Raw genomic sequence first — 144,179 nt, forward strand, 5'->3', positions numbered from 1 at the left:
CAGCTATGTGAGGCCCGTAATCTGCCTGCACCCTATGTCAAAAAATTAAACACACCAGCAGTGTGAAGAGACCTGAAAGTGGCACATGGCAGCAGAGTGTGGCGATGGAGACAGCAGCAATGGGAGGCCGTACAGGGACCCATGAGAGACTCTGGACTTGGCAGCAGCATGAGGAGGCGGTATATAGGGGCCCATGGCAGATTAGGGGCCTGGCAGCAGCTATGTGAGGCCCGTAATCTGCCATCACCCTATGTCAAAAAATTAAACACACCAGCAGTGTGAAGAGACCTGAAAGTGGCACATGGCAGCAGAGTGTGGCGATGGAGACAGCAGCAATGGGAGGCCGTACAGGGACCCATGAGAGACTCTGGACTTGGCAGCAGCATGAGGAGGCGGTATATAGGGGCCCATGGCAGATTAGGGGCCTGGCAGCAGCTATGTGAGGCCCGTAATCTGCCTGCACCCTATGTCAAAAAATTAAACACACCAGCAGTGTGAAGAGACCTGAAAGTGGCACATGGCAGAGTGTGGCGATGGAGACAGCAGCAATGGGAGGCCGTACAGGGACCCATGACAGACTCTAGACTTGGCAGCAGCATGAGGAGGCGGTATATAGGGGCCCATGGCAGATTAGGGGCCTGGCAGCAGCTATGTGAGGCCCGTAATCTGCCTGCACCCTATGTCAAAAAATTAAACACACCAGCAGTGTGAAGAGACCTGAAAGTGGCACATGGCAGCAGAGTGTGGCGATGGAGACAGCAGCAATGGGAGGCCGTACAGGGACCCATGAGAGACTCTAGACTTGGCAGCAGCATGAGGAGGCGGTATATAGGGGCCCATGGCAGATTAGGGGCCTGGCAGCAGCTATGTGAGGCCCGTAATCTGCCTGCACCCTATGTCAAAAAATTAAACACACCAGCAGTGTGAAGAGACCTGAAAGTGGCACATGGCAGCAGAGTGTGGCGATGGAGACAGCAGCAATGGGAGGCCGTACAGGGACCCATGAGAGACTCTGGACTTGGCAGCAGCATGAGGAGGCGGTATATAGGGGCCCATGGCAGATTAGGGGCCTGGCAGCAGCTATGTGAGGCCCGTAATCTGCCATCACCCTATGTCAAAAAATTAAACACACCAGCAGTGTGAAGAGACCTGAAAGTGGCACATGGCAGCAGAGTGTGGCGATGGAGACAGCAGCAATGGGAGGCCGTACAGGGACCCATGAGAGACTCTAGACTTGGCAGCAGCATGAGGAGGCGGTATATAGGGGCCCATGGCAGATTAGGGGCCTGGCAGCAGCTATGTGAGGCCCGTAATCTGCCTGCACCCTATGTCAAAAAATTAAACACACCAGCAGTGTGAAGAGACCTGAAAGTGGCACATGGCAGCAGAGTGTGGCGATGGAGACAGCAGCAATGGGAGGCCGTACAGGGACCCATGAGAGACTCTGGACTTGGCAGCAGCATGAGGAGGCGGTATATAGGGGCCCATGGCAGATTAGGGGCCTGGCAGCAGCTATGTGAGGCCCGTAATCTGCCTGCACCCTATGTCAAAAAATTAAACACACCAGCAGTGTGAAGAGACCTGAAAGTGGCACATGGCAGAGTGTGGCGATGGAGACAGCAGCAATGGGAGGCCGTACAGGGACCCATGACAGACTCTAGACTTGGCAGCAGCATGAGGAGGCGGTATATAGGGGCCCATGGCAGATTAGGGGCCTGGCAGCAGCTATGTGAGGCCCGTAATCTGCCTGCACCCTATGTCAAAAAATTTAACACACCAGCAGTGTGAAGAGACCTGAAAGTGGCACATGGCAGCAGAGTGTGGCGATGGAGACAGCAGCAATGGGAGGCCGTACAGGAACCCATGAGAGACTCTGGACTTGGCAGCAGCATGAGGAGGCGGTATATAGGGGCCCATGGCAGATTAGGGGCCTGGCAGCAGCTATGTGAGGCCCGTAATCTGCCTGCACCCTATGTCAAAAAATTAAACACACCAGCAGTGTGAAGAGACCTGAAAGTGGCACATGGCAGCAGAGTGTGGCGATGGAGACAGCAGCAATGGGAGGCCGTACAGGGACCCATGAGAGACTCTAGACTTGGCAGCAGCATGAGGAGGCGGTATATAGGGGCCCATGGCAGATTAGGGGCCTGGCAGCAGCTATGTGAGGCCCGTAATCTGCCTGCACCCTATGTCAAAAAATTAAACACACCAGCAGTGTGAAGAGACCTGAAAGTGGCACATGGCAGAGTGTGGCGATGGAGACAGCAGCAATGGGAGGCCGTACAGGGACCCATGACAGACTCTAGACTTGGCAGCAGCATGAGGAGGCGGTATATAGGGGCCCATGGCAGATTAGGGGCCTGGCAGCAGCTATGTGAGGCCCGTAATCTGCCTGCACCCTATGTCAAAAAATTAAACACACCAGCAGTGTGAAGAGACCTGAAAGTGGCACATGGCAGCAGAGTGTGGCGATGGAGACAGCAGCAATGGGAGGCCGTACAGGGACCCATGAGAGACTCTAGACTTGGCAGCAGCATGAGGAGGCGGTATATAGGGGCCCATGGCAGATTAGGGGCCTGGCAGCAGCTATGTGAGGCCCGTAATCTGCCTGCACCCTATGTCAAAAAATTTAACACACCAGCAGTGTGAAGAGACCTGAAAGTGGCACATGGCAGCAGAGTGTGGCGATGGAGACAGCAGCAATGGGAGGCCGTACAGGGACCCATGAGAGACTCTGGACTTGGCAGCAGCATGAGGAGGCGGTATATAGGGGCCCATGGCAGATTAGGGGCCTGGCAGCAGCTATGTGAGGCCCGTAATCTGCCTGCACCCTATGTCAAAAAATTAAACACACCAGCAGTGTGAAGAGACCTGAAAGTGGCACATGGCAGCAGAGTGTGGCGATGGAGACAGCAGCAATGGGAGGCCGTACAGGGACCCATGACAGACTCTAGACTTGGCAGCAGCATGAGGAGGCGGTATATAGGGGCCCATGGCAGATTAGGGGCCTGGCAGCAGCTATGTGAGGCCCGTAATCTGCCTGCACCCTATGTCAAAAAATTAAACACACCAGCAGTGTGAAGAGACCTGAAAGTGGCACATGGCAGAGTGTGGCGATGGAGACAGCAGCAATGGGAGGCCGTACAGGGACCCATGACAGACTCTAGACTTGGCAGCAGCATGAGGAGGCGGTATATAGGGGCCCATGGCAGATTAGGGGCCTGGCAGCAGCTATGTGAGGCCCGTAATCTGCCTGCACCCTATGTCAAAAAATTAAACACACCAGCAGTGTGAAGAGACCTGAAAGTGGCACATGGCAGCAGAGTGTGGCGATGGAGACAGCAGCAATGGGAGGCCGTACAGGGACCCATGAGAGACTCTAGACTTGGCAGCAGCATGAGGAGGCGGTATATAGGGGCCCATGGCAGATTAGGGGCCTGGCAGCAGCTATGTGAGGCCCGTAATCTGCCTGCACCCTATGTCAAAAAATTTAACACACCAGCAGTGTGAAGAGACCTGAAAGTGGCACATGGCAGCAGAGTGTGGCGATGGAGACAGCAGCAATGGGAGGCCGTACAGGGACCCATGAGAGACTCTGGACTTGGCAGCAGCATGAGGAGGCGGTATATAGGGGCCCATGGCAGATTAGGGGCCTGGCAGCAGCTATGTGAGGCCCGTAATCTGCCTGCACCCTATGTCAAAAAATTAAACACACCAGCAGTGTGAAGAGACCTGAAAGTGGCACATGGCAGAGTGTGGCGATGGAGACAGCAGCAGTGGGAGGCCGTACAGGGACCCATGACAGACTCTAGACTTGGCAGCAGCATGAGGAGGCGGTATATAGGGGCCCATGGCAGATTAGGGGCCTGGCAGCAGCTATGTGAGGCCCGTAATCTGCCTGCACCCTATGTCAAAAAATTAATCACACCAGCAGTGTGAAGAGACCTGAAAGTGGCACATGGCAGCAGAGTGTGGCGATGGAGACAGCAGCAATGGGAGGCCGTACAGGGACCCATGAGAGACTCTAGACTTGGCAGCAGCATGAGGAGGCGGTATATAGGGGCCCATGGCAGATTAGGGGCCTGGCAGCAGCTATGTGAGGCCCGTAATCTGCCTGCACCCTATGTCAAAAAATTAAACACACCAGCAGTGTGAAGAGACCTGAAAGTGGCACATGGCAGCAGAGTGTGGCGATGGAGACAGCAGCAATGGGAGGCCGTACAGGGACCCATGAGAGACTCTGGACTTGGCAGCAGCATGAGGAGGCGGTATATAGGGGCCCATGGCAGATTAGGGGCCTGGCAGCAGCTATGTGAGGCCCGTAATCTGCCTGCACCCTATGTCAAAAAATTTAACACACCAGCAGTGTGAAGAGACCTGAAAGTGGCACATGGCAGCAGAGTGTGGCGATGGAGACAGCAGCAATGGGAGGCCGTACAGGGACCCATGAGAGACTCTGGACTTGGCAGCAGCATGAGGAGGCGGTATATAGGGGCCCATGGCAGATTAGGGGCCTGGCAGCAGCTATGTGAGGCCCGTAATCTGCCTGCACCCTATGTCAAAAAATTAAACACACCAGCAGTGTGAAGAGACCTGAAAGTGGCACATGGCAGCAGAGTGTGGCGATGGAGACAGCAGCAATGGGAGGCCGTACAGGGACCCATGAGAGACTCTGGACCTAGCAGCAGCATGAGGAGGCGGTATATAGGGGCCTATGGCAGATTAGGGGCCTGGCAGCAGCTATAGGAGGCCCGTAATCTGCCAGCACCCTATGTCAAAAAATTAAACACACCAGCAGTGTGAGGAGACCTGAAAGTGGCACATGTTTGAGGCATGATTCATGGCGGATTTAGTCAGTTGTGTCAGGAACTGGTGGTTTGAAATCCAGACTAATCCACGCCTGATTCATTTTCACAAACGTGAGTCTCTCCACACTTTGGGTGGACAGTCGTGTCCTCCGCGGAGTTACAATACCTCCTGCCGCACTAAACACGCGCTCCGATGCCACGCTACTGGCCGGGCATGACAGCCTTTCAAGGGCAAATTCAGCTAGTTGGGGCCAAAGGTCAAGTTTCGTTGCCCAGTAGTCAAGGGGATTGTCTACCTCGGTTGGCAGGGTGCTGTCCAAGTAGGCCCAAGCCTGTTGTTTGAGCTCCTGCTCCAGGTCCACCTGATGCTGCTGCTGCTGCTGCGGCTGGTTAGTAGTTTCCTCACTGCGCTGGTGAAGAAAGCTACTCATCATCGACTGCAGACTGAGGCAGCCGCTGCTGGTGGAGCTGCCACTGCTCCTACCACCCCACCCCTCCCCTGCTGCCATGCCAGCGGAACGCGAGCGCACAGGGCCCACAGTGTCTGAGGATGGACGTTGGCGCACAAAGGCAGAGACCAACTGACTACATAGGTGGTTTTTATAGTACGTAATTTTGGCCTCCCTCTCAGCAGGTGTGAAAAAGGCCACCATTTTGGACCGGTAGCGAGGGTCCAACAAGGTGGACAGCCAAAAGTCATCCCTCTGTCTGATGGTTATTATTCGGCTGTCGCTACGCAAGCAACCGAGCATGCTATGGGCCATTTGTGCCAAGGAATGCGAGGGACTCCCTGCCTCCATCTCCACAGCATACTGCCACGGTGCGTCTGGGTCCTCTGTCTCCTCCTCCTCCTCCTCTACCAGATGCTCCTGCTCCTCCACTCCTGTCCGCTGAGTGGAAAAACCACCCATTTCACTCAATAATTCCTGAGCACAAATGTCCTCCTCTACCTCCTCCTCTTCTTCCTGTCCTGCCCCCACAGGGGTCATGTGGCGTTGACATCTGTGCGCCACGTCTACCGCACCCTGACCAGCCATTGTTAACAGCATTTGTTCCAGGACGTGCAACAGAGGAATGACGTCGTTCATCCCATAGTCCTGCCGACTCACGAATAGCGTGGCCTCCTCAAAGGGCCTGAGCAAGCGGCAGGTGTCACGCATGAGCTGCCAATGGCTGACATCTAAGTTACACAGGGGAGTACCTTTATCCGCTTGTAACATCAGGAAATCGGTGATGGCCTTTCGCTGCTCGTAAAGGCGGTCTAACATGTGTAGGGTTGAATTCCACCTTGTTGCAACGTCGCAGATCAGGCGATGCTGTGGAATTCCGTTCTGCCGCTGCAGCTCAATGAGGGTGTTCTTTGCGGTGTAGGAATGGCTGAAATGCATGCACAGTTTACGTGACATTTTAAGGATGTCTTGCAGTGGGATGGTGGATTTTAGGAACCGCTTGACAACCAGATTGAACACGTGAGCCATGCATGGCGCATGGCACAACCTTCCTTGACGCAGAGCAGACACCATGTTCTTTCCGTTGTCAGTCAACATGGTTCCGATTTTTAGTTTGCGCGGAGACAGCCATCTGTCGATTTCTCTGTTCATTACACTCAGCAGTTCCTCCCCTGTGTGACTACGTTCGCCAAGGCATACCAGGTGCAGCACAGCGTGACACCGTTGCGCCCTGCACATGTGATATGCCGGTCGGGTAATGGGACTTGGCACGGGGGTGGCGGCTGAGGACACGGCGGAAAAAGTGGTGGTAGAGGCGGACATGCTTGCTGGACCAAGGACGTGCAAACGTGGAGGCAAAAGCGTCGTGACCTGTCCAAGTTGCTGGTGCGGCTGTGCCGGCACCACGTTCACCCAGTGGGCCGTAAATAACATGTACTGTCCCTGACCGTAGTTACAGCTCCACACGTCGGCGCTGCCGTGCACTTTGGCAGAGACCGACATGCTCAAAGACTGGCCCACCATCTCTTCTACATGTGAATGCAGGGCTGGCACTGCCTTTTGGGCAAAGAAATGACGGCTTGGCACTCTCCACCGCGGCGCGGCACAAGCCATCATTTCTCGGAAAGGTGCTGAGTCCACCAGTTGGAAAGGGAGGGACTGCAGCACCAGCAACTTGGACAGGAGGACGTTCAGCTTTTGCACCGTCGGGTGCGTGCTCGCAAACTGTTGTCTCTTGGATACGGATTCCAAGAAAGACTGTTGACGGAATCCGAGAAGAGGAGTAGCAGGAGAAGGAGCATCTGAACGAGCGGAAGATGCCAACGAGCGACAACTCCCCTCAGCAGAGGTGTTGGAGCCTTGACTGGCTGATAGAGGGCGATTGACGACGTCGGGTGACGGAGCAAGTAACGGAGCGGGTGATGGAGCGGGGGCTGGGGCAGGCAGAACCGCCGTATGTTTATCACGGTTTTCCCAGGCCACCGAATGGTGACGCTGCATATGCTGACGCAACGCTGTAGTCCCAACATGGGCCCCCTGGCCACGCTTGCATTTCTGGCCACATAGTCGACATACGGCTACGTTTACTTCCTCGGGCGGCTTGAGGAAAAATTGCCACACCACCGAGTAGGAAACTTTGCCCCCGCTACTCTTCACTGGCTGACTGCTACTTCCTCCGTGCGCACCGGCACCACTACTGGCCGTGGTGGTAGGCTGCAGTGGAGCTGGTGCTCTACTCCGTGGACGTTTGGCTCCACTGACACTGATGCGACCCTGCTGCTGTCTCCTGGGCAACCCACCGACTGTTTTGCTCGCTGCCAAGCTGCCACCCTCTTCTCCTGATGATGCGGAAGAAATTGCCTGATGACGACGAGGCTGCCAAGTGCGATCAACCTCCTCATCATCAAGTAGGGTCTCCGCCTCACTACTAGCCCCCTCGGCTGCGTCTGGGTCAGGAGACAGACCTGTCTCTAGACCGGCTACCGAGCCACTCTCCTCGCCAGTACTTGTTCGCTTGGCTGCTGAAAAGGCCGATGTCTCCCCCCGTTCCTGACCGCCCTCTGTTAGCTCTTCCTCACTGTACAGTGGGGCTGAGCCCACAGCATGCGATACTTCGCTTGGTGAGGGAACAGCAAAGGACAGGGGCAGGTAGAGGACACGTGATTTCAGTGGGCTTGCTCCCGGGCCATGCCAACTAACGGTTGTGTCTGACGTACCCACCGACCGTTGGCTGTAGGTGTCAGAGGTGACCTGGGAAGAGGAAGACGACCGAGCCAACCAATCAATGACGGCAGGGTTGTCGGTGGAGACACGACCGCTGGATGACACCGGGAGCACTGGCCTCTGGCTGCGAATACTGCTGCCTCGACCCCTTCCTCTGCTGCCACGTCTGCTCGCTCCTAAAACATTGCCTCCTCTGCCACTCCTCTGCATGTTGTCTGACATACTATTTAATTCAACGATTAGGTGTCCCTGAGTAACAATTCTCTGGCACTCAGTAACAATTCTGTCTGTCCCTGAGTATGAATTCTGTGGCCCTGAGTAACAATTCTGTGTCTGTGCGAGTAACAATTCTGTGTCTGTGCGAGTAACAATTCTGTGTCTGTGCAAGTAACAATTTTGTGTCTGTGCGAGTAACAATTCTCTGGCACTCAGTAACAATTCTGTCTGTCCCTGAGTAACAATTCTCTGGCACTCAGTAACAATTCTGTCTGTCCCTGAGTAACAATTCTCTGGCACTCAGTAACAATTCTGTCTGTCCCTGAGTATGAATTCTGTGGCCCTGAGTAACAATTCTGTGTCTGTGCGAGTAACAATTCTGTGTCTGTGCAAGTAACAATTTTGTGTCTGTGCGAGTAACAATTCTCTGGCACTCAGTAACAATTCTGTCTGTCCCTGAGTAACAATTCTCTGGCACTCAGTAACAATTCTGTCTGTCCCTGAGTATGAATTCTGTGGCCCTGAGTAACAATTCTGTGTCTGTGCGAGTAACAATTCTGTGTCTGTGCAAGTAACAATTTTGTGTCTGTGCGAGTAACAATTCTCTGGCACTCAGTAACAATTCTGTCTGTCCCTGAGTAACAATTCTCTGGCACTCAGTAACAATTCTGTCTGTCCCTGAGTAACAATTCTCTGGCACTCAGTAACAATTCTGTCTGTCCCTGAGTAACAATTCTCTGGCACTCAGTAACAATTCTGTGTCTGTGCGAGTAACAATTCTGTGTCTGTGCAAGTAACAATTTTGTGTCTGTGCGAGTAACAATTCTCTGGCACTCAGTAACAATTCTGTCTGTCCCTGAGTAACAATTCTCTGGCACTCAGTAACAATTCTGTCTGTCCCTGAGTAACAATTCTCTGGCACTCAGTAACAATTCTGTCTGTCCCTGAGTATGAATTCTGTGGCCCTGAGTAACAATTCTGTGTCTGTGCGAGTAACAATTCTGTGTCTGTGCAAGTAACAATTTTGTGTCTGTGCGAGTAACAATTCTCTGGCACTCAGTAACAATTCTGTCTGTCCCTGAGTAACAATTCTCTGGCACTCAGTAACAATTCTGTCTGTCCCTGAGTAACAATTCTCTGGCACTCAGTAACAATTCTGTCTGTCCCTGAGTAACAATTCTCTGGCACTCAGTAACAATTCTGTCTGTCCCTGAGTAACAATTCTCTGGCACTCAGTAACAATTCTGTCTGTCCCTGAGTATGAATTCTGTGGCCCTGAGTAACAATTCTGTGTCTGTGCGAGTAACAATTCTGTGTCTGTGCAAGTAACAATTTTGTGTCTGTGCGAGTAACAATTCTCTGGCACTCAGTAACAATTCTGTCTGTCCCTGAGTAACAATTCTCTGGCACTCAGTAACAATTCTGTCTGTCCCTGAGTAACAATTCTCTGGCACTCAGTAACAATTCTGTCTGTCTCTGAGTATGAATTCTGTGGCCCTGAGTAACAATTCTGTGTCTGTGCGAGTAACAATTCTGTGTCTGTGCAAGTAACAATTTTGTGTCTGTGCGAGTAACAATTCTCTGGCACTCAGTAACAATTCTGTCTGTCCCTGAGTAACAATTCTCTGGCACTCAGTAACAATTCTGTCTGTCCCTAAGTAACAATTCTCTGGCACTCAGTAACAATTCTGTCTGTCCCTGAGTATGAATTCTGTGGCCCTGAGTAACAATTCTGTGTCTGTGCGAGTAACAATTCTGTGTCTGTGCAAGTAACAATTTTGTGTCTGTGCGAGTAACAATTCTCTGGCACTCAGTAACAATTCTGTCTGTCCCTGAGTAACAATTCTCTGGCACTCAGTAACAATTCTGTCTGTCCCTGAGTAACAATTCTCTGGCACTCAGTAACAATTCTGTCTGTCCCTGAGTATGAATTCTGTGGCCCTGAGTAACAATTCTGTGTCTGTGCGAGTAACAATTCTGTGTCTGTGCAAGTAACAATTTTGTGTCTGTGCGAGTAACAATTCTCTGGCACTCAGTAACAATTCTGTCTGTCCCTGAGTAACAATTCTCTGGCACTCAGTAACAATTCTGTCTGTCCCTGAGTAACAATTCTCTGGCACTCAGTAACAATTCTGTCTGTCCCTGAGTAACAATTCTCTGGCACTCAGTAACAATTCTGTGTCTGTGCGAGTAACAATTCTGTGTCTGTGCAAGTAACAATTTTGTGTCTGTGCGAGTAACAATTCTCTGGCACTCAGTAACAATTCTGTCTGTCCCTGAGTAACAATTCTCTGGCACTCAGTAACAATTCTGTCTGTCCCTGAGTAACAATTCTCTGGCACTCAGTAACAATTCTGTCTGTCCCTGAGTATGAATTCTGTGGCCCTGAGTAACAATTCTGTGTCTGTGCGAGTAACAATTCTGTGTCTGTGCAAGTAACAATTTTGTGTCTGTGCGAGTAACAATTCTCTGGCACTCAGTAACAATTCTGTCTGTCCCTGAGTAACAATTCTCTGGCACTCAGTAACAATTCTGTCTGTCCCTGAGTAACAATTCTCTGGCACTCAGTAACAATTCTGTCTGTCCCTGAGTAACAATTCTCTGGCACTCAGTAACAATTCTGTCTGTCCCTGAGTAACAATTCTCTGGCACTCAGTAACAATTCTGTCTGTCCCTGAGTATGAATTCTGTGGCCCTGAGTAACAATTCTGTGTCTGTGCGAGTAACAATTCTGTGTCTGTGCAAGTAACAATTTTGTGTCTGTGCGAGTAACAATTCTCTGGCACTCAGTAACAATTCTGTCTGTCCCTGAGTAACAATTCTCTGGCACTCAGTAACAATTCTGTCTGTCCCTGAGTAACAATTCTCTGGCACTCAGTAACAATTCTGTCTGTCCCTGAGTATGAATTCTGTGGCCCTGAGTAACAATTCTGTGTCTGTGCGAGTAACAATTCTGTGTCTGTGCAAGTAACAATTTTGTGTCTGTGCGAGTAACAATTCTCTGGCACTCAGTAACAATTCTGTCTGTCCCTGAGTAACAATTCTCTGGCACTCAGTAACAATTCTGTCTGTCCCTGAGTAACAATTCTCTGGCACTCAGTAACAATTTTGTCTGTCCCTGAGTAACAATTCTCTGGCACTCAGTAACAATTCTGTCTGTCCCTGAGTAACAATTCTGTCTGTCCCTGAGTATGAATTCTGTGGCCCTGAGTAAGAATTCTCTGGCACTCAGTAACAATTCTGTCTGTCCCTGAGTAACAATTCTCTGGCACTCAGTAACAATTCTGTCTGTCCCTGAGTAAAAATTCTGTGGCCCTAATAACATTTCTGTGGCCCTAAGTAACAATTCTCTGGCACTGAGTGAAAATTCTGTCTGTCCCTGAGTATGAATTCTGTGGCCCTAACTAGCGTTTCTTTGTCCCTAAATAACGATTCTGTGGCCCTCATTAACAAGTCTGTGTCCCTGAGTAATGGTTCTCTGTCCCTAAGTAACTTCTCTCTGTCCCCAATTCTCGTTTCTGTGGCCCTAACTCTGTCCCTGTCCCTAGTACAGAGCGGTCTGCCTCTGTTCAATGACTGCAGGCAAATGAAGATTTCCAAAATGGCCGCTATATATACCTCGACCATTACACAGTGCTGGCTGGCTGGCTGCTGATTGGCTGATGCGATCACATGTCGTTGAGGAATGCATTATGGGGCAGCGCGCCTTGTCTGCGCGCCTTCCCCGACATCCCCGCTCCGTCGCCGCACATGTCAGCCGCCATTTTCGGAAAAATTTCGATTCGCGCGTCCGAATTAGGCTGTTTTTCGGATTCGGCACGAATCGAAATTTTTCCGATATTCGACTCGAATTCCACTTCGGATACTTCGATTCGCTCATCTCTAATCGTGACCTTTCCTGATCATGTGACCGCTGTGATGGCAAATCACATGACCCTAAAACCCCGCCCTGCCTCCCAGCTTCTGAAACCCTTATAGGGCCGGGAGGCACCAGTGCCAAGGGGTTAAAGTATATGTAAACTCTCAGCTTGTTGAATGACCCATTCAGTTTAAGGAGCTCAGGGAGGAGAAACAGCAGGATACTAGTCTTCCCCGGTGAATGGCTGTGCATGGGGGAAAGGGTGAGCAGAAGTCTGATCACTGGAGGAGAGTAGGCTGAGTTCCAGCACAGCCACAAAAGCATGCCCAGTGTGGTCAGTTTTAATAGGAAAGCAGAGGAACTGGCAGGAACACCAGGGATTTCACACAAAAAAGCAATACAAGGAGAACAGGATACTTTTTCATACAAGTACATGGTACAGAAGGCACATCTCATGAATATCAAATGTTGGGTTTACATTTTTGTTAAAGGGTAAGGAAACATTCGAAAACTTTTTTTTTAAGGTTTCCCTACCTTTTTACTAGCCCCAACTGGACTGATCTAACCCAACAATCCTTCTTAAAGCACAATATTTACATTGCACTGTTATGTCAAGACACGTCCAGCCCAATGTTATCTTTTTGATGAGTGGTCCTCTTCTTACTGCTGCCCTTCCATGTGCCGTATAACCCAACAGACATCTATAGGGATCTCTCTCATCTTTCAGGAGATGTTCAGGAATCGGAAGGAAGAGGACTGGACAGAGGTAAACATTTCAGCTGGATGGAATACCAGAACTAGGTTTGTGTGTTACTATGGGGGCATGGTGGGTTAGATGAAGTCAGTGGAAAGTGGCAAAATGGTAGGGAAACTTCCATAAAAATGTTTTTGAAATGTTCCTTACCCTCTCTTCCTTACCTTCTCCTTCCATAGACACTCTCACCTTGCACATTACGGGTAAGTGACAATGCCGCATCAATAGACCTCTTCTGAATCCCAAGTATTTACGTTGCTAGCATCTTTTCCCCACTCCTGCCTCTGTCATAAATGGCAAATGCTTGCATTGGATGGTGTCTAATGCTAAAGATGAAATACCCTCAGTCATGTGACAACATGTCTTGAATGGTAACTGTTGCACGTACTAGTGTGCTTATTTCAGTTCTCAGTTGAACTGTCAGGCCATCATAATGGCTGGCATCATAGCTGATCTCGTGCAGTACCAAGGCAACTACGGATTAAACAGAGGCTAAGATGGCAGCTTCCTTGCTTGTAAAACAATTGATGGTTTAGTTCTGCTTTAACCGCTTCCTGACTGCCCCGTAGCAGTCAAGGATGCGCAAAATCAGGTATATATATGGGATTTAGTTTTTCTGGGTAGGGGGCACGCGCACACACCACACACTCCCTCCCTGTGCCACTATTGGCTCTTCAACATGTCAATCACCGGGTCCCAGATGCCGATTTTTGGACGGGACTCGGTGATCGTTGGTGGAGCTGACAGGGGAGAGGTCTGTATGTGTACAACACAGATCTCTCCCATGTCATCACAAACAGGCTGCTTTGTATTGCTCTGCAGAGTCTAAAAAATAAATCTATTAGTGTATAGCCAGCTTTAGATGATGTTTGAGGATCTTGAAAATGAACCACAGTGCAAGTAGTGAGTGAAATCAAGGATGACATGCTTTAAAGTTCTTTTACTGCATGTTAAAATATGTAAATAGTTTACAATTTGTAATCTGGGCACAGGTGCGTTTTAAGCTGTTGCCACCAGTGTAACACATATGTGCGGAAGCAAAAGGGTAGGCTTTAAGGCCCATGCACTGCACATATGTGTCACTGGGTGGTCGATGTTTCTGTGTTGAGGGCGCACTCTCTGTGCACTTTGTGCACAGTCTCCACTAATGATTGGCAGTAGTTTCAAGGCTCCTGTGCTTGTTTCGCTACATTTGGGGACCTTGCTTCGCCATAAAATTGAGAGCAACATACTACTGATAACTTGCTGGTTTAAAGCCCAACTCCAGGCAAATAATAGTATTTTTCCCACGAAGTGGGGTTGTGCCCGCACTGTTAACCTCTCATTTTTTTTTAGGAGAGAAGAGAGCAAAGATATACTTACCTGATTCTCTGATCTTACAAGCTCAAGAGTGGTCCGGCACCCCTGCGTTCCAGCAGACTTGAATAGTAGACTGTTCCTGGCATCATCATGCCCAGAGCAGGCTCCATAGACCAGGAATGGACCACCACTGGACCGTGGTGGAGTGCTGTTTTCTGGAGGGTCAAAGGATCAGGTGAATATAAGCTTTCTCCTCACCCTTGGACAAAATGAGCAGTTGACCTATTTTGTGACACAGCAGAAACATTTTTTTGTCTGGAGATAGGCCTTAATGAAAACCCAACACTTTCCATTCTACAGGTTGAAATCTCAATCTCCTCCAGTAGAAATGTTTTTCTGCATCTTTAAATGCAGGAAAATTTAATAGGGGACAAATTTGGCTGTGCTTTTAATCCATCGTCATTGCTTAGCAACCCCTTGGAGCTGTTCTGGCATACCTCTCCCTCTATATGTAATACTATAAAATATTTTAATTTGAGTCAATTAAATATTCTCAGTAGAAAAGTGATCATAATATATATATATATATATATATATATATATATATATATATGGCAGCACAGTGGCTAAATGGTTAGCACTTCCGCCTGGCAGTACTAGGGTCGTTGGTTCGAATCCCAGAATCCCAGCCACGGCACCACCTGTCTGGAGTTTGCATGTTCTCTCTGTGCCTACGTGGGTTTCCTCCAGGGACTCCAGTTTCCTCCCACACTCCACAGACATGCTGGTAGGTTAATTGGTTCCTGTCTAAATTGGCCCTAATATGTGTATATATGAATGTAAGTTAGGGACCTTAGATTGTACACCCCTTGAGGGTTAGGGACTGATGTGAATGTACAATATATATATGTGTGTAAAGAGCTGAGTAAATTGACGGCGCTATATAAGTACCTGAAATAAGTATATATATATGCGTAAACTTTTTGAAGACCCTTCATACATACACAGTATTTCGTATGTCAGAGTCCCAAAATAAATTGTATTCATTGTCGGATAGAACGTCTTATTTTAACAATTGTTTGTGTTGCCCTAAATACTTTTCATATTTCTGAAGAATAAAAAAAAAATCAAAATACTCATTACATTTTACAATGTTCCTATTTCAGTACTAAAATCAGAATCTCATTTAAAATAATTGATTTAATGTTCAATTTATAAAATATTGGTATATTTATTGATGTATTTTTATAGTTTCAATATCCACTACATTTTATTCTGTTCAACATATCCTAGTCCTAGACAGATGTTTAACATGTACAAGAGATATCTTTTAATGGGAGCTCACTGACTCTAATAGAAACCTTAGGCATTGCTCAGCATGGTCTCTGTACTTAGTATATACTTGTTAGAAAAACAGTGTGTCAAATATCATAGTGGGGTAGCAGTGCAGTAGGTGATGTCCTTCCTGCTGGGTTTCTGATATTCCTGTCCCAGGCCCATGGTGCTGAGCAGTAATAACGTGTTACCTTGCTAGCTCATGGATGTTAAGAAAAAAAAAAAAGGCCACCGTTGACTATTCAAAGCATGCCCGGTTTCGCTGCCAATTTGCTTCAGTAGATAAGAAATACCTGTTTAATATGTGGCCTGTGCACAGATACCATAGCTAAGCTATGACAGGAGAAGAAATTGGATGAGCATCAGCAAGAGCATTCAGTTTGAAGCTGATATTAACACTTTCTTTACAGGGGCAGCATATTTTTACATATGAAAATCTCATTTTACCATATCAGTATAATTATACAAAAGGTTGGCTTAATATGACTGACAATATAAGACATTACTGAGATTAGTTCGGTAATTAGGGCTGTCCCTGTAGTCCATTCTAAATGGCGTTTTTGTTATTACTTCTACATTTATCTCGAGGGATACAGAATGTTTAGCTTATGAAGACATAAGCAGAGAGACAACCTAGGTCTTTGGTGTCTTTATTTACTCATTTGTGCAGTCAGTAGGTTTCTAATAAATGATAATCAGTACTATCACTTGGGGGATCAGATTGACCCGAACAGAAGTTTTAGTAAAAAGAAAATGTTCTTGTTTATGCAAAGTTTGTATATTGTAACTTTTCAATAAAGTACTTAGAGGAACTCTGGTGTTTATGGATTCTGGTCACCTGGAGCATTGGGAGCCACTAGAACATCCTTTTTATAACAGTGTTGTATGTTATGGTCAGGACAGGAAATGTATATATGCCCAAACCTTTTTTGGGGGTATAGAAGGGGGGAAGGTTAGAACCGATGTCAAGCTTTACTAATACCTGTTCTTGCTACAACATTTTAACTGCTTCCCATCCACCCTATAGCAGATATACTGCTACAGGGCGGCACAGGTACGCCATGTGCGGCCCCCGCTGTCAATCACTAGGTCCTGGCCAGCGATTACTCGCCGGCGCTCAGTGATTGTCGAGCATCTCCGATGGGGGGGTTAATAAACAAAACAGTTCTCCTCCCTGTTAGCTCGTGCACACTGCTTTGCATGTTTGTGCACAGCACAGCCATGAAAAGCAGTGTGCTTACAGTGAAGCACTAACAGACAGCCCCTAGTAATACGGCTAATCCTTTCATTCCCCCACATGTTAACCCATTCCTGCTCAGTGCCATTAGTACAGTGTCAGCGCATTTTATTATGACTGATCACTGTATTGGCGGCGATCAGTGGCTTATAGCAGGACTGTGGCGGGCATTCTGACACTGGGGATGTCAGAGACACCAAGTCAGTTGTCCCCAGTGTCAGAATGCCCGCCACAGTCCTGCAGTCCTGCTATAAGTCACTGATCGCCGACATTACTAGTAAAAAAAAAAAATCCCAGTATATATACCACCCAGGGGCAGACTGGCAACTCATGGTGCCCCCAGGCATTAGGGGATCATGGGGCCCCTGTGTCCTTGCCCAAACTCAAAAAAGCCTATGAAAAATGTACCAGGGGCATCTCATGGGGCCCCCTACTGACCCCGGGCTCCTCGGGCAGTGCCCGAGTTTGCAAATGGTCAGACCGCCCCTGATACCACCATTTGTAAACGCTATAACTTTCACGTAAACTAATTAATTTACAGGTATTGGGATTTTTTTTTAGCAAAGACATGTAGAAGAATACATTTTGGCCTGAATTTATGAGGAAATTAGATTTTTAAATTATTTTACTAGACATGTTTAATAGCAAAAAGTCAAAAATATTGGGTTTTTTTTTAATTGTCGGTCTTTTTTTATAGCGCAAAAAAAAAGCACAGGTAATCAAATTCATTTGTGTGCAGTGTTGCATGACTGCGCAATTGTCAGTTAAAGTAAGGCAGAGCCGTAACACAAAAAATGGCTTGGTCAGGAAAGGGGGTAAATTCTCTGGAGGGCAAGTGGTTAAAAGACAGGAAATCTGCACCACTTCCCTACTTAGAGCAGTATTAAACCCAAACACAAAAATCTATAAAATTGCAGCTGACCTGCATGGCAGGACCTGCATAGCACCAGCGATCTGCTGATTGCTAGTACAATGCTTTACAGGCTCCAGAAACAAAAAATAATAATTGCACATTTTTTTACCTGCACAAACATGTTAATTTATTATTTTTGGTTAAAAGGTGAACTTTTCCCTTAAAGAAGTGTTGCTGCAGACAGGAAGTGAAGGAACTGCTCCAACAGTGCCTCTGGCAGCAGAAAAATCTGAAAGCAGTTCTTATCCTTCCCCACTGTATCTAAAACAAAAATGAATGTGGGCATAGATATTATTTAAAGAAGAAATAACTAATGTTTCCATTTTAGTCAGTAAAATATGATGCTGAATAGAAGTTATGCTATGCTGAAAGAAGTCTTGTTAACAAAGCTCTGTAGCTCAAGCTAAAATATTTTCAAACAAGTAAATGAAGGGGAAAAGTAACTCACTCACTCTCTCCCTTACATTTTCTCTTTCTCTGTAGTCTCCATCAGATAATGTACAAACAATCTTGTAAAACTTTACAAGCAGTATTAGCGGTCAAAATAACAGTGAAATATAGATGCTCCTAAACACTTCTAAAAAGCTCCTAACAGCGTTTTTCAAGCTTTTCTTATCCTACATGTACTGTAAAGATGCTAATAAAACACTAATGCTTCTAAGCGCTACAAAAAATTATATTACCAGTGTTTTTTATCCAGTGGTTTTTCCAGCAGTTTTTGAGTTAAAAAAACGCTAGTGTGCATGGAGCCTTAAAACCTCTAGACTTCAAAATATGGGTGTTATATAGCACAATACTCTTCATCAGGTTCCTACAACGGGTTTAACTACTTAACCCCCAGGCCAATTCTGACATATAAAAAATCATAATTTTTTTGATAGAAAAGAACTAGAACCCCCAATCATCATATTTTTTTAAGCAGTGGCTCTACAGAATAAAATGGTGGGTGTTGCAATTTATGTCACAAGGTATTTGCACAGCAGTATTTCAAACACATTTTTTGGGAAAAAATACACTTTAATGAAGTTTAGTGAACACAATCACAATATAATAATCAGATTTCTTGTAAAATATATGAGATGATGTTATGCTGATTAAAAAGATACCAAGCATGTCACCCTTTAAAATTGTGCATGCCTGTGGAATAGCGACAAACTACAGTACATTATATTATCCATAGGTGATACTTTGAAAGACTTTACTGGTTGCCAGTTTAGCGTTACACAGGAGGTCTGTTGTTTGATTTATTGCTCTCACTCTGATGTTCACAGTGATTCGCTTCACAAGCTGGTAATGGCTTGTAAACAAAGAAACCGAAAACTGAAGTAACGAAATCCTCATTGCTTCTGGTTTCTGATGTCACACAGTGGGTAAAATAAGTCAATTCCTCTCACTGTGTCCGGGGAAGCTGATTCCCCCAGGGATAGGGGAGGGGCACCCTAGGATTACTTTTACAATGTAGACAATTATCAGATCTAAAAAAATAATACCAGGATGCAGGATCATAACTGTAGCTGCAGTATAACTGCTTCAATACGGGGCCAAGTATATATATGGTCTGAGCACTGACAGGCTGACCCCCACCCCTTCAACCTCTGCAGCAATGCTGGCAGCACTCATACGTCTATTTCCCAAAGACAACCTCTGGATATGATGCTGAGCATGTGCACTTAACTTCTTTGGTCGACCATGGCGAGGCCAGTTTTGAGTGGAACCTATGCTGTTAAACCACTGTATGGTCTTGGCCACCATGCTGCACCTCAGTTTCAGGGTCTTGGCAGTCTTCTTATAGTTTAGGCCATCTTTATGTAGAGCAACAATTCTTTTTTTCAGATCCTCAAAGAGTTCTTTGCCATGGGGTGCCATGTTGAACTTCCAGTGACCAGTATGAGAGAGTGAGAGCAATAACACCAAATTTAACACACCCACTCCCCATTCACACCTGAGATCTTGTAACACTAATGAGTCACATGACCCCTGGGAGTGAAAATAGCTAATTGGGCCCAATTTGGACATTTCCAATTAGGGGTGTACTCACTTTTGTTGCCAGCGGTTCAGACATTAATGGCTGCGTGTTGAGTTATGTTGAGGGGACAGCAAATCTACACTGTTATACAACCTGTACACTCACTACTTTACATTGTAGCAAAGTGTCATTTTTTCAGTGTTGTCACATGAAAAGATATAATAAAATATTTACAAAAATGTGAGATGAGAGGTGGACTCACTTCCAATACTGTGTATATATATATATATATATATATATATATATATATATATATACTGCATAGTGTATATAAAAATATACACAATATTGCCAAAAGTTCATTGAATTCAGGTGTTCCAATTACCTCCAAGGCCACAGGTGTATAAAATCAAGCACCCAGGCATGCAGACTGATTCTACAAACATTTGTGAAAGAATGGGTCGTTCTCAGGAGCTCAGTGCATTCAAGCGTGGTACCGTGACAGGTTACCACCTGTGCAATCAGTCCATCCATGAAATTTCCTTGCTACAAAATATTCCACGGTCAACTGTTAGTGGTATTATAACATAGTGGAAGCAACTGGGAACAACACCAACTCAGCCACAAAGTGGTAAACTATGTAAAATGACAGAGTGGGGTTAGTGCATGCTGAAGCGCTCAGTGCGCAGAAGTCGCCAATTGTCTGCTGAATCAATAGCTAAGGACCTCCAAACTTCATGTGGCCTTCAGATTAGCACAACAATAGTGCGTAGAGAGCTTCATGGAATGGGTTTCCATGGCCGAGCAGCTGCATCCAAGCCTTACATCACCAAGTGCAATGCAAAGCATCAGATGCAGTGGTATAAAGCACGCCACCACTGGACTCTAGAACAGTGAAGGCATGTTCTCTGAAGTGACAAATCACGCTTCCCTGTCTGGTAATCCAATGGATGTGTCTGAGTTTGGCAGTTGCCAGGAGAACGGTACTTGCTTGACTGCATTATGCCAAGTGTAAAGTTTGGTGGAGGGGGATAATGGTGTGGGGTTGTTTCTCAGGGGTTGGGCTTGGTCCCTTAGTTCCAGTGAAAGGAACTCTTAAGCTGTCTGCATACCAAGACATTTTGGACAATTTCATGCTCCCGACTTTGTGGGAACAGTTTGGGGATGGCCCCTTCTTGTTCTAACATAACTGCGCACCAGTGCACAAAGAAAGGTCTATAAAGACATGGATAAGAGAGTTTGGGTGGAGGCCTACACAGAGTCCTGACCTCAACCCGATAGTACACCTTTGGGATAAATTAGAACGGAGACTGCAAGCCAGACCTTCTCATAGCCACACTCCTAAACCATGTGGACAACTTTCCCAGAAGAGATGAAGCTGTTATAGCTGCAAAGGGTTGGCCAACTCAATATTGAACCCAACGGACTAAGACTGGGATGCCATTAAAGTTCATGTGCGTGTAAAGGCAGGCGCCCCAAAACTATTGGTAACATAGTATATATATATATATATATATATATATATATATATATATATATATACAGTTGCAAGAAAAAGTATGTGAACCCCTTGGGATTACGTGGAGTTTTGCATGAATTGGGCATAAAATGTGCTCTGAACGACATCTGAGTCACAACAATAGAAGAACACAGTCTGCTGAACATAATACTACACAAACATTAGATGTTGCCATGGTTTAATTGCACATAACATGTAAACATTCACAGTGCAGGGAGGAAAAAGTATGTGAACCTTTGGACTTAATAACTGGTTGACCCTCCTTTGGCAGCAATAACTTCAACCAAACGTTTCCTGTAGTTGCAGATCAGACCTGCACAACGATCTGGAGTCATTTTGGACCACTCCTCTTCACAAAACTGTTTCAGTGTAGCAATATTCTTGGGATGTCTGGTGTGAATCGCTCTCTTAAGGTCATGCCACAGCATTTCAATCGGGTTGAGGACAGGACTCTGACTGGGCCACTCCAGAAGGCGTATTCTGTGCTGTTGCAGCCATTGTTTTGTTGAATTACTTGTATGCTTTGGGTCATTGTCCTGTTGCATCACCTATTCTCTGCGGAGCTTCAGTTGGCAGACAGATGGTCGTACGTTTTCCTGCAAAAATGTATTGATAAACTCTGGAATTCATTTTCCCATCAATGACAACAATCCGTCCAGGCCCTGAGGCAGCAAAGCAGCCCCAAACCATGATGCTCCCTCCGCCATGTTTTACAGTGGGGATGAGGTTTTGATGTTGGTGTGCTGTGCCTTTTTTTCTCCACACATAGTGTTGTGTGTTCTTCCCAAACAACTCAATCTTGGTTTCATCTGTCCACAGTATATTTTGCCAGTAGTGATGTGGGACATCCAGGTGCTTTTTTGCAAACTTCAAATATTCTTTTTGGACAGCAATGGCTTCCTCCGTGGTGTCCTCCCATGTACTCCATTCTTGTTTAATGTTTTCCTTATTGTAGATGTGTCAACAAAAATGTTAGCATGTGCCAGAGATTTCTGTAGGTCTTTAGCTGACACTCTGGGATTCTTCTTTACCTCATGCAGCATTCTGCGCTGTGCTCTTGCAGTCATTTTTACAGGACGACCACACCTAGGGAGAGTAGCAACAGTGCTAAACTTTCTCCATTTGTAGACAGTCTGTCTTACCGTGGACACATGAACATCAAGGCTTTTGGAGATACTTTTGTAACCCTTTCCAGCTTCATGCAAGTCAACAATTCTTGATCGTAGGTCTTCTGAGAGCTCTTTTCTGCGAGGCATGGTTCACATCAGACAGTGCTTCTTGAAACCAGTAAACCCAAAACAGGTGTGTGTCTTTTAAGGGCAGGACAGCTGTCAGCAACACATCCAATATCATCACACTGATTGGAGTCAAGGTTGGCTCACTCCTGGCTCCAATTAGCTCTGGGAGAAGTCATTAAGCTAGGGCCTCACATACTTTTTCCTCCCTGCACTGTGAATGTTTACATGTTATGTGCAATTAAACCATGGCAACATCAATGTTTGTGTAGTATTATGTTCAGCAGACTGTGTTCTTCTATTGTTGTGACTTAGATGACGTTCAGAGCACATTTTATGCCCAATTCATACAAAACTCCACGTAATCCCAAGGGGTTCACATACTTTTTCTTGCAACTGTATATATTTATACACACACGTATGGCAATATTTAAACATTTAAATTGCCTTTTAACAGCTTGCTTTGATGTATTGTTAAAGTGGAAGTCCAGCTATCCTAGCTACCCTGTAAAAGGAAGCTGCTTATACTTACCTATACTGAGGTGACTCAGGTTCAGTCCAGGGGCTTCAGGGGCGAGGAGGGCCAGCTAACCACGAATGCCCCATAGTATGGGTGACATCACTGCATAGGCATTCCAGCCATTGTCAGCGATTTATCCTCTGCCCTGAGGTTGGTTCCTGGGGAGATCATGTGACCAGAATAAATATGTATAGACATTTTTCTTTTACAGGACAGTTAGAAAGGGGGTGAGAGTAGTTAGTTAGATAGATCCTGAACTTCCACATTAGGTCTTATAGAGGCTCAGATAACAACAAAATTAATGATGTGGAGGAAGAAGAAATTATCTTTATTAATCACAGGATATAATCTACAGGCATAACTGTCAAAGAGGTGAAGAGTAGTTCAGTTTAGGTCCATTGACCTTATGGGCACGGGAAGAGGCTCCACAATCTGCACAGCCTGTAAGGTTAGCCTAGGCTGGCTATCACTACTAGCCAGAAAAAGTTAGCAAACTGTTAAATTATTAAAATGTAATAGCTGAAATAGTGCTAAAGGGTATTAATCAGAATATTATTTATGTTACGATGAAAAAATAAATCTGTATTATTGAGTTTATGATTTACTTTACTCTTTATCATGAATGATAAATTGTGTGAAGAAACTAACAAATGCCTCAGACGCATTTGCTAACTATAAAGCTTGTACTGTAACTAATTGAAAAGGCACATGGTTATTGTAATTAAACTGTAATTTAGACTGTATAAGGTGAGCAGGGTTTTGATTTAACATTCTGCATACAAACAATATGTGTGTGAATAAGGGGGATCTTCACACCCCCTCTTCCTATCTCCACCCCCCCCCAACCTTATCTAGGTTGTGCACAAAACTATACTCAAGTGCCCAGTGATTCAGTGGGGTTCTATAGGGATCTGTTGCTCAGCCATAGTACACTTTTTTTCACTCCACCATCTCTTTCTGATGTCACCAGAATTGCCACCTGTCTCCTCTGGGTTCTAGCAGACTATGTGATGACACACATGCACCACAGCATATCTGCATGGGACTGGCTACAAAAACAATATAGACTCAGTAGACCCCCCCGATTACATGCAGCGGATCATGCACCATAGAATACCCCACGGCCTCCTGTGGTTTGTGAGGTTGGTATCCCAGGCAGTCTATGGGCAGAGACATAATTCTCACCTAGGCAAGAATTAAGGAAGTGCAGGATGGGAATCCAAGAAAGATATAACCCCCCCCCCCCCAAAAAAAAAAAAAATCAAATTGTGTGAGTGGAGGGGCAGGAGGTGAATGGGAGAAAGTGGATAGGGAGGGCGAAGATCAGTTTTGGCAAATGAATGAAATTTCCATGCCATAGCATAGTATAGGGAAAGTGTGGTAGTATTGTAGAAGCAATATGGTGCAGTATTTAGTATATGGTTGGTGTTGGGATGTGATTTTATTGTAAACTTTATGGTCAGAAATATTGAAGGCACTATGTTTGTAGTAGAATTAATATATGTAACGCCCTCAAGGTTCAGTTAGATAGGCTTTGTTTTTTTTTTAGATAGAGACTGAGTAGCAGAATAGAATGAGTCAGCCTGGGAGTGAGGCAGGAGTTCACCTTAGGACAAGCTGGGGAGGTTCTACAGGTCAGGACTTCTGGAGCCCTTCTACCTTTTGGAAAACTAGAGAACTTTCTGGAACAGGGGTGGATGAAGGGAGGAGGCCTAGATCTACATGTTTGAAGGACCTTGGCCAATCCTCTGGCAGGACACTGGGCATGGTGACCAGGACCACCCTCAAATATAACAGAACCTGGAGAGCAAGTGGGCAGTATCGGGTGGAAGATGGACTGAAATGAAGGATGGAGTGAGGAGCCTGGGAGGGGGGCCCCAGGGAGGGGAGCCTGCCTACAGGCTGGTTGCTGGACAGTTGGATCTCCACTGTACCACCGTGTCTTTGGGAGGACATCCTGAGCAGCAGGGAAAGAGTCATCCCAGCGAAAGGCATGAAGGCAGCCACCATTCCACCAAGCTGACAGAAAAGAACAGTGCGAGTACTCCTACACCCCCTGGGCCAGATAAGGGGAGAGGGCGGTCAGGTGTAATATGCACTAATTCTCATCCAGGACTGCTTAATTGACAGCTCTTGGGTTCCCTTGCCAGGGGATACCCTCAGCTACGTGAAGAGGAGGATTCATCCGAGGTCTGAGGAGGTACATCAAGGGGACACAGTGCTCCTTAAACAGACAGTTGCTGATTTTTTTTGGACCACCTTTTTGTACAAAGTTACTAAGAGGTTGTCCTCAAGTTTACAGTTCCTTGGGCATCCCATATACCTAGACCCCATCCAACTTGTTAACCCCCTAATAAAAACAACTAACTAAAAACCAGCTCAAGGACTGTATTACTGACTCTGAATGTGGAAATGTGGAAAATGCATCTTGCTTGGCCGTGCAGAGCTTAAGAGGACCAAAACAAATCCAGCGTCCCTCAAGAGGGTAGTGCTATATATGGTAAATAATATTTTGTATAGTTCAAGAAAGTAATTATAGGTGAGTGTGATTACAGTATGTATGTGGGCTCTGGTTTACATCTGGTTTTGTTGTGGCTAATGCAGTTTTTGCATTGAAATCCACGTTCACAATTCTATCTGTTCAGATATTTCTGTTTTCTTCTTTGTGACAAATTGATATGCTAGATTTGTCTCAGAGTACCATGACTGATGGCTTTATATAGTGCCTCCATCAGTCTTGGTTCATGTTTGTATTTTGCATCTGTCAGTTCCATGACAAATGAGTTACTAGGATGCAGAAACAGGTCCAGTATAGTTAGGGAACATAACTGAGTATGTTAAACCTAAAAACTTATCATGTGGAAGGCAGAAGTAGTAATTTTAACAATTATTGCATGGCAAACACCCCTATCCTCCGCTATATATGTCAATATTAAAGCTGAACTCCAGACAAGTATAAATCACACATAGTAACATACTGTAGCTCACAATTTGTAGGCAGGTGCAGATTTTCCTCCATCCAGTAGGTGACACTTTGCCATCAAATAGATGGAGTTGAGTCTGTTGGGGGAAATTGTCCCTTTGTGGATGGTGTTGGAGCAAGCATCTGTTTTACTGGATGCTGCATCCTCTAGAGACCTTCAGCCATCCTGAGTTAGAGAACCTTTTAAATAAAGGGCCCAATGTCATTTATGGTGAGCAAATTGTTGGAAAAAGAACCCACTTGTGAAGGACAGTAATTAGTGTAAGGTTCCTGGTGAGAAGGGGTAGCTTAGGGAAGGCTCCTTCTTCACTATACACTCTTTGGTGAGCATTGTAGAGAAGTGGAGGCAGTGCAGACTGCAGGAATGTTCACTGCTTAGAGAAGGGAGACGGAAGCCATCCTCTGGTAACAAATACTGTAAATGCTGAAAATGTGTATATTCCCTGCACTGTTGATATCAGTATTGAAGATCAATTTATGTGTTGATGCAAACCAATTGTGCAAGAGTTATATAAAAGACTTAAGTGGAATACACAAGTATTTCCTCCCAATACAAGGTATCCAACTTAGACCCCGTCTACAAACTGTCCCTGCTTTTATGTGTAGCACCCTCCTAGTAAGGTAGGAGTTTACTGATTATTTTTCCGTTAGAAGGGCTGAGTAGCAGCCTAAGCAATAGTTAGCTGGGTAAAATTTGGGTCAGGGCTGAGAGGCTCTGCAGATCAGTTCCTTGATATCTCCCCCTGCTCTAGAATCTTAGAGAAGATTCTAGAAGCAGTGGGTGGGGGTGAGGAGGTGGCTGGTCTGTATACTCAAGGGACTCTGGCCAATCCCCAGGCATGTATGACTGAACTTGCTCAGCAGCAGGAGAGTTCAGATGCAAAATGTGAGGAAGCTGATATGCAGGAGCCTGTGAGGAGACACAGTGGGAAGGGGCCTATTTTCAGGCAGGGCACTGGAAAGGAGGACTGCTCAGCCTCACTGGCCTCCACAGTGAGGACCACCTGTAGAGCAAGGAAAGGAGCCAGCCCAGAAGAAGGCCTGAAGGCAGCCACCTACCTAAATCTGCTCGCAGGACTGAGACTGAGTGAATTGTCATACACCCCCTGGGCCAGTTAGGGAAAAAAGAGCACTCAGGTGGGAAATCTGATTAGCTCCAGGACTGTTTCATTTAAAGTGGCAGGCACTGGATTCCCTTGCTCTCAAATTCCCTCAGGTAGCTGGATATGAAGAAGATTATCTGGGGTCTGGGGTGGTACACCAGGAGAGGCTGGAAAGCTCTCCAAGAAGCGTTTCTGTAAAGTGTAAAGACTTGTACATAGTTGCTAAGCAGTTTGTCATCTGCTCACAGTTCCATTGGGCATCCCATATACCCCTTATCCCATCCAAGTTTAACACTCCTTAATAAAACATAAAACTAAACTAAAGGACTGTTTACTGACTCTGAATGTAAGTCTGTGGAAAATGCATGTTGCCTGGCTGTGCATAACTATAGAGGGACCCAGATCTCCAGAAACTGCTATGCCTCTTTTTCTTCCTCATCTGTCCTTCTTTTTAGTCTAGAGGTAAAGACCTCATTAAACAATGTATTATTTAAAGTGATTCCAAAGGAAAAAATATATATTAAAAAAAAAAAAAATGTTATAATTATCTGCTCTGTACACTAGTTTAACACAGAGTATCCCTGATCCTCCTCTTTTCTGGTCGCCCGCCAGGGCCTTTGGGTCCTCCCCCCTGCCAAGTGCCCCCATGGCAAGCAGCTTGCTATGGGGGCACTCAAGCAGGCTCACTCCCAAGCCCTGCTCTGTGTGTCTCTCTATCCTCATTGGCTGTGATTGATAGCCAATGAGTAGAGAGAGAGACCCAGGAGAGCTGCTAAACTTGTGCATATCACTGGATAGAGATGGAGCTCAGGTAAGCACTAGGTAGCTTGTGGGGAGAGAAACATGTTGCAGAAGGTTTTTTACCTTAACGCACAGAATGCATTAAATTAAAAAACCTTGAGACTTTAGAACCACTTCAACTACCAGAAATATTACACTATGCTAAACATTTCATCCATGCTCTAAATCATTACATTTGTTGTTTTGACCAGCTGGTATGATGGAGAAGGAATTGTGGGTTTAACAATCATTTTATAATTATTTGTTCTTTATGAGCTGCGTAACTGGTAGCTTGTCAAGTGTGTCCTTTGTCTAGATGCCTTGGAGTAAAGGTGTCCCTCTTTCCCATCTTAGAGAGTTGGGAGGTAAGTATTAATATGTTACTAAACCTACAACAGTAAAATCAGTCTGTATATGCAGTAAAGCATGCTTGTTATACTCACTGTGGAACCTAAGGGGTTAATCCTCTGCATTGTGTAAAGAGGCTGTTTGATCCTGACTTCTCTGATTCTCCCCTTCTTCCAGTGTCTGCCTCTTATCTCCTAATAAAACATATCGGTGTGGGGTCACTCTTCACATGCTCAGTTTGGTGTGTATTGCTAGAGGGTTTTTTTTTTTCTTGAGAGATTACATGTGATCAGTACAGGGCCAATCAGTGCTGTCCAGTCAGAGTTCAGGGGTTTTGCATCCTCCTAGAGCAGAAAGAAAACGCCTACAAGCTTTAACATGTGCTCTGCTTGACACTGATAGAAGTCATAAGACTGCTATATATTGCTGATGAAAAAATGTATTTAGAAGTTTATGTTTTCTAAAATAATTGCATTTCCATGTTCTGTGTGCTGTGGGAGACCATATATAGTGAATGCAGAGTCCTGGGTTTAGTAACACTTTAATGCAGTTTTGTATTCATAAACACACCATTAAATGTATTTTGCTTAAATGCAAGCAGTGTAGGTATCTGAATTTGTCTTTACATGAGCCTCTTACAATTCCCTGTAGTGCAGAGCTAAGACTGGGAGAGGAAAAAGCAACTCAGGCAGCCAATCATATGCTGCATGTGCTAACAAGGACCATGATGATAGGTGGAGAAAGCAAAGTGACAAATTGATGAGGTCAACAATGTACTGCCTTTCCTTTACCGTTCAATCACAGGCTGGGGGCAGAAACAAAACCAGGTGATAGGTAACTGCAATAGAGAAAAATCTGGTCTCCTGCTCTACCAAACAGGGCTTACTGTATGGCAGAGTTGTTTAAATCTCAGCGCTGCATGGACATAAATACTAATACGTTGGTAGGTAAGAGACCAGATATATGTACTTTATCTGCATTTTAAAGCAGAATTAAACTCAGAAAATTAAAGCAAAGCTCCACCCAAAAGGAGAAGTTCCGCTTTAAGCCTTTGCCCCCCCCCGCTTGACAGGTACCCGCTCCCACTTCTGCTGCGATCGCCTAGGCAATTGGAAGCGGAAGTTGTCCCCCCCCTCCCTTTAGTCTTCTGGGACACGTGACAGGTCCCAGAAGACTACGGGGCCGTTCACAAAGTGCAGTGCTTCTCGTGCATGCGCAGTGGGAACCCAACTGTGAAGTCGCAAGCTGTCGCAGCCGGGTGCCCACACTGAAGATGCCGGCACCAGGGAGAGAATACGGCCAGTGAAACCAGCGGTGGTGAGGACTCCGCAGGATCAAGGGACAGGTAAGTGACTGTATTTTAAAAGTCAGCAGCTACAATTTTTGTAGCTGCTGACTTTTATTTCTTTTTTTTAGGTGGAACTCCGCTTTAGAAACTGCAGACGGGTAGGGCTTTTATGACTGAAGAGACCCTATTGGCTTCTCCTGTGTTATATGCTGCCACCTGCCTGTCAGCAGTAATGTGCACTCTGCTGCACATGCCCAGCTCCGTGTACATTTCTGGCACCACTCTATGACAGGATGATGTGACTACCATGTGCATGTGCAGGAATTATGTCATCATGGCCCAGCCATTCAGGTGGCTGAACAAATAGAACTGAGAAAGAAGACTGGGAGAAGGTGAACACACTCGGGACCAGTAGGAGCACTGACAGCACAGCAGTGGAGGGCATCATTTGACAGGTAAGTCTGCCATAATGTGTTAATATGCAGTGCTTACTAGCACATCATGGTATAAAGCTCCTAGGGGCCAAACTAATTAAAAAAAAAAGAAGAGTTTAATTATGCTTTAAGCTGATTGCCTGGAGTAACTTTAAACCTGAACCTCAGACAAATACAGAAAATCAAGTTGTGTATTCAATTAAAAATTACATTTATTTTTGCATAAAACTGCCATAAATATCTGAATTAGCCTTGAAATCAACACTCTGTAAAGCCCTGCACAGCATCTTTCTCACAGGGAATGTGAGAGTCACTCAGTGGAATTCATAAAGAGCGTCTCGCAGTCTAATCTCTTTCACTCTCACATAATACTGAGCTCAGCCGCTGCTACAAGCGAGAGCGAACCATGCATGTCGGGGTAAGGAACAAAGCCAAGTGCTTGTTCAGGAGGTGATGGGTCCATGCATTTTTTGGCAGGACAGAGAGGGGAACCCAATGGAAAAAGACACTTGAAAAATTAGCATTATTTAAAAAAAATAAATGGAGGATTGCATAGTAATGTACTGTCTTGGCTTCAATGCATGTGAATTTTTTTTTTCAAATGCCATTAAAGATGAACTTACCTTTTAGCTGGGGAATCTCCTGACTGGGAATGCTGTAAGTCATTGATTCTATGACACAGCTGCACAGCAATCAGGGGACCCAGTGCTGGAACCTTTCCATTTTAAAGGGGCCATATGGCCAAAAAACTGTTTTAAATTGGAACTAAAGTCTAAAACAACATTCAAAAATGGGGAGCAGGCAGGTTGTTTATTGCAGGAGAGACATGCAATGTCTCTTCTGCAATAAAATAAACCTAACTGCCTACTCAGAGTCTTCTGTAGAATGTACATTGAGCTGTGCAGCTACGTTTACATTCTGGCACCGTTTATATGTGTTAGGATAACTGCACTTCTGTGCAAGTGCCAAAGTGAACTTGTCCTGCACTGGCCAGTCAAGATAGTCAAGGACTGACACCTGGAAGAAGCCAGGGAAAAGATGGCGGCGTTGGTGAGGGACCTCACAGGTGTCAGACTGTAGAAGCAGAGGTAAGTATTTCTACTTTAACTGCTATATTGAATTCCCCCCGAGTTTTTTTACATTGTTTTATACATTTTTTGTTATAAACACAGAATCCTAGTTTTGTTCTTATAAAGATACACAATGTTAAGAACATGTACAGTATATATATATATATATATATATATATATATATATATATATATATAAAATCAGATTTCATCAGATTCACTAACCTTTAAAGAACCAGTATCCAGTGAGTTCATGGCTGCAGGCCGCTGAATATCATTATGACTGGAAAAGTTCAAGAGGAATAGGTGGTCATAGGGATGAGTTGTGCACTACCCAATCCAGCTGTTTTGATCAAAAATTGTGAAAATGTTATGTTTATGGGTCCAAATGGCTGAGAACAGTATGGGAAATAGTAATGGGGCAGGTAACAAACATTGTTTTATCAACACTATTTCCCATTGTATACCCTCTCATCTTTTAAAATGTGTGCTCCTCAGTATTCCAGCGTTTTTAACGTGGGAGGAGGAGCTGTTCTGTGATCGGTGTGCATAGAGACCATCAATATGCAACATGAAATAATAATTCCAGGCAGCAGCATGTTATGTAGCAGTGTTTGCTTCAGTGATTTCTAGCTTTCAGCAGTATTGGCCAAGTGTGTCATATATATGTACAGTACATACCTGGCCGATAATGGATCAATGTAAATATTTTTAACATGACGATGCCTAGAATTATTCTTTAAAGCACTTCTGTCCCAGAAAAGGGGAAACAATGAGGCGTAAGGCCTGGCAAGGACTTTATTTAGTAAATAGAACCCAGCAAACCTTTTTTTATAACTAGTGGGCTTTAGATCTGTTCCAGACTAGATGTGGATGTTTTATGAGCTTTCTTCCGTAGGTTGAAATTGCTCATATCAAGTGTACTGGACTGTATTGCTAACCACATGGAATTATGGAACTGATTTTTGATACTTCGGTAAAGTTTCAAGAAAAGCCATTATAATGCCTCTTTATTGACTAAGCCTATGAGTACAAGAAGTATGCAGTAAAGGAAACCCTGTGAATGCTTTAATGTGCATATGTGAGTAAGTATAAACCTGAATAGCCCCAGAGCTGGTGGTGGTTAGTGGTTAGTGGTCAAACTCCTTGTGGTGTGAGTATAGCTCCCCTTCAGATTGCCTTGCACCAACTGGCCTGGGCCTCAGGTGGTCAATTAAATCATGGAGCCCTAACCTGCAACCACGTTATTATCCAGGGCCTTACACAAAAGTGTGCTCCATGAGCTTAAGGAGTCGTACAGATGTGGAGGTGGAGAGAGATGGTCTAGAGCAGTGATGGCAAACCTATGGCACGTGTGCCAGAGCTGGCTTGCAGAGCCATCTCAGCGGGCACGCCAGGAAGAAGAGGAAGATGAGCGCACACGGACCGGCCATCCAGATCTCGTCCACACTGGACCCCCATCAAACTACATTTCCCAAATGTCTCTGGGGCCAGGGTGGGTGTGAACGAGAGGAAACGGCTCCTATGAGGATCTGGCACCAGGGGTGATGTAGCCGGGGATGGGCGTGGAAGAGAGGAAGAGGCTCCCACACTGCTCCAGGGCCAGGGGCAATGTGTTCAGCGTGGATGGGAATGAGCTGCTGGGTTGGAAGCCACACCGACACTGCCAGAGGTGAGATTAACTGCTTGCAGTGTCATCCATCAGTGCCCAGAGGTGTCACCCATCAGTGTCCAGCAGTGCCACCTGTCAGTGCTGCCCAGCAGTGCCACCTGTCAGTGCCCAGCAGTGTCGCCCATCAGTGCTGCCCATCAGTGCCACCCATCAATGATGCCCAGCAGTGCCCAGCAGTGTCATCCATCAGTGCCCAGCAGTGTCGCTCATCAGTGCCCAGCAGTGTCGCCTGTCAGTGCTGCCTAGCAGTGCCACCTGTCAGTGCTGCCCAGCAGTGCCACCTGTCAGTGCCCAGCAGTGTCGCCCATCAGTGCCACCCATCAATGATGCCCAGCAGTGTCATCCAGTGCCCAGCAGTGTCACCTATCAGTGCCCAGCAGTGCCGCCTGTCAGTGCTGCCCAGCAGTGCCACCTGTCAGTGCTGCCCAGCAGTGCCACCTGTCAGTGCTGCCCAGCAGTGTCGCCCATCAGTGCTGCCCATCAGTGCCACCCATCAATGATGCCCATCAGTGCTGTCTGTCAGTGCCTCCAGTTGGTGCTATCAGTCAGTGCCGCTTATCAGTGCCCATCATTGCTGCATATCAGTGCATCATCAGTGCCTCCTCATCAATGCCCAGCAGTGCCGCCTCATCAGTGCTACCTATCTGTGCCGCCTCATCAGTGCTGCCTATTAGTGCAGCCTCACCAATGCACATCAAAGAAGAAATATTACCTGTTTGCAAAATTTTATAATAGAAGCAAAGAAAACCTTTTATGTTTTTAATTTTTTGCTTTTTTCATTTATAGTGCAAAAAATAAAACACCCAGTGGTGATTAAATACCACCAAAAAAGCTCTATTTGTGTGAAAAAATGAGTGTTGCATGACCGCACAATTGTCATTGTCAAGTGCAACAGCACAGAAAGCAGAAAATTGGTCTGGGCAGGAAGGGGGTAGAAGTGCCCAGTAGGCAAGTGGTTAATTGCAGTGTTGGCACTTTGAAATAAAAAAGTTGGTTTGTGTTGCAGTTTTGGGCACTCGGGCTCAAAAAGGTTCGCCATCACTGGTCTAGAGACTGCAATCATACACAGACAGGGCAGCATTTGTAGGCTGCAGCAAGAATCAGAAAGAATGTCTCAGTTTAGTGTAAGGCCTTGACTGTGTAGCATGTATGACTGGCAACCAAGGGGCATTTACATGCACGCCATCTTGTCTTACCTTCATAGACATTGCCATCCCAAGAATTTTAATAAGTATATAAAATCTATTTCTAGGTACATACTATATACTTCAGCACAGTCATGTAAAGAAAAAATCATTACTCCTATATTACCAAGCATATCATACTCACCTGTTCTATGCAATGGTTTTGCACAGAGCGACCCCAATCCTCCTCCTCCGGGGTCCCCCGCCGGCATTCCAGGCTCATCCTCTTTGCCAAGTACCCTTAAAGCTGCTTCCGAGGGTAACATTCATGCAGGCTCAATCCACAGGCAGCAGACACAGACATCATGGCTCAACTTCTCCCCCCCCCCCCCCGTTACAGGTTTTGATTGCCAGCAGCACTAGCCAAATAATCCTGAAGCTATCAATCTGCCTGTCAAGAGAGCTGCTCCTCTCAGGCACAGCCCTGGATCGAGAACAGGCTCAGGTAAGTATAAGAGGGGAACTGGGGGGATCCTTCAGCAGTCAGCACAGAAATTTTTCTAACCTTGAGCCTTTTGAACCACTTTAAAAATGTCCCTACTAATTGAAAGCATTACATTTTACAAAAAAAATGTTAATTTAGTTAGCATGGATACCTCTACGTAAAATTCTGGGACACAATCTACATTCAATAATAAATATATTCATTGACTTAAACCTAGAACCCACAATTACAGTGAAAAATCAAGTCCCAAAGGAATTTCCCAAAAGATTATGCAAAAATAAAAATAATCTAAAAATATAAATAATCTAAAAAATAAATTCAAAAATAAAATAAAGTCCCAACACACAAAGTGTCCAAATAATGTGTCCAAAATAAGATCAGATCTTGATAGGAAGGCGCTTTCTACTCCACTGAAGAAGATGCAAATCAATCACAGGTGCTCTTCAAATACCTCAAAAAAAAACAACATCTAAACATAGTATATTACCTTTTAAATACCAGAACTAAAGTGCCACACGTGTACCATGCAAAAACAAAAACACTCCAGTGTCACAGCACTCATGTGAAAAGTATATTAATAAATATCACTGCAAACCTTATATCAAGTGCATAATTACCCTAAATCAGAAAATTTCAGCTTGTAATCAACCACATGTGTACAGAGTGTCCTTAGATTGGTATCCTCTTGTTCCTTAGGACCTCACGCAGCAACTAGCAGCCGGTCCACGCTTTCTGGAAGGCTCTGGCACTCCTAAGGTCCTAAGGAACAAGAGGATACCAATCTAAGGACACTCTGTACACATGTGGTTGATTACAAGCTGAAATTTTCTGATTAAGGGTAATTATGCCCTTGATATAAGGTTTGCAGTGATATTTATTAATATACTTTTCACATGAGTGCTGTGACACTGGAGTGGTTTTTTTGCATGGTACACGTGTGGCACTTTAGTTCTGGTATTTAAAAGGTAATATACTATGTTTAGATTTTGTTTTTTTTGAGGTATTTGAAGAGCACCTGTGATTGATTTGCATCTTCTTCAGTGGAGTAGGAAGCGTCTTCCTATCAAGATCTGATCTTATTTTGGACACATTATTTGGACACTTTGTGTGTTGGGACTTTATTTTATTTTTGAATTTATTTTTTTGATTATTTATATTTTTAGATTATTTTTGTTTTTGCATAATCTTTTGGGAAATTCCTTTGGGACTTGATTTTTCACTGTAATTGTGGGTTCTGGGTTTAAGTCAATGAATATATTTATTATTGGTACTTCAGGGGAAGGATATTGATATGACTTTAAGGGATTTTTGAGGATTTTATGTATTTGTGTGTGCTGATTTATACTTATTTTAATCTACATTCAATGGTACAAATTTTACCAGTGAACTAATTTACATTAGCTTAAAAAATTGGATGGGCACCAGTATAATTTTGTTGGAAATGGTAGAAGGCTTAGGTTCACTCTCTCAAGCTGTAAGCCATTTTCTTGAAGTACCTCTGCAAGGATTCACTTCTCTGAACCTATAAGCTTTTCAGTAAAGTAGCCCATTTCTCTGAATCCTCCATCTCTACAGCTTCAGATCATCTACGCTTGCTCTGACACTTCATTTTTCTCTGAAATATGTTTCCTTCCTGTACATTGTTGAATCCCTTAATGCATTTAGAAGCTTATATCATTTTCTCTTTTCCCCTTTCCCTCAGACTGTACATATTGAGAACCTTAAGATTTATAGTTTTTATGATGCAGACAATCCACCTTTGTCACAGACCTTTTCTTACAGTCAAGCTTATTTATGTTCCGTTGAATAACTTATACCCTGCACCTAATATAGCCATGCTTGTCATTTTCTAGAAAATCATACAAGGGATAAAAGTATAGAAAAAAATTTAGGTTCAACAATAAAAACAAATATGTAATCAGATACACATGTCCACGAAAATGAGTTCTAAAGGAGTAATGGCATCGTAGATACTAAAACACCAAGGTTAGTCCACCCAAAGAGGACCCTTCAGTTATACGTGGCCTAAGACACCCATAGGTTTTAATATTCCTTGGGATTCCAGTAAAAAAATCTGCTCACTGTCTCACTATCCCACTCACTTTACTGCATTCTTGTCCTCCTACAACCAGGATGTTCCTGAGCTTCCTATTCAATCTTCAAATATTAAATAGGTTTCAGAGAGTAGGGCCACCTTTTAACTGCCACAGAAGGTGTGTAGGCCTGACAAATAAGTGCAGAGATCTCACTGAGTATTTAGTAAAATAAGAAAGATTATTTAACTCTCTAACAGTTGTCAAAAATGTAGATATCAGTTTTAGGTAGAATGACCTTTTACTATGTCTTAGTAAGTTTTTCTTATGTTAGTGCAGTACTTTTATAATGTTTTCTCTTTTCAAACACTCCTCTATTCCCTGCTAATTTAAACTCCTATTTCCTGTAAATATGCATACTTTAGCCTGAGACTAATATACACAATACTACCATCTCAGAGCCTATGTTTATGTATCTTGCTTACAAAAGGCTTTCACGGCATTCCCCAATGTGTCTCTATGACACATGCATGCCAATTATTGTATTTCTGGTGGCATATGGCATGGATTTTCATGCATATATATTAACAGAAGAATATAGACTATTACTGGCTTTCTGTACCTTAAAAGTCAGGTTAATTTCCAGTGGCTTTGCTTGTTTTGGAGTTCAAAAGCTGGAATTATCAATTTTGCCTCCACATACTGCATAACATCAGTTTGAAGTGGCCCCAACAGCCCCTTTTTACCCAATGAAGCAATTAACATTGTATTACATAAGTAAAACCAAATAAACCATATTCATTCAATAACATGATGAGTACTGCATTCTAAGAGGGGGTTTTGGTGTCCGCTAGCCTAGAGATTTACTATGATCAAACTCTGTTCCTGGCCACACCCCACCAGCTTGAGGACAATTCTAAACTGACAATTTTCTGCCTTCTCAAGGGATGAAGACAATGATACCAAAAGAGGAAGCATCATACCACCAGACAGAATGTATATTTTGAAACCATCCCAATGTTCTAAAAATCTCCAAAGAACCCTAGCTGTAGGTAAGCATAAATGATGCCTCACTCAAGCAAAACCTACCACACCCACAGAGCTGTTTGAAATTCTTCCTGTGGCAACAGAAACCAATCACCAGTGCTTACCTTGCTTAAGGGGACAATATTGTGCCTCCAGAACTTAATAATTTGATCCTCCACCTGTGTGTACCTAGCCAAGACCCTTCCAAACACAGCTGCAAATCTGCCTACCTCCCTATTCACTTTAAACATCAACTTGTTGAGACAATCCACTAAGTGAGCATATTTCCAGACCCTCCTGGTCACTAAAATCAATTTGGCTGAACATAAACCCCGAAACACTCTGATTCTCACCTTCCAATCCTCTTTACCTTAACTCCAGCAATGGATGTGGCCATTGCAACATCCATTGCTGTTCTGAACCTAAACTAATGCATATTAAACTGGCAGTGCGTGAATTACAAAAAAGAGATAGCTCACTGGCCCTGTGCATCACCTTTGGCATCACTTTATTTAAGAAATCCAATACAATTTTCACAAAAGCTTTTAAATAACAGGCAAGTACTCCTCTAGTGAAATACAGTGGATTTGGATTAGCTGACAAGTTTCAAGGGACAAGCACTTTTCCTTAGAATTCTGAAGAAAGTCACTGGTTGTTAATGTGTTAGAGTGCTGGGTCCCTAACAACCTTGAATCCTGATCAGGAAGCTCTCACATTTAGCAGCAGTTTTAAATGTTTTACTTCATACTGCAGCTGGAGGTTCACTTGGCCAGACACCCATTTGTCCAGCCATTTGCACAGGATTCTAAATAGACTGTGAACACAGTACAGAGATCTCACTAATAATAATTCCCCTTCTGGTCAAATGTTCTTACACTATAGTGTTAGCCTATTTATACTGTTGGTTGCATGTTCCTGAACTCTTATGGTTGAATGCTCTTTTGTCTAATTTTCTCATAGGATTGAATGGCAAGGAAAGTTACATTCACCCAGCAAAAGGCAACAAATAGAAACTGATATAACACACCTATTACAAATATTAGGAACATTATTTGTGACTTTAGTGTGAATGATGAGAAATTTGCTTAGTGAATTTTTTATACATATGCACCTAATGTTTTAAAAAAGTGGCACAACTGGAGGGGATCATCTCAACATTCTGTTCACAACTTTCACAACTCCTGCATTGGCCCAGTTAAGGTGGATGTGGCAGTTGATGAATTGCGCACCCCAAATCTGCATTGCAACAACAATGGAAAACATCTCAGGCCCATGTCCTTACTAACTGAACAATGAAGGAATGAAACACCAACGTGCCTTCATTCAGAATCATGATCGGCCAAGGCTCTGGCCCACAGCTGGCTCCTCATGTCACTTCACCAACATTTGACTTGGCCATATTCTTCTCCATGCAGATAATGCTGCACTTAGATGGGGACTTACATCTTGTCACTGGTGCTTGGACCTTGTGTTCTGAAGAAGGTGACCCATGGCACCTTATAGCTTCTTCTTCAGCCCTGGCCATTGACTCCTCCAGCAGAGCCTTCTCAGGTTCTGGAGCCTCCATACAGGTTGTTATTGGGTCCTATCCCCATGTCTTCTTCTCTTCTCAGTTTTCCTGTGGATCAGATGGGACTTTGGAAGCGCCGCAAAGGAATGTCTATCACCTCTACTGCCTTTTTTAGTTCAATTACTGTGTCAAGCCCTCCATCTGACAAGGTGCTCAGTGGAGACAGAGGCCACCATCTTAGCAGCTTTGACTTGAGTAGAAGCAGCTGAGGGAAAGCTCCAATTCTTGATGCATGCAGCAGATCTGTTCCCACGTTTGGCTGTTCCACTGCCAGGCGCCTCAACAGCAGTGTAAAAGAGGCTTTTGGTTGGCTAGAAGTTGGTGCCAAGAGCCCCAGTCCCTGTCCTGTTCCCATCTTTGCAAGAAAATTGACCCTCCTGCCGAATCCTTACCCCATGTTGAGCGCATTCCATGCCATACCTTCATATTCCCAAGGAAGGCATGTCCACACAAGAATAGGGTTGCTGCAGTTAACTAGCAGTACTTGGAAAATGACACAAGACAGTCACATCACCTGGACTTACTATCTGGGGTCACTTGACAGTATATAGTCAATCACATTCTGTGGACAATCCACAGCAATCGAATGTGAAAGCAGCACATACAGTAGATCTTTCCATTAAGCCATCTTCCCTTATTCAGTCTCTCTCTTTGGGAGCACCACAATGTTGGGACCCAACTCCCTGTATCTTACTTCTGCAGTCTCTCTCTTTGGGAGCACCACAAAGTTGGGACCCAACTCTCTGTATCTTACTTCTGCAGCATTCTTCTCTATTTACAAGGTGAAGCATTCTGCTCTGTCAGCCAAGATTAACAGGGCTCCTTCTGTAGTATACAAGTCTCTGTTTCCAAGTCCCACTCCATAGTTCTACCTAGCCTACCCATCTGGGTATGCTCCCTGCAGTTACTCTCCTGATCCTATAGTCAATAGTATTGACTTACTCATTAGGCTTTAGGCATCCAGCTCACAACTTTCCTTCAGTTGTTCCAGAGACAGGATTGCTGCAGCTGCTCTTACTGAACTCTGTACACCTCTCCTGGGACTTCTGCCCTGAGCAGGGCCTTGGTTATGCTGACAACATTTGCATAGGTGTGTGGTACTTGGTGCCCATGCCCCGTCTGCTCTAAGGCTCCATACCACCTGGCTTATATATGGGCCCTGACTCACTGTTATGATCCGCCAGGTGGTGCCTCAGGCTGCCAACTGACAGACCTACCCAGAGCGTGGGGTCTAAGCCTAGGCTGTGCTTTCACCAGGGCCCCTGATGGTGGGGATGGACTTGTAACAGTCCCGGGCCAGGTCACGACCTCTGAGCAGGCCCACCAGTGGCTGAGGAAGCCTCCGGGGACGTATGCAGGTACCGGGAGAGCCAGATGTGAAGAAGATGGCGGCCCCAGCAGGGTGGTAACGGATCGTGGTCCCGTGGGGGTAAGCGGGGTACCGAATCGGCGGGCAAGGAGTAGTCAGGTCACACGCAGGATCAGCAGGGTAACTCAGTCCGTAGAATGGTCCGGCAAGCCGGGGGTCAGAATAGGAGAAGGCAGAGTAGTCAGGGCAATCCGGGTTAATCACAGGAGAAGGCAGCATAGTCAGGGCAATCTGGGTCAATCACAGGAGAAGGCAGCGTAGACAGGGTCAATCAGGGTCACTAGACGGATACAGGAACTCAGGATCACAGATAGACCTTGCGGCAATCTGTGACAGTGCAGGGCATCTTTAAATAGTGCGCCCTGCACTGTCATTGGCCGGCTAGGACGCGCCCCCGGCTGTCATTGGACGCCTGAGGCGCACCCGCGGCTCCTACTGCGCATGCGCGGCGTCCTGTCAGCCGCGGCTCGCCGGGACCTAGTGCCTGTGTCCCGACGTGATCAGCCGCCAGTACGCATGCGCGGGGGGGGATGCCGCGATCCCTGATTCCGGAGCCACGATCCCTGACACTCACCCATGTCATCACTACAGGAAGTACTTCTCCAAAATAAAAGCTAACACTTGCTTGTAACTCTTCCTTTTACCATACTATTATAGGTCAGAGCCACTTAAAGTGTTACTAAACCCACAACAGTAAAATCAGTCTGTATATGCATTAAAGCATGCTTATTATACTCACTGTGGAACATAAGGGGTTAATACTGTGCATTGTGTAAAACACTGTTTGAGCCTGACTTCTCTGATCCTCCCCTTCTTCCAGTGTCCCTGTCAGGGATCTCTCCGATCCCCGCCGCGATGGTCCCGGCGCAGGCGCAGTGCACCGCCCTGTGCAGGGACACGGGCACTAGGTCCGGGCCGGCCGCGGCGTTCGAGTTCGCGCATGCGCAGTAGAAGCCGCGGCCGCCCTCTGGGCGCCAATGGCAGCGCAGGGCGGGATATTTAAATGGCCCTGAGCTGTCATTCAGTGCCTTCTGGTCTTCCCTGCATCCTGTGAACCTGTGAACCTGTGAATTGTAAGTTGTGACCCGGATTGTACCTGACCTTGCTGTTTTCTCCTATCCTGACCCTTGCTTTGCCTGACCTCTCTCTTGAATGCACCTGATTGGATTTCACCTGCTGTTGCTGACCTGGCGTGTGACCCGACCATTCTATGCCCGCTGCCTTGTACCTTGCCGTCCTCTCTGTTACCGACCCGGCCCGTCTGACCTTGCTCATCCATCCATCCCTTGCAGTGGGGTCTTCTGACCTCCTCACATCAGATTCTTCCCCGCGGTAGCCCTTGGCGCATACCACTACCACTGCCGGACGCACCCAGTAGCCACGACCTGGTCTTGGGGGGCTCCAAGTCCATCCCCACCATCAGGGGCCCCGGTGAACAAGCACCCTGGGACTTAGATTCCGTGCGCTGGGGACGCCTATTCAGTGGAGTGCTAGTGGTACCACCAGGCGGTCCCTTACAGTCCCCCTCTTATCTCCTGGTAAGACATATCATGTGGAGTCACTCTGCACATGCTCAGTTTGGTGTGTATTGCTAGAGATGTTTGTTTGTTTCTAGAAAAGGGAATATGAGCAGCACAGTCCCAATCAGCACTGCCCAGACAGAGGTAAGGGGTTCTGCATCCTCCTAAAGCAAAATGAAAACTCCTTCTACAAGCTTTAACCAGTGCTCTGCTGGAAACTGATAGAAGTCACAAGACTTCTCTAACTGCTGATGAGAAAAGGTATTTAGCAGTTTATATTTACTAAAATAATTACACTTCCATGTTCTGTGTCCTGTGAGAGGTTAGATATGCAGGTGAAACTCGAAAAATTAGAATATCGTGCAAAAGTTCATTTATTTCAGTAATGCAACTTAAAAGGTGAAACTAATATATGAGATAGACTCATCACATGCAAAGCAAGATAGTTCAAGCCGTGATTTGTCATAATTGTGATGATTATGGCTTACAGCTCATGAAAACCCCAAATCCACAATCTCAGAAAATTAGAATATTACATGCAATTAATAAAACAAGGATTGTACATAGAACAATATCGGACCTCTGAAAAGTATATGCATGCATATGTACTCAGTACTTGGTTTGGGCCCCTTTTACAGCAATTACTGCCTCAATGCGGCGTGGCATGGAAGCTATCAGCCTGTGGCACTGATGAGGTGTTATGGAAGATCAGGATGCTTCAATAGCGGCTTTCAGCTCTTCTGCATTGTTCGGTCTCATGTCTCTCATCTTTCTCTTGGCAATGCCCCATAGATTCTCTATGGGGTTCAGGTCAGGCGACTTTGCTGGCCAATGAAGCACAGTAATCCCACGGTCATTGAACCAGGTTTTGGTGCTTTTGGCAGTGTGGGAAGGTGCCAAGTCCTGCTGGAAAATGAAGTCATCATCCCCATAAAGCTCGTCTGCGGAAGGAAGCATGAAGTGCTCCAAAATCTCCTGGTAGACGGCTGCTGTTATGATCCGCCAGGTGGTGCCTCAGGCTGCCAACTGACAGACCTACTCAGAGCGTGGGGTCTAAGCCCGGGCTGTGCTTTCACCAGAGCCCCTGATGGTGGGGATGGACTTGAAACAGTCCCGGGCCAGGTCACGACCTCCGAGCAGGCCCGCCAGTGGCTGAGGAGACCCTTGGGGACAGGTACCGGGAGAGCCAGATATGAAGAGGATGGCGGCCCCAGCAGGGTAGTAACGGATCGTGGGCCCGTGAGGGTAAGCAGGGTACAGAATCGGTAGGCGAGAGTAGTCGGGTCACACGCAGGGTCAGCAGGGAAGTCAATCCGTAGAATGGTCAGGGCAATCCGGGTCAAACGCAGGAGCAGGCAGAATAGTCAGGACAATCCGGGTCAAACGCAGGAGCAGGCAGAATAGTCAGGACAATCCGGGTCAAACGCAGGAGCAGGCAGAGTAGTCAGGACAATCCGGGTCAAACGCAGGAGCAGGCAGAATAGTCAGGGTCAATCAGGGTCACAAGATAGGTGCAGGAACTCAGGATCACAGGAAGACCTTGCGGCAATCTGTGACAGTGCAGGGCATCTTTAAATAGTGTGCCCTGCACTGTCATTGGCCGGCTAGGACGCGCCCCCGGCTGTCATTGGACGCCTGAGGCGCGCCCGCGGCTCCTACTGCGCATGCGCGGCGTCCTGTCAGCCGCGGCTCGCCGGGACCTAGTGCCTGTGTCCTGGCGCGATCCACCGCCACTGCGCATGCGCGAGGGACGGAGCCGCGATCGCGGACCATGGAGCCGTGGTCCCTGACAGCTGCGTTGACCCTGGACTTAATGAAGCACAGTGGACCAACACAAGCAGATGACATGGCTCCCCAAATCAACACAGATTGTGGAAACTTCACACAGGACTTCAAACATCTTGCAGTGTGTGCCTCTCCATTTTTCCTCCATACTCTGGATCCTTGGTTTCCAAATGAGATGCAAAAGTTGCTCTCATCAGAAAAGAGGACTTTGGACCACTGAGCAACAGACCAGGTCTGTTTTTCTTTAGCCCAGCTAAGACGCTTCTGACATTGTTTGTTGTTCAGGAGCGGCTTGACAAGAGGAATACGACATTTGAAGCCCATGTCCAGGATCCGTCTGTGTGTGGTGGCTCTTGATGCACTGACTCCAGCCTCAGTCCACTCCTTGTGAAAGTCCCCAACACTTTTGAATGTCCTTTTCCTGACAATCCTCTCCAGGCTGCGGTCATCCCTGCTGCTTGTGCACCTTTTTCTTCCACACTTTTCCCTTCCACATAACTTTCTATTAATGTGCTTTGATAGAGCACTTTGAAAACATCCAACTTCTTTTGCAATTACCTTTTCCCTCCTTATGGAGGGTGTCAATGCTGGTTTTCTGCACAACTGTCAGGTCAGCAGTCTTTCCCATGATTGTGATTTCTACTGAACCAGACTGAGAGACCATTTAAAGGCTCAGGAACCCTTTGCAGGTGTTATGGCTTAATTAGCTGATTAGAGTGGGACACTTTGAGCCGATATTGCTCCTTTCACAATATTCTAATTTTCTGAGATTGTGGATTTGGGGTTTTCATGAACTGTAAGCCATAATCATCACAATTATGACAAATCACGGCCTGAACTATCTTGCTTTGCATGTAATGAGTCTATCTCATATAATAGTTTTACCTTTTAAGTCGCATTACTGAAATAAATGAACTTTTGCACGATATTCTAATTTTTCGAGTTTCACCTGTAGTGAATACAGGGTCCTGGGTTTAGTAAAAATTTAAAGGCAGATATTCAGATGCATGAGAGAGGGAGCACATGGCTAGGGATCTGGTTTCCTGGAGGACCCATCAGCAATGGCACTTCCTCGCAGCCTTTACATCAACATTGGCTAAGGTATGCCGGGATTAAGTCACTGGAAAGTCCCTTGCAGGGCTCCTGATTTGATACTGGGCCCAGAGGGTGTGAGAAATTCTGAGGCGCACAGAAGGCCTGACCCTTCTTGTATGTTTAGAAACAAGGATAATCCAGGGACCTCCTTGCACCACTATATTGCATCTGATACCTGCTCCTGGATCCACTGTGGGTCACTCCTTAGGAGTGGGTCACTCCTTTAATATATATTCATTTATTGATCCATTCACTGTGGGTCACTGGCTTTTGTAGCAGTTCTAACTTGCAATAGGTCACACATAGGTTGATCTCTCCTTTTTCTTGCAGGGTGAAGTTCAGTAAAATTCTGTCCACAACTTCTTCCACATAACCATGCTTCTGGGATGATCTTAACTCTTTCTTAGGGCTATTCCTTCTCCCAGTCATGCAGCACCTCCTTTAATTTTATTTCTCTGGGTCTGTTTTGAGTCTGTTGGTATGCTAAATTTTCCTAGTTTGATTCTTACTGTTATTCTTGCTTCTGTCTGATTTTGCTTCTTCTCTGGCTGTTGCCATCCCTGGCTTCTGCCTCATCATGCCATGCCCAGGCTGTGCTTTGGTGCTTCACTCCAGTTGATTGACTGTCTGATGCCTTTACCCAAAATAAGAACCTTTCTACTACCTACTACTTATAAGTTATCACAGGTAAAACAATCGCACAATGGGGATGTCTGCCACATAATCTCAAACCACGCTTTCATCTTCTCTGGTGAAAACCAGATATCACTGGCGTTACTATACTTGGAAAACATCCAGCTGATGACTTGGAGCGTCCTTCGTATCCTTCTTCCATCTGCACTAATTCCATGTCCAGGTTAGAGATCCTTTATCTGCTGTATTTCTATAAATTAAAGGGACATAGGTTAATTGAAAGATAAAATCACTACAGCTCTAAATTGTGAAGAAGGTACATGAGTATGATTATCTAAATGGATGGTCAGAGTTAAAAATCTTTCAGTTACAGGAACAATGGCTTCTTCGGTCATCGATTCAGACAAAAGAGAGGCATGACTTTTTTCAATGTTCTTAGCTTTCATCCCCAGCATCTGGCTTAGAAAGATCATGTGTATACCAGTCTAGGGACATCTAAACATCTAGGGAAAAATAGGCATCAATTTCTTCTTTCTTTCACTTTTCCTAGAACTTTATTTGTTGTCTGGCAAAGTGTTATCTTCTTCTTATTTTAAAGTGGAACTACACTGCTTCTGAGCACAGCAAAGCAGAAATGCTATTTCATTAATTTTTAATATTCTAGCAAACTCACCCATCTATCTATGTCTCCATTCTTTATTTTGTTGAGAGGTTACATTGAAAAACAATCCCCTAGCATTTCTTGCTGAAGCCATCTTGACTAATCTCAAATTATTTATGTAGCATTTAATTGCTGGCATCCACCTGCCCTTAGCTCAGGCATGAGGCAGGAGAAGGGGTGGACTGACCTTTCGAGATCTCGGGCACTGCCCGAGGGCCCAGGGTCAGTAAGGGGCCCCATGAAATGCCCCTGGTACCTTTTTATAGGCTTTTTTGGGTGTGTTTTGAGTGTGGGCAAGGACACAGCGGCCTCATGATCCCCTATTGCCCGGGGACCCCATGAGTTGTCAGTCAGCCCCTGGGCAGGAGGATGTGTTTAGGTGAGAAAACCCCTCATCTCCTCCTGAAAACTCTTGGGATGTATGACATCATTTGCCTAGCCATGTAAACCTGGAAATAACTGAAGAAATGTAAAAAAAGTTTAAGATTCCATTCACCCTTGTAAGACTCCAAAGTTGCGCGACTTTAGAGTGCAATGTAGGGGCAATTTTGGTGCAACTTTGGATGGGTGCGACTTGGATGTGACTTGCCCCTCTGCAAAGTCAGACCCATTGTTGCATGTAAAACATTCAGGTACGACTTTCTTGCAACTTTTGAGGGTTTACATTAAAATCTATGGCCCTCAATTTGGACCAAAGAAGTACATGAACTACTTTGAAGTCTCTGCAACTTTAATTCACACATGAATGGTTAGCATTGGAAAACATTAGGTATGACTTGTCATGCGACTTTGATGTGAATGGGTTCTAAAACAAGTAAATATGATATACTTTTCTATTTAGTTACTAATGCTAGCAGCATAAGACCCTATTCAAACTTGTGCGACTTGTCATGCAACATACCCCATGTTTTCCAATGATAATCATTCATATATGTGCGACTTAAAGTTGCAGTGACTTCAAGTTGCAACTTGAAGGCCATAGATCTGAATGTTAACCCTCAAACGTTGCATGGAAGTCATAAAAGTCATAACTGTGTAGCACCCTCCTAGGTAGCTAGGGGGAGCTAGAGTCTAATGTTCAGTTAGAAGGGCTGAGTAGCAGCCCAGGTGTAATAATCAGAGAGGTCAAATTTTGGTCAGGAGCTGAGAGGCTCTGCAGATCAAGTCTCTGGGATTTCCCCCGCACTAGAGCTTTGGAGAAAGTTCTAGGAGCAGTGGGATGGAGTGAGGAGTGGCTGGTTTTTACTCTCAAGGGATCCTGCCCAATCCCCAACAGGAGGCTTGGCTTGGGGCCAGGACAGCCCTTAGGAGTGGCTGGGCATGCTCAGCAGCAGGAGAGTTTGGATGGATGATGGAGAAGTGAGGCTGGAGAGCAGCAGCCTGGGAGGGAGCCCAGATGGAGAGGGGCTCACCTACAGGCAGAGGAGCTTGGAAGGAGGAAATTCACTGGCCCCTAGAGAGAGGACCACCTGTGCAGCAGGAAAGGAGCAGCCCAGATAGAAGTCCTGGTAGCAGCCACCAACCCATCCCAGACAGAGGACTGAGTAAGTAAACCTGCACCCCCTGGACCAGTAAGGAGAAGGAGAGCTTCAATATGAAACTGGATTAGCTTACTACCCGTGACTGTCTTACATTTAAAGTGACAGGCCCAGGTATGACCCAGAACAGCTGGATTAGGAGAATCTAGGGTCTGAGGTGGTACTACAGGACATGCTGGCTAGCTCTCCAAGAAGAAGGATTTGTTCTTTTGCTGTAAAGAGACTGGTACATAGTTCCAGGAAGTTGTCCTTAGTTGCTATACCCTTGGAAATCCCATACACCTCTGCTGCATCCAAGTTCTAATTCGCCAAATAAAAACCATAGAACCAAGAACAAGGACTGGTTACTGTCTCCTGGATACAAGTCTGTGTGGAAAATGCATGTTGCCTGGCTGTGCAGGACTATAGGGGGACCCAAAACTTCAGCAGTGCTACACCTGAATGTTTTACATGCAACTTTGGTGCAACAGTGGGTCAGACTGTGCAGAAGTCACAACCAAGTCTCACCCATCCAAAGTTGCATCACAATTGTGCCAACGTTGCATCAAAGTTGCACTCCAAAGTCACGCAACTTTGGAGTCGTAAAAGATTAAAAATAGTCAATGTTGATTGAGAGAGTGAAGTTCTGCTTAAAGCAAAAGATGCCTGAGCCTCTTTAACTGTCACTCAAACCCTAAAAAATATTGAGCATCTTAATCAATGTTAACCCTTTAAATGTTTTGTTTAGGCATTTATGAGGATAACAGGTTCATATATCTGTAATAAATAGATTTAAAAAGTGACAACGCTCTTAAAGGCCCTATTTCCATTTAAAATGCCTATACCAGTGTACGTAAATAGTTGCTAAAAAATCTGTGTATTTGTGGAATAATATTGAGGTGCAATGTGCTCGCTTATGTCTTGTCAATCGTGAAGCAGATACTGGCAGGAAAGAGTTATTGTAAGTATGTGGATCCTCAGTCACCTGAATAAAAACAATATGTTGGGAATTTTATTTTTCCAGGAGAAAATATGTACACCATGACCTAGAATCACTTGTTGCACTTGCAAAAATTGGTAGCATTATCATAATAGGATTTTATATTGACAAACCTTTCTTGCATACTAATTTGAACTGTCAGTCCTATGTACTCCACCGCTAATCTACTGCAACTATTTGTCTCTATGCCTCCAGAGTACTCGAAATTAAGGACTTTATTTTGTGTCTCATATTAATCTCCTTTCCTGTCATGGAGTAGCAAAGTCTTTAGCCTTGTGCCCATCTAAAAAACTGGGCATTCTCATAAATGATGTGCTCTTTATCATATATGCCCATCTTCTAAGACCTTCATACCCTGTGGAAGACAAGCTGTGACTTCCTGTGCCAAGGGGGGTTAATTGGCTTTCAGTCCTGAGATGACATGGGTCAAACGGGCCACGTCTCATCTCTATCGTTTTGCAAAGACCGGCCCTCGGCTGCTTTGCATTCATCGGTGGTCATGTCTTCTTCTCCCGCTGCACACACTGTAACCTTGGAAATGCCATGCCCGCCTATCTCTCCCACACACCAACCTTGTTAATAGGATGAATTATTTAGCTAACCAGAATTATGTGAATGTTAATCGTGTTAAACTTTATTTATAGAGGCGCCTTTCGAGAATTCCTTTCCAGGCTCTTATCAATTAGCATAAATACCAGCGTCAGTATAAACACACACAGCTGTCAGAGTGCAGGCTGACAAACACAGCTTCATCATTGTCTGCTGCATGAAATGCTGGATTTGTCTCTCCGCCCTTCATGGAGCACAGCCGAGAAAATTACATCGGAATCTTCAAACAACAGCGGAAGTTAACATAACAATGCAAATATTATTATTCAGATTACTATTTTAGAAGCAGTGCTACAATGAAAGATGCACACACAGGTCATTTCAAATACAGACTCAGTCAATATATAGAAGAGCAGCCAACTTGACAATTTGCAATGAGCTGTGTTGGATTTTGTTACCATTTATTATTTATTTTGCATTGCCTGTGATAAATTGGTGACTGTGGATGGGAATAATATACTATCAGATATTGGCGGGATGAACTATTGTAGCTATACATAAACAGATGAATTTCAGTGCTGTTGACCTGTCAAGATTGAGGTTAGTGAGCTGCATTACAGCGATTGGATGACAGAAGAATTAAAATCATTATGCATTTTAGGCTAGGAATAATGTATTCGTGCAGCAGCATGGCACTGTAACATTATGAAAAGAGCCCGCAGTGACATTCTTTTACTTTTTTTTATATTTAAATGTACAATGTATTACTTGCTGTTAAAGTAAAATGTAACTGTATCTAAGCACCACAAACTGAAAACACTAGATAATTCATTTTTAATATTCAAAGCAAACTCACCCATCCATCCACGTTGCCATGTTTTATTTTGTTAAGAGAGCACTTTGAAAAACACCCCCCTAGCATTTGTAGGCATATCCGTATTGAGTAAAGGCAGATGATTCATGAAACATTTACTTCCATGAATCCATCTGCCCTTAGCTCAGGCATGCAGGAAGGCGGGTGTGCTTAGCTGAGAAAAAGAATAAAGCAACCAAATGCATGTACTCCTGCGCTGGACAGTGGACTCCACAATGTCAAAATCCCCACATGAGTATGAAAGGAATGCAAGCCTTGCTGCCCTCAACGGACCAGGGAAATCCAAAGAGAACTGTATATAAGAAACAGAGAGAGGGCGTAGGGCCTAGTGCATTACCTTTAAAAATGAGAGTTATCATAAATAGTAAAATACTCACAATGAAATAAAATCAAATGGAAAGCATGTCACAAAGGATGCAGTATGGTCCAATATGGTCTGGTGGGGGACTGTAGATATCTAGGTAGCTGGTGGCTGACACATTTCGAGGTTGTACCTCTTCCTTAGAGCCAGTCATGCTTTGTGACATGCTTTCCATTTGATTTTTTTCTCTTGTGTTGTGAGTATTTTACTATTTATAATAAATCTAATTTTTAAAGTTAATGCTTTAGGCCCGTGCGCCCTCTTTTTGTTTCTTATATACAATTAGCTGAGAAAACCATTTCCCCTACAGAAGACTCCTGGGATCTATGACATCATTCGCCTAGGCCTGGTAACCAGAAAGTAACTGAAGAAATTAAAAAAAAGTATAAAACAAGTAGGTTCCCTGCATCTCTGACCTTTTTTCTGCCTCTTATTACCCACTTGCCCTCCAGAGGTTTTACCCCCCTTCCTGACCAGATACTTTTTTTTTTTCGATACGGCACTGCGTCACTTAGCTGACAATTGCATTGTCATGCAACTCTGTATGTAAATGAAATTTATGTTCTTTTTTCCCACAAATAGAGCTTTCCTTCGGTGGTATTTGATCACCTGTCCGTTTTTTATTTTTTGCACTATAAACAAAAAAAGACTGCCAATTTTGAAAAAAAAATATTTTTGACTTTTTGCTATAAAACATATCCAGTAAAAAAAAGGAAATATTATTATTATAATACAGGATTTATATAGCACCAACAATAGTTTGTGCAGCTGTTTACAATAGTAAGGGAGACAATACATCTTGGGAGCTTACATTCTAATAGGGAGAGTCTGGAGGAACAAAAAGTAATAACTCTGGGGGATGAACTGATGGGAGAAATACACTGCTCAAAAAGAGTATAGCATAAAGTCAATTAAACTCCTGAAATATTGATCTAGTCAGTTAAGTAGCAGAGGGGGTCTTTAATCAGTTTCATCTGCTTTGGGGTTAATGAAATTAACAACAGGTGCACTAGATGGGCAACAATGAGACGACACTCAAAACAGGAATGGTTTTACAGGTGGAGGCCACTGACATTTGTTTCCTACTCATCTTTTCTGACTGTTTTTCACTAGTTTTGCATTTGGCTAGGATCAGTGTCACTACTGGTAGCATGAGGCAATACCTGGACCCTACAGAGGTTGCACAGGCAGTCCAACTCCTCCAGGATGGCACATCAATACATGCCATTGCCAGAAGGTTTGCTGTGTGTCCCAGCACAGTCTCAAGAGCATGGAGGAGATTCCAGGAGACAGGCAGTTACTCTAGGAGAGCTGGACAGGGCCGTAGAAGGTCCTTAGCCCATCAGCAGGACCAGTATCTGGTCCAGATCTGGGAGGAAATATCCCATGACATCATCCATTGTCTCATTAGGAGCATGCCACGACGTTGTCAGACATGCATACAAGGACATGGGGACCATACAAACTACTGAGTATCATTTTGAGTTGTGCAATGAAATTTCACAACTCAGCAGGCTAGCCTGCCGCATACCGTATTTTTCGCCGTATAAGACGCACTTTTTCTTCCCCAAAACTGGGGGGGAAATGTCAGTGCGTCTTATGGAGCGAATATGGAGCGGCCGGTCCGGTATTTCCACCGCGGCCGTGTCAGAATACCGGGCCGGCCGCTCAGCTCTGCAGCGGGACCTTACCTGTTCCTCTATCCAGCGGCGTGCTGTCTTCCCGGCTTCTGTAGTGTGGGCACTGGGCATGACAGCCGGGTGCCAAGTGCGCATGCGCAAGAAGCGGTGCTTTTTGTGAATGGTAAGGCGGTACCTGGGACACATGACAGATCCCAGAAGCCGCCGGACCAATCACAAAGCGCAAGTGCTTCTCGCTCATGCGCACTGGGCACCCGGCTGTCATGCCGAGCGCCGTTACAGAAGCCGGGAAGACAGCGCGGCTGGATCGAGGAACAGGTAAGATCAAACAAACACTGTCAAATTCAGGTACCCGCTCCCCACCTCCCCAAAGGTCAGCAGTCATCTGTACTGTCCGCAGTCTCTGGTCATCCCTGTGCTGTCCGCAGTCTCTGGTCATCCCTATACTGTCCGCACTCTCTGGTCATCCCTGTGCTGTCCGCAGTCTCTGGTCATCTCCTGTACTGTGTCTGCAGTCCATTAGTTCAGAATTTTTTTTTCCTGTTTTCTGCCTCTAAAACCTAGGTGCGTCTTATGGTCAGGTGCGTCTTATACGGCGAAAAATACGGTAATTTTTCTTGCTTTGATTTTCGGGGTGTCATTGAATTTAGTCCTCTGTAGGTTGATAATTTGCATTTCCATCAAACAAGGGGGCATCCTTACATTCCTAACACGTTACCCAGTCCATATCAGTATAGATATCCAGCATGATATTTTTCCCCATTGAGATCTGATGTGTTTTCAAAGTGCCCCTTTAATTTTTTTGAGAAGTGTACACAAATCTGATAGGCAGGATAGGCTTCCCTGAAGAGATGAGTTTTCAGGGATCACCTAAAAGTATTTCATTTGTATTTACTAATGGCAGCAGCATCAGGATTGACAGATAAGTTCACCTTTCATAACATGTTACACCTATATTCAGGGTGTAACATGTTATGATCAGACCGACCCCCACACTCCACTGTTATGATAGCTTCCAGGGGATCTTCTCCTCCCTGCTAGCTGTCAAAATTTGAAAGAAACGGGGCCATGTGGGGCTTCGCCCGCCTGGCCACGTCACTCATTCACAGTATTCTGTGAATGGGAAAACAGCCTCTGAGGCTGTCGGCTTTTAGTTTTCAATGAACTACCATGGTGCTCTACAGCGCCATGGTAGTTCATTGACTCTTCCTGTCAGTAAGTATCTGATTGCTCGTATGGGATGTACGAGCAAGAAGATATACTGACAGGCCAGGGGGAGACCTGCATGGCACCAGCGATCTGCTGATCACTGATGCAATGGTTTAGAAGCTCCAGAAACAAAAAATAATAAATGCATATCTATTTACCTGCAAAAAATGTGCATTTATTATTTTTTGTTAAAAAGTGAACTTATCCTTTAAAAATAGTCCATTTAGATTGCGAGTGAGGTTGCACTTTAACACTAGAACACTATGTGATAGAGTTTTGAGGTTGAGTGGCTTGTGGAAGAGGTAAACTAATTTTTAAGTTTAATACATAAATACGCATTTATTAAGGAATCACTTTGAAAAACTCTCTCCTAAAATTTGTTGTCATGTCCATCTTGAGTAAGGGCAGATGACTCATGTAACATTTACTTTCAGGAATCTATTTGCTGTTGGCTCAGGCATTCATGCAGGATGGTGTGCTTAGCTGAGAAAATCCCTCCTCTTTTCCTCCAGATTATAGAAACAAAATGCCCATCAAGACTCCTGGGATGTATAACATCATTATTATCTGTCTAGACTATAAACCAAGAAGCAACTGAAAAAATGTAAAAAAAAGTTAAAAACAAGTAAATATATTATACTTTCCTATATATTTACTATTGCTAGCTGCATAAGGATTAAAATAATTAATGGTGGTTGAGAGAGTTTAGTTCCACTTTAATTAAAGTATATGTGAACCCTCACCTTGTAAAACAACCCATACAGTTTAAAAAAGAAATAAAAGGCAAAACATTTGTGTATAGATATAAAAAAACATTATAAATACCTTATTTTCCCTTTTTTATAAGTGATCACATACCTTCCATTTTCAGCTGCATAATAGGCTAGGGAAGGAGACACTGCAGAACACTGACTTTCCCAGTGAATGGTTATGCAGGTGAAGGGGGTTGGACATGTTAGCACAAGTCTGATCATTGGATTCTCTCCCAACACAGCCAGAACACTGACCATGCTGTTCTCTCATGCCTAGTGTGGTTAGTGTTTAATAGGAAAGCAGAGGGACTGGCAAGAACACCAAGGATTTCACACAAAGGAAGCAATACAAAGAGAAAATGATACTTTTTCATGGAAGTACATGGTACAGCAGGCACATTTCAGGAATAGAAATGTTGGGTTTATGTATTGAACTGTATTGTTGCTGTATTGCAAAGCAATGAGCAAACTGTTGGCGCTATATAAATCCTGTATAATAATAATAATAATACATATTCTTCAAAGCCTAACTCAAGCCAAAATGTTTTTTTAGTCTTGAATAAAGTGGCACATAGTGAGAACTTCTTTCAGGTTCTTATATCTATCTGTGAATGTAGTGGAGAGATTTTCTGTCACTTCCTATCTCTGTGATGCTCATGCAAGAAAAGCAGAGGGCATAGTCATGTAATAGAAGGGCACAGACAGCAACACAAAATATTTTCAGAAGTTCTAACTCTTCCCCATGCTACTAAAAATGTTTTTGCATTTTTATCTGCATTTGTGTTGGAAAGATTTGCTGTCGCTTTCTGATCTTGAATGTGTATGGAGGAGAACCTGGTACAAAATTTAATCCCACTTTGTGGACTTTTTGAAGCATTTAATTGGGAAGAAAAAAAGTCCTTCCCTTCTTTAGGGCTTGAGCATGTAGTGTTAATAAATTTACAAGAGAATGTACAAAGGAATCTGTGTTAAGGTTTAATGAAGACTAACATCTCCTGATGGCGCTGATGCTCTTAACTATCAAATGCTTCAACAAGTCCTCAATGTGAAATTAACTTTTGTTCCAGGTGCTCCTCTGTACACAATCAAGAACCTACTATCTGGTGAGCACTTCCTTGTGTCGCTATCAGAGAGGTAGCAGCTTAGGACTAGAACAGGGTCAGGGGCGAACTGACAACTCATGGGACCCCCAGGCAATAAGGGATCATGGGGCCCCTGTGTCCTTGCCCAAACTCAAAAAAGCCTATGAAAAAGGTACCAGGGGCATCTCATGGGGCCCCCTACTGACCCCGAGTTTCCAAATGGTCAGTCCGCCCCTGAACAGGGTCCACCCATACAAGACCAGTTTTTACTTCTGTCAGTCCATTGCTATCCCACATATATCAGACAGGAAGTGAGAAGAATTCTTCCCAAAAAAAACTCCTTCCCTGCTCCATTCAAAGCTAAATAAAAAGTTTTAATTGAAGTTGGGCTTTAACTGCCTCCCGCTCACCATATTGGGATGATGGATGGGTTCTCTTGTTCTGGAAGGACGTGATATGATGTCCTCCCACTGTAGCCATGTATACGTGCCCTGGTGGCGCAGTCGGTGGCACGCTGTGTCCCTAGGACACAGCAGATCACTAATCGTGGTAAAGAGCCGATGACATAGGCTCTTTACCATTTGATCAACTGTGTCCAATCACAGCTGTTTACATGTAAACAGGATTATTGTCAGTCCTCTCCTCACGCTAACAGTGTGTGAGAAGAGGAGAGCCTATAAGCGGCAATACTCGAAGTGGACGTCTATATTGATAATCAGGGCACTGATCATCAGTACTGTGATTATCAATGCAGCCCCATCAGTGGTGCCTTTAAGTGCCCATCGGTGATGCCTCTCAGTGTCCATCAATGCTGCCTTTTCAGTGCCCATCAGTGCTGTCTATTAGTGCCCATCAGCGATGCCTGTCAATGCCCATCAGAGGCAACCTATCAGTGCCTCATCATCAGTGCAGTCTATCAGTACTCATCAGTACCACCTATCAGTGACAATCAGTGCCGCCTATCAGTGTCCTTCAGTGCCGCCTGTCTGTGCCCATCATTGCCCCCTATCAGTGCCCATCAGTGCCACATATCAGGGCCCATCAGTGATGCCTCTCAGTGCCCATCAGTGCCGCCTTTCAATGCCTTCTCATCAGTGCCACCCCTCAGTGACTTCTATCAGTGACAATCAGTGTCCATCAATGCCAACTCATCAGCTCACATCAGTGAAGGAGACAAATTACTTATTTACAAAATTTTATAATAGAAACTAAGAAAAACTTTTTTCCCCCAAATTTTCAGTCTTTTTCCATTTGTTTAGCAAAAAAACCCCAGAGGTGATTAAATACCACCAAAAGAAAGCTCTATATGTCTCCAAAAATGATAACAATTTTGTTTGGGTACAGTGTTGCATGACCGCGCAATAGTCATTCAAAGTGTGACAGCGCTGAAAGCTGAAAATTGGCCTGGGCAGGAAGGTGGTGAAGGTGCCCTGTATGGAAGCAGTTTAGGATGTAACCCAAAACTAAAAATATAATATATTGCAGCTTACCAATAATTAGATGTGGTGTCTGCATCACTTTTAGACTTTTCCCCCTCTGTTTTCACCTGTTGATATGGCCAGTAACACACCTCCTGTATTCGTGAGGCACAACTCTGGATGAAGGAGCACAGGGGGCATAGCAGACAGCAGCAATATAAGTCTGTAAACAAATTGAAGCCAAACTCTAGCTCACACTTTATAATCAGTTACAGCAAACTGTTTTTTTTTCTTTTGGGATAAAGGTTTTGCATGAATAAATAAAAGCTGATCATTTTAACCACCCCTGCCAGTGTTAAGTGGCTTGTCTCATCTAGGTAAACTGATCCATTCTGCTGGAGAGTATGTGCTTTTGAAAAACAACAGACTTGTTGGCTGGATAACCAGATGAAAATAGAAGAAAGAAAGCATTAAAAAAGGAACCTAATGCAGCCATAACATCCAAGAATTGGTAAGTTGAAATATTATAAATGTTTGCTTTTGCGTTTAACCATTTCAATACTGGGCAATTTTACACCTTCCTGCCCAGGCCATTTTTCATGTTTCAGCGCTCTCACACTTTGAATGACAATTGCGCGGTCATACAACATTGTACCCAAACTAAAATTTTGTCATTTTCTTCACACAACTAGATCTTTCTTTTGGTGGTATTTAATCACTGCTGGGGTTTTTATTTTTTGCTAAATTAACAAAAAAATTTTGAAAAAAAAACACGTTTTTCTTTGTTTCTGTTATAAAGGTTTACAAATAAATAATTGTTCTTCATAAACTTAGGCCGAGATGTATTCTGCTACATGTCTTTGGTGAAAATAACCCAAATTAGGATGTATTATTTAGTTTGTAGGAAAGTTATAGAGTTCACAAACTATGGTATAGATCTGAAAATTGATCAATCCTGAAGTACTGACAGCCAGTCTAATTTCTCGAGGTCCAAGAATGTCAGAATAGTACAGATATCCTCCAAATGACCCTTTTTGCAGAGTAGACAGTCCGACATACTTCATAAGAGGAATGGTGAGTTTTTTAAAGTTGTATTCTTTTTGTCCAAATTTTTCGGGAAATGAAAAAATTAAAAAAATTATTTTCACAATTATTTTTTTTACTTACTGTCACCAGTGCAGTACAGCGTCATCATATAACTGGCATGGCGGCGAACAGGGACACTGACTAGTGACAGTATGAAAAAAAAAAAAAATATATATATATATATATATATATATATATATATATATTTTTTTTTTTTTTAAGATTTTTTTTCATATTTTACTATGACCAAAGTAGTACAATGTTACCATAGTAACATTTTACTACTTTGCGGAAGTGATCAGTATTTTTTTTTTTTACACAATTTGCTTATAGCGAAGAATTACTTTGCTATAAGCAAGCATTTACCTGAATGACATCGATTCATTCAGGTCAGTGCTGCCTATCAATGCCCATCAGTGCTGCCTATCAGTGCCCATCAGTACCACATATCATTGGCCATCAGTGCTGCCTTTCAGTGCCCATCAATGATGCCTGTCAGTACCCATCAGTTTTGCCTATCAGTGCCAACTATCAATGCTGTCTATCAGTGCCGCCTATCAGTGCCCATCAGTGCAGCCTCATCTGCAAACATCAGTGAAGGAGAAAAATTACTTATTTAATAAATTTTATAACAGTAACTAAAAAAACTTATTTTTTCAAAATGTTGTCTTTTTTAGTTTGTTTAACAAAAAAAAACCCCCAGTGGTGATTAAATACTGCCAAAAGAAAGCTCTATAAAAAAAATTATAAAAATTTGATTTGGGTTCAGTGTTGCATGACCGCGCAATTGTAATTCAAAGTATGACAGCACTGAAAGCTGAAAATTAGCCTGGGCAGAAAGGGGGGGGGGGGGAAGTGCCCAGTAGGCAAGTCTTTGACTGTGAAAGAATGCTTAATAGCTAAAAAAAAAAAATAGCCTGATTCGAAACATATTGGTTTTGAACACAAACGGGAAGAGTCTGCAACAGGGGCGGACTGACAACTCATGGGGCCCCCGGGCAATAGGGGATCATGGGCTCCCTGTGCCCTTGCCCAAACTCAAAAAAGCCTATGAAAAAGGTACCAGGGGCATCTCATGGGGCCCCATACTAACCCGGGCAGTGCCTGAGTTTCCAAATGGTCAGTCTGCCCCTGGTCTGCAGTCAGTCAGGGCTTCTCTCTGGAAGACCTTCCTGCTCAGGTACCACATGTGAGGACAGGCCTGTCTGGACCTAAATGGACAAGCACCTGAATTAGACCAACGTCTGACCTGAATGACATTTGGAGACCATGTATCAAGAGAGAATGGAAAGTCCAGAAGGTGTAGCCTGGAAACTAAGAGAGTTCAACATAAGAAACTGAGACTGAAGCAGCTTTGGCCCCTTTCACACAGGGTGGACCCGTGAGCGGATCCACTTGCTCAGTGGGGGATCTCTCAGGCGGATTACAGGTCCATGTCCGCTCTGCTGCTGTAGAGCGGACACAGACACAGCCCACTTTTCTCGGATGGAAATGGAACACCTGTCCTTTTCCATCTGATTGCCATACCATCTGATCCGATGGAATACAGAGGAATGGATCCCCATCCGTCTCTTTCTGGCAGATCGGATCGGGTTGGATTTTGGCGGGTGTAAATGGACATACAGTGGGGCAAAAAAGTATTTAGTCAGCCACCAATTGTGCAAGTTCTCCCACTTAAAAAGATGAGAGAGGCCTGTAATTGGCATCATAGGTAGACCTCAACTATGAGAGACCAAATGAGAAAAAAAATCCAGACAATCACATTGGCTGATTTGGAAAGAATTTATTTGCAAATTATGGTGGAAAATAAGTATTTGGTCACCTACAAACAAGCAAGATTTCTGGCTCTCACAGACCTGTACCTTCTTCTTTAAGAGGCTCCTCTGTCCTGCACTCATTACCTGTATCAATGGCACCTGTTTGAACTTGCTATCAGTATAAAAGACACCTGTCCACAACCTCAAACAGTCACACTCCAAACTCCACTATGGTGAAGACTAAAGAGCTGTCGAAGGACACCAGAAAGAAAATTGTAGACCTGCACCAGGCTGGGAAGAATGAATCTGCAATAGGCAAGCAGCTTGGTGTGAACAAATCAACTGTGGGAGCAATAATTAGAAAATGGAAGACATACAAGACCACTGATAATCTCCCTCGATCTGGGGCTCCACGCAAGATCTCACCCCGTGGGGTCAAAATGATCACAAGAACGGTGAGCAAAAATACCAGGACCACACGGGGGGACCTAGTGAATGACCTGCAGAGAGCTGGGAAAAACGTAACAAAGGCTACCATCAGTAACACACTACACCGCCAGGGACTCAGATCCTGCAGTGCCAGACGTGTCCCCCTGCTTAAGCCAGTACATGTCCGGGCCCGTCTAAAGTTTTCTAGAGAGCATTTGGAGGTTCCAGAAGAGGATTGGGAGAATGTCATATGGTCAGATGAAACCAAAATAGAACTGTTTGGTAGAAACACAACTCGTTGTGTTTGAAGGAGAGAGAATGCTGAGTTGCATCCAAAGAACACCATACCTACTGTGAAGTATGGGGGTGGCAACATCATGCTTTGGGGCTGTTTCTCCGCAAAGGGACCAAGATGACTGATCCATGTACAGGACAGAATGAATGGGGTCATGTATCGTGAGATTTTGAGTGCAAACCTCCTTCCATCAGCAAGGGCATTGAAGATGAAACGTGGCTGGGTCTTCCAACATGACAATGAACCCAAGCATACCGCCCGGGCAACGAAGGAGTGGCTTCTTAAGAAGCTTTTCAAGGTCCTGGAGTGGCCTAGCCAGTCTCCAGATCTCAACCCCATAGAAAACCTTTGGAGGGAGTTGAAAGTCTGTGTTGCCCAGCGACAGCCCCAAAACATCACTGCTCTAGAGGAGATCTGCATGGAGGAATGGGCCAACATAACAGCAACAGTGTGTGCCAACCTTGTGAAGACTTACAGGAAACGTTTGACCTCTGTCATTGCCAACAAAGGATATATAACAAAGTATTGAGATGAACTTTTGATATTGACCGAATACTTATTTTCCACCATAATTTGCAAATAAATTCTTTCCAAATCAGCCAATGTGATTGTCTAGATTTTTTTCTCATTTTGTCTCTCATAGTTGAGGTCTACCTATGATGCCAATAACAGGCCTCTCTCATCTTTTTAAGTGGGAGAACTTGCACAATTGGTGGCTGACTAAATACTTTTTTGCCCCACTGTATGTCTATAGAGAAGAATAGAGGTTCCTATTGGGTTCGCTTGAAAAATGGGCAGGCGGACACGGTTGGCATATTCATGTGAAAGGGGCCTTTGTCTGAAACCAGATAGAGCTGAACAACTGCCCAGGAATATAATATTTATGTTTTGGGAACATCCCCTGCGTAGATAGAGCTTCTATTCATTTTCTTTTATTGAAAGTGACTGGGAATCCCTAAAATGCACGTTAGTAAGTGGACTGAGTCCTTAAAACCTTTGAAACTGATCCTACCACTAGGACTAATGTGAAGAGTTAATTGTAAAAAAAAATACAGGCTTATGATGATTTTTAAAATTATATTGCGTATTAATAACATGAATACAACACAAGTTGTTCTACAGGAAGAGTTAGACCCCACGTACACGTGACATTTCTGAATGATGGAAACTGACTGCTGGAAAACGTAGGTTAAAATACATCTGTTTAGCCGCGTTTGCATAACGTGTTTATGTTGTGTTTGCGTTTAGAAGCTTTTTTAAAGATAAGCACAGGAGAACCTCCCAAATGCCCAGAATGCACTGAAAAGTGGTAAATTATTAACTATTTCAGACTGTTTCAGAGAAATACAGAGAGTAGAAGCAGAGACAGCAGTATGTGTTGAGATTAGCTTAGGTGTGAGCTGCTCATTAACATTTCTTTTGTTTACAAGGGTGGGAAAGGTGTCTGGTGGAGTGAGTCATTAAGGCCACCTGGCAGGGGGTCTTCATGAGGAATTTGAGGTGTGAATGGGCATTAACATTATTAACATATATTTTGTTTCTGAGGGTGGGAGAGGTCTGAGGTGTGAATTGTTCATTACAAGGTGTGACAAGCTTGGTAGGAACATCCTGTGTTCAGTGTTTTGTCCATCTGAGTACTTTGAAAACTCTTTGCATGCATTTTTCATGATGAAAAAAGGCTCTGGACAGCATTGGGAACTGGAAGAGTTAAAAAAATTTCAAATGCAAGCGCTTACAAAAGTGATTTTCCCACGTTTAGACGCGTTTAGCCACATTTACAAGCATTTTGCGTTTGAAACGCTGATAAAATCGACGTCTGAATGCAAGTTTGTTGCGTTAAAAAAAAACAACTGTAAACTCAACTGACAGTAAACAACGAAGATGTGTACATGGACACATAGGAAAACATTAGGGTGAGTTCAGGGGCTGCTGAAAAAAATGCTGAACAGCTCCTAAACGTGAGTTTAGCAGCTGCAGTGTACATGAGCCCTTATCATAAAATATTATTACTGTATATCATTCCCATGTTAGTTGATTTTTGAATAATCAGACCTCCTCCTCCTTCTTCGTCTTGCCAAAAGATAAATGTCCCCATTAACAATATTTCCCTTACTTCCTGTCTTGTAAACACAACAGCCAGTAAAAGGGAATTTCCACAAAGTGAGGAGAATTCCCACCTCTGAAAGTTTATTTTCATTTTAGGTGTCCCTGTTGGGAAATGGCTCCTATGCTCCTTTTAATGACAAAAATGAAATTTTAGATTTTCCCTTTCTGTCCTGTCGACAAGGGTCACCAGAACATACAATCAGTGGTGTATTTAGGTTTTGTGCTGCCCTAGGCAACACAAAAATCGGACGCCCCTCCTCCCCAGCGTAGAGAGCCTGACACCGACCAACACCAGACCCGCTCCCCCCCCCCCCTCCCATGGAGAGAGCCTGACAGTGACCAAACACCCGTGCCCCATCACCCCCCCCCCCCCCACCCAAGAGAGCCTTTCACTAACACCCCCTTCCCCAGTGACAGAGAGACACTCACCTTTACAGCTCTGGACATCCCCGGGAACGGCAGTCGGGCTCTGCATACACCATCAAGCAGCCCGCAGCCTCTCTCAGATCCCCATGCTGCATATGTCCCTTCTTCCAGGGAGCAGTGCTGCCCCCCTAAAAAATGCTGCCCTAGGCAAATGCCTTGTTTGCCTTGTGGTAAATATGCCCCTGGCTGGCACCACTCTGGAGACCTCTAGCTGGGATAAGAGGTGGAGTGCAGTTGTTATCACTCCATATGGGACAGGAGCCAACAGTACAGAGGAGGCATTGGCTTATGCAGCTTTTGCTCCCTACTACAGCTCCAACATTACTGTCCCTCTACATTGTACTCTGATGCCATGGGATCAGTGCTGTATTTAGGTTTTGTGCTGCCCTAGGCAACACAAAAATTGGCTCCCTCCATTGACGAACTCCCCAGCCCCCACCCCCACCCGAGAGAGCCTTCCACTACCACCGCCCCCCATACACTTGCAACCCCCACCCCAACAAGAGATACTGTAAGACACTCACCTTCACAGCTCCGGACATCCCCGGGAACAACAGTCAGGCTCTGCATACACCATCAAGCAGCTTGCAGCCTCTCCCAGATCCCACCTGGTCCCCATGCTGTGTGTGTCCCTTCTTCCTTTCCTTCTTTCGGGGGACAGCTCTGCACCCCTGAAAAATGCTGCTGCCCCCCCCTGAAAAATGCCACCCTAGGCAAATGCCTTGTTTGCCTTATGGTAAATACACCCCTGCATACAATGAGAGTAAATTTCCCAATGTGGACTCAGACACCAAGAACAGAAGTGTGTACCCTCCTCAACTTTTCTATCTAAAGCAAAACATTTTGGATAGAGTAGGGGAGTGGTAAAAATGCTAATAGTTTTTTTTGCGTGCTGTCTCATTAAAGCAGAACTACACAGTATCTGAGCACCACAAACAATAAATGCTATTTAATTTATTTTTAATATTCAAAGCAAACTCACCCATCCATCCATATCCCCATGCTTTATGCTTTATCTTGCTGAGAAATCACTTAAAAAACATCCCTAGCATTTCTAGCCATGTCCATCTTAAATAAGAGCAATTGATTAATGTAGCATTTACTTCCTGGAATCCATCTGCCCTTAGCTCATGTATGCAGGCAGGCGGGTGTCCTCCCCTCCTGAAGGCTCTTGGGATGTATGACATCATTTGGCTAGACATGGTAACTAGGAAGTACCTAAAAATGCTAAAAAAAAAAACATTTAAAACAAATAAATAAAATATACATTCCTATCTATTTACTAATGCTAGCAGCATAATGATTCAAAATAGTTAATGTTGATTGAGAGAATGAAGTTCCACTTTAAACAACTGCCTTTCATGACTATGCCATTTTTTGCGATACTGCATTGCGTTACTTTAACTGACGATTGCACGGTATTGCAATACTGCATGTTTGTAATGTTTTCCCACAAATAGAGCTTTCTTTGGGTGGTATTAGATCACCACTGCATTTTTTATTTTTTGCACTATAGACAAAAAAACACGTTTTTTCCTTTCTGCTATAAAACATCCAATAAAATTAAAAAAAAAAATCACATTTCTTCATAAATGTAGGCCAATATGTATTCTACTACATGTTTTTGGTAAGAAAATCCTAATAAGCATATATTGATTGGTTTATGCAAACGTTATGCCTTCTACAAACTATGGCATATACAGTAAACTGAAATTTGTATTTATTTGTTTGTAATACTTGTAATGGCGGGTTCAGAGACTTTTAGCAGGACTGTGATATTGTGGCGAACAATCTGACACTAAGGGGTTTATTTACTAAAGCTGGAGAGTCCAAAATCAGACTCCCTTCTGCATAGAAACCAATCAGCTTCCAGGTTTCATTGCCAAAGCTTCATTGAACAAGCTGAGGTTAGAAGCTGATTGGTTTCTATGCAGAAGGGAGTCTGATTTTGGACTCTCCAGCTTTAGTAAATAAACCCCTAAGTGACACTTTGTGGGAACGAGGGCTAAAAATATACACTGTCACTGTATTAATGACACTGGCTGGGAAGGGGCTAGACATCTAGGGTGATCAAAGAGTTAACTGTGTGCTTAGCCAGTGTTTTGTGTACACAGTGTGGTGATTTTACTAGGCAACCTGATAAATTTTATTCCCTGCTTCACAGGGAAAGAAAATCTAGCAGGTTGCCACTGACAGGACACCACTCTGCCTTGTTTATACAGTGATAGAAACCACCTCTTTATAATAGAACAATCAGGGACTTTACACTTCTGCATACAGTAACTACATCTCTGGCATGCCACAAATTACAGCACCAGGTTACATTTATGAAAAACTCAACTTTTAATCAACAAATACCAGTCTTGGAACCAGGGTCGGACTAACAACTCATGGGGCCCCCGGGCAATAGGGGATCATGGGGCCCCTGTGTCCTCACCCACACTCAAACCACACCCAAAAAAGCCTATGAAAGGTACCAGGGACATCTCATGGGGCTCCCTACTATATCACAAGTATCCTGCATTCAGGAAAAAACATTTTTTTAGTCTCCATTCCTGTAAAGTCCAGATCTGGGGAACTTCAAATTGATCCCTTGCAGTGGGACTGCACCCACACTGCAAAAATAAAAGTGGTTCTAAAGGCTGAAGGTTCTTTGCCTTCATACATTCTATGAAGGTAAAAAAAACCCTGAGTACAGCTCTGGCCTCAGCCCCCCCAGTACTTACCTGAACCCAATCTCGATCCAGCGACATGCATGAGAGCAGTGGCTCTTCCAGGTCTCTCCTTCTTCAATGGCTGAGACACAGCAGCGGGAGCCATTGGCTCTCATTGCTGTCAATCACAGCCAGTGAGGAGGAAATGGAGGACAGGACCGAGCCACACTGTGTATATTTATAGACCCACACAGGCAGCTCAGGAGTGATCACGCAGAAGTGGCCTCAGAGCAAGCAGCCTGCTGTGGAAGCACTCAGCAGGGCAGAGTACCTACAGTGGGCCCGCGAAGAGGAGGATCGGGGCTGCTCTGTGCAAAACCATTGCATAGAGCAGGTAAGTTGTACATGATTGTTATTTTTCATATCGCTTTAACTCATTTAGGCTAGGGGAGAGGAGGAGAAGCACTTTAAATTACCTGATTCTTTAGCAGATGGTGCTCCCCCACACTCTGGTGGTGGACTATCCCTCAGCGTCATCACTTGGGATGCAGGGATATGAGCCCTGCATTAGTTTTGATGATGTTAAAGGACCTCAGACCCGGGGAGCATGGGGGAGAAGACACCGAGGAAACTGTTCCAGCTCAAAAGAGCTACTAGAACAGTTTTTTTACCCCCTAGACCTAAACAAGCAATTAACCATTTCAGTGCAGATGCAGCCCCATGACCTGTTTCACAGGGGCTCCAGCTTGTATAAGAGCAATGTGAAGCTTTTGCAAAGCATTGGCAGAGCTTTTGGCAAGCTTTGTTGAAGCTTTTAGTGTGCCATTTAACTCTAGTTTGTAAATTTTGAACACTGATCCTAATGGGGTACTGATTGCCACTTTAAACAAGCTGCTAGCAGGCTCCAGCACTACATGAAACTTGTTGAAAACCTGCTGAAGCCTGCTAGCAGCCTGTTTAAAGTGGCCATCAGCACTCCCATTAAAATCCATGTATAACATTTTCAAAAGTAGCTAAATGGCGCTTTAAAGGCTTAGAGAAAGCTGACCGAAACCTGCTAAAAGCTTTGCAAAAGCTTGCTAAAATTTTCATAATCGCTTGCTATTCACACTGTTCTTATACAAGCTGAAGCTCATGTGAAACAAGCCACTGCAAGGTATAATTTTTACGTTTCCTGTAGTTGAGCTTTACTAACCACTTGCCATGTAACATTGTAACTTCATAACAAATCACAAGTTGAAGCATCAGAAGGGAATGCCTGAACAAAGGTGGCTCTATCCTTTAGGATATAAAAGCAGATGAATGCACTGTCAATGGGAGTGCTGTGATCTCTGAGAACAAATAAATACTGTAGGAGTTGCACATTACTTAGCATGCATGCACTTAACATGAAAAATATATCTTACACTTAATCTGCCTTAAGTAACTGCAGCAATGAGAGGTCCCTGTGGCTTTTGCAGCTCTATCCTACCATAGAAACTCACTCAGCTTGTTGTCTTATATACGATTAGGATGTATCTCAAACTGTACTTAGCAATAAGTATTTATGCCATTCTTGTTTTGTATAAGCTAATGCTTATACCAGAGTGCAGCTAAATATCAATAATTCACAAGTGATGTGAATTATATTTTCATCTCAGATCTCATTGGGAACGTCCTTTCATTTTTTTTTATTGCCTACTGTCTGCCGTGCTTGTTTGCAGAAAACAATATATTAAAGTAGGATTATTTTTTATCCTATTTTCTGTCTCTTCATGCGATGATTTTAGGTATGGTGTCTGTGCAGCGGAAATCAGCCTTCTCTTTCTTTTTTTGTCAAAAAGAGTTGAGAAGAAAATAAATTGGACCCAGAGTTTGACACTGGGCCCGACTCCGTGCAGTGCATCTACAAAACAAGGCGGCAGCTTCTATCTCTTGAATTGACCTGTTCAGTGCTTGTCAGCCATGCAATAAATCACTCTGCTTTGTGTCATGTCTTTTTTGGCAGTGGAATTGTTAAAGCTTCTCCATTAAACATATCATTGTTACTAGGAACAATTTGGTCAAGCATTTGACTGATGTTTAAAACAAAGCAATAAGATTAAGGCCTTATGAAAAGCTATTTCAACTCTAGGTGAATTTAAAAGAGCTCTTCTCAAATTGATTTTCAACCTGCCTACAACTTAAAAAAAAAAAGCTATTGTTGCTTGGTAATAAATGTGTCAAACACAAACACTGATATATGGTTATGGAACCTTTATAAGATATGGGAGCACATTGTATTTTCCTAATGAATATGGCCAGAAGCCTACAAAACAGTGTTCTGCAATAAATTAATCAGCATCATAAATGCTTCTTCTCGCTGACTCGGCATGGATAACAGAACTCCACGTGTCTGGATCCAGGTTTTGGCTGAAATTCATATAAATCTTCCCATATAATTAAGTTACCTTTGTGATAACGTTATTGACTGATGGCCATATGTGGGAGGTAGAAGAGCCATGGTGGTTTTCTCACAAGAATATCAATCAGGCAAGCAAGGTCCAGCTTCTGTAGACCGTGGCAAAGACACAATCTCCTTGTAGCTCTGGCTTGTCGCTGTTTGAGTTATTGCTCTCATTTGGCCAAGAGGAAATTCTTCATGGCCACCGCGGCTTGCAAGTGATGGATTAGATAGATAGGTGGATAGGTAGATATGTCAGGTAAATATGGGAGGCAGAGAGGTAATGGTTAAGAAAACAAACTTGCTAAGCAAAAATGATATTGTAGATAGGACTGTAAATTACATGTTCAAGACATATAAGGCACAGTTGCAGAGCAATAGTTTACAGCTGCGTATGTGTACTAATTACGAACATAGTGAATGCTGCTACCTCCAAAATGTTGTGTGAACACACATTAATAATCACAGACAGGTACCTTGTAAACATACATGAGTATTTGTGAGAATGTATTAGTTAAAGCAGAACTCTGGGCAAAAACATCTTTACATGCCCTTGTTACTGATTTCCTACCTTCATCCATCTTCTGGTTCACTCAGTAGTTGCTCTGAAATAGCCAATTCACTTTCAAATCAAACCATTCATTCTCTTTGGATTCCTGTTTGTAAGACCAGTGGCTGATATGCCTCCTATTCCCCCCAGCTTCTGGTTTTGGCACATCCCTTCTGTAGTTCTTTCTCCAGGAAGCAGTGATGTCCTTTAGCTCCACTTGCACTGGTTGGGGGACTGAGACTCTCAGACACATTCAACATGTACAAGCCTAGTGTACCCGCCCACATTCACTACAATTCCCAGTTGTTGATGGGAACTGTATTTTCTTTTTACTGCAGAGAGAGAGGAGAGGATATGACGTAATCCCTGCTGTTCAACCTCCTCCTTGGCAGAACTCGTGCTGTTATCTTTTGAATTACAGAGATAACATCATGAAAATTCAATTAGATTTTTTTCTCCTAAATGGTAAGGATCTCCAAAATGTTACTAACTGTTTAGTGTTTTGCATAGGAGGGTGCACTAATGGGTGTTCTTATAGTAATAGTTAAAGTGGTATTAAACCACAAAACCATAAATGTAATATACTGCAGTTTACCAATCATTAGGTGTGTTGGCTGAATTGGTTTTCTTTTTTTTAGGTTTTAATACGTCTACTGTAAGGAAATATGTCTTATTAATTGGCATCCATTTTGTATAATGCCTCCATTTCTAGACATGTGAACAGTTAGTTTCAATTTTGTAACTTCTCTCTCGTTTCCTTAGACTAGTTTAATTTCTGTAAATGGAACTACCTTATATGGTATCCCTCAACTATTTGCAGTTTCTGTTCTTCATGTAACTATATTGATAAGAATGGAATGTTTCATTGGTCATCCAGAGATTAAGCAACGCCTACTGAGTTCTGTATAACAGTTTGTGTCATGCATTCAACTTTCAGAGATTTAGCTTGCACACTTCGGTGTCCGGAGCTTTATTTTTCCCAGGCCTGAGGGTGACAATAACGAGGGCAGGGGCTACAGACATAGGTTGAATCCTTGCATCTACCACTCCTCACCCCCTAGATTGACAATCCTGCTGTCCAAAGGTGTTTCTGTTGCTCCTTCGTTAGAGTCTAGGCACTCTAATACAGGAAGTGTGTTATTAGCCAGATCACCACGTAAAAACAGAAGGAAAAGCCTAAAAAGAAAACTAATGTAGCCACCATATCTAATTAATGGTAGGCTGCAATATTTTATATTTTTGTTTTGGGTGTAATAGTGCTTTCATAATAAAAAGTAGAAGATCTATGTGGATAAATACAAGGTACCATCCCCTAACATATCAACAATATGAAAAGGAAGAATGTTTTCAATTAGCCTGTAGAAAGACTGGAACATGGGCTTTCTTATGTGCCAACAACACCAGTATAAATAAAAATAAAATACAGCTTCATTTATACAATAAAATAAAAAATTAAAAACCATATCCATCAGAATCACCAAGTTAAAAGTAAAATGGAAATTCTACAAATTGTTGTGGATCAACACATTTTGCATCTAGGCTGGATCCACTTGCTTGTATTGTCTTGGGATATGAAAGCAAAATACCCAACTTAAAAATCCTCAAATTAAATCAACACAAAACAGCAAGATGACACAATGAAAAACTACCCATACAGAATGTCAGCATGGGTATACTCTGAAATTTACACACAAGATGGAATTGTGGGCATACTCTGAAAATCAGTAAGAAATGCTGGACAGGGACACCAAAAAGATGTCAAAACCACTGCTATATAGGAAAAATCAATAACTGCATCAAGTCGATGTCCCATGTGGGGTGGACTTGTTTAACAAATTACAAATTGTGTCTCCGCTTCCTGACATTTTCTCTGTATGTGACGGCAGATTGATGTAATGCCGGAAATCGGGGACACCGATTATATTATGTTAAACAGGTCCACACCACATGGGACTTCTACTTGATTCAATTATTGATTCTTCCTATATAGCAAAGGTTTTGACATCTTTTTGGTGTCCCTGTCTGGCATTTCTTACTGATTTTAAGACTGTACCCACATTTCCATCTTATGTGTACATTTCAGAGTATACCCATGCTGACATTCTGTACGGGTAGTCTTTCATTGTGTCATCTTGCTCTTTTGTGTCAATTTAGTTTGAGGATTTTTCAGTTGGATATTTTGCTACCACATCCCAAGATAATACAAGCAAGTGGATCCTGAGGAGGCAGCCTAGATGCAAAATGTGTTGATCCATGACAATTCGTAGAATGTTTACTATACATTTAAGTTGGTGTTCCTGAGGATATGATTTAATTGTCTATTTTTATGTATAAATAATGCTGTTATTTTCATGTATATTGTTATTGTTGGCACTTGAAAAATCCCCACGTCCCGATCTTCCTATGGGCTAGTTGGAAACTTTCTTCTTAATCTTCCACTTTAAACTTTAAGAACATGTATGGTTATATTAAAGAAGGCAGGAATATTGAATTAGACAATGGTCCCGGTCCTGTCTAGACAGTCACTTGATTTTATTGAAAGGGTCAAAAGAGCCTATGGCTTTTTATTAAAGGGAAAATACTCTGTATCTGAGCACCACAAACTGAAAACACTTTTTAATTCATTTTTAATATTCAAAGCAAAATCCCCAAACCATCTGTAGCACCCTCTAGTGTGCTACTAATGTTAGTGTAGGTACATTTATTATGGTATGAATGGTAATTGTGTGAGTCTGTAATTAGGTTGGGTTACTGCAGGTCAGGCTGGATGACTCTGCAGACTGGAACTCCACCTGGTTCTGGAGAACCATAAAAGCTTCCAGAAGCCAGTGGATGGGAGGTGTGGAGACCCTAATCTGCATATTTATGGTGACTAATCCCAGATTTGAAGGCTTTGATAGTGTGGTCAGGCTAACCAATAAATATGAGAGAGCCATGCTAGCAGAGGAGTCGGCTAGAAGATGGAGTGCCGAGGAGGCTGGCAGTGGCTTGGGAGGGGTCCCCTGGGTCTAGGGGGGAGCTTGTCTCCCAGGCTGGGCTTGGGATGGCTCAAGAAGATCCATTCAGCATCATAGTATGAACAGCAACATTGCCTGTGAGCAATGGGAGCAAGGACAGAGTGAGTACATCAGCACACCCAGGGATTCACAAGCGGAGAGACTGTCACATGTAGCAAGCTTTCAAAGGATAGCACTGTGCTTAAAGTGTTACTAAACCCAGGACCCTGCATATTTATTTATGTTAGTAAATATAAACTGCTAAATATCTTTTATCAGCAGCAGTATATAGCAGTCTTGTGACTTCTATCAGTGTAATCTTGTAGTAGTAGGTTTCATTCTTCTCTGACTATCCTATGAGGTTGCATAACCCCTGACCCTCTGTCTGCACAGCGCTGATTGGCCCTGTGCTGTTCACATGCACCCTCCCAAAGAAAAAAAAACTCTCTAGCCATACGCACTAAACTGAGTATGTGCAGAGTGACTACACACCGATATGTTTTATCAGGAGATAAGAGGGGGACACTGGAAGAAGGGGAGGATCAAAGTTAGGATCAAATAGCCTTTTTACACAATGCAGAGGATTAACCCCCTAGGTTCCACAGTGAGTATAACAAGCATGCTTTACTGCATATACAGACTGATTTTACTGTTGTAGGTTTAGTAACATATTAATACCTACCTCCCAACTCTCTGAGATGGGAAAGAGGGACACCTTTACTCCAAGGTATCTAGAAAAAGAACACACCCCTGACAAGCTACCAGTTACGCAGATCATAAAGAATAAATAAGTATAAAATGATTGTTAAACCCACAATTCCTTTTCCATAGAGCTCAGCAGATGGATTGGGGACAGTAGATGAAGGGGAGGATCAGAGAATACAGGATCAAACAGCTTTTTTACACAATGCGTAGGATGAATCCCTTCCACAGTGAGCATAACAAGCATGCTTTACTGCATATACAGACTTATTTTACCGTTATGGGTTGAGTAACACTTTAACCCTTTGCCCTTGTCCTGGGAGATCTTCAGAGCAGCCAGAAGGGCTGGTAGTGTCTGCAGGCTGTGGAGCTGGGAGCAGTTCTACAGGGGAGAGGAGATACTTCTGCATGTAGCTTGCAACAATCTGTGCTAACGTGCAGAAGGGCTGAGAGTCCTTAGCCCATAAGGGGCTTTTGCTACTGATCCGTAAAGACTAACCACATTCAAGAAGAAGAACAGTCCAGGATCTTTTTCTGTAAATAGGAAGGAAAGTGTCCCTGTGCATTCATTTAAGTTGGGCATCCCACAATCCCTATTACCCCATCCAAGTTATTTTCCTCAATAAAATAACAAAAACCAAGCTCAAGGACTGTTCACTGACTGTGGATGCAAGTTTGGAAATGCGTGTTGCCTGGCGGTGCAAAGCTTAGGGGACCCAGAAACACAATGGCCCTCAAGAGAGTAGCACTACACATCCGTGTCTCCATGCTTTATTTTATTGAGAAATCACTTTGAAAAATAACCCCCCCTAGCATTTCTGGCTATGGCCATCTTGAGTAAGGACAGATGATTAATGTAGCATTTACTTTATGGAATCCATCTGCCCCTAGCTAAGGCATCCAGGCAGTAGGGTGTGCTTAGCTGAGAAACCCCCCTCCCCCTTCCTGTCTGAAGACTCCTGGGATGTATGACATAATTAGCCTGGAAATGAGAAAGTAACTGAAGAAATGTTTAAAATAGTTTAACATAAGTAAATATAATATCATTTTGTATGTATTTGCTAATGCTAGCAGCACCAGGGTTAAAAATAGTGAATGTGGATTGAGAGAGTGAGGTTCTGCTTTAATGTCAGACCACTATGGAATGGAGTTTGAGGTTGAGTGGCTTGCAGAAGAGCTAAACTAGTTTTTAAGTTTAATACATAAATACACATCCATCAGTTTCCTAAAACAATATAAGCAGAGAACAGTGGGATTTCACAATTGAGTAACTGATTTCACCAGGTAGATCATTATAGCTCTTTGAATGGGAGCTAGTCTTCTCAGGAAACAGAAGAAAATTGAATGTCTTTGCAGTGCTGTTAGAGAGAAAAAAAAAAGACACTTATCTGTATAAATCCCCGAGAAACAAACAGTACAAACAAATCAAAACAAATGTTGCTAAATGAAAATCTAAGCAAAGAAATAGAATGAAGATGTGGGCAGTTAGATTATTTAAGTCAGTGGGGAAAAGACATCATTCAGAACCTACAAAATCTGCAAAAAGCAATCTGGTTAGCTAAAATGGAAAATGAAAAGTTGATTGTGAAAGAATAAAACAAATACAAAACTGTGTTGAAGTATAAAACACTCAAATGTTTTATTAGATAAAGATTACAGGTATTATTGATTGAGGAGAATAAGATGGAAAGAAATATCATAACAACTCTTTCTTTAAATATTTGGTTCTAGCAATGCTACAGTTATCAGCCCCAGAGAGAACTTGCGGAACGATCTGCAAATAGTGTACAGCAGTTACTGATGTCCTCAGATACTCTTGATTTCATGCATATAAGTTGTTACTCCCTGGTCACATCAAAGCCGATTTTGAAATCATGCAACTTACAGTGAAGTCGCACGATTTCAAAATCGGATGATCTGCCAATGTCATTGCGATTTGCAAGACATCTGACACAGATGTCTATGCAAATCGCAGCAAAAGTAGTGTATGCACTACTTTAGAAATCGGTGTGGTTCTGTCTAAGTCGGAACCCCACCGATATGACTGCTCTAATAGCGGGCAATAGGTTGCGACTTGGCATACGATTTACAAGTCCCATGGCATGCAAATCGCATGCCAAGTCACACCTGATGTGACCGAGGACTAAAGAAAAAATGATGAGTGCTAGCTAGAAAGTCTGCAGAGAACAGAATTATTCTGCATTTTTGTATTAATGTTGCATTTGTTCCTTAAAGATCTAATTCCTACAGTATATATTTCTAAAATTATCTTGTATCATTACTTTGTTATATCAACCCACTCTGCACCCATAATACAGGTAGATTCCATATTTCATGGAAGATTGTTCTGCTCTGCTTTGCATATGCTCTGCTGTCAAACTGTGAAGGACGTAGTTGTAAAAGTTCAAGATAGGAGTGCTTATAGCGATAATACATCCAAAAACAAACATTTAGTAAACTGCAGCTTACCAATTCTTAGATGTGATGGCTGCATTCGTTTTCTTTTTTTAGGCTTTCTTTCCTTTGTTTTTACCTGTTATCTTTCGACGTACCAAACTGTCCTGCAAATGTAGCAGTTAAAGGATTGAGTCAAACCATTTACCACTGACAGGGGTGTGTTCAAAGGTCAGCTTTTATTTATTTGAAACTCTTACCCCAAAAAGAGAAAAAACAGTTGCTGTATTTGCTATAAACAGCGTTAGCTGGAGGTTGGCTTACTTTGTTTAGTGTATATAAATCTGCTAGTACATACTAATTATTTATTTATGATTATTTATTACAGCACAGTGGCTAAATGGATAGCACTTCCACCTGGCAGTACTAGGGTCGTTGGTTTGAATCCCAACCACAGCACCACCTGCCTGGAGTTTGCATGTTCATCAGAATACTTGAAGAGGTCATGCTGCCTTATGCTGAAGAGGAAATGCCCTTGAAATGGGTGTTCCAACAAGACAACGACCCCAAACACACCAGTAAACGTGCAACATCTTGGTTCCTGACCAACAAGATTGACATTATGGAGTGGCCAGCCCAATCCCCGGATCTTAATCCAATAGGAAACTTGTGGGTTGACATCAAAAATGCAGTTTCTGAGGCAAAACCAAGAAATAGAGAAGAACTGTGGAATGTAGTCCAATCATGCTGGGCTGGAATACCTGTTCACAGGTGCCAGAAGTTGGTTGACTCCATGCAACACAGATGTACAGCAGTTCTCAGAAACAGTGCTTATACAACTAAATATTCATTAAGTGATTCAAAGGAAAGCAAAATCTTCAAACATTTTTCAGTTTATATCGTGAATGTTTGAGTTTGTAAAGAAGAATACAAACACTGCTATTTTTTGAACAGTCCAATATTCACTTTTCTTCAATTTTTTTAGAGGAACAACACAAATTTGATCTAATTTTCCTCATGTTTTCATTTGGAATAGAATGTGTAGTGTTCCCAATGCATTTGTGTGTATGGAAATAAAAGCTATCAGAAGGATTTTGAGCTTTATTCATTTTTTTCAACACACTGCTATTATTTTGAACTCAACTGTATATATATATACAGGTGAAACTTGAAAAATTAAAATATCGTGCAAAAGTTTATTTATTTCAGTAATGCAACTTAAAAAGTGAAACTAATATATGAGATAGACTCATTACATTCAAAGCAAGATAGTTAAAGCTGTGATTTGTCATAATTGTGATGATTATGACTTACAGTTTATAAAAACCCCAAATCCACAATCTCAAAAAATTAGAATATTACATGCAATCAATAAAACAAGGATTGTACATAGAACAATATCAGACCTCTGAAAAGTATAAGCATTCATATGTACTCAGTACTTGGTTTGGGCCCCTTTTGCAGCAATTACTGCCTCCATGTGGCATGGCATGGAAGCTATCAGCCTGTGGCACTGCTGAGGTGTTATGGAAGACCAAGATGCTTCAATAGCGGCTTTCAGCTCTTCTTTATTGTTCGGTCTCATGTCTCTCATCTTTCTCTTGGCAATGCCCCATAGATTCTCTATGGGGTTCAGGTCAGGCGAGTTTGCTGGCCAATCAAGCACAGTAATCCCACGGTCATTGAACCAGGTTTTGATGCTTTTGGCAGTGTGGGCAGGTGCCAAGTCCTGCTGGAAAATGAAGTCAGCATCTCCATAAAGCTCGTCTGCGGAAGGAATCATGAAGTGCTCCAAAATCTCCTGGTAGACGGCTGCATTGACCCTGGACTTAATGAAGCACAGTGGACCAACACCAGCAGATGACATGGCTCCCCAAATCAACACAGACTGTGGAAACTTCACACTGGACTTCAAACATCTTGCAGTGTGTGCCTCTCCATTCTTCCCCCATACTCTGGGTCCTTGGTTTCCAAATGAGATGCAAAAGTTGCTCTCATCAGAACAGAAGACTTTGGACCACTAAGCAACAGACCAGGTCTGTTTTTCTTTAGCCCAGGTATGACGCTTCTGACGTTGTTTGTTGTTCAGGAGCGGTTTGACAAGAGGAATACGACATTTGAAGCCCATGTCCAGGATCCATCTGTGTGTGGTGGCTCTTGATGCACTGACTCCAGCCTCAGTCCACTCTTTGTGAAAGTCCCCAACACTTTTGAATGGCCTTTTCCTGACAATCCTCTCCAGGCTGCTTGTGCACCTTTTTCTTCCACACTTTTCCCTTCCACATAACTTTCTATTAATGTGCTTTGATACAGCACTTTGGGAACATCCAACTTCTTTTGCAATTACCTTTTGAGCCTTTCCCTCCTTATGGAGGGTGTCAATGATGGTTTTCTGCACAACTGTGAGGTCAGCAGTCTTTCCCATGATTGTGATTCCTACTGAACCAGACTGAGAGACCATTTAAAGGCTCAGGAACCCGTTGCAGGTGTTATGGCTTAATTAGCTGATTAGAGTGGGACACTTTGAGCCTAGAATATTGCACCTTTTCACAATATTCTAATTTTCTGAGATTGTGGATTTGGGGTTTTCATGAGCTGTAAGCCATAATCATCACAATTATGACAAATCACAGTTTGAACTATCTTGATTTGCATGTAATGAGTCTATCTCATATATTAGTTTCACCTTTTAAGTTGCATTACTGAAATAAATGAACTTTTGCACGATATTCAAATTTTTTGAGTTTCACCTGTATATATATCTCCTAGATTGTAAGCTCCAAGGAGCAGGGCCCTCTAATCCCTCCTGTATTGAACTGTATTGTTACTGTACTGTCTCCCTCCATAATATAAAGCGCTGAGCAAACTGTTGGCGCTATATAAGTCCTGTATAATAATAATAATAATATATATATATAGTACATTCACATCATTCCCTAACAGTCAAGCAGTGTACCTGGAGGAAACCTACGCAGGCACAGGGAGAACATGCAAACTCCAGGCAGGTGGTGCCATGGTTGGGATTTGAACCAATTACCCTAGTGCTGCCAGGCAGAGGTGCTAACCACTTAGCCACTGTGCCCCCCCCTCAACTATCTAAAGTGACCCTGTTGCTCCTTCATTCATGGGGTAGGTACCTTAAAGTGGTTGTAAACCCTCACATATAGCCAGTGAAGTGGCTGTGATACACAGAGATAAAACAAATTCTCCTTCATAAATTGTACCTGTTTATCTGCAGCCATCTTTCCCCTACATCCCCTACATCCAATGCAGCATTTACACAGGATCTCTCAGCTTTGAAAAGCAGGGGGTGGACAGCAGAACTTACATCAGTGAGGAGAGGTCTGAGAGGTGATTGGAGGGAAGGAACACACCTCCCTTCACACAGTTCATAGGAACAGAACTGAGGCTGCCAATCAGCTGGAGATCTCTCCCCGTCACCAATTTTCCCTTGGTGTCGGGAAAAATTGTCAGAAGTGACTCATGCTTATAGCAGAGGAATGAGGCAGCAGACAGAAATGACAGTTAGTACTCTGGATTGAGACAAGCACACACTATAGAGGGATATGCTTTGTTCATATTTCATGTGTGAAGTTTACAACCACTTTAAGAAAGGAAGTGTGATACTGGCCAGATCACCAGATGAAAAGAGGGGGAAACAAGGCTACAAAAAGAAAACTAATGCAGCCACCACATTCAAGGATAGTTAAACTGCAATATATTGTTTTGTTTTTTTTGGATATAAAATGGTTCTAAAGGTTGAAGGTTTGTTACCTTTATGCATTTTATGTATGAAGGTAAAAATCTGTGTGCAACTTTTCCCCCCAGCTCACCCTTATACCTACCTGAGCCCAATCTCAATGCAGCAATGTGCGTGAGTGTAGCTGCTCTCCCGGCTCTCTCCTCACTCCTCATTGGCTCAGAGGCAGCAGTTGGAGACATTGGCTCCTGCTGTTGTCAATCACAACCAGTGAGAAGGGAGCAGGGGGGTGGGGTTGAGCTGCGCTGTGTGTGTGTCAATGGACACACAGAGCATAGCTTGGGTTCAAGCATGCATGAGTGCCCCCATAGCAAGCAGCTTTTTATGGAGGCACTCAGCAGGGGGAAGGAGCCAGGAGTACCGGCGGGGGATGCGAGAAGAGAAGGTTCAGGGTTGCTCTGTGCAAAACTGATGCACAGAGCAGGCAAGTATAACATGTTTGCTATTTTAAAAAAAAATGTATTTAGTATCATTTTAATACTGCTTTAATATTGTCAACTCTTACCTTGAAATATTTCATTAATCGTCTTGATTTGTATCATAAACATAACTTGTTCTTGGGCTGCTTTGAGCAAAGAAACCAGTTTTCTTCAAAGCCCAATCATAGGTTCCCCTCTCAACCAGGGGCGGACTGACCATTTGGAAACTCGGGCACTGCCCGAGGGCCCGGGGTTAGTAGGGGGCCCCATGAGATGCCCCTGGTACCTTTTTCATAGGCTTTTTTGAGTTTAAGCAAGGACACAGGGGCCCTATGATCCCCTATTGCCCGGGGGCCCCATAAGTTGTCAGTCCGCCCCTGCTCTCATCTATCACTTTTTACCCCCCCCCGTATGGAGAACCCTTTTACCCCTTGTTTTCAATATGTATACCTTGTATCCCGGAGACTTTGGCTCACTACTTTGACTTTGTGCGTACTTTCAAGTTTTTTCTTCCTCTAATAGTGGACAGGTCCTGAATACTACAAAGAACTAGGGCACTCTCTGCAGCATTCTTCTATGAATCCTTGAAAGTTAATGTGCCCCCAGGGGCCTGGCATCATTCATATCAAAAGAGTTCCGGCGCTAGATAATAGAGAAAGATATGTGGGGCATGTGGAGAGGGTAAGAATTGCTTGGATTTTTTTCTATATATGTAAGGGGATGGGATAGGGGCAATAACAAAAAAAAATTATTGTTATTAGAGTTGGAATCTAGTTCCCCCCCCCCCTACATATTTAAATTTTCTTCTCTCCCCCATCTATGCATTCAGTGCTGGGAAATAAAGTAAAAATCAAGTACTTTCAGGTATGGTGGATCATGTGACTTGCTCTGTGTGATAGCACTGCCCAGTCAGTGCTGTCACACAGGGATCCCATAGACCTGGCTAAACTTCAACTCCATCATTGTGTAGCTTAGGATGTTAAGTATGTGCTGCTGGGAAGGGCTAAGTTAAAGTATACCTGCTGTTTTGTTCTCCATGGGCAAAGCACAGGCTCACTTTAAATCATCATCAGCACATCTTGTTGCATAGAAATTGTTATAAATATACACTATACATCTCACATGAGGTGCTCAAGGGATGTGACCACACACAACAATTATTATCTCAATTAACCTTTTCCACATTGCGATAGACCTTAAGACCCCTCGTGCATTAAAAACAGGGATTCTTGGCTTAAATAGAAATCAATACAGGCTTAAGCTGGCTGAAGGAATTAAGTTCTCTCTCTGGCTAGTCCTTTCTCTACCAAAAAAATTACTAATATTTGGCATTGTTAAAGAGAATATACAGTGGCGCTGTATATATATTGTATTTTTTTCTATATTTACTATGGTCAGGACAAAAATAGGTAAATATGAAATATTGCTTATGAATACTATCTAGTCTTCCACACAGCCAGCAGGTCAAGCTTTAGATCCTTTTTCGAGAGGTGGGTTGTGCACATTTGAGAGCTAGGGAGGGAGAGAGCTGGGGAGGGGGACAAAAATTAGGGGGGTGGAGAGATGAGAGAGCTGTGGGAGAGGACATGTGTGTAGAAATGAAATATGGGGGTTTCAGTGGAGAGCTGTGGATTGGGGTGAGCTGTAGGTGAGAAGGGGGGTTGCAGATGTGAAATCTGGAAGGAGGCAGAGAAATGTTGTGTGGGGTGCAGAGGTAAGCTGTGGACCAGGGTTCAGAGGGGTGTTGTGAATAGGGTGATGCAGAAAGGAGTTGTGGACAGGAGTGCAGAGGTGAGTTGTGAATGGAGTTGTGCAGAGATAAGCTGTGGATCAGGGTGCAGAGGGGCATTAAGGATACGGTGGTGCAGAAGTGATTTGTGGACAGGGTTGCAGAGGTGAGCTGTGAATGGGGTGGTGCAGAGGTGAGCTGTTACCAGGGTTGCAAAAGTAAGCTGTGGATGGGGTGGTGCAGAGGTGAGTTGTGGAGAGGGGTGCAGAGGTGAGTTGTAGACAGGGGTGCAGAGGTGAGCTGTGAACAGGCTGCAGAGGTGAGTTGTGGATGGGGTGAAGAAGAGGTGAGCTGTGCACAGGGGAAAAAGAGGTGAGCTATGGACGGTGTGGGGGGACTGAGATGTGCTATAGTTGAAGGTTGCAGAGGTGAGCTGTGAATGGGGTATGCAGAAGTGAGCTACTGACGGATGGGGAGGAGTTCAGAGATGAGTTGTGGAGGATGGAACAGATTTAAGAAGTGAGAGAGGTGTGCAGAGATGAACAAAAGATGGTCACGTAAGGAAAGGGGGAAGGGTTACTTAAGGGATGGGAGATCTGTGAATGTGAAGAGTTTGTGCAGAATTTGAGCTGTGGAGGCAGGGGGGGGGGGAGTGGTTGTGCAAAAGTGCAGTTGTAGAGGAGTGTTGTGCAGAGGTCAGAGCAATGGAGGGGGGTTGTGCAGAGGTCACAGATGTAGAGGGGTGATTGTGCATAGGTAAGAAAGCTGTAGGGGGAGCTGCGTGCAGAGGTGCGAGATGGGAAAGTTGTGGAGGTGAGAGCTATGCATTGGGATGAGCTGTAGATGGGAAGTGCAGAAGTGAAATGTGGAAGGAGGGCAAAGTTAAGCTGTGGGGTGAATGTAGGGATGAAATGTGGACAGGGTGCAGAAGTGAGCTGTGGACGGGGGAGCAGAGGGGAGCTGTGGATGGGGGTCAGGGGTGAGTTGTGGACAGGACTGCATAAGTGGGTTGTGGATGGGATGGTGCAGAGGTGAGTTGTGGACAGGGCTGCAGAGGGGAATTGTGGATGGGGTGAAGCAGAGGTGAGCTGTGGACAGGGGGAAAAGAGGTGAGCTATGAACATATGAACGGTGGGGGGGGGGCAAGGTGCACTGTAGTTAGGGGTTGCAGAGGTCAGCTGTGGATGGGGTAACCAGAAGTGAGCTGTTGGCCTGTAGATTGTAAGCTCCACAAGCGGGACCCTCCTATTTCTTCTGTACTGAAGTATATTGTAATTGTACTGTCTCCCTTTATATTGTAAAGCGCTGTGCAAACTGTTGGCGCTATATAAATCCTGTATAATAATAATAATAATGTTGAAGAATTGGGAAGAGTGCAGAGCTGAGTTGTGGAGGAGGGAACAGATTTAAGCAGTGAAATAGGAGTGCAGAGTTGAACAAAAGAAGGTTACTTAGGGAAGGGAGGGCTTACTTGAGGTGAGGGATGAGGGATCTGTGAATGTGAAGAGTATGTGCAGAAGTGTGAGCTGTAGAGGCAAGGGGGGGGAGTGGTTTTGCAAAAACCAGCTGTATAGGTTGGCTAAGAGGTAGCAGCAGGAGCCTTGGCTCCCACTGCTGTGAATCGCAACCAGTGAGAAGGGAGCGGAGGTGGGCCCGAGCCCCGCTCTATGCCCGCTCTGTGTGTCTTTTTAGACACACAAAGCAGGGCTCGGGAGCAAGCATGTACAAGTACCCTTAGAGCCAGTGGCTTGCTCCGGGGGCACTCATAGAAGGGGAGAAGCTCGGAGCTCCGGTGAGTTACCTGAAAAGATTAGGATCAGGGCTGCCCTGTGCAAAACCATTGCACAGAGTGCTTATGCTGGACAGTAGTTTGACTAAGATCCTAGGGGACAAGCTGAACCTAGTTGCAAAAAAGGCAACCACTCTTCAGCAGCCTATACATTAGTCATTTTTTTTTCAACCAGTTGGTTGCATTGGCCATTTTGTGTGTGCACCAAGTTCAGTTTGAGAGTGCAAAAAAGCCATAACACTTGCCTGCCTAACTCTGCTGACACAGAGGCCACATGTACAGTATGTGATTGTGAATGTGTGCTACAACACTACTGGCACCACTGAGTTTTTTGGGCATTTTGTGTGCACTATGTTCAGTTCTTGGTCAGCCAGGAGGAGGGTGAAGGAGAAAAGCAAAGATAATAGTGGCTACTGGGCCCGGCCTTTTCTCCTTCACCCTCTACCCCTCCCTTTTTTATTTTGCTCAAAGGTTGGATTTCCCTGCCCTGCCTGGAGTGAGGACTTGCACTCATGCCAGCTCCCATACCATGATGCCACCACTGCCACTACCCAAGAATTCTGCTTGCCTGCCATGCCTGCCTGTCGCAACTTCTGAGAAGCATTCCCTTGGTTTCATCATGCTAAGCAAATACATGATTAGTTGGAGTTTCAACAAATGATCTGCTGCTCTAGTGAGTCTCATGGTGTTCTTCTCTCCCTCTTTGTACTTTAGGGCTACCCTGTCTGCTTCAGCTCTGCTTGCTCAGCACACTTGCCTGTGTAACTCTGCTCACACATGCCACAAAAGGTATGTATGCTAGTGTACTACTCATCCACTGAGATTATTTGGGGCATTTAGTTTGAGAGTGTTATGATCCACCTGGTGGTACCTCTGGCAGTCCACCGGACAGGATTTCCCAGAGCGTGGAGTCTAAGTCCCGGTCTGCGTATTCACCAGGGCCCCTGATGGTGGGGATGGACTTGAAGCAGACCAGGACCAGGTCACGACCTCTGAGCACTCCTACCCGTGGCAGAGGGGTCCACAGGGGATGAATACAGGGGGAGAGCCTGATGTGAAGGGGCCGGCTGGCTCAGGCAGGATGGATGGATGGATGGATCGTAGTCAGACAGGCCAGTTGTTACCGTGGGAGCAGCGAGGTACAGTATCAGCAGGCAGAGGATGGTCGGGTCACACGCAGGGTCAGTACCAGGGTAGTCAATCCGAAGAGAGGTCAGACAAGCCAGGGGTCAGGATAGGAGAAGGCAGCATAGTCAGGGCAATCCGGGTCAGATAGGAGAAGGCAGCGTAGTCAGGGCAATCCGGGTCAGCAATCAGGTAACAAATGCAGAGTACAGGAATGCAGAGGAACACAGGAAGACCTCACGGCAATTTGTGACAGCGCAGGGCATCTTTAAATACCGCGCCCTGCGCTGTCATTGGTTGCCCAACGTGTACTCGCACGCGCGAGTCTCTTTTAGCCGCGGACGGCCGGGATCTAGTGCTCGTATCCCGGCGCGAGCCGGCGAGACTGCGCATGTGCCGGACCAGACGCCGCGGTGGACCCTGACAGAGAGAGTGCAAAAAGGCACACCACTTGCCTACCCAAGCCTAACTCATCTGCTGGCACAGGCCACATGTATGTGTTGTGAATGTATAGTACAACTACTACACTACTGCCACCACTGAGATTATTTGGGCAGTTTGTATGCATAAGTCCAGTTTGAGAGGGTAAAAAGGCCACATGGCTTGCCTGCCTAAGACTATGTCTGCTGGCACAGACCACATGTATGTGATTGTGAATGTGTACTACTATTGGCAGCACTGATATGATTTGTGGCATTTTGTGTTCACTAACTACACTTTGCTTGGCCAGGAGGGTGAAGGAGAAAGCAAACATAATAGTGGTTATTGGACTATTGGCCACTATCATGTTTGCTTTTCTCCCTCACCCTCCTCCATTCTGTCTTTTTTCTGTGTGCTGTTAGGTGGGATTTCCCTGGGCTGTGGACTCTCAGTCACACCAGCTCCCATACAATGGTGCCACCACTGCTGCTAACATCAAGAAATACCACCTGCCTGCCTGTGTGCTGCAACTCCTGAAGCGTTCCCTTTGGCTTCAATCCAGTAAGCAATTATTGAATGTTTTTGCTTTCTCAAAAAAAGTATCTGATATAGTTTCATGTTTGCTTTTCTCTTTCTTCCTTTGTGCTGTTAGGTTTTCCTGGACTTATGCCACCTACTACTGACCAGTCACTGGCACTGCCTCCAGTCTGTCTGGATTGGATCTCTTTTCTTGCAGTTCTGTCTTGGTAAGTATATAAGCCTCTTTGGAATGTATATTTATGTGACTGTTACTGTGGGGATGGGAACTTGAGAGGGGGGAGTGGGAGTCTTTGTGGAATTGAGGTCATATCAAGCTAATATTTTTTGTTTCTTCTTCCCTAGCAAACTCTACAGGATTGAGAAAGCATCTGTATGGCTCTAAAGACACCACCACCACCACCAGATTAGACAACCAGCTCATCTAACTGTAAGTGGTTATCCTTCACACCAATACACCATACACACTGTGTGTTTGCAGCCTACTGTAGTGGGCAACATAGATAAATTACACGAGTTTTCTTTTCTTTTCTTTTTTAGACACCTTCCAAGACTCCACATCCACAACAATCTTCACACATTGTGCATCTGTCAGGGCTCCCGGTAAGACCAGAGATGCGTGAACTGACACAGGGAAACGCAGGCTCAAGTATGGTGTAACAATATAATTTATTAAGGGTTATACACAAATATAACGCACAATATAACAAAAACCATACCTCCAACTGATAACGGAATGTACACAGATAAGAGCAGTCAGGGCTGGCGAGGTGGAGTGGTCAGGCGGGCCAGGTCAGGAATCATCGGGCAGACAAGACACAAAGGAGTAGGCAGAGCGTAGTCAGACGGGCCGGGTCAGGAACAATCAGGCAGACAAGGTACCAAAGGAGCAGGCTGGAGAGTGGTCATGTCAGGACAGGAACGCTGGAATGGGCAGGCAGGCCTATGGTACGGTCACGTTGCGACTGACGACAGCCACTACCCACAGACCAGAGCCCCTCAGGGCGCGGAGTCTAAGCCCCAGGCTACCCTTCACCAGGGCCCCTGATGGTGGGGATGGACTTGACGCAGCCTGAGACCAGGTCGCGGCCCCCGAGTGACCCCAGCTGCGATAACGACTGCCGCCAATGGCGTACTGCTGGTGGGAGCTAGATGGGAACACGAGTAGAGTAGTCAGACAAGCCGGGTCAATAACAACGGAGCAGACAGTACTAGACGGTAGGCAAAGAATACTCAGGTCACGGGCCGGGTTCAGCAACGGAAGGTCAGGTAAAGGGTTAACGCAGAGAGTAGTCTTGTCCAAGCCGAGTCGGTTACCAGGAGAGCAATGGGAACAACACAAGAGCTTGCAACAGGGCATGATACAGGACACAAGTGCAGAGCACACTTGCAGACAGCAGGTTTAAATGTGCTCAACCACACCCTTCTGAGGAGGAGCCGCAGAAGTCTGAAGGCATAAAGGTTCCCACCATGCTTTGCAGAAAACCAAAGATGGATGCCAGCTCATGGAGATGCACAAGCTCTGAAGAAAGGTAGGACCTTGACAGTACCTCCTCCTCAAGGGCCCCTCCCCCTCCGCGGCTCAACAAAAGGTTTCTGAGGAAATCGGGCGTGAAAAGCGCGGAGGAGGGCAGGAGCATGAACATCCACGGAAGGAACCCAGGAACGTTCCTCGGGACCATAACCACGCCAATGGACCAGAAACTGTACCCGACCGCGGACCAACCGAGAATCCAAGATGCGGCTCACCTCATACTCCTCATGGCCGTCGACCCTGATAGGACGAGGCCGAGGCGGAGAGGCAGTAAAGCGATTACAGATCAGAGGTTTCAATAGGAATACGTGGAAGACATTGGAGATGTGCATCCCAGGAGGAAGAGCAAGGGCATAGGCAACTGGGTTCACCCTGCGAAGAATGCGGAAAGGACCAACAAAACGGGGGGCCAGCTTTGGTGCGGGCACCCGAAGCTTGAGGTTGCGAGTGGACAACCACACCCGATCTCCGACCTGGTATGAGGGAGCGGGCAACCGTCTACGATCAGCCTGGAGCTTCTGGCGCTGTGCTGAGTCCTTCAAGGACCTCTGAATCTGCCCCCATGAGGAGCGCAGAGCAGCCAGGTGGTTATCCACAGCCGGAATGTCCTGTGGAGAGAACAACTCAGGCAATACAGCGGGTTGGAACCCATAGTTGGCCATGAAGGGGGACATCCCAGAGGAGGAGTTGACAGCCGAGTTCCTCGCAAACTCTGCCCATGGCAGGAGATCAACCCAGTTGTCCTGATGATCCGATATATAGCAACGAAGGAATTGTTCCAGGGCCTGGTTGGAACGCTCCGCAGCCCCATTGGACTGAGGGTGGTAGGGCGAAGAGAAGGAAAGCTCGATACCCAACTGGGAGCAGAAGCCGCGCCAGAACCTGGACACAAACTGGCTCCCACGGTCCGAGACAATCACCTTGGGCAACCCGTGCAAGCGAAAGATCTCCCTGGTGAAAACCGTAGCCAGTTCCTGTGCAGTCGGCAATTTCTTGAACGGAACGCAATGGCACATCTTAGAAAAACGATCGATCACCATAAGAATGACCGTATGACCTTGAGACGCAGGAAGATCCACAATAAAATCCATGCCCAGGTGTGACCAGGGACGCTCCCCATTGGGAATGGGTTGCAGAAGGCCCAATGGAAGGTGCTGAGGAGATTTATCCTGGGCACAGACCGAACAAGCTGCTACATATGGGGCGATGTCAGAACGGAGAGATGGCCACCAGAATAACCGAGAAACGACCCAGGACAATTGGTTCCTACCAGGATGACCGGCAGTCTTGGAATTATGGTAGGTACGTAGCAAGCGGGTACGCAATCCCTCAGGTACAAAACATCTTCCAGCCGGTCTCTCAGGGGGAGCGTTAGTTTGAGCCGCCAAAATCTGCTCCCCAAGGGGAGAAGTCAGGTTGGTACAAATGGCAGCCAGGATCTGGTTTGGAGGAATGACCGAGGTCGGCTCAGTGTCCTCCCTGGACAGCTCAGAGTATTGCCGCGACAAGGCATCAGCCCTGACATTCTTGGAACCAGGCAAGTAAGAGACCACATAATTAAAACGTGACAAAAACAGAGCCCACCTGGCCTGACGGGGTGTCAACCTCTTAGCCTCCGAGAGATATGTGAGGTTCTTGTGGTCAGTGAGAACTAGGACTGGGACCACAGAACCCTCAAGCAGGTGCCTCCATTCCTTGAGAGCCAGAATAATGGCCAACAACTCCCTGTCTCCAATCTGGTAGTTGCACTCTGCAGAGGAAAGCTTCTTGGAGTAGAACCCACAGGGAAGTAGGGGTCCCTCGGGTGACCGACGCTGGGACAAGAGGGCGCCTACTCCTGTCTCAGATGCATCAACCTCGAGAACAAAAGGCAACCCAGGATTGGGATGAGACAGAATTGGGGCCGAAGTGACGGCGGCTTTCAGAGCCTTGAAAGCTGAGATGGCCTCGGGTGACCACTCGTGAGGGTAACTGCCCTTCTTGGTCAGATCTGAGAGAGGCTTGGACAGTGTGGAAAAGTTCCTGATAAACTTCCGATAATAGTTGGCAAATCCCAAAAAGCGCTGAATGGACCGAAGACCACTGGGACGAGGCCACTGCAGAACCGCTGAAACCTTCTCAGGATCCATAGAAAAACCCATCGGGGAAATGATGTAGCCCAAAAAGGCAACCTGGGATTGGTGAAATTTACACTTCTTGAGCTTACAGAAAAGCTCGTTTTCATGTAACCGCTGCAGCACCCGCTTAACATCCTGGATATGAGTCTCCATAGACACAGAGTAAACCAGGATGTCGTCCAAGTAAACCACCACGCACTGCTGCAACAAGTCACGTAAGACATCGTTAATAAACTCCTGAAAGACCGCGGGTGCGTTACACAACCCGAAGGGCATAACCAGGTATTCATAGTGGCCGGTTCTGGTGTTGAACGCGGTCTTCCACTCATCGCCCTCCTTGATCCGTACAAGGTTGTAGGCAGCCCTAAGGTCGAGTTTAGTAAAGACCGTTGCTCCCTTGAGGCGGTCAAACAACTCGGTGATCAACGGAATAGGATAAGCATTTTTAATCGTGACCCGATTGAGACCCCTAAAATCAATGCAGGGTCTCAGCTCACCTCCCTTCTTTTTCACGAAAAAAAACCCAGCTCCTGCTGGAGACGTAGACTTGCGAATGTGCCCCCGGGAAAGCGCATCCGCAACGTATTCCTCCATGGCCTGATTCTCTGCCACCGAAAGAGGATACACCCTGCCACGCGGAGGAGTAGCACCAGTTTGTAAGGTTATGGCACAATCGTATGGACGATGAGGAGGCAGGGCACCGGCGCGCACCTTGTCAAACACGTCCAGGTACTCCCCATATTCAGTGGGCAGCACAGAGTCCGAGGAGGTGCACAGCACCTTAACCGGACCACGGATGCAACCAGCCCCACACCGTGGTGACCATGAGAGAATCTCGGCCGATCGCCAATCAAAGGTCGGATTGTGCCTCTGAAGCCAGGGATAGCCCAAAACCACGGAGTAGTGTGGGGAAGAAATTACCTGGAAACAGGCCAATTCCCTGTGAACAGCCCCAATAGCTACCTCCACCGGCAGGGTCTCGTGGGTAACCTGCGATGGCTGCAAGGGCCTGCCATCTATCGCCTCGAGAACCAATGGAGTCTCTCGAGCCTGCAGAGGAATGGAGTACTGGGCAGCAAACGAACTGTCCATAAACAAACCGCCAGCCCCAGAGTCTACCAACGCCTGGGCCGTCACCGAGCCTCCTGCCCAAGAGAGGACAACGGTGATAAGCGGTTTATCTTTACGGGAAACCAGGGACGAGGAAACTCCACCCAAGATCTGCCCCCGACAGGATCTCAGGTGCGGGCGTTTCCCGGACGGACCGGACAGGACTGCCGAAAATGCCCCCCGAGTCCACAGTACAAGCAGCGACCCTCCTGACGCCGAGAGGCCCGCTCCCCCTCGGAAAGGCGAGCAAACCCCGGCTGCATGGGCTCACTACCAGACAAACCATCCCCAGGAGGCGTGGGAGGAGAGGGAGGCACGGGTGGGACAGAAAACGTAGGCGCCAAACGGTTAGGAGGCCTCTGCAGCCGCTCCTTAAATGAAGGCCTCTCTCTGAGCCTGGTGTCAATCAAGATTAGGAAGGAGATGAGTGCCTCTAACTCCACAGGCAGTTCTTTGGCTGCGATCTCGTCCTTCAACGCATCAGAGAGACCATGAGAGAAAGCAGCCACTAGAGCCTCATTGTTCCAACCCACCTCTGCCGCCAAAGTACGAAATTCGATGGCGTACTCGGCAACGGTTCGTGAACCCTGATGCATGGACATGAGCAATTTGGCAGCAGAAGCGGAGCGAGCGGGTACGTCAAATATCGTACGGAAGGAGGCAACGAAACGGGTAAACACGTGAATCACCGGGTCATTCCTCTCCCATAAGGGATTAGCCCAGGCCAAGGCCCTATCAGAGAGTAGCGAGATTAGGAAGCCCACCTTTGCCCTCTCAGTAGGGAAAGCGTGAGGTATTAATTCAAAGTAAATCCCCACTTGGTTAAGGAAACCACGACACTGACTCGGTTCCCCCCCAAAGCGCTGAGGAAGAGGGGCAGAACCAGTCATACCTCTGGGTACCGCAACAGATGCGGAGGTAGGTGCAACAACCGGAGCAACAGTGGGAGAGTCCACCGGAGTAACATCTGACCTAATAGCCCCAGGGGTAAGGTGTGCTGTGCGTGCAAGCAGAGCCTGCAACGCCTGAGCGAACTGATCCAACAAACGATCCTGTTGGTCAAGTCTGGCGAGTAACATAGGGATCGAAGGCGTACCTGCACCGTCAGGATTCATGGCACTTGTGTAATTTCAGGACAGGAACAATGGAATGGGCAGGCAGGCCTATGGTACGGTCACGTTGCGACTGACGACAGCCACTACCCACAGACCAGAGCCCCTCAGGGCGCGGAGTCTAAGCCCCAGGCTACCCTTCACCAGGGCCCCTGATGGTGGGGATGGACTTGACGCAGCCTGAGACCAGGTCGCGGCCCCCGAGTGACCCCAGCTGCGATAACGACTGCCGCCAATGGCGTACTGCTGGTGGGAGCTAGATGGGAACACGAGTAGAGTAGTCAGACAAGCCGGGTCAATAACAACGGAGCAGACAGTACTAGACGGTAGGCAAAGAATACTCAGGTCACGGGCCGGGTTCAGCAACGGAAGGTCAGGTAAAGGGTTAACGCAGAGAGTAGTCTTGTCCAAGCCGAGTCGGTTACCAGGAGAGCAATGGGAACAACACAAGAGCTTGCAACAGGGCAACATACAGGACACAAGTGCAGAGCACACTTGCAGACAGCAGGTTTAAATGTGCTCAACCACACCCTTCTGAGGAGGAGCCGCAGAAGTCTGAAGGCATAAAGGTTCCCACCATGCTTTGCAGAAAACCAAGATGGATGCCAGCTCATGGAGATGCACAAGCTCTGAAGAAAGGTAGGACCTTGACAGGTCAGGAATAGCCGAGGTCAGGACAGGCGGAGTTCATTCAGGGTCAGGATCAAGAAGAATCAGGAATCAGGCAGGAAGCAGACAGGATGCAGGTACAGGGGCTCATGGGAAAGATACACCAAGGAACTGACTGCAGGTCTGGCCATTCCTTAAATACACTTCCCGCAATCACCCTCAGGTGATGGCTGACTACAGGAGTGAGCTTCTGGTTGCTGAGAGCACCGGCTGGCCAGCCCTGGTACTGCAGCCCACAAGGCAGGTGAGTCCCACCACCATTGGCAAGTCCATTCCTGACAGGATCTCTGCCTACTTGCAGTTAGCATGTTTTGTTTGTAAAATTCTTTAGAAAATTCCTACAGATCCGTTTTCATTAACTATAGCTTTCCTGACTTTTGTGTACACATACAGGCATCTGCAGCACACAAGGCATTACTAGTACAGGTTACACAGTCAATGTCAGTTACTGAAATGTAAGATGGCCCATTCTGCCCTGGTTTGACCGTTGTTTGGTTCTTTGATTCAGTGTACTGAGATTTAAGAAGGCTCATTCAGGGCTGGTTTAGCAGTAGTTTGGCTCTTTGAGTTCAGTGCTGTTGGTAACAGAAAAGTTAAATTTTTTTTCTTTAGAGTGATAGTCTTTTAGATGACCTTTTGTGCATTTGCTATTTACTAATGGAAGTGCAAATGCCTGAGCCACCTGTGAAAAAAACACAAGAAACTGAGGCATTGTTCCTTCGCAGGCTTATGGCTAACTGATCTGCAGTTCAAATACTTGTTGTCAGCTGATGATGGGTCCAAACAGAATGCTAAGTGTCTGTGGTGCAAAAGAAGTGTTCAACATAGCACATGGTGGTGTCTGATGTCCATAGTCATGCCTCAAGTTACAAACACAAAATTACATAGTTGCATAGTTAGTCTGGCTGAAAAAAGACAAGAGTCCATCCAGTTCAACCATTAAAAAAAAAAAGTTATAATCCTATACCCACAGTTGATCCAGAGGAAAGCTAAGCATGATCCAATTTGCTCCTGCAGGGAAAAAAATTACTTTCTGATCCCCGAGAGGCAATCGGATATGCCGTGGATTAACTTTATCTATAAATGTTAGTATCCAGTTATATTCTGTGTATCTAAGAAAGAAACCAGGCCAAAATTATTGCTGCAGCCAGGCAAACCAGCTCTGGAATTGTTAAGTTCACTGAACCAAGCACAGACTTAGAAGTGTTGGCTCATAAAAGAAAAACTTGTTTAACCAAGTTGAAAATAACTAATTTTATTGCCAAAAAACGTTTGCCACTATGGCTTCTAGATAATCATACTAATAGCATGGCTGACTGGCTTCCAGACTCGAAAATTGCAAGTTCCCTTTCTTGTAAACATACCAAAGGGGTCATGCTAATTAAAAACATAATTGACAAGTACAATAAACTGCTGTTGATCCACAAACTTTCCTCTTGTCATTTTTCATTACTGATTGATGAAACTACAGACATCTTGTCAACCAGAACATTAGCCATGGTGGTCATTTATTTTGATGAAGATGCTGGTAATACCCAGTACCAGTGTTAATGCCTTGTTGATGTCACTGAAGCTACTGCTGATGCATTTTTTTAGCAGATTAAGCAGTGTTTTATGGAAGATGGTATCCCCCTGAAAAATGTTATGGCACTTGGTACAGATAGTGCAAGTTTAATGGTTGGTCCAAGAGACTCTGTACTATCCTGCTTCAAAATAGAGCAGCCTTTCAGCTTTCACATTCATTGTACCTGCCATATTGCTGCCTTGTGTGCTGCAGAAGCCTTTAAAGCCATATCTAAAAACTGTTGAGCAACTTTGCAGAGACATACAAAACCACTTTGCAAATAGTTGCAAATGCATACAATTGTACGAATTTCAGGAATTTGTTGCTGCAGATTGAAGATTTTACAGCTGTGTTCTACAAATGGCTCTCTATGCTTGAGTGTGTCAACCACATTCTCAATCAATATGACATCCTGTTAAGTTACTTTAAGTCAGGTAATGATGCAGACCCCTTGCTAACTGTGAAATGGATACATCTCTTGCTACAGGATCCTATCCCTAAGTGCTACTTTCTGTTCCTTCAAACAATTCTGCTAAATTTCACCCAATCCAATCAAAATTTCCAGAGCAATTCCCCTATGATACCTGACTTGTACTTGAAGTACTGCCAACTGCTTTAAAGTTTTTTTTTTTGCTAATTTTACAGACCAGACCTTACAGTTGCCCTTGAAAATGATGCAATGACTGCATTTGACCACACTAACAATGCTAACTTTAAATCAACAGACAGAATTTTCATAGACCACCAAACAAGGGAATATCTGTCAACAGTAGATGATTTGTCTGCTGTTCAGCAGTTCATTGTCCAAGCAACAACATTTTAAACAAGAGCATTAACTGCCATTAAAAATGCATGCCCAATGGAAACAGAATCATTCATCTGTTGGCTTTACTAAACCTTTCAAACAGGTTTACTGCAAAATCGGCAAACATTATTGAACAAGCTAAGTATTTTTCACAGATTGTTCCACCATCTGATTTTGACACACTGGATACTGATTTTATACAATACCAAGTAACAGATTTCACAGATGTTCCCCAGAGTCAGACAGTGACTCTGACATATGATGCTTATTGGTACATAGTAAGACAAAGCTGTATGCTTCAAGACAATCTGAAAGTACCTAGATTTCTACTTCTGATTAAATTTGCAAAAACTATGCTTTCCCTTCCCCATGGGACTGTGGAGGTAGAACGTGTGTTTTCCTCTGTCAAGCTAATGAAAACGGATCTTAGGAACAAGCTTTCACTTCCATGTTGGAAGGACTGCTGTCAGCAAAGAGTGGTCCAGGGAGAATTACTCAGGAAATGCTTAAAAATGTTGATTACACAATGTATGACCACAAGTCTGAAAATAAATTGAAGGCTAAACGTAAACCAATGGGTGTTTCTTCTGCTGCTGCTGATAATAACACGTCTAAGGGGGAGCACAATGATGTGGTGTTGGTGTAGGACAATTACAGACAGTCACAACTTCCCAGCATGAGGTTCTTCATTGATTTGTACAACAGGAATGATATGTTTGTACTGTAATAGCATTAGAAATACTTGTACACTACACATATAACATTACAGTTTGACATACAGTTACAGTTATGGCCGCTCCAAGCCTAAATGGATTTCTATGTATTTCTTGAAGCAGTTTTCACTAGAACAAGTGGTGAGGGGAAGTCCTCACACAGGGACACCTGTTCAACTGAAGCTCCTTTTAACAAATTGTAAGAGTCTTGACTCTTGCAGCATTTTTAACTAGAACAAGTGGTGAGGAGAAACATTTACATGGGGACCCCTGTTCCACCGAAAACAGTGTGTCTTCTGTTTTAGAAATGTTGGTTACGGCTAAGGTCACTCCAGGTCTAAATGGTTTTCTATGTATTTCTTGCAGCATTTTTCTTTGGAACAGGTGATGAGGGGAAACCTTCACACAGGGACACCCGTTAAACTGAAAAATGCTGCAAGCTTCTTTAACAAATTGTTATTTGAACAATGCATTGACATTACTGTCCCTTTAGTAACTGCTATGTCAGTTTTTCATCATGTCTCTGTGCTCCAGCTGGAGAGATTCACCCTTCACTTGCCCTGTTTACCATTCCATCCAAATTCAGAACAGAAATGGAGGGGCCCCTATTCTATTTATCCTGGGATTCCCCTGCAATTCCTGTGTTGGAGGCTGTCTATGGGACTGAAACTGAGGGGAAATTTCTCCAGCTGGACGCAGGTGACCAGACTGCTGGGTTACATTATATTAACCTGACCTTCATGGAAATGGAGAAATATGTTTTTGAATTTTATTATAACTTAAAAACATTGTTAATAGCACTAGCTGTATGTTTATGACTTATATATTGATATTTGCACTGTTTTGCACTTAAAATGGCCATTGTATGTACTTTTTTGAAGTGTCAATAAAAAAATGGCTCTGGCAGTAAATTTCATTATTTTTGTCAGCAAAAACATTGGTGCTGTTTGTAAATTTTGAGTCTCCTGTCAGTAATTTTCATTTAGTGGGGTTGGTAACACTGCAGTGATCAGTGCTGCCAGTTATAGCCGTTGACCAGGAGCAGACTGACCATTTGGAAACTCAGGCACTGACCGAGGGCCCAGGGTCAGTAGGGGGCCCCATGAGATGCCCCTGGTACCTTTTTCATAGGCTTTTTTGAGTTTGGGCAAGGACACAGGGGCCCCATGATCCCCTATTGCCCGGGGGCCCCATAAGTTGTCAGTCCGCCCCTGTCGTTGACACTGATTGACTGCGAAAAACCCAACAGGGTGATTGTACAAAGGTTGATCAGTAGATCAGTACTGGTTTCTATGAGATCTCATAATCAAACAAGTCTCTGAGGCATTCACGGCATCCAGCGTAACATGGAGGATTTGTAATACTAATCTGTATACATCCTTGGTAAGCATTAAATGATATGGATACACACACATATATATATATATATATATATATATATATCTTCTTGGTAATATAGAATTTTTAGTTTTTTTGTTTTATGCATTTTTTGGGGGACCATGAGGACAATAATATCAGCTTTCAGGCAACTACCTGATCTGATAACTGTACCTCTTAAATTTATACTATGACCTTAGTATGCGCTAACAATTACCTAAGTATTGCAGTATTTTTGATCATCTGAACATGCTTTAGCATTAATTTTGAGTACTTCAAATTATTCTAATAGGTGCTAGTATTCATTCTGAACATTATAATATTATAATTATTTAAATATTCTCTAACATTTATTCTGAGCAATAATTTTTTCAATTATCATAATGTGTTTTAATATCTACTTCCATTTGAGCATTTTTGTCCCCTTAATATGCTCGAAGCTCTCCTGCTTGTGCGAGATCTCTTGCATATATATTAATTTTTTATTATCTTAGTAACCATCATTAAGAATATACAGTACATTGAATATTAATATTCTCTATTATGGCAGCAGGGGACCATCCAGCCGTGAGTCTTTGCACTCCATGATGGCGGCCCCACTCATAAGGAGCTACATCTCCCCCCGTATGATGAAACATCTTCTTTTGGAGTATCTATGATAAATTGTAAGTTTATACCCAATATCTGATTTTTTGATGATAAAGAATGACAATTCTGTCAACTAGATTGTAAATCATTGTTTATGTCCCAGAGTGGCATCCTATCCTTCAAGAAGATAATTTATATAAAATGTTTTAAACGCGTTGAATTTCTCTAGCTGAATAAACCAATAATCCAAGAAATATGGTTGTGGGATGAAAGTCAGATTTGGGGAAACCACTTGACTGTTGGTGTACTTTGTTACAAGTCTCAATAAGTGTTATTCAAAAATCCTCCATTTTTTGTTTGAAATCTATTATGCAAATTGTGTTTTTTATGCATCTGGTATGTTTTTATTCTGTGTAAATAAATATTGATATCTTAATGAAAAAATGTGTTAGTAGGTTGCCTTCAAAATCCTATTAGAAGCATAATTGTTTGGTGACTCTGTTCAACTGTGGACTGGTTACAAAATGCAGTATATTGGGAATTGGACTTGTTATGGAGTTTTTTTGTACGTACTGTATATACATATGGGTTGAGTGCAATTTGAGGAATAAGTCCTCATTTTGTGTATTTTATTTGCAGGAAGGCTGGATAGATAGGTAGTTTGATTTCAGAGGGTTTAAGGGTGTGTGTGTGGAGAGTAGCACTGTTCTACTATAACTTGAATGGGAGGGAGGATGAGCATGCCTTTGTATATTGCTTTACCTAATTGATGAAATGTATTAATTAATATAATTTATTATGAAATCAGGGTAGGCTATTTTGCGGTGTGGTGTCTACTGTGGTTCCACAATTATATCTATCTGTATCTATCTATATAGTAATTCCCCTGTTGCCCAAGCGCCACATGGAGCCCTGTGTTTTGTGGCCCTTGACCCTATGACTCTGAAATGAGTGTGGGAGCATTAAGGGGTAACAGCATTTATTGCCAAGTCTAAAAAAAATCTTCTACAGAGTGTCTCTAGACTCCAACCAAATCTGTAACATTTTTACAGTCTCTGACCTTAATTTCCTCCAGTATGTCTACAGTATCTGTAGCATTACAACATTATGTGTGGCCCTTTGGTGATGTCAGGGGCTGCAGTTGACACCACCTCATCTGTTATTTACCAATTCTGAGTGCTGTAAGCTGTATGTACCTTCTCTGGATAGGTGCACCAACCCGGTGAAACCCATATGCTGTATGTTACATTACATACTTCAGATGTTACACACCGTGATACACTGCAGTGTAGCACCCTCCTAGTTAGGCTTAGGATACTAGGCAAATTTCATTTTGCTCCTCTGTAGCCAGTGGGGCAGTGGTTGATTACTCTAGTCTGCTCAGTTTTTCACAGGATGCTTGTCTGATCATTCTCCCCTGCATTCTAGAGGGTTCTAGAATCACAGAGGGAGGACAAAGAGGGAGGCAGTTTGAATATTTATAGTGATCCAGCCAATCTCTGAGGAGGTGTATCCAGTAGGTGGCTGGAGAGCCTATAAATAGTCTAAGGACTGGAGTAGTGGGGGTCCTGGGTCCAGTCCTACAAGTACCCTGTCTAAGGGGTTTTGATCCCTTAGGGCAATCTGCTGTAGACTCTGCTGGAGGATCATCGAAGTCCTAGCTGTAGCCTAAGCTGGGGGGCCTATTCCCAGAGTCTGGTCCGGGATTTTCTTATGGTCTGGAGAGCTTGCTGGATGTTACCCAGTAGATGTTGGAGGGGGAAGAGTGTCCAGCTGTCCTGTGTATTGTGATTCTGTGTCTCCCTTGCTAAGTAATGCCCTCTGGATATCGGAGGGAGGCAGCCGATGGTCCTGTGGCATTGTGAGTACCAGCCTAAATCCTATGCCCTTGTGACTGTGTGCAATTCCCTGTTCTTCAAATGTTTGCCTCTTCTAATCATGATTAAGTCAGGGTGGTACATTAGTATAAAAAAATATTCACTGTGACTTTGCATCTTTCTAGATTGTAAATTACTCTCATTTTGTTTTCCTTCTGAAAAAAAGCCTGGCAGATGGCATCTCTCTTTTTAGATGACTTAAATGTCTGATGAATCTGTTTCCTCTCCCTAATTTCACAGAGCAGCAAAATAAGTCGGAGGAGACAGAAAGTAAATAACTAATATAATGATCATTTCCACAGAGTAAATGGTGAAAAGTTATTTGTTGTTTTTGAAGTACTATCGAATCCTACATGTTAATTCTCCAAGACAAAGCCATTAGAAAATATAATTTACCAAACCAAGTATGCATGAAATAAAATGTTACTGTCTCTTCAGTGAGCAATTCTATTTAATTTCTTAATCACTTACCATTTTGTATTATACTAGCATTGTTTTTCATATTAATGCCATTTTATTTAAATGCTCCTGCATGTAAACATAAAATAGATCCCCACCCAAAACAAATGTATTATTAGGCCTTAACTAAACAGTGCTAGGAAAAATTATGTCTTGAAAAACTCATAGCAACCAAAAACATTTAATTTAAAGTGGTTGTAATCCTTTGGCATTAAAACTGGACATATCCTTATAGTGTGTATTTACCTCAGTCCAAGCACTGAGTGTAATTTCTGTCTGCAGTCTTGTTCCTCCGCTATCTGCATGAGTAATTTCTGACAGGCTTTGCTGACTCCAAGGGATCCAGGGTGATGGCAAGAAGGGAGCACTAGCACACAGCCTGTGATTGACAGCCTCACCTGTGAATGTTTTCCTTGGAGATTGTGCAGAGGGGCGTATGTCCATTTCCTCCATTCAGGTCTCAGATTACACTTAGCTCTCATCTCTGAGCGGTACAGTGTGTGACTTTAGATCCCAGCCCTCTGCCTTTTGCAGCTGAGAAAAGCTGTGTACATTTTGGACTTTAAATGGATGTAGAGCAGAGATTGCCGCAGATAAAAAGGTACAACTTATATATTAGGATATGCTCCTTCTCTGTGTATTACCTAAGGCTAGTCACTTTACTAGTTATATGTACAGGTTTAGCCACTTTACCTTTATATATACCAAAATGTGATTCCTGATGCTATAAGTACTTCATTTTGCTTATGCATATTGCTTTTTGTATTGTTCTCAACAAGTCTATGTATGCATACAGTTATATTTAGTTTCAATACCCCACTGATCGCCTCCCTGGTGATTGCCTCTTTTTCTGCTCCCAAGGTGAATGTGAAATAAGCAGAATGATGGGAGGCAGCAGTAGAGTTTTCGGGCTATAAATATCCATCCTGACACAAACTGCACAAGTCACCATCTAACCAAAAACAGCATTTGTTTTTGGTGAAATTCTATGTAATAGCTTTATAAAGCAATTTCAGTGTATTGCTGAGTAGATATAAGTAAAACATTTTTAATATACCTTTGAACAGAATGCCCAAACCACAATGCTATTGATCTGTACGAAGAGCTAGTAAATTAATAAATACAGTAGTACAAGTGAAATAGGCACAATACAGCCATAGAAAGAAAACATGTTCCACATAAATAGAGCAGTAAACACCTCAGAGACGGAAAACTTAAGAGGCCTACCTGCAGTAAGCAAAATGGGAAAAAATAGTATATTATCTGTAAGGTCTATTTAACACGTTAATGCTGGAAGAAGGAATGTTTTCTTCTGTATGTTTGAAAAGCTGTTTGCCAGCAGATTAACAATGTTTTAACTCGTGCCTTACAGCCATGAATCAATCATTGAAATTCCTGGCCCATGAAGTGTATGCTTTTATTGTTTGCGCTGTCTATGAGAATGTTTAATAGGTCCAATATAAAAGGTATGACTGCATGGTGACATATTTTATATTAAATTGTTTCCTATCTATCATGATCAACTTTAAACAAATGCCATATTCTAATGTCTGTCTTAAAGACACCAGTTACTTTATTGAAAAAGGATTGCCCCAAGGTACGTCAGCCTATCTACACTATAGCTGACATTGTTGATCAAATATGGCCACATGGCTCTATTTGGGCAATTATATTGGCCAAATAAGGCCATGGCCATGTTTAGTCAATGACATCAGCTACTATATCATTAGCGCATGGGAGGCAGGGGTTGAGGACAGGTTGGCATGTTTTTTGTTTCAGTGAGTAGGTGGACATAAATAGTCTGGATCCTAGATGTGATTGATGATGGATCTACAATGAAGGAATGATATAATTTTTTGTGAGTGCATAACCAAGGGAACTATTCACAGGGAGGAAAGCGTGTCTGGAGTCCCATTATTTTGGCCTGGTACGGTTAAGCAGTTGTGCCCCCCCAAACCCTTCTACTGGCCTGGTCTGGTTATGGATTTTAGAGGAGACCCCATTGTGGTTTTTGTTTTGTTTTTGCATGGAGTTGTGGGGGGGGGGGTTAGGCAATTTATTCCTGATTTTTTAGGATGTACTGCAGCAAAAGTGACAGAACAAAATTTCTATGATTTTTTTCACAGAAATAGAGCTAGCTTCTGATGGTATTTGATCATCACAGTGTTTTTTATTTTATAATATATAAACAAAACAAACTAGACAATTTTGAATAAAAACCTCTCAATATTTTCTACTTTCTGTTATAAAACATATTAAATAAAAAACATTTAAACATCTAATGTTCTTCATGAATTTAGGCCAAAATGTATTCTGCTCTTCTGTCTTTGGTAAAAAAAAGTCTCAATAAGTGTATATTAATTGGTTTATGTGAAAGGTATAGCATCTATAATTAATGATATATATACTGGATTTTACGCAGTAATTATGATATACTAGTAATTGCGGTGATCAGTGACTTATAGTGGGACTGTGATATTGAGATAGTAGGCAATCTAGTGCTAGCTGATGCTGGCTGGGATGTACACTGACTGACTGACACTGACACCAATAGTGTCACTAATACAATGAACGAGGCTAATACTGTTCACTGTACTAATGGCACTGGCTGGGAAGGGGTTAACATCAAGAGCAATCAAAAGGTTAACTGTCTGCTTAACTGTCACGGTCAGGTGTCAGGCTCGGAGACCAGTAGCTATAGCAACAGAGAGACTCCACCAACTAGCAGGATAGGTATACCATCAGGTCACCCTGGTAAGAGACGTAGGCTTACCTGAAGTACGGGGTGTAAGCACTAACTGGTATTCAGCAGAGCCGCTGATGGTGGAGATGGTTTTGCTGCATGTTAGTACCAGGTCATGGTCCTCAGGATTGCCCCACCAGGGGGTGAGCAAGCCAGGGTTCAGTAGGAGATATAGCAGGTAGCAATCAAACAGAGGCATAGTCAGTAAACAAGCCAGAGGTCAGTAAAAGTGGTTGCAGGTTGGGATCAGGCAGAAGCATAGTCATGGAACAAGCCAAAGGTCGGTAATGAGTGGCAGTGAAGGTACGGATGGCAGCAGGAGCGAAAACAGCGAGATATTGGCTGGAGAAGGCACAATAATCTGGCAAGGAAGTGCAGATACATGGCTTAAATCAGTAAGTTCATGGGAGGAGCAAGTGGTTCAAGGTTCATGACAAACAAGGTCAAGGCAGGATCATTCAAGAAATTGTCCAGGGAGCTGTCTAGCATTCCGTATGGCTCAGCAAGAAAACACATTGCCAGATACAGCAGAGGTCCTAGGTTTGAACCTAGGCCCTGAAACTAACGTATGTAATATGATCTTTTTTTTTGCCTACAGATCAGGCTGTTTTTTTACCTACTTTGCAGGGAGAAGAAACAGCCTGTCAGGAATGGACTTGCCAATAGTGGTGGGACTCACCTGCCTTGAGAGCTGCAGTACCAGGGCTGGCCAGCGGGTGCTCTCAACAACCAGAGGTTCACTTCGGCAATTAGCCATCACTTGGGGCTGATTGCAGGTGGTGTATTTAAGGGATGGCCAGACCTGCAGTCTGTGCCTTTGTGTGTGTTTTTCCATGGGCCCCTGTATCTTGTAACCTGCATTCCTGTTCCTGTTTCTGCCTGACTTGTTGCCAACCCTGCCTGATCCTGACCTCTGCTGACTTCTCCTGTTTGATCCCTGGCTTGTGACCCTGACCATTCTCTGCCTGACCCCCTGTACCTACCTGTCCGTTAGTTGCTGTACCCGGCTCGTGACCTGACTACTCTCCGCCTGCTCCTCCTGTACCTACCTGCCCGATAGTTATCGACCCGGCCTGCCTGACTACGTTGTGCTCTATATGTGTATGTACCTGTGTATCTATATCAGTTTAGGTTTGGGTTTGTTTCACCTTGTTTTATGTATTTGTGTTAGCTTGGGGTTTGGTGCACTGCGTTTATGTTTGTATTGTTAGTCTTAATAAATTATATTATTTACCATATCTGAAGCCTACGTTTCCCTGTGTCAGTCCACACACTTCTGGTCACACCCACATCCCTGACACAGCCAGATCCTTTGGTCTGTGTACAAAGCCCTGTATGTTTGTAAACACAGGGCTCTGTGCTGTGATTGATTACAGCCAATCAGCAGGTCTCAGCCATAAATGCCTGCAGACAAAATATTAGTGTAGCCAGTGACAGTGGGGGTAGTAGTGGGAGCTCCCCTAACCTTGAACATGCTGGATGATGTACAAGTACATAATGCAGTCTGCCCATTCCAACCACGCACAGTAAATGTTCTGTGGGCAGGCGCAAAGTAGTTAACAACACCTTGCCTATTAGCCTTGAAGATGGCTTAAACTGTTCAATAATAAATGCAAATTGACCTCAATAACGTTTGAATTTGGCATTTGAACTTCAGCTATATACTGTGATTCTTCTCCAAATCTTAACCCTGGGGTGTTTGGCTCAACTCTAGTCACTAGTACTGCAAAAGTTAGATTTATCAAGGTTTTACTTAGATGCAATTAACATTTCTAGATGTTCTCTATAACATAACAAATCTTTACTTTCTGAGTTCAGGTCTACTTAAATTACAATCCCTTGCAATTAATTACAATCTGTTGTAAACTGACATCTGAAGCTAGGTACAAACACCTGGAAAATAGAAAATACATTTGTTTTCCTCTTTCTATGTTTTATCCATTAATGAATGACCTTTAGGATAGATAAACTCAAGCACTATTCTGGCAAAATCTATGCTGGATTAGCACTGAATGGAATATAGTACTGTCTTCCGGGGACTAAACAGGGTTTAGCCTAAGCCCTTTGCAACCATGAAACATGTCAGTTTCTAGAGCTTCACTGTCTTGTATTTGTTAATAAGAGTTCCTAACTAGCAAGAGACCTGCTCTGGATTTCTTCTCTATCCTACTCAAATATTCCAAGTAACATCATTGATAAAATTTGGTCAATGACGTCACCCAGTATTCCAGGCAAGAGATTTAAATTACCACAACTGGGAATGTGCCATTTACCAATGGGAGTGAGGAACATACAGATCAGTGGGCAACATATCATCTTGATAGACGTGGATTACCTGGCTGGAACACTTGATTTATGGACACATTGCTTGATGCTGTGATTGATGCTGGACCTAATTCTGGGAACAATAATACCATTTATTTTAAAGCTAGTAAGTGTGTGTTTTATTGTTATTTTTTGTGTCCTTAATTTGGTGCTGGTGTTTTTTTTATATCTCTTTATGGGAATGTGTAAAGGTCACTAATATGCCCCTGTACTCATTCTCCTTGGTGGTGATAGATATCTGGTTCTACCCCATTTTACCATTAACACTGCTTCCGTTTTAGGGTACACTCAGCTGGGGTAAAGGCTCATGTCGGTCAAAATTGGGAGAAGAGTGCTTTGCAATGGGAGAAAAGCTTGGATGCCTCCCCTTTGCAAGGCAACTCCCCAATTTTGAAAGGCTTATAGATTGATATAATATAAAAAGGAAGGAGAGGCTGCCCTCACTTCTCTGGCCACCCAGGCTGCATGTCCTAGATAAGGGTCTGGTTGGAAAAATATGGGTAAACCCATGCCGTTTTCTAAATTGCAATTTCTTCATACCCCCAGTTATTGGGGCTGTCTATGTCTTTCTGGTACAATTGCTGGATTATAAACCACCCCAGTACTGGCTTATATTTACAAAATTTAAATAGACCCCTGCTAATTTTTCACCAAATTTAGTGCAATAGAATATCACAGGTGTTTGGTTCCAGCGTTTCAGAATCAAATCTGCAATGTTCATGATACATTTAGCATTTTCTAAACACAAGCAGAAACCCTTTTTATGAAGTTTGCACATAGAGTACATATTTAAAAAATATATACAAGAGGCATTCAAGTCAAACCGTGACATTTGAGTTTATATAATAAAAGAACACATTTTAAAGGAGTGGAAACTGCATTTATTTTTCAACATACTCCCCTGCTACATTTATACACTTATCTCAGTGTTTAACTAATGCCTGGAAAGCTTCGGCACAGAAAGATTTGTTAGTATGCCTGAACCATCCTAGGACAGCCTGCTTCACTTTGTCATCAGTGCTGAAATGCTGACCTCCAAGGAACTCTTTTATGGGTCCAAACAGAGCGAGGTCCAGGCTTTAAGGGGGATATGGCAACATTCCTAGATTGTAAGCTCGAAAGAGTAGGGCCCTCTTACCCCTTGTGTGCTGTTTGATGTTACTGTACTGTTTCATGTATTGTCCCCCCTCTATTGTACAGCGCTGAGCAAACCCTTTGGCGCTATATAAACTCGATAAATAAATAAATAAATCTCCCAGCTGAGTTGCTGTAATCTGCACTTAGAGCGCTAACCAGTATGAGCTTGTGTGTTGTCAGGCTGTGTCCATATCTGGCATGCCAGAAAATTCTAGCCTTCCCTGTCAAAACGCTTCTTCATTGCAATGCAGACTTCAACTCTTATGTGCAAGTCAAAAGCAGAAAGCTATTTTGGTACTGAGCGTGCACTAACGTTTCGTAAATGCAAATGTTCGTGAATGATTGTGTTCACTAGCCCAGAGCTTTCACACACTTCATAATTCATTAAAGTATTTATTTCATTGGTCAAAAAAATTGTTTTATCAGCCCTGCCTAGCATAGCATGCAGAGCAGACAAGGAGGAGGAAGGTGATTTTGCAGTGAGTTCCCTCTTACGTTCAACCCCATAACATCGGTTAACCAGGGTCCCAGAGGCAGTCACATGTTTTTGTTATCTTCAGTTTGGATTCTCTGCACAGTATGACTTTTGATTCCTTCATGCCCTCTTTACCATAATGTTGCTGTGTTTTTGAAGTCTCCAATTAGGTTCCATATCAGTGCAGCAGTGGTAATAAAACACCCATGGAGAAAATATGAAGGAAAGGAGCCCAGTACACTATTATACATGCTACATACTGTACCTGTAACAGGCTTGTATAAGCAGTTGTTAATATGTTTAAAATATTAACAAATGCAAAAGAAGTAATCGGAGAGGGACTGGAACATTGGAGAGGCCAAGCTCATGTCATACAGGAAAAATGGAGATTTGTATATAAAATTAGCTACTTATATCTCTGCTCTGGATCCACTTATTATGTTGACATGCATTTTTCATCACATGTAACCCACAATTTCGTGATTCTATTATATTCACATTTTGAGTGGCTCAGGTTTGTTATGTGTGTAGCGCTTACCCACAAAGGGGCTGCCAAGAATATGTGCAGGTTCTCTTAAATAGTACAGAGACTGCCAGTCACACAAACACAGCCCCATGCATACTAACAGTTCAGGCTCAGTCTAGGGGATGTCATTTTAGTATTTATTGCTGAAGAACTTTAACAGGAGAGGGTTTTAGGGATGCAGGATACTCTATTGAGCAGCACAGGGTTGTCAGTTTGAATCCCAAGCACAGCACCACCTGCCTGGAGTTTGCATGTTCTCTCTGTGCCTGCGTGGGTTTCTTCCAAGTACTCCGGTTTCCTCCCACACTCCAAAGACATGCTGGTAGGTTAATTGGCTCCTGTCTAAATTGGCCCTATCATACATATATATCAATGTGAGATAGTGCCCTTAGATTGTAAGCTGCTCAAGGACTGGGACTGATGTGAATGTAGAATTTATATATGTAAAGTGTTGTGTAAATTGACAGCACTATAAAGTACCTGTAATAGTAATACAATGATCAGTAACAACTTTAGGACAAACTTCTTGCTAATCCTTCTGGAGTTTTTCTGGAGGTAGCAGGGAATAACCATTATATATAGGACAGTACAGCAGACGTCTACAAAGCCAATTCTGGCACTTAGTTCTCTTAATGCACTCGCACAGCTAATAGTCCCCAACAAGGTCATTATTCACAGTCATTTCTGTTCAATTTTTTTTTTAATTTACCTTCAACTATGTAGTGCAAGGGTAATGCCTGATTGGATACAAATTAAAAGTGTTATTTAGATTTGATCTCATAAGGTATAGTTTTTGGTAAATCTCAAGGAAAATGGTATAAGAAATTTCTATAATGTATGGCTAGCCTTAGTGGGGGAGATAACAAGTTCCTTCTCTAGTACCAGGACTTCAGTGCCCTACAGCAAATACTGTATAATCCTCAGGCAACCTTCCTTAGGCCCTCAGCCTAGAAGCTGCTAAGGCCCAGATTGCAGTCTGTCATCTCTCTGGCTGTCCCCTGGGGCAACAGCCTTTAGAAGAACTGGAACCCTCCCCTGAAGGAAAAAAAAAACAATCTGCTCTCAGGACTCCTGCACATTTATCACTTCCCCAGCCACCTTCTGGACATCTCCTTCCAGGGATTGGCTTGTGCCTGGTAAATTTTCAACTGATCATTTCAATGTTTTTCAGAGGCAGAGGGAAGTAATTAAACTTTCAGCTCAGGTAAGTGTATATAAAAAACAAAAAGAGGGTGCACAGGCCTGGTGCATTACCTTAACAAATGGGATTTATTTCTAAATAGTAAAATACTCACAAAGAAATGTAAAATCAGATCAAAATAGGAAGCATGTCGCAAGGGATGCAGAGTGGTTCAGGAACCCCTGTGGGTGGTTTGGTAGGGGACTGTGAACCTCTGGATAGCTGGTGGCTGAAGCGTTTCGAGGTTGTACCTCTTCCTCAGAGCCAGTCATCCTTTGTGACATGCTTTCCATTTGATGGCTCTGAGGAAGAGGTACAACCTCGAAACACGTCAGCCACCAGCTATCCAGAGGTTCACAGTCCCCATCAGACCACCCACAGGGGTTCCTGAACTACTCTGCATCCCTTGCGACATGCTTCCTATTTTGATCTGATTTTACATTTCTTTGTGAGTATTTTACTATTTATAAATAAATCCCATTTTTAAGGTAATGCACTAGGCCTGTGCGCCCTCTTTTTGTTTCTTATATACAGTTCTCTTTGGATTTCCCTGGTCCTTGGAGGGCAGCAAGGCTTGCATTCCTCTCTCATGTGAGGATACTGATATTGTGGAGTCCACAGTCCAGCGCAGGAGCACATGCATTCGGCTGCTTCATTCTCCTTTCAGCTCAGGAAACCCTAAGCAGACCAATACAATAAATCACTGCTCCATTCACTACAATGGAACCAAAAAACTAAATTTACCTAGCAGCCTAACCAGAAGAGGGAGCTACACGAGATTACTTTAAATGTACTGTATATACCTAAATTTTTCTTTGGGATTGCAGTGAGAACCAACTATTCATTTACATAATGTAACTTTCCAGGGCTACATGCATAGATATATTTGTGATAATCTTTTTATGGTAATGTCAGTTGATTCTGTCAATTTTTGTTTTGTGAAATTGCCTTGTCCTCATGGGGTACAACATTACTTTATTATAAGTTATTACGAATAACAATGTGTAGATACTTACTTTTTATTATGTTAGATTATTTTATTCCATTCACACTTGCCATCTCTTCCGTGGTATTTTTCACACTGTTGCTGACACTCTGGTAAATGCAATAGTAATACAAAAATAAATACAAGCGTCCTTGTTCTCGGCTGACAATACATATCAGAAAGCTGACAGCTGTGACTTTTCTAACATATATTACTGTAGCTGTTTGCAAAACTGCACTGGATGATGCCAACTTAATTTAAATACAGAAGGATCCAAATAATTTACAAATCAGTCCTTATTTAAGGATAAGCAATTGTATTCTTTAAAATGTATGTCAATTTAACAACAAGCTTCTTTTATTTCTTCCCGTTAAATATACAATTAAAAGTGTTTTTTTTCTATTTGGTAATTACAAAAAAAGCTGTTTATCCTGCCAGAAATACAATGAGCGTGTAACTTTCTGTAGTGAGTTGACAACTAACATAATGCCTTCTGCTACCCTGAAATTCCAAGGACATCTATCTGCCTTGCTCAGTTCCATCGGTGAATTTGAGATGGGGGTTTTCTGTAGCCCTAACACACTTCCTGTCCTAGGGGGACAACACTGAGGTACAGTACAGTGAGAAAGGTACATTGTTACATTAGGACAGAAAGTATGCTGCTGGCAGGAGCTCAAGACTAGGGAAACAAAGACTAATGCAGCCACTAATGCAGTTGATCACAGTCACTCTCTGCTGGGTCTTGACAGGTCTCTACAGGTCTTGAGGCCATGCATTGTTATACATGGCTGCATTAGAAACTTAAAAAGATAGATCTGGCCAATGAAACCCTGTCCCAGTGACTGCTCTTGCAGTAAGGGCTCATGTACACTGCAGCTAATACACTCACGTTTAGGAGCTGTTCAGCGTTTTTTTCAGCAGCCCCTGAACTCACCCTAATCTTCATCTTCGTTTACAGTTGTTTACAGGCAATTGAGTTTATAGTTGTTTTTGTGAACGCAGAAAACTTGCGTTCAGCAGTCAGTTTTATCAGCTTTTCAAACGCAAAATGCTTGTAAACATGATGCGTTTATAAGCGTTTGCGTCTGAATATTTTTTTAAACTCTTCCAGTTCCCAATGCTGTCCAAAGCCTTTTTTCATCATGAAAAATGCATGCAAAGTGTTTTCAAGGTACTCAGATGAACAAAACACTGAAAACAGGATGTTCCTACCAAGCTTGTCACACCTTGTAGTGACCAATTCACACCTCAGACCTCTCCCACCCTTGGAAACAAAAGATATGTTAATGACAATTCACACCTCAAATTCCTCCTGAAGACCCCCTGCCAGGTGACCTTAATGACTCACTCCACCAGACACCTTTCCCACCCTTGGAAACAAAAGAAATGTTAATGAGCAACTCACACCTAAGCTAATTTCAACACATACTGCTGTCTCTGCTTCTACTCTTTGTATTTCTCTGAAACAGTCTGAAATTAATAATTTACCACTTTTCAGTGCATTCTGGGCATTTGGGAGGTTCTCCTGTGCTTATCTTAAAAAACGCTTCTAAACAGCAACGCACATAAACGCGCATAAACGCATTATGCAAACGTGGCTAAACAAACGCTTTTTAACCTATGTTTTCCAGCAGTCAGTTTCCATCGTTCAGAAGTGTCCCGTGTACATGGGGCCTGAGGTTTCATGCATCCTCTTGGATTCTTCATAACCTTCTTAAGAGGAAAGGTTTTGACAGAAGTAGAAAAATCTTTTGTGACGGTGTAGCGCTACCCCCATAAGAGCTGCTGAATAGATAAAAACAACAACAATTAGGCGCAAAAGAATCACAAATCCTGGGTGTCAAGGAATAATAAAGTTCAATGTATATAAGTTCACATAGCACTAGGGCAAGCTCTTTGAAGCTGTAGCAGGCTCTGGATAACGAAATGATTTTTTTAAAAAAGTAGTAACAGACATTTATTAGCATATGGATTGATTGTACACCCCTTGAGGGTTAGGGACTGATGTGAATGTACAATATATATATACATATATATATGTAAAGCGCTGTGTAAATTGACGGCGCTATATAAGTACCTGAAATAAATAAATAAATAAATAAATATGGATAAAAAGCCATTCACACTGTGAACATGGTAAAAGGGCTCATCTGGTAAACAAGGTACCAAAAGAATGTCTGAATCCCTGCTTGGAAGGCTGCACTGGGCGCTGGAGAAGACTGTAGATGATAGAGCCAGCCAGCGTGTGTGTCTCTGGCTGGAAGGACGGTGGAGTGCACTGTGGAGCGCAATGTCGGCGTGATGACATGAGCAGTCTGATGCGTTTCAGAGCATGCCCAAAGCCACTAGAGTGCAAGCGCGCTCCCTTCTCAGGCACAATACTTATTTATCTTTTAGCTGCTGGATAGATGCCCAGGGTTCTTTTCCCAATAGTTGCCCCACACCCAGGCACAGGATCACAGTCACTCTTTTGGCTCAGTGAACAGTCCAGCAGTATTCTTTATGGTGTTTTTATTTTTGGGTAACTTGGATAGGGATACTCAAAAGCTATGAACAAACCGAAGGATGTTTTTTCTTCTGTAGAACTATGAGCCAAGACCTTACATAAGTAAATGGTGGACTGAGCCTTGTAGTATTTATGTGATAAATCATAGCAGAGTTCCTTCACTAAGAATTAAATAGACTAAGCTCTTCAGGACACCAGACACAATGTCCCCTTTGAACACAGCTGACTCTTTAGAACCAGATCGGTGGCAACCAGGGGCAGACTGACAACTCATGGGGCCCCTGGGCAATAGGGGATCATGGGGCCCCTGTGTCCTTGCCCAAATTCAAAAAAGCCTATGAAAAAGGTACCAGGGGCATCTCATGGGGCCCCATACTGACCCCTGGCCCTCGGGCAGTGCCCGAGTTTCCAAATGGTCAGTCCGCCCCTGGTGGCAACAGAAAACACTCTCTAGGATCTCTCACATCAGTCTCTCCTCACAAATGTCCTTAGATGATTGGTTGCCTCCTTCCAATATTGACCAGACACTTTCTTTAATTGATACCAGACTAGATCCTCAGACGACAGTCCCCTCAGTCAGCTTCAGCAACTTTCAGCAATAATCAGCCCCTCAGCCAGCCCAGCTGGGACTGCGATGAACAGCAAACACATAACAGGTTTGTCTAGGGGCAAAACAGCCCTCTAGGCTATGATCTCCTAATCAGGGACAAGACACTTCTGTTCCAGATCTCAGACTATGTCTACACCTTCCCAGCAACCATCTGTGCACTCTCCCACAGGGATTGGCTGAGACAGCAAATATTCATGCTGCCCATTTGCCTTGCTCCACATCTATGTTCCAGAACCACCCAGAAAATTCTGGTTTACAAACAGCCACACTGATTGCAGTGAGACCAGAACTAAATTTACCTAATCCTAGCACCCATCTTGGAGGGTACTACAATGGCTTTAGCAGGTGGAACATAGGGCCTGATATAGATTGGGGGGGTACACCCACAATATTTTTAAAATGCTTTTTTTAACCGGCACTCCTTTTGCTTACATTTTGCTGACAGTGAGGACATATCCTTGTGGGAACTGCTTGTATTGTCCCTTGTTAGACAAGAAAAAAGTAATTCTATTACCAAATAGAACCCAGTATGCACTTAAATATTTTTCTAATTGTCCGACCAGAGGGGTAGTATATCTCATGCTGTGCAAGCATGTTTACAGCATGCAAATAGGGAATTGATATCTCCCCAGTGGCAGACATGCAGCTCTAGCCAATAATTACAGAGTCCACAAAGTCAAATTCATTGCTCTGAATCTAATACACATTCATGACTGCGGAGGAGATTGGAACAAAAATCTCCTCCAGTTGGAACAAACTTGAGGCCACAGTTCCCCCAGGCCTTAACGAAACCATATATTTTTGCCCTTTTTTGAAGGGAATTACTTCTGGTAAAACAGATTGAACTTTCCATCCTCTCTGTAGAGTTCCATCCTTTAGCTGTCCATAATTCTTGGACTCACTCATCTTTGTTTTTGTTTTGCTATAAATGAAATAATAATGAATGGCTTGATATCGGCCTGATTTAGGCTGTTAAGTAGGGGATGTGCCCTAATATTAACATTACTGTTGTTTATTCATACTTTGTATTTTTGTATTTTGTATTTGTATTTTGTATTATAATATGACTGATCTGTGCTACATTTATTTTTCATGACATTTTGTTCTGTCCTTTTATGGATGGCCTCCAGGGTGGCACTGGCCTTGCCTTCAAGGTGTGTTCCCTCCTTTTGAGTATCTGGCACGGGATATGGCTGGTCCCATGTGGGGGTTCTCCCTGTGGCCCATCCATATCCCCGCTGTGGTGTGGATGAGGGCATCCTCGTCTACAGCCTGTAAGGGGCTTTTCCCATGCCGGTGGCATCTTAGGACTGCCTCGGATGTCAATGACGCCGGGCATGCGCCCGGGTGTGCTCGACGCCGGCGTGGCACGGTGACGTCACTCGTTTGTGACAGATGTTGGCAGCAGATGCCGGGGGAGGTCAGTTCCCTCACGGATGCCAGGGTGGTCACATGGGAGCGCCATTTTGGCACCATTGGCAGTTCCTGCCTTTTCCTCTAGATGGCAGCACAAGTTCACTTGATCACCTTTGATTAGACAATCATTTCTAATCCAGATCCATCTATATATATATTGGATGCATTGTTGTGGTTGATCTGGCTTTCTATTTGGAGGTCGACCTGCTATATGGTTTTGTTGGTCTGGTGAGCAGAGGGCAGTTTGCTATATGGCTTCGGTGGTCTGGTGAGCATAAAACGTTTTTTGGTGAAGAGAGGTACTTTTTACCACAGCAGTTTGGTTAGTAATCTCATGGCTCTGTTTTGATTTTGTATTATAGATAATGAACTCGGTCGCAGCCATTCTCTACTGAGATTGGGAACATTTCTATTTCTCTACACCATAGTAAGCATGATGGATAGTTACAATAGTGATTTCTTTCTATGGGCAGGTATACCATTATATACTATATAATTTTTTTTTATGCTCATTTTAGATCAAACTTCCGTTTCAAATTTGTAGTCCCATGAGATCTGTGATGCCTTCACCATAAGAGCAATAAGTACTCTAGTCCTCTGTGTTCATCTATCATGTTTTTAAATGGTCAGTTTGGTTTTTATGGATTTATTAAGATTTATTAAAATATCAATACTTATACCCATCTAACTGTCCTTGCATCTAGTTTATCTTATACTTTCTATGATGTTTATAGAGAAATATTGAGGGTGGTTTGGTGTTCATGAGTCGCTGTCAGCCATAGAATGTATATTTGTCCACTGTTACTCTTTTCGTGGGTCTACACCATTGAGGCTTTGGAACATGCAATTCCATTCTGGATATTACTCAGAATTGCTCTGATCAATGTCTATATAAACTCTTTTGTAAGTATAATCATGGTAACTGGATTAATATTATCTACTCATTATTATGTGTTCATTATCATTTACCTTTGTATATCCATTAGAAATTCTTTCTGTGTTCAATACCCCTGAAGAAGATCAATAATGGAGTGATCAAAATGCATCGGGTAGTCTCCCCCTTTTCTTGGGAATCTTTCTCATGCCTAGGAAGAAGTATTTTGTATTATTAGAGTCCTCTTTTAGTTATATGTGGAGTAGTTCCTTTTCCTTGGGAGCTTCCCACATGTTGTAAAGAAAGCGAATACCAGCATTTTCAGAGCTAATGTGCTTGAAAGAAATGTTTACTTTTTATAAGGATGTCTATGGAATAAAGTATATATTTAAAAAAAGAAGTCTCGACATTTATATGTATTGTGGTTGCTGCATGACAGTCCCTCATGGGGGTGTTCAGGCTCATTTTAATTTAGAAAAACATTCTATTTTTTAGTTACTATTGCAATACAATAAATCCATATAAATACTTTCAGATGTAGTTTACAATACTCCTTCCTTACTGACTACAAAGACATACTGTCATGGCTTCTTTGGAATGCACAGCACAATTTGTAGTTACGCTATTGTATATACAGTATCCTATTCAATGAGCATACAAAGTACAGAAGTACATATACAACACATTATAAAAATAAGAAGGTCAATAGAAGCAACAGCCTTCACAAGGTTCCATCCTCACATGTTATTCTACTAAGTTTTTCAGCATCTCTTCCTGTATTATACAACACCATATTTAGTCAGACCTTCACCCTAAAGGACATGTTGTTCTAATTTTTTACAGTGATTTTTTTTTTTGTGCAGCAAAGTAACCCTTCTGCAATTGCCACCTAGTCAAGAATTTCTCCCTGTCCCTGTGAATACACAGATGTGCCACAGGACTTGGGCCCGGAGAGAGTCCTGCAGCACATCTGTGCATGTGCCTGTTTCCCTGGCCATCTGTTCAAGCATGGAGCTTCATGCACATGTGCAAAGACTGCTATCAAGGACATCCGAAACCTTCCCTTTCCTTAATGGAAAATTGCATGTGCAGATGTACTGATAGGCTCTGCCAGGACCTGAATGCCAGACAGAGCCCATAATGGTGGCGCCTGAGGGGTGGGGCCACCTGGTAGGCAGATTGGAGTTCCTCTTTAATTTAAAGGAAATCTGCCACCAGAGAAATATAAAGGCTGTCATCGCTAACCTAACACTGAAAATGTTAGGTGTCTGGTTGTCAAAAAGGTGTCAAATACATTATAATTCACTGACTAGAATAAGTCAAAGAGTAGTGGTTAATGATTCATACTCTGAATGGTTTCGGTTTGTCAGTGGTGTACCCCAAGGTTCAGTGTTGGGACCCTTACTTTTTAATATATTTATAAACAATATAGGGTCTGGGATTAAAAATCCCATTTCAGTCTTTGCTGATGACACCAAGCTGTGCAGTGGAATAACGTCCTTACATGATTTCTCCAACTTACAAGCCGACCGCAATGCACTGTTTAATTGGGCAACTATGAGGCAAATGAGGTTTAATGTTGATAAATGTAAGGTTATGCACTTGGGGGCTAAGAACATGCATGCATCATACATACTAGGGGGGTACAACTGGGGGAATCAATGGTGGAGAAGGATCTGGGGGTTCTGGTAGATCACAAGCTTAATAATGGCATGCAATGCCAAGCTGCGGTTTCTAAACACAAAATCTTCTCTTGTATTAAAAGAGGTATAGACTACAGAGAGAGAAATATAATATTACCCCTGTACAAATCACTAGCAAGAACTCATCTGGAATATGCAGTTCAGTTTTGGGCACCAATTCACAAAAAGAACATTGGGGAACTGGAGAAAGTACAGAGAAGGGCAACCAAACTGATAAGAGGTATGGAGGAGATCAGCTATGAGGAAAGATTAGAGGAACTGAATTTATTCTCTCTTGAGAAGAGGAGATTAAGGGGGGATATGATCAACATGTATAAATACATCAGTGGTTCATATAATGAACTCGGTGTAGAGTTATTCACCCTGAGGTCATCACAGAGGACAAGGGGGCACTCTTTACATCTGGAGGAAAAGAAATGTAATCTCCAAACATGGAAAGGTTTCTTCACAGTAAGATCTGTGAAAATGTGGAATAGACTCCCTCAAGAGTTGGTTCTGGCCAGCTCCATGGAATTGCTTTAAAAAAAGGCCTGGATTCTTTCTTAGATACACAGAATATAACTTGGTACTAACATTTACAGGTAAGGTTGATCCAGGGAATATTCTATTGCCTCTCAGGATATCAGGAACATTTTTTTTCCCCTGCAGGAGCAAATTGGGTCATGCTTTGCTGTTTTTTTTGCCATTCTCTGGATCAACTGTGGGTATAGGATTTTAACTTTTTATTTTTTTTTAATGGTTGAACTGGATAGACTGTTGTCTTTTTTTTCAGCCAGACTAACTATGTAACTATGTAAGTTTGCAGTTAGGGCTCTTGCTTCATTTGCTACATGACTGAAAGGGTATTAACAGCCTTTCACCCCCTTTCACTAAAAATCACATCATCATGCATCTCTGCTGGCTGTTTTGAAATAATCATGCAATCATTAGGTAAAGTGTTACTAAACCCACAACAGTAAAATTAGTCTGTATATGCAGTAAAGCATGCTTGTTATACTCACTGTGGAACCTAAGGGGTTAATCCTCTGCATTGTGTAAAAAGGTTGTTTGATCCTGACTTCTCTGCTCCTCCTCTTGTTCAAATGTCCATGTCTTATCTCCTGATAAGACAGACTGAACCGTAGCCATTCTGCACATGCTCAGTTTAGTGTGTCTTGCTAGAGAGGTTTTATTTTCTTGGGAGAGTGCATGTAATCAGCACAGGGCCAATCAGCAGTTACCAGACAGAGGTTAGGGGTTTTGCAGCCTCCTAGAGCAGAACGAAAACTCCTCCTACAAGCTTTAACCAGTGCTCTGCTGAACACTGATAGAAGTCACAAGACTGCTCTAACTGCTGATCAGAAAAGGTATTTAGCAGTTTATATTTACTAAAATAATTGCACTTCCATGTACTGTGTCCTGTGAGAGATCAGATATAGTAAATGCAGGGTCCTGAGTTTCGTAACACTTCAAACACACATTTTTTGCTTTTACTTACAATTATAGTTTATCCACTTCCTGGTTGAGTGGGACACTTGTGATGCACCCTGGAAAAGCTACATCACCAGTGCCTTCCCCCTCAGGTGATGTGCACTGTCACATATTGAAGGAGGCAAATCCAGAGTTCCAGGATGTAAAGGGAGATGGATTAATTTGCCCTTTGTGAAAATAGCCACTGCAAATTGGGAGGTAATAAGGTATGCAAAGAATAAAAAGCTTGCAATTATCATTAAGTATCTGCTTATAGACTGATATTATTAAACATTTTAAAGGTGCCCCTATTGTAATATTTAAAGTTGATCTAAAAGCTGGGTGTTTTTTTTTACTTGAATGCATTCTCTGAAATAAAGTGATTGTAAACCCTCATCTTTTAAAACAACTTATACCGTTTAAAATTGAAATGAAAGACAAAACATTTGTTTACATGTAGTGTCACTCAGGTTTAGCTAGGGGGAGCTAGACAGGTTTTTTTAGATAGAGGCTGAGCAGCAGCCGAAGATGAGTCAGCCAGGATATTTAAGGTTAGGGGTGAGGGCTCTACAGGTCAGTTCCCTAATACCTCCCCCTGTTCTAGAAGCTTGAAAAGTTTTTAGAAGGCAGTGGGTAGGGGTTGAGGAGGGGCTGTTCTGCATATTTAAGGGATCTTGGCCAATTCCCAAGTAGGAGGCTTGGCATGGGGCTAGGACAGCCCTTAAATATGATTGAGCCTGATCAGCAGGAGGAGAAGTGTCAGGTGTAAGATGGAGTGAAGGCTGGAGTGTGGAGCCTGGGAGGGGGCCCAGTCAAAGGCCTACCTGCAGGCAGGAGCTTGAAAGGATGATCTCTTTTCCTCATCATCCCCAGAGAGAAGACAAACTGTGGAGCCAACTCACCATGCTCAAAGGACAGACAGAGTGAATAATCCTACACCCCCTGGGCTGCTTCTCATTTGGGGCTACTTTGTCAAGTGGCAGTTTCTGGGCCCCCTTGCCCAGGGATACCCAGGCAGCTGGGTGAAGAGGGGTATACATCTGGGGTCTGAGGTGGTACACCAGAAGGGCCAGAGAGCTATTCAAAGGAGAGGCTATCTTACTTTTTTTGTCCACATACTTGTACATAGTTGCTAAGGAGTTTTTCCTCACATTTCCTAGTTCCCTTGGGTGTCCCATACACCCCTCAATCCAATCCAAGTTCAATACCCCTTAATAAAACTGCAAAAACAAGCTCAAGGACTGTTTACTGTCTCCAGTGTGCAATGTGTGGAAGAAAATGTGCGTTGCCTGGCTGCGCAGAGCTGTAGGGGGACCTAAAACTCAGCAACTCCTAAGGGGGTAGTGCTACAAATAGATATAAAAAACATTATATACACCCTTTCCCCCTGTTTTATAAGTAATCACATGTCCTCTGTTCTCAGCTGAGTAAGAGCTAGGGGAAGAGAAACAGAAACATATTGATCTTCCTAGTGAAAGGCTGTGAAGGAGGTGTGTCAGCAGGAGTCTGATCATTGGAGGAGAGAAGGCTGAGCTCCCAGCACAGCTAGAGTACTGATCACACTGTGCTCTCATGCCTAGTGTGGTCAGTTTATAATAGGAAAGCAAAGTGACTGGCAGGAACACCAAGGAATTCACACAAAGGAAGCAATACAAAGGGAAGAGGATACATGATTTCATACAAGTATATGGTACAGCAAGCACATGTCAGGAATATGAAGTGTTGAGTCTACATACTCTTTAAGGTAAAAAACACCCCGCTAACTACTCCTCCCATCCCCCCCAAACACTTACCTGAGCCTATCAGGAATCCAATGCTGTGTCCTGCTGCAGTCTTCTCTCCCCTCTCTTTGTCTTTTCACTGGGACTAGGGCAGCAGCAGAAGCTCCTGCTGCTGTCAATCAAATGCTCTGAGGAGAGACTAGGGGTGGAGCCGAGCCACTCTGTGTGTGTCTATAGAATGCATCTCCATAGACACACACAGCTCGGGAGTGAGAACGCACTGTGTGCCCCCATAGCAAGCAGCTTGTTCTGGGGGCATCCAGAAAAAAGGAGGAGCCAGGATCATCAATAGGGGACTCCAGAAGAGGAGGTTCAGGGCTGCTTTGTACAAAACCATTGCATAGAGCAGATAAGTAAAACATGTTCGCTATTTTAATTAAAGAAAAAATCTAGACTGTATAATCACTTTAATACTCTAGTAAAGTTTGTCTTTAAAGCCAGAAACAACCAAGCAAATACCATTTTCTGTAGAAGGGCAGCAATGACAGCCAACATATTTTCATTATAAAGGGTGTGCCTTAAAAATGTGAAAACAATAAATGCTATGAGTGCTTAAAAAAATTAAAAGCAAAAAACATCATAATGATGTCTCATTATGTGAACAGGCAATAAAGACAAGTAGAGGATCATTTGGGCAGGTGTCTCGTTATGCATTTGAACTATCATCTTGTAGCCTGTGAATTGGCTGCTATAATCAGACAAGTGTAAGAGAAGGTAGAAAAATGAAGACCTTTTCCACCTCCGACTCATTGCAGTACAGAAGTACACATGCCCTGGAGTGTGTTGAGTCTGTTTGGAAATGATTGGTGTCGTGTTAATAATTTGATTGCTATGTATGCCCGGTCAGGCATAAAGAGAAAACATTAGCACAACATTCAGGAAGTGACTGTACATTGATTTAAAGAGGCACCACTACATTTGCAGTCAATTTAGGTCTCTTCAGCTGCTAAATGATCAATTGGCTTTGGATTATAGGGGGCAGTGTCTACCCGCCCACCACGTCATAACTCCGGTATCACAGTAAATGATAATGTTCTTTTTAGAAAGCCGAATGACAGGTTATATAGAAAGATCAATTTTGTCATAATGTTTCCTCTAGCCTCAAAGTGGATGGAAATGCGAGGGCAGTTTTAAAAAAAATGAAAATACTTTTTAAAACATATTTATTGGACATGGCTGATAAAAATACTAATTTGATGTACTCGAAACTCAGGTACTTCATTTTTTTTTTCAAATAGTCACTTTTTCAATTGCTTTTCTAACTGTGTAATTTAAGGCCATTTGCCATCAATTTCAATATTTTCTAAGGTCACAGTTCCAAAGGCTTCAAGGAGAAGAAAAAAATAGCAGAACACTTACATAACATCAGTTATAGACATGCTTATATTGAAGGTTATAAATAAATCCCCAGCTGGCAAGTACATACTTTCAATTAGAAAATTGTTTGGATGGAGGGGGGTTACTCATGGAACTGCACTGTGTGCAGTGTCTAAATTGCATATACGTGGGATGCCATGGTCAGATAGCTGGGGCACCGCATTCTACTTACTCGACCAAAACCTTGTATCTTCACCAAAAATCTACTATTGAGGTGCCACAGAGAAAACCACAAAACAAAGTTTAACAACGGGGGTACACATCCCTTTATAATTTTTTTTTGTACAAACGCAAGGGTGCATGTTGAAGAATGCTCACTTCCAGCTTTTTTGGAGGATGAACCCCCCCTTTTTGAGTCCATGTATACTGGCTGACGCTCTGGTATCCACTCTTTGCACCCCTTGGATAGTCCCTTGGAGAATGTGCATGTCATTGAATGGCTTATCATCTTTTCTGAATCCCTACTAGCTGGGCTCCTGTAGGGTCCTGCATCCGCATGTGGGAGATACTGGTGCCCCAGATGCCCCAGATGCCTGTCCTTATGGGGTCATGCCTAGTGCAAACTAATTGTATTGTTATACTGCATAGCGACTGACCTCTCTACTTGTATCCTTCTGAGGAAGCGGGTGTCAAAACATGTACAGGAAGAATGTTGATGAAGATTGATACTGTACAACTATGATGGATGAAATTTATGTCAAGGAAATGTATTACCTCAGTCCGATAAATCTGTATTGGCAGTCGAGGTGGAGAACATTTACTTATAGAGAGCATGTGCACAGATCCTTACGTGTTTGATTGTAGCCTTTGTATGAATACAGATTATAAAGTGGTGTGTACCCCCCTAATTTTAAACTTTGTATTCTGGTTTTCTTTGGGCGCCTCAAAAGTCCATTTGTGGTGAGGATATAAGGTTTAGTCTGTGTCTAGTCTGTCCAAAACCCACAAATTCACCTTCTGCTACAGTCCCAGCCTTCAGGGTATGGCTACAGGGGTGATTTTAAAATACATAAAAGAGAAATATTTTGCCTAAATATTTCTGCTTTTGTCCATCCAATTCCAGGATCTACATGGTCTTGCATTACAACACAAACAAATGAGTGACAATACAGTTGCAAATTATAAAGTGAAGAAGGAACAGTTGGAGTGTGAAAGGGCAGCAATAGATTGAAGGGCTCATCAGGTTGCTTATTCTGCTCTTTCATCCAATCAGCGTGCCTTTGTCAGCATTTTTGCATGCAACACACCAGATTGCATCCCAGTCTTCCCCTCCCTCTCTCAGTCTGTGTGCTGCTGTACATGGGTTGCAGGAGGCTGATACCAAGTAAGATTCAGGTACAGAGGTAGCCCCTCCTGGGGGAGCTGACCCTGCTGGGAGAACATAGTGATTATTGCCAGCGGCTAACAGCCGCTGGCAATAATCACATGTACATCCAGCAGGTTGGTTGTACCCAAGTTAATTGATCAACTTGGGTACATTCAGCCTGCCCATACATGGTTTGAATTTCGTCTGGTTCCTGCTTTAGTCTAGGTTCACACCTAAGCATTTTCCGCAGAAACACACTACAGTCCATTTAACATGATTTCCTATGGGGCAGGTTCACATTTCCGAGTTTTCACCCAGTGCATTTTTTGGAAAGGGTCAGGGACTTCAATGGAGATGCTGCAGAAAAGCATGTAGTGTGTTTTTACTGCATTTTTGCTGCATTTTAATCTGCCAAGCAACAAGCAAAAAAAAAAAAAGTAATAAAAAATGCAGCAAAACCGCATGTGCAAAAAGCACTGCATTTTTGGAAAGGTTTAGAGACTTCTTTAAACGCAAAAAGTTGCATTTTTGGCTCTATAGACGTCAATGGAAATGCTGCAGAAAAGCATGTAGTGCGTTTTTGCTCAATTTTACTCAGCCTAGCAACAAGAAAAAAAAAATTAAAAAAGCAAAACGCTTTAAAAATGCGGCAAAACCGCATGTGCAAAAAGCACTGCATTTTTTGGAAAGGGTCAGAGACTTTTTTAAATGCAAAGTTGCATTTTTGGTTCTATAGACTTCAATGGAAATGCTGCAGAAAAGCATGTAGTGCATTTTTGCTGCATTGTAATCTGCCTAGCAACAAGAAAAAAAATTAAAAACTCAAATTGCATCAAAAACGCGGCAAAACCGCATGTGCAAAAAGCACTGCATTTTTTGGAAAGGGTCAGAGACTTTTTTAAATGCAAAAAGTAGCATTTTTGGTTCTATAGACTTCAATGGAAATGCTGCAGAAAAGCCTGTAATGCGCTTTTTCTGCATTTTAATCTGCCTAGCAACAAGAAAAAAAAAAATTAAAAATGGCAAAAGCAATAAAAAACATGCCAAAACCGCATGTGCCCCCACCCTGTCAGCCTTTAGGCGATCTTTGAATACTCACCTATTCAGGGAAGCCTACCCCACCTTCACCTAAGAACCAGGGGCGGACTGACCATTCGAGCACTCGGGCACTGCCCGAGGGCCCGGGGTCAGTAGGGGGCCCCATAAAATGCCCCTGGTACCTTTTTATAGGCTTTTTTGGCTGTGCTTTGAGTGTGGGCAAGGAGACAGGGGCCCCATGATCCCCTATTGCCCAGGGGCCCCATGAGTTGTCAGTCCGCCCCTGCTAAGAACTGTACTTGAATCTCCTCCACCAGATGATCCCCCGCAGCTATCACCTTTTGTATCACCTCCCCCTTCCTTTAGATTGTAAGCTCCAGGAGCAGGGCCCTCACATTCCTTCTGTACTGAAATGTATTGTAATTGTACTGTCTCCCTTATATTGTAAAGCGCTGCGCAAACTGTTGGCGCTATACAAATCCTGTATAATAATAATGTGCAAAAAGCACTGCAGAAACGGATAAAATGCAAACTGCATAGGTATGAACCTAGCAGAACAGGCCAAGATTCAAATCGTCTATTGGCTGGCTTTACACTAGGTGCATTTAAAACAATATATTTAATCATTTATTAATGAATAAATAGCTGCATTAATTTGTATGTTTGTATCTGCATAGAGGTCAGCTTTATCTTAGAGACTAAAGAAAACAACCTCCTATTGCATAAATCACTTTTTCGTGTTACTGAAATTATATTGTTGGCCATACATTACATTTTTAGTCTCCTGAGAATAAACGTCTAGCGATATACTTGAATGAGGAAAAAATACCCTAGAATCTCATAAATGAGCAGTTGCGGACAAAATAATCTGCTACTTCTATTCAATTCTACAGAGAATAGGAGCTGGGATGAATCACTAATCGTTCCTACTGTGTGATTAAACTGTGGCATTGTACAATTGTGGTAGAACGATCACTCTAGTCCACTACCACTAATCTCTTATGTAGAAGCTCTCATGAAAATGAATGTGACACAAAGAAAGCGATGGATCGCATAAGATTTTAGTAGTGCGACTGAGCAAATAAAATCACTCATGTCGCCCAAGCCTTACTTTTTCTTCTAAGCATTACATCCAGAATTAAATCTGATACTGGTAAACAGCCATTCATGCTGCACATTTAGTACTTCATTTTGTGGCTGTCTCTTGGGAATAACCAATATTTCACAAGCTCCTGGCAGCAGATACGTTTAAACCACACAAAAGTATACAATGTGACCACTTCTAAATAGAGTGTAGGCATGACTGAACACAAAGTTGCTAGGTTACCACTCCCTTGCGTTACAATGAAAATCAAGAACCTACAACCCATCTTAAAATGCAAATGATAAGAATATGAACGGAAAAGATAATTACTGTTATGAGTGAGAGCTTGGAGTCAATTAACATGAAATAATAAAGCACTTATTTAATCAGAATTATTTCTCCTGCCAGGCAATGCAAAAATAAATAGTAAAGAACGTTCTTGTTAAATCTAATATTATATATGTATCTAATCTAATAGTATATCCAGCATGTATTGAGGCAGTGGATGGCAAGATTGCAAATGGTTCATACACGTCACCTAGGTTTCTCATCTACACACAGTGAGGGGCTCCAGGGTTTTGTCTGCTATGAAGAAAATAAATTTTGCTGTTTTATTAGATCTTAAAGCGGAGTTCCACCTGTGACGATCGCGACATCAGACCCCTGCCCTTCTCACCAAACTCGTGACCAAAGGACTAGCCAATCTAAAACCACGATGTCACGTGCGTAACAATGCCACGCCCAGCTGCACCCTGCACAACGATTTTCCAGCTCACTGGACCACAATCGATGTACCGGCAGCCTGGGAGCAATTGTTACTGGGTCAGGTTAATTACTGTCAAGAATGGATTCACCATAGGTGGTGGGACTCACCTGCCATTTGGGTTGCAGTACCAGGGCTAGCCAGCGGGTGCTCTCAGCAACCAGAAGCTCACTCCTGCAATCAGCCATCACCTGAGGCTGATTGCAGGAGGTGTATTTAAGGAATGGCCATACCTGCAGTCAGTGCCTTGGTGAATTGTTTCCCATGAGCCCCTGTACTTGGTATCCTGTGTTCTTGCCTATCTGCCTAGTTGCTGACCCTGCTTTTATCCTGACCTCTGCTGACCGTCTCCTGTTTAACCCCTGGCTTGCCTGACCATCCTTCTGTCTGATCCTCTGTACCGCGCTGCCCGTGAGTTACTGAACCCGGCTTGTGACCCTGACTATTCTCTGCCTGCTCCTCCGGTACCTCGCTGCCCGCACGTTGCTGACCTGGCCTGCCTGACTATGCCTGACGCTACCCAGACGATCCATCCATCCATCCCACATGGATCTGTCCCTGTTACCAGGTCTGCCAGCCTCTTCACGTCAGGCTCCTTTCCCCGCACACCTCTGACGACGCTCTTTACCATTGCCGGACGTACTCAGGGGTTGCGACCTGGTCTCATTCTGCTCCAAGTCCATCCCCACCATCAGGGGCCCTGGTGAATAAGCAGATTGGGACTTAGACCTAACGGCCTGCCTGACCATCCCACCTCTCCAGCCCTGACTATGCCTGTGTTCCCGCACATTTCTGGTCATACCCGGATCCCTAACAATTACGCAATTAACCCTTCACACTGCCACCACCTCTTTTTTGTACAGAGAAAGAGGAAACTTGGCAATATCAGCAATAACACTATGATGGTTAGATAATCGTCTGTATACCACTGTCACCGCAGACAGGTTATACAGAGGGTTAAACACATACAGTAGCGTTCTTCAGCGGCATGAATTCATGTTTGCATTAAAGAGCTTTAGAAACAGTTCAACACTTTCAGAAAGTAAGATTTATTACTAAAAGGTCAAAAGGGTGCAATAAAAATATTTACAGAAAAGATGTAACCAATATATATATAAATATACAGAGAACAATAGCACAGCAAAGAGATAACAGAAAGGAGTTTAAAGGGTTAAAGTACTTGCCAATCATCATTTGTTTAAGCAGTTTTAAGTCTTATGAGCTCAAAAAAGGATTTCTGGTCTCTCACTCAGTTTCGATGTTACAGGGAGACTCTGCTTTCTCTCTCACACCAGACCAAGCATAACATCCTTTTTTCTAGAATCTCAGCAGGGTGTCTCCTTACAACAAAGAACCAATTGCCTTATTTGGGGAGGGAAGTGTAGGTGGAGACTTAAGTTATGACCATCTACTCTCTTAGCTGCTAAGATTCATACCTTTTCCTAGGTACATGTAACATTTCACCCACAGGTAGATTAATATGCAGACGCATCTGCGGAACAGATAGATATGAAATATGAGATATACACTTGAATGGTTCAAGAGATATACTTTTCTGCTTTTCTAGGTATGCCAGCTAAGTGGTGTAACATACCAGGAGAATGGCCTCAAACTGATCCTTCCGAATATGGGCTCCGTGTTTAGGTAATTATGTCCTACGTGAAGAAATCAACTTATATGAAAAGTGAGTTTTTAAAAGTAAGTCTGTTTTTACGACCCCTTGGAAGGTCTTTTGAAGTTCAGTGAGGGACTTGGTTTATACTTTTACGATATGCCAGATTGCACAGTTTCTTAGACAGCTAGGCCCCAGCTCCCTTGGGGGTTTTATAGCTCCGAGCCTCCTGCTGTGCTTTGGCTGCCTGTGATGTCTGCCAACACACACCGACCACATGTCACTCAACAGAGGGGGGGGGTGATCAAAGAGGGGGAGAAGGGTCTACAAGATGGAGGGTTGGAGCAAAATGGTTGAACCGCGTCCATCTCTGTGTGTACGCTTGCTACACCACCCAAAAGGGGACGTTCCGCTTTAAAGATTGGTCCCCCGCTCTCTATTAAGGATTGGCACCTTTGGGGAGCGGGTATCCGAATATGACAGGTACCTGCTCCCACTTCTGCTGCGATCGCCTAGGGCGATTTGAAGCAGAAGTTATCCTCCCCCCACTCCCTCCTCGTAGTCTTGTAGGACACGTGACAGGTCCCAGAAGACTACAGGACCATTCATGAAGCGCAGCGCTACTCGAGCATACGCAGTGGGCACCCAGCTGTGAAACCGCAAGCTGTCACAGCCGGGTGCCCACACTGAAGATGCCAGCGCCTGGAATACAGGATAGCCAGTAAAACGGACTGCGGCAGGGGCACCGCGGCATCATGGGACAGGTGAGTGGCTGTTTTTTAAAAGTCAGCAGCTACAGCTTTTGTAGCTGCTGACTTTTATTTTTTTTACAGTGTGAGTGGAACTCCGCTTTAAAGAATACAGGAAGTGCGTGTTGTACCATGTACTTGTGTTAAAATGTATCCTGTTATCTTTGTAGTTCTTCCTTTTTGGGAAATACCTGGTGATACTGCCAGTTCCCATGCTTTCAAACTGACCATACTATGTATGAAAGCACATCCATCTCAACTTGGTCAGTTTGCTGGCTGTGCTGGGAGAACAGCCTCCCTATCCTCCAATGAATAGACTTGTGCTGACAGGCCCGGGGGATCATGTCAGCACAAGTCTATTCATTGAAGGGCAGGGGGGCTGTTTTCCTAGTTCTCCCCCCCCAGCCATTCACTGGGAAGATCTGTGTACTGCAGTTTCCTTACCCCCAGTTCTCTAAGCCCCTTATGCAGCGGAGAATAGATTATGTGATTGCTTATAAAAAGAAAGCGGTATTAAACCCAAAACCAAGCATGAATTATATTACAGTTTACCAGTCCTCAGATGTGGTGGCTGCATCAGTTTTCTTTTCATTGGCTTTTTCCCTATGGTTTCACCTGGTGATCTGGCAAGTAATACCCCTCCTGTATTTGTGAGACACCACTCTGGAGTACTGAGCACAGGACACAGCAGACAGAAGCATTGGCAATCTGGGGGGGGGGGGGTAAATGTATTAGCAGGTTTGAATACAAAAACAAATTGAAGCCAAACTGCAGCTCACACTTTATAATCAGCAAACACTTATTTCCTTTTGGAAAAAAGGTTTTGAAAAAAAAAATAAAAGCTGATCATTTTAATCACACCTGCCTGTGTTAGGTGGTTTGTCTCATCCATGTAAATTGATACATTCTGCTGGAGATATTGTGCTGTAAAAACAATAGACTTGCTGGATGGATTACTAGATGAAAGAAAGCCTTAAAAAGGAAACTAATGCAGCCATCACATCTAAGAATTAGTAAACTGCAATATAATAAATGTTTGCTTTTGAGTTTAATGCTGCTTTAATTAACCACTTGCCTACCGAGCTCTTTTACCCCCTTCCTGCCCTCGTCCTATTTTCAGCTTTCAGTGCTGTTGCACCTTGAACGTCAATTGTGCGGTCATGCAACACTGTACCCATATGACATTTTTACCCTTTTTGTTTCACTCAAATAGAGCATTCTTTTAGTGGTATTTATTCACCACTGGGATTTTATTTTTTTTTAAATATAAAAAAAAAATGCAAACAATTTAGAAAAAAAAAATTTTGCAAACAGGTAATATTTCTGCTTCACTAATGTGCGTTGATGATGAGGCTGCACTGATAGGTAGCACTGATGGGCACTGATGAGGTGGCACGAATAGGCAGCACTGATGGGCATTGATAGGCTGCACTTATGAGGTGGCACTGATGATGCTGCACTGATATGCAGCAATGATGGGCACTGACAGGTGGCACTGATGGTCACTGATGGTCACTGATGGGTGGCACTGATGGGCAGCACTGACTGGTGGCACTGATGGACAAAACTGCTGGGCACAACTGCTGAGCTGCACTGCTGGGCAACACTGATGGGTGGCACTGATGGGTACTGATGTGTGGCACTGCTGGGCACTGCTAGGCACTGCTGGGCACTGATGGGTGGCACTGCTGGGCGGCACTGATGATCAGTGAAGATCTGCTCTGTGACATTTGCCGTTTATTGCCAGTACTTTCCTCATGATGTGACAGTGTGAGGAAAGTTCTGCCAATAACCAGCAACTGCATTTACTTTGTGATCTGCTGTGTCATTTGACGCAGCTGATCATGTGGTAAAAGACCTCTGTGATTGGCCTTTTACCTAGTCATGTGATCAGCTGTGTCCCTAGGACACAGTGATCACTAACAGAACCAGGTGCACGTGGCTGGGGGCATGGTGGAGGGCGTGTTCTGGGAGGACATCATATGACGCCTTCCCAGAGCTGGACAACCGCGTTGTAGCCATCATTCGGCAATAGCGCAGTTGTAAAGTGGTTAAACACATACAGAAATGTTTTGCTGTACATTTCTATTTAAAGTGAATGGGTTCTTTGACAAGGTAAGGGTTCTCATATACTTTAATAAACTCTGTTTTGGTTCCTGAGCTTTGGGTAAGATAAAGCCTCCAGTCTTAAGTCCACATTTTACCTGTTAGGCAGACCTCAATAATTAATCAGGCATTTTTTATATCTGAGCTGACTAATGCTAGATAGTCTCTCTTTCACTGACTCTGCTGTGAGTGCCTGCTGTTGTGTGAAAATGTTGACTGCTGACAAAACACTAAAGTCTCTACGCCATCAGTGTCCATTACGATCCATAAACAGATCCTCTATTGAGTCAGAGCATAATGGAACTGATGTTGCTTTTGTGACATCCATGTCCATTCAGTTTTTCTTTTCCAGAGCCATGTTGGGTCCATGGGCAGCTGGATGCAAATGTTTACATCTAATTACCTTCGATCCATCACGTTTATGTCCAAATAATCAGTGAGTCAAATCATTCATAATTATTAAAAGATGTAGATGTTTTCTATCCTAATGGGTTACTGTTTTAACAAACATGAGCTATGTTATAGTGGAACTCCAGAATTTTTTTTAGGGCTGGGTAACACCATGCCCACATCCAAATCCCACAGGAACACGCTACAATGCAGCCGCTGATGTGTGGTGCAGTCTGGTGGAACCACTGCAGTGCTGAGGTGCCTATCTTAGCTCATCCTCATCACACTAATCTCTTTTTTGCCTTGCATTTTGCCATGTCATGCAGTGGGACTGCACTGGAATAACCATTACACCACAACTCATGGGAGAATGAGCTCTTAAAAGCCAGGAAGGGGTTCTAAGGTTTCCCAACACTATATAAAACTGAAAAAAAATGTTGATGTCAGACAATCCTTACAGAGCTATGAGCAATAATTGTGCAATCAATATAAAAAATGAATTACAAATAAAAAGTGTCCATAAAATAATATATGTTCTATGCCACCATGTATTATTATTATACAGTATTTATAAAGCGTCAATAGTTTGCTCAGCGCTGTACATTACAATGGGAGACAATACATGAGACAGTACAATAACAATACAATGCAATACATGAGGTTCGAGGGCCCTGCTCCTTAGAGCTTACAATCTAGCATGGAGGGGATAGTGGTACAGGAGGAAAAGCTGTGGGGGATGGAGTGGTGGGGAGAGCGGAGGAGATCGGCAATATATAATATATATAGTAGCTGCCATAAAGTGTCCATGCAATCAATTTCATACAAAAGTGCTTCTGTGCAATCTTCCAAAACACAACCATGTGCTCTTGTGCTATATTCCAGTGACCTTCCACCACCAACACTGAGTACTCATCAGATACTATAGATATGACCAACCACTATAGGTAAGTTATAGTGTGCATGTTATAGTTGGTCTTATATGGCACCATCCACTGCATCCTGAAATTAGATGTTCCACTTATGTTCCAGCCATATATTACCATGCAACCTAGAGGAGGGAATAGACAAAGACCGCCATAGTGTAAAACCTATAAAATACTTTATTCAATGTAAAATCTATATAAATCTACTCACAAACTGAGTGCTGGCCCAGCACAAAGGTACAGTTGTGTTTAAAATAATAGCAGTGTGTTGAAAAAAGTGAATAAAGTTCAAAATCCTTCTAATAGCTTTTATTTCCATACACACAAATGCATTGGGAACACTACACATTCTATTCCAAATCAAAACATGAAGAAAAATATATCAAATGTGTGTTGTTCCTCTAAAAGAATTGAGGAAAAGTGAATATTAGACTGTTCAAAAAAATAGCAGTGTTTGTATTCTTCTTTACAAACTCAAAGATTCACTATATAAACTGAAAAATGTTTGAAGATTTTGCTTTCCTTTGAATCACTTAATTAATATTTAGTTGTATAAGCACTGTTTCTGAGAACTGCTGTACATCTGTGTTGCATGGAGTCAACCAACTTCTGGCACCTGTGAACAGGTATTCCAGCCCAGGATGATTGGACTACATTCCACAGTTCTTCTCTATTTCTTGGTTTTGCCTCAGAAACTGCATTTTTGATGTCACCCCACAAGTTTTCTATTGGATTAAGATCCAGGGATTGGGCTGGCCACTCCATAACGTCAATCTTGTTGTAAATGAACAATTATAGTGAATACTTGTGAGCTATTATGAATTGAGGTATATGATAAATAATTAAATCTAAAAGTGTATGGGGTGCGCTGGCACTTACACTGACTCACTTAACTAGTGTGTATAGATGATGGAAAAACGAATGCGCCGCGCTCCTATATATTAGTATATACAGATTATACTACTAAAGTGTATCAATATAGTGAATAGTGACTATACCACTAATTACATATATTACATATAAATCACATGCACAGTGAATACTCCTAAAGTGATAGTGCCTTAGTGGGTGCTATGGTGTAAATCCATATTGCACCTCTATATAGCTGTGTACATACTCTATGATTAATGCAAACACATATGTGCACGTGCTGGTAATACACAAATAATGAATAAAGTCTTTGAAATAAATGTGCAAGTGAATATTCTGTTCCTTTTCTCCAAGTGCTAGATGGTCTCCTTATATGCTCACCTCTATATTTGCCTGAACAAATCCAGGCAAATACGCTTTTTATCCTTCCAGGATAGATGAAATGGGATGATGCCTTTACTCCAGCCGTCCTATAAGGTGGACATACCTATGGATGGATCCTCCTGTTCTTTCCTTTATCTCCCTGTGTATCAATGAGTACACTGAATAGCTCTCTTGGGATCTCCCAGTTCCCCTCCTGGGGTTGTTTCCTCGTTCACTCCTCCTTATAGTAGCTCATGGGATGTTTGGTCAAAGAAGAAAAAGCAGACCATAGTGTCTTATCCTTGTATAAAAAATGGATTTATTTCTGCCACTAACAGGTATAACTTGGTGGCATACAGCTCATATGTGATCCAGACAGGTATAGATGGCAGTCAGCAGGTGAAAAAGCCGGTAGCAAGAACCTCTCTGTAGCTGCCCCTGCAGTGCTATCTGCCTGTGCTTGTATTCGGATCTACTCGCTTCTCCAGTGCAATGTCGTGACGTCAGAGCCCCTCCCCTACGCGTTGCGTCACAGGGTCACGTGACTTCATCAGGGGGAATATGATTGCACTGGAGAAGCGAGTAGATCCGAATACAAGCACAGGCAGATAGCACTGCAGGGGCAGCTACAGAGAGGTTCTTGCTACCGGCTTTTTCACCTGCTGACTGCCATCTATACCTGTCTGGATCACATATGAGCTGTATGCCACCAAGTTATACCTGTTAGTGGCAGAAATAAATCCATTTTTTATACAAGGATAAGACACTATGGTCTGCTTTTTCTTCTTTGACCAAACATCCCATGAGCTACTATAAGGAGGAGTGAACGAGGAAACAACCCCAGGAGGGGAACTGGGAGATCCCAAGAGAGCTATTCAGTGTACTCATTGATACACAGGGAGATAAAGGAAAGAACAGGAGGATCCATCCATAGGTATGTCCACCTTATAGGACGGCTGGAGTAAAGGCATCATCCCATTTCATCTATCCTGGAAGGATAAAAAGCGTATTTGCCTGGATTTGTTCAGGCAAATATAGAGGTGAGCATATAAGGAGACCATCTAGCACTTGGAGAAAAGGAACAGAATATTCACTTGCACATTTATTTCAAAGACTTTATTCATTATTTGTGTATTACCAGCACGTGCACATATGTGTTTGCATTAATCATAGAGTATGTACACAGCTATATAGAGGTGCAATATGGATTTACACCATAGCACCCACTAAGGCACTATCACTTTAGGAGTATTCACTGTGCATGTGATTTATATGTAATATATGTAATTAGTGGTATAGTCACTATTCACTATATTGATACACTTTAGTAGTATAAGCTGTATATACTAATATATAGGAGCGCGGCGCATTCATTTTTCCGTCAATCTTGTTGGTCTGGAACCAAGATGTTGCACGTTTACTGGTGTGTTTAGGGTCGTTGTCGTGTTGGAACACCCATTTCAAGGGCATTTCCTCTTCAGCATAAGGCAACATGACCTCTTCAAGTATTCTGATGTATTCAAACTGACCCATGATCCCTGGTATGCGATAAATAGGCCCAACACCGTAGTATGAGAAACATCCCCATATCATGATGCTTGCACAACCATGCTTCACTGTCTTCACAGTGTACTGTGGCTTGAATTCAGTGTTTGGGGGTCGTCTGACAAACTGTCTCCGGCCACTAGACCCAAAAAGAACAATCTTACTTTCATCAGTCCACAAAATGTTGCGCCATTTCTCTTTAGGCCAGTCAATGTGCTCTTTGGCAAATTGTAACCTCTTCAGCACGTCTATTTTTTTCAACAGTGGGACTTTGCGGGGGCTTCTTGCAGATAGCTTGGCTTCACATAGGCGTCTTCTAATTGTAACAGTACTCACAGGTAACTTTACACCTTTGATCTTCCTGGAGCTGATTGTTGGCTGAGTCCTTTCCATTTTGGCTATTCTTCTATCCATTTGAATGGTAGTTTTTCGCTTTCTTCCACGTCTTTCAGGTTTTGGTTGCCATTTTAAAGCATTTGCGATCATTTTAGCTGAGCAGCCTATCATTTTCTGCACTTCTTTATATGTTTTCCCCTCTCCAATCAACTTTTTAATCAAGGTACGCTGTTCTTCTGAACAATGTCTGGAACGACCCATTTTCCTCAGAATTTCAGAGAGAAATGCACTGTAACCAGCATGTACAACATTTTCTGCCTTCCTTCCTTAAATAAGGGCAATAATTGCCACCTGTTTTTCAAAGAATGAATGACCTCACTAATAGAACTCCACATTGCTATTATTTTGAACATGCCCCTTTCAATTAGTGATTCAATTACACAGAATCAGCAGCATACATGTCATGACTGTTGGGTCTGTTGGATTTCTATTACTCTACTACACCTGCTAGTAAATTATTTGCCATGTAAAAATATCATTTCTACCAAAAACAGTGATTGATCAGGTTAGTGATGTCTGACTGCTTTTATTATGAACACAACTGTATATGCGCACATATATAAAGTTACATGTAATCCTCAGATGGCCACTCCAAATCATCTCTAATGGGCAGTTTTTGGGTTGAGTTGGCATTTTGCTATGTGATTGGAAAACTCTGGCAGCCACACAGACAAGGAGCAGAAAAAAAAGGCAGAAAAAAACAGAAACAAATGTATATAATCTGTCACTTTTATGATTTATTTATTGCAAATCACAACATTTTTTGATACATAAGGAAACGTGTTGCAAAATGCAACAGTGTGTATTGTTATATAATATAAACATATGTTCATAGATGGTATAAGTACACATCAAAATTGTTATGTATAGCACATTATGGTAGACATACCTTTGAGACTGCTGTCCTTCAGTGCTGATGGATCCATACAGTTGCATAGCCACTGAAGTTATAATCATATTTAGAAAGTTGCTGGAAATGACCTGACAATGCAAGATTCTTATTCAAATTGCTGGGTCATTGCCGGAACTGTCAAAATAGAATTCCTGACCTGGAAGGGAACTGTGCTGTCACTATGAAGTGGGAAGCTGGTGTTGGGTAGAAGGAGAGAGCCCTCCAGGCCCCCGCTTCTCTTTTCAGCACCAACCCTCTTGGACAGTCCAGCTCCCACCAGCAGCTGCTGCCATAGAAATAGGATACTGTTGGGGTGTCCCTGGCTGCCGGTTCAGTTGTCCCTTCTATCCTCTGTGCTCCTCCCCATCACAGTGTTGATCTCCAATGCTGTTTTTTTCAGCTAGCATACTCTTCTGCAAGCACACTGATCGCTTTAGCAGGTTAAAATATTTTTTTTCCTTTGTAAATGTAAGACCTTTTAAAAAATCATTGTTCCCGGCCAAACAGAATCTATTTATTTATTTTTGCATTCAAACATGTTCTACAGGGCAGTGTCCATCCTCCTCCCACCCATGCTAATTACCCAGGAAATTGTCTTGATTTGACAGAATTGGCTTCCATTGGTTACAATGGGGTTTGGCATCTGAACTCCTCTGAAGTTTGCCGAATTCTGCTTAAACTGAACCCAGGGCAATTTGGCTCAGCCCTAACGTTTAATTTTGCCCTCTTTTTTATTGCTATTTATTTTATCCATGTGATCACCAAGTCAGAGGATGTCTCAGAACAAAGCCATGACAGACAGTGATGGGGGCTTACAGCTAGAAAAAAATGTAAAGTTATTTTACTCCTATAGTTGGGCAAAATTGATAATTTCACAGTAAAGTCAAGAGTCAAGTTTGGTGGCATCTCAAGTTGTGAGTCTAGGACTTGTGTCTTCTACATATGGAGTATTAATTAATTTGTCTTACAAAACTGGCAAAAATGTCTGATCCATTTTCATAACTGTCTTTTATGTAGAGAACAAGAAAGATACTGCAAATGTACGTGTTGGTAATAGCAATGTCTCTGTATTTGGCACAGAATGTTCCCCTTCATGCCAGATTTGTGCTGGAGCTGAGAGTCTGCTATAAGCACCTATACCCATAGAACAAAACACAGGATGTCTCAAGTGATGAGAGATTCTATTCTCCCAGCAGTAAGGGAATTTACAGTCTGCAGTTTGTTTTCCTTAGAGGAAAAATGTTTTTTCGTGCTCACTTCCTAGGTTATCAGCAATTGTATGTCCATTATTATAAATCTATGTCGTGCTAAATAAAAACAATAGGCATTCCTTTTATTACATATGAAAATAGTTATAGCACATGTCTAACAGTATCATAACTTTGCAGTCATGATGACTTATGCTTACACAATAGATCAGAGTTTACTGTAGTTTTCAGAGCTTGCAATAAGATAGTAAACCACCAGACTAAGAGGACTGTATGTCAGACACACCATACTGCAGAGTAAATTGATCCTTTCAACATGAGCCTTTTATTTTATTGTCTGGAGAAACTATATAATTTTTATTTGTACAAACTGATTGTTAGGCAAAGAGAATGATGGACGTCAATTAATTTTGTTTACTATATAATTGTTAGAGATTCTGTATATAGTCCTACCGAATAGACAGCGCTTTTCTGCTTGCTTTACTGCAACCAGGAAACAGGAAACTTTATCTTTAGAGAAAAGACATAGAGTTTATCCTAGATGCAGCTACAAACGTATAAACACTGGCATCTACTGGTTGAAGAATATATCTCTACCGAATACTGATGTCGTTGTTGCACAAAATACATGAATATTGTATTCCAACAAATACATATCCAAAAAATTGCCACTGGAGCAAAAAAAGTTTTCTGTTCATGTATTTTATGTGCTTCACTTGTAGGCAAATATTGTTTATGATGCTTTGTGAAGATGCAAAGGATTGGTGGATCACGCAAAAGAGAACTACAATTCAGGTTATGCAAGAATCCTAAAATGAATCATTTAATCCAGCAGGGAGTTTTGCTCCCTGCAACCCCCTTCCTCAGTAGTATTATGTGGAGATTTTTTAAACCCCTTGACGCCGACGTAACACAAATATGCGGCCTCACAGAACATACATACATAAATAAATAAATAAATGAATATATATTAAAAAAAATGAAAAAATACCTAGATCAAGGTTTGATCTAGTTCAGTGCCAGGGTTAGTGTTTGAGTCAAGGTCAGGGTCAAAGGTCAGGGTCAAATGTCATGATTAAAAAAAATTGTATCAGTGTCAGTTAGTGTCAATGTCAGTGTCAGTGTGTTTTAGGTAAAAAAAGACAACAACAAAATGTGCACTATTGTTTCTGGGCTGTGCTACAGGTACAAACAACAAATAACATACACATATATGGTATCGCTGTGATCATCAAGAGCTGGAGAATTTATTTTGGATTGTTCTTTGGTGGTAGGTTATGGTAGTAACAAGAAACACACAGCTAAATAAAAAAAAATATTTTTTTTTTACTATTTTGGGCTAGTTTTCCTTTGATAATAAAAAAAATCAAGAGATATCCATTGCCATTTACCACCAAATGAAAGCCCAATTTGAAAAAAAACAAGGTATAAATTCACCTGGATGTACAAAGTAGTTGTGATAATATGTACAGTTTTACTAACACATCAACGTTGCAAAATTGTGCTTAGGCATTTAGATTTGTTTTACCCTTAGGCGTGAAGGGGTTAAGCTTGATGTTTATTTTTTTAAATGGCCCGACCTCCAGCACAATTCTTGTCTAGGTGAGAATACTGTGTACCTGCTCCTGCAGCTTCCTGGGATACACACATTACATATCCCAGGAGGTTGTACAAGCAGGGACTAAGAGCAGCTGCTTAGTGGGCCTGGCATGAGTCATTGGGGGCTGGCTGTCTGAACCTAGAAGAGGCAGTGGGGACCTGAGGATGTCAGAGGGAAACAGGACAGCGTAGAACATGAACTACGGCACCTGAACAGTAGATCATGGCAGAGCATTGCTGGATCTGTTGGGCAGGTGAGTATCTGAATTAAGCACAATGCTGAACAACAGGTATGAGGGGAGAAATAAAAAGTGGACCTTAAAGAGGACATTCTGTTCCAAAAGGGAGTTTTCCTCGCTAAAACCCCCTTCCTCTATATTATTGCTTGCAGATTTTTTTTAGCTTGTTTAAAATTTTAATTTCTTTATGTTGCCCTGATCCCCACCACCATTCTTGTCTAGAATAATGGGTACTTGCTCCCGCTGCTTCTTGGGATATGCACATCACATATCCCTGGATGTGAGCAGGGACTCAGAACAACTGGTGGGTGGGCCTTGTATGTGTCTTCTGGGGCTGGCTGTCTAAACTTGGAAGAGAAAGTGGGTACCCAATGATGTCCGAGGGCATGACAGTACAGTGCCTGAGCTACGGCACCTGAACAGCAGATTTCGGCAGAACATCACTGGATCTGCTGGGCAGGTGAGTATCTGAATTAAGGACAATGTTGCACAACAGGTACACAAAAATTGTGTGTGTGTGAGCTGGAGAGGATGGAACTAAAGTCATCTTTAAAGTGTAATTAAACCCAAAAGCAAACATTCACTTTATTGCAGCTTACTGATTCTCGGATGTGATGGCTGCATTGTTTTCTTTTTAAGGCTTTCTTTCCTGTTTTCATCTAGTGATCCTGCCAGTATGTCTATTGTTTTTCAAAAGAACAAGCTCTCTTGCAGACATAGCAGACAGGGTGAGACAAACCATTTATACCTGGCAAGGGTTCTTACAAACGATCCACTTCAACCAATAGAAGGGAAAAAATTAATTATATAAAATTGTGTATATAAACAATCCTATGCCCTAAGTTGATCTAGAAGAAGGCAGAAAAACCAAAATAATAAAGCACGATCCAATTTCTCCAGGGGGGAAAAATATCTTCCTGATCTGGCCATACCCTGGATCACTGGTGCATCACAGGACTCCTTACCCTGAGGAAGTCACATGACCAGCGACGCATCGGGCAGAGCCTGGTGACGCCACTTCCGGTTTCGCAAAACCAGAATGTGCAGTGAGAGGAACCATTTTCTTGTTGTTGGATTGTTATGCCTGCATTTATACAATCTTTGTGAGTGAATTTTAATACTATAATAAAGGGTTTTTGTATACGAGATTGCACTATGAATTTTACTTTCTTCATTTGAGCACATGAAATCTCAGTGGGAACTCTGGAGTCCGGTCTCTTAAAGGGCCAGCACCAATGAAATAGCCATTAAACGATAGCAGTGGATGAGTAGAAATCGATCAATGTTTTAAGTGTTTGGGACCTATTATCTATATAGGTCAAGGAAGAAGGTGAGTGTCTGGTAAACCTACTGGTGATGGGAAGCACCATGGATTAATATATACTTTGGAGAATGTGAATATTGAATCACTCTGCTGTGTAGTACGTTGTTTTATTGCTTAATGTGAGTGTATATGTTTTGCTCACTTATTGATTAGGTCATTTAAACGGTGTTGCACTATGGAATATATTTTGTTTTTTCGGTTTGGAGCCAAGAGTGAGTGAAGATGCACTTTGGAGGGAGTATTACACGGATTACAGTATTATTATTATTATTATACAGTATTTATATAGCGCCACAGGGTTTGCTCAGCGCTGTATATAATGTGGAGGATACACATTTTAACTAAAAAACGTATCTGACATATTATAATTTGTAGGTCGAACCTTAAGGTGAGCAGGGAGTATGCCCTTAATACAAGAACATTTTCGAAATTTTGGATGACAGCACAATACTAGGCCATTTTGAATTTGGGATTGGACTATCATAATCTCACAGTTGATTTATTGGGTATTGATATATATTGTTCACTTGACTTTTAAACATTTTTTTGACTAGGAGTTAACGCACTACAATTATTTTCAGTATATATATATATCTCTTGAGTGAGAGTACACTTAGTGAGTGGTTGCAGCAATCTTCTTCTTTCATTGTGGTATTAATGCTTATGGTGTAGCAGCTCATGAGTTTGAACTGTTTATTTAATAAAATACTTATTCATCTGTCAATATCACAGAAGAGGGGGTGGAGAGCTGCAGTTAGAGAACGTGTACATTGTGTGAGAGCTGATTGGAGGAAAGGAACACACACCCCTCCATACACTACACAGGTATGAAGGAACATGCAAAGCTGTGTTGAGAGAGGATAAGCTGTGAGCTGAGCACCCTCCCCCATCACAGTTTGATTTCATGTGATGGGAAAACTTTTCAGAAGTGACACATGCTGATAACAGAGGAACAAAGCACCAGAGAGAAATGGCACTCAGAGTTTTGGAGAGAGACAAGTAAATACTACAGATATATGTGCTTTGTTCAGATTTCCTGGCTGAAGTGTACAACCACTTTAATATTTCTAGCTGGTAGAGATGAAAGGGTTAGAGCTTCTTCCAGCAGGACGAGGTTTGTATTTTTATCTCCCCTAGACCAACTCTCCAGACTCTAGAAGGATCCTGGTTATATTATGGGGATCCACCCAGCTGCCAGATTAACAACTAGCTCCAATTCTCAGTGCACTACTGAGAACTGAAGCCAGCTGCGCCTGCCCCCTCTATTATTCGGTGCACCAGTGAGTGTTGGAGGGGCTGAATGGAGAGCAGCAACTAACAGTCATTGCTCTCTGCTCAGCAGACTGAGAGCTGAGTGATCATGTGACCACTTGTGTCTCAGTGTTAGAGCCAACATGGGACAGATGCACCATCACACCAATGCTACAGCATAGAGGTGAGTATGAAGATTTGTTTTTGCTATACCCTAGGCTTCTCCTTTAGCCAATTGCTGGGATCATTTGTGGGATATTTGTACTGTCCTGGCATTTTAGGGTCCTCAAGAAATTAGATATGCCATCAGTACATCAAGACTGATCAATTTTCAAATATATATATCATAGTTTGTAGATGCTATAACTTTCACACAAACCAATCAATATACACTTATTGGGATTTCTTTTTACCAAAGACATGTAGCAAAATACATTTTGATCTAAATGTATGAAGAAATTAGATTTTATTTGATATGTTTTATAACAGAAAGTAAAAAATATTGTTTATTTCTCAAAATGTTTATATGGAAAAAAAAGCAAAAAAAAAAACAAACAAACAAATAACATTTCTGATTAAATACCACCAAAAAAATTTGTGTGAAAAAAATTATATGAATTTGGGAACAGTGGTGCATGTCTGAGAAATTGCCAGTTAAAGTAGTGCAGTGCTAAACAGCCAAACAGCCTACAGCCAAACAGTCTGGTCATAAAGGGGGTAAAACCTTCCAAGGGCCAAGTAGTTAATGTTACAATAGCTTAAACAATAAAATAAATGTGACAATGAAAAAAAAACCATGCTAGGACACTTGGATGTCAAAAAACATAGCAGCTAGCACGATACCATGATACATAGTATAATAAACATCACAAAACAATAGTGCAGCGCTAAGATAAATTAAAATGTATGTGCAATACAATAGTGCAATGCAAATATATCAAACTCTTATGTGCCACCACAAATTGAAAAAAAATAAAGGAGTCCAAAACTGTGAATTCAGCGGTTGTTCGATTATGAGGGAAATGACAGATATCGATACCAAACGCCACCAAAACTTCTTAATAATGAACTACACAGCCCTTCATGATTACAGTCTACAGCAGGGGCGGACTGACCATTTGGAAACTTGGGCACTGCCCGAGGGCCTGGGGTCAGTAGGGGTCCCATGAGATGCCCCTGGTACCTTTTTCATAGGCTTTTTTGAGTTTAGGCAAGGACACAGGGGCCCCATGATCCCCTATTGCCCAGGGGCCCCATGAGTTTCAGTCCGTCCCTGGTCTACAGTATGTGTGCATGGACACATAGGATAACATGCTGGGGAATTTACTTGTTGTAGAAAAAAATGCCAAATGCCAAAAACAGCAGCTGTAAAAACGTCCAGTGTGCATGAGGACTTATGCTGACACAACCAGAAACATGTCTGCAGAGCCTGAAACAGTTCCATACTGATACTAGCAGAAACATACTCTCAGAGACAGAATCAGTACTGTGACACACTAGAAACATGTCTACAGAGACAGAATCAGCACTGCATAGACACACCACAAACAGGTTTGTAGAGACACAATCAAGACTGCACTGACACACCAGGAACAATTCCACAGACATAAAGTCATTACCACATTGATACTGTAGCACCCTCCTTGGTAGGTGCTAGGATTAGAGAGATAGATTTAGTTATGTTTTTAATAGGTAAATTTAGTTGTCACTCTGTACGCAGAAAGACTGTAATTATTGCTAGGTAAATGTTTAGTTAGCTCACTGTACTGAGTGAGCTGTGATCATTAAGCTAGGTCTACCCTATGTGCAAGGCTGCTGCTAGTCTGCCTAGCTTCCTCTGTATCCAGGATGATAAGTTGGGAGTTATGCAGATACCATTATGAATATTGATACAGCCTCAGTCTATCCCAAAGATATTGGCTCTGATGGCATGCTGGGTAACTGTATATATTCAGTGTGCTCTGGGTCTTTATTGGCTAGGATTTCCCAAGCCTGCGAGGGGGCATGTTGCCCACCCAGGCAGTTGCTGCCACAGGCCTCAGCTGGGCTATCTGAAGGCCTGAATTGCTGGAACCTGGGTTCTACTACGCTGACTGAGAGGCTGTCTCCTGAAGATCAGGTCTGGTATAACAGAGGAAGGAGTCCATCTGCTCTTGGGTCTTGTAAGTAGACATCTCTAAGGATCTTAGAGCTTGTATGCTGTTTAACTGGTGCTAGGAAATCAGCTGCAGGTTTAGCAAAGGGGACACCGGCTGGTGTTCTGAAGATCTTTGTCCATCTGCCCACTACTACTTAAAGGACACTGCTCTGGGGCTTTAAAGAAGTTACTGCTGTTACTGCTACTACTTGTTGCTACTGCTTAAAGCTGACGTCCACTGTGTGATTCAAGCATGGACAGATATAGTTTGTTCTGAATATCAGACAAAGTCCTCATAGTTCTTAATCAGTTGTATCACACTCATCTCCCTCATCCCTATCTCCATTCTTGAAAAATAAAAACGACAAAAACAACACCCCTAGAACATTTGGGGATCACCTGGACAGTAATCCTGCAGCTCCCATGGAATTAGCGCTACAATACAAACAGTAATATTTTTATTTGTATTCACTGATGCAACCAGAAATGTTTTTGGAGGGACAGAATCAGTGCCATGCTGACACACCAGAAAAATGTCCGCAGAGGCAGTGCCACACTGACATAAAGAGGTTCTTCACCCTAGAAAGGGAAAATTAAAAATCATCTGCTACAAATACTGAAGTTCCCCATGACTGGAGGACAGCTAATATTGTACCTATCCACAAGAAGCTGGAAATTACAAGGCATTGAGTTTAACATCAGTTGTAGTCAAGTTAATGGAATCACTCCCAAAAAGAAGGATCATTGATCTCTTAAAAACACACAACTTGCTGGACCCAAAGCAGCATGGCTTTACTGAGGGCAGATCATGTCAGACTAATCAGATTCATTTTTTTTACTATATTACCAACATTTTGGACCTTGGTGGCACTGTGGAAATAGCATATTTTGGTTTCAGCAAAGCATTTGATACAGTTCCACATAATGATCTAATAGAAAAGGTGTACAAACTAGGACTTAATTCTTTGGTAGTTCAGTGGATATGCAGTTGGCTAAAGGATAGATACCAAAGTGTGGTTGTAAATGTGGTTCACTTGGAACAGAGACCAGTCACTAGTGGTGTACCACAAGGCTCTGTACTAGGTCCTGTTCTATTTAATCTATATGTAGGTGATATAACTAAAGGTTTGTTGGCAAGGCATGCCTTTTTGCTGATGATACAAAGGTGTATAATAGGGTTGATATCCCTGGAGGTGTCTGTAACATGGAGCATGATTAGGCATTGCTAGAAGATTGGTCATTGAAGTGGAAACTGCAGTACAATGTTTCTGGATGTAAAATAATGGACACAGGGAAAAGGATCCATTGAGAGAGTACAACATTGGGGGTACAGTGTTGGCCAGCACTACAGATGAAAAGGATTTGGGGATACGTATTTCATATTATTACAAAATGAGCAAACAGTATGACCAGGCAGTGAGGAAAGCAAATAGAAATCTAAGATGCATCACTGGAGGGATCACCAGCAGGAGGAAGGAGGTCATGATTCCCCTATATAGATCATTGGTGAGACCTCATTTAGAATACTGTGTCTAGTTTTTGAGATCTAACTTACAAAAAGATATAAATAAGGTAAAATGAGTCTAGAGAGGGGTAACAAAAATGGTGAAATGTCTTGGGGATAAAACATATCAAGAGCGACTTCCGGAGCTTAACATATGCAGTCTGGAGGAAATAAGGGAAAAGGGAGATATGATTGAAACCTTTAAAGTGTTACTAAACCCACAACAGTAAAATCAGTCTATATATGCCATAAAACATGCTTGTTATACTCACTGTGGAACCTAAGGGGTTAATCCTCTGCATTTTGTAAAAAGGATGTTTGATCCTGGCTTCTCTGATCCTCTCCTTCTTCCAATGCACTTTTCTTATCTCCTGATAAGACATATAGTGTGGAGACACTGCACATGCTCAGTTTGGTATGTATAGCTAGATAGTTTTTTTTCTTTGGAGTGTGCATGTGATCAGCACAGGGCCAATCAGTACTGCCCAGACAGAGGTCAGGGGTCCTTCATCCTCCTAGAGCAAAATGAAAACTCCTCCTATAAGCTTTAGCATGTGCTTGGCTGGACACTGATAGAAGTCACAAGACTGCTCTAACTGCTGATGAGAAAAGGTATTTAGCAGTTTATATTTACTAAAATATTTTAATTTCCATGTTATGTGTAGAGCATGGGGACATGACCTTAAACTAACTGGAGGAAAGTTCAAAACTAATCTTAGAAAGTTTATTTTACTGAAAGAGTAACTGATGCTTGGAATAAACTTCCAGCAGAGGTAGTGAGACAGTCAACAATAAATGGCTTCAAATATGCTTGGAACAAACAAAGATCTATACTCAGATAAAAATATTAATGAAAAAAGCAAAAACAACACACATACACACAAAAAAAACCATTAAAAAAACAAACAGGCAGAACCGATGAACTACTAAAAAAAAAACATGCAGTAGGATAAACTAAGCAATCCTCCAAATGATCATAACTGGTATAGCCTACAAACAATAGTACAAAGCATGCCGAGCCAGAAGGTTACATGTATACAATGGCAAATAGGCAACACAACTCTAGACTGTAGAAAATATGACTACATTTTATTAAATTTATATTTATTGGCAGAATACAAGTACTGTTAATTGCAACAATAATACAACACAGCTACACCTTTGTTAGCGGAATCCTGTTCTACCACTAAGGTCCCATTCACACAACAATGTTGTGTACTCCAATACCTGCATTGTTGTTCCTTGAAGCATGCCCTTAAACAGCCCAATCAAAATGAATGGAGGCACTGTGCAAACATAAGTAATTGTTCATAACATGATTTTGTTCATATAGCTATATAGTTGAATAAATATGTGTACAAGAGCATACTATATAAAAAGTTAATTACTGTACGTCCTGTGTCGTGAAGCTGCTGTCTGGGACCTAAATCTTATGCTCTCATTACCCCATGCCTCAGTGGTACAACCAATGTTCTCTGGTGACCATCGACTGCACACTGTGCCACTGAGGAATGGGATAAGGAGAGTGTGAGCGGAGCAGGCAATCTGTGGCTCTGTATTTAGGTATTACTAGCATGAAGAACCTTATGTAGACCCCTCTAATAATGCCCAGATCACAGATTAGGAGGAAGGGGCAAGTGGCCAGGCAGAAATAAGTCTCAATGAACCCATAAACAAGAGAAGGCAATGTCATTTTAAAATGGCTGGGTCAGCAATGTGCTGCCCTATCGGCTGTGAAGCCCTAGGCCAGGGGGTCTCCAAAATTTCGAAAAAAAAGGGCTGGATTACTATCCTTCAGACTTTAAGGGGGCCAGACTGTGGACAGTGGGAGTAGAAAGTTACCCATCATCACTGGGAATAAAACATACCTGAGATTTGGCTGTCAGTGGGAGTAGGAAAATTAAATAGTGTTTGCGGTCAAGATGATGAGGAATAGGGGGAGAATTACTAAAATTGGAGTGTGCAAAATCTGGCGCAGCTCTGCATAGAAACCAATCAGCTTCCAGGTTTTATTGCCAAAGCTTAATGAAACAAGCT

Source organism: Staurois parvus, unplaced genomic scaffold, assembly GCF_062004578.1.
Source record: "Staurois parvus isolate SC_StPar_1 unplaced genomic scaffold, SC_StPar_1.0 ptg000175l, whole genome shotgun sequence".
NCBI classification, from domain to species: domain Eukaryota; kingdom Metazoa; phylum Chordata; class Amphibia; order Anura; family Ranidae; genus Staurois; species Staurois parvus.